We start from the raw sequence: 144,179 nt of genomic DNA on the forward strand, positions 1-144,179 counted from the left end.
TTGTTTGTCTTCTATATTATAGTTTTGCCTTGTCATTATAACTTTGAATACATCCATTTATTTATTTTCAAATTTCTGTGATCACGAGATTTCACACTGCATGCATTAAGAATGAATTTGTAAAAACATCTGAAATTAAAATTACAAAATCCCAATAAATTATATTGAGGAACATTTCTGTTATATATCTATTGTATATATATTTATCTATTGTGTGCATTGTAAGCATTTAAACAGCCAGCATTGAGATAAGAAATTTCTACTAATTTTTTTTCTAGAGTAGATAAGATACTATCTGGTAGGTGAGGTAGTGGGATATATGCCTTTAATCCCACCTACTCAGGAGGCTGAGGCAGGAGGATCTAAAGTTCAAAACCAACCTAGGCAACTTAGTGAGACCCTATCACAAAAACAAACAAACAAACAAAAACAATTGGCTGTTAGGTTTTATGGAATATTTGATCAATGGCATGAACTCTCAGATCAACATTTGAAAAATGCATGACATTAAATTTATAATAGACATTGGTATATGTAGGTTAGGATTCATGGGTAGCATCCTAAGGAAGGTATTTCTGCTTGTTGTTAAAAAAAAACCTCATCTTTTCCTTTCTAGGTCACAACTGGATTTTCTACTTTTGCATACAGAATACTTTTTTGTGTTAGAATTAGACTTATTTATGTGGTTTCACATGGTTCATTCCTTTATATCTGCAAAGTGTTTTGTTTTTCTGTGAGATGTATTATTTTGAAGTTTGGGTTCAGAAACATAGAGGAAAGAAATATTATACCATAGAGGGATACAAGACTGAAACAAACACACAAACAGAAAGCTAAAAGTGGAAAGAAAAAAGATCCCAAAAAGATTGTGTTATAATCAAGCATGTACACTCGGGTGTGCTTGGAAGGAGTTTGCATTTTCTATACACACAAAAAATTCAGTTAATTAAATAGAATTTTCTTCATTAAAATGACAGATTATTTTTATTCCAGAAATTCCTCTAAATTACCTTATACTAAGTAATTTCTCAGTAAGTATTTGCATAGATCATAGATCTTAAAGTTTTGTATATGACCACATTATTAACAATGATTTAAGGCAACTTATTATTTTATGGATAATCAAATTGGGTTATAATGGGTGAAAATATTTGCTGATTATATCAATGTTTCTCACCAGATATTCAAGTATACATCAACAAGCCACCCTATGTTATGAAAAATGAGTAAAAATAATCCCCCATATATATGTGATGTGGTGTGTGTGTGTGTGTGTGTGTGTGTGTGTGTGTGTGTATACCTACATATTTATATTAGGGATGGAACTCAGGGGAAATTTACCACAGAGCAATGTCCCCAGTCATTTTATCTTAATTTTGAGACAGAATCTCCCTAAATTGCTGTGGCCTGTGGATCTCTCCAAATTGCTGAGGCTGGCCTGAAACTTGAGATCCTCCTGCTTCAGTTTTCTGAGTCGCTGGAATTATAGGCATGTGCTACCATGCCTAGCTAAAATGATATTTTAAAAGAAGAAAAAGCATTTATTTGTGTTCATGTTTCTTCAGAGTATAACTTTTTAAAGATAAGGGCAGCAAATTCAGTGAATTGTCTTTTTAATGATGGTATTATGATGGTAACACTATTGCAAATGGATGATTAATCTTTCAGTCTTATATGGAAATTTATTTATTTATTTATTTATTTATTTTTTAAAAATTTAATATTTATTTTTTAGTTTTCGGCGGACGCAACATCTTTGTTTGTATGTGGTGCTGAGGATCGAACCCAGGCCACACGCATGCCAGGCGAGCGCCCTATCGCTTGAGCCACATCCCCAGCCCGGAAATTTAATACCATACTACATATCTATAGATTGAAGAAGAAATTCTACTGATTATAACTAATTGCCTTGTTTACTCAATGTTTTAACTTCAAAAATTGTCTTTTTCTTTCAAGTTTCTTCTAGGCATGTTATAGAATTAATCAGTTCCAAAAGAAAAATTCAACCCACTGAATGAAATTTACTAAAATAAAACAGATGAATGATATTAATTTCCATAAGAAAACAGAGATGATTGAAATATTAAGCATAGTGAACTTAAGGTTACAAATATTTAAAAGCAAAATCAGTTGTGCTCGACTATATTCAGAGGCTAAAAACAAACACAGATAAATCTGACTTTGTTGAGTTTCTATGGCCAACTTCCTACTTTTGGTTGATCCTGGGATTCTGATTCACTTTATTCTTCCTTTTCCTCAAGATAAATTTCAGTATTCTTTTCCTTTCTTCATCACCATCCCCCTTCCTGAGAAACAGGACCTTCTTCATCAGGAAGTATGTCTGTCCTCTTTATCATGTGATCAAATAAGTATTAGAGGGCTGATGATATACGCCATGTGATGGATCATACCATCTTCCTAATATCCAATAAGCTTATGCCTCAGGGAAAATTAAGAGATCATACTTTCCTGGGTTCTTTTTCCCTTCTTCTATCCAAGCTGACAGATTATGTCTTAAAAAATCTGGAGAGCTCTCTCTCTCTCTCTCTCTCTCCCCCCACTCTCTCTTTGAAAAAAAAAAAAAAAATCTGGAGAGGCATATTGGCTTTAGAGCAAAGGATGTTTTCCCCCTTGACATACTCTTCAAAAACTCTCAGTGGGTATTATATCCATAATGTGCAATAAATCATAATCCCTAAATCATAAAACAATATAATCCTTGGTTTAGGTAACAAATATGTAATTTTTAAAAAATTAAAAGAAATGCAATTGTTAGTAATTTAATGATCACCCATGTAAACATACCCAATCCAAGTTTGAGAAAATCTCTACTGTGTGTTCACCACCATTCAGTCCCTTTGCTTTATCCACACATGGAAAACCTTGTCCTTAATTTCATGTGACTCATTCCATTGCTTTTAAAAGTTATGTAGAAATTATGTATTTGTTAAGCAATGTTCTGTTTATTTAAGTACATGTTGAAACTTATAAAATTTACTCTAATTTATTTTGCAGTGAACAAATATATTTCGGCTTATCAAGTAACTCTAAAACTTGGCTTAAAACAGTCATCATCTTCTGATAACTGTGGGCCAACAATTAGAAAGCTCGTTTGGGAAGCCAGGCTATGTCTGTCATGAGCTTGTTGGATGTCATCTATCTATTGTGATCATTTGAAATCTCAACTGAGGCTGGAAGTTACATTTTCAATGTGGATTAGTCAGTCATGTGTTTGGTAAATGGGTGCTGGCAAATTCATTGCTCCCTCTCCAGGTTTCAAAATGGAGATATTTGAGTGTTCTTATACACATGATAGAGGATTTGTTCCTTAGCAAGGTACATAAAGATGAAAGAAAGCTAAAGTTGCAATCTCTTCAGTGTCTTAACCTTGAAAATTACATATGATCTCTTCAACCATAATCTATTCTGTTGGTTACATAGCTGACTATATTCAGTATTGAGGGACCACCAAAAGAGATGATGAAGATCCCATGACCATGTTAGAAACTGATCCTGCATATTTGCACTTGAGTAGCATTGACTTATTTTTTTGTTAACATTGTTGGTGTGGACAATATTGTACATATTTCCTTATATATGCATACAAGAATTTATATTGATTATTTACTTATGAATAAGGTGCTAGATCATGGAGTATGTAGCTATTTAACTTTGTAAGATCTTGCTTTTGTATTTTCAAAAATTCCCCAAATTCTATAGTGTATTGTTAGTCCGTATGTTCTACAATGCTTGGTGGCATCAGTCGTCTTTTTTCATAACAATCATATGTACATAAATGGTAACTCATGTGGCCTTCATCAGCATTTCTCTGACAACTAATGACTTAAAACAGCTCTTAAAAAGTTTTTAACTACATGCACTGACTTATTTTTAATCATTTAATGTCACTTGCCCATTTTTATTATATTTCGTGATTGATTTTATAGATAGGTTTAAAATATCTTTAATATTAGCCTATTGTCATTTCCACAGGTTTTATAATTTTGTCTCCTAGTTTTACTGTGTCTTTTCTGCCTTTAAGATGTATTAAATAACAGAAGTAAATACAATAATTCATAAGTTTCTGTGGTCACAGAACTCTGACTCAGAACAATGTACTGGTCTCCCAAGAATAAGTTCATTCCTATATTTATTGATATAATTTTGTGTTGTTCATGTACTCAGTGATATCCATCAAGATCATTTAGTGACAAGCATCCTCTTCGGGAAAAATCTTGTTTTAGAATCTAGATTCTGGTGTCACAGTTTCTAAATTTGAATTCAAAAATCCTGGAGGCCCTAATAGCCCAGATGATCTCTTATGATTTATAAAAATGTTTTAGCAATTTTTATTTTGAAATAACTTCAATCATTAGAAAAATTGTAAAATGAATACAAGAAACATATGTATGCCTTTGACTCAGATTCAATTAACATTTTGCCTCATTGAATTTATTTTCTTTTAAAAATACATGCACACTTACATACATACACATACACACTAACTTTTTTTCCTGAACCATTGAGGGTAAGTTGTAGACATCATGACCTCTAAATGTTTCAATGTATATTCTATGAACATGTACATGTATGTGTCTTATTTATTACACTGAAATTATTAAAATGATAATTAAGCATTCCAGAATATATAAGAAAATAATAAGTCAAAAAGAAACATATGAACAATCACTGGATCTTCAACTAAAGAAGGAATAATATTCCTATTAGTAATATTAAGGAAATGAATTTTATTATTCTTAAACTGTGATTAAATTTTTAAATTTTTGGTATTTGTCATTTAGAATCAAAACTCTTTTCCCACATGAACTGTGTGGAGAATACTGGCATGTTCTTTGTTTTCCAAGCATCTGTTTTTAAAACTAAATGTCATTAATATTATCAGTTCATAATATCTTTAATTATGACATTGTTATGTTATAAATTCTGAAATAACTTAAGTCATGTTCCTTATTTTACTGTTCCAATTCAAGTTTAGTGATGAAAGTTTTATTGTGATTCTATGCACTGTCTTAGGGAGAATTGATTCTAGATAAATTTCCACATTTGAAATATTACATCCTTCAGCATTTGCTGTATTTAAACACAGAAAAAAAGGTGATACAATCTGTACTTGGTTGCTGAGATTTACCTCATTTAAGACTCATAGTTCCCTCACGTACTTGATTCACACTGGACTATGCTTTGTCTGGCTCTCTCTGAAGCTATCAGATATCACATCTGGGTCCCAATGAGTGAAGTGAACATTGTACTTTAGTTTGCTATCTTTTCTCCAGGGTGCATGTCAAGTGATTGTTGTAAACTCTCCTGTGGTTAACATACTGACTACTCCACAATTATTTAATATAATTTTTAAAAGTAAACCAAAAACTATAAAGATAGGACTCTATCCATAACATTAGAAATCTGTGAAATAAGAATTCAGGATGGTGGAATACAATGGACATCATTATTCAATGTTCATGTATGAAGACACGAATTGGGTGTCAACATACTTTATATACAAACAGAAATAAAAAAAATTGTTCTGTATATGTATATGTATAAGTATATATGTATACTTATAAGTATATAAGTATATAAATTGTGCTGTACGTTATGTATAAGAATTATAATGCATTCTGCAGTCATTTTTTTTAAATCAATTTTAAAAATTTAGTGTTTACTTTGTTTTCATTCAGTTTCACCATCTATTAACTTCTATATGCTTCTATTTTTTCTACATTAATCTCATAAATTTGATAATGTCTATATTTTTCCCTGATGGATATATTTGGCTCTGGAAAACACATATGTAAAAATCACTTTCCCCTTTCTCTGTCCTTTCGGTCACATATATCTTTTCTATATATTGAAATTATATTTGATTCCATTTTCCTCAAAGTCACAATAAAGTCTATATCTGCTTATTCATGTTGTCCTGTTTTTGCATATATCACTTTTATTAATAATCAACAATTTTGTGACAAAATTTGTGAATATATGACAATCAATCCTCCTCCATTTTTTTGGAATGAATCTGACATAACTTTACTAGGTACATATATGAATACAACATATTGAATCTCACCATCTTGTACAACTGCAAGACTGGGATCCTAATTCCAAGTGTGTATAAATATTTTGAAAAGTATTCTATTGTCATACATAAGTAAAAAGTACAAATATAAATTTTATAAAAATGATTTATAATCATCTTCCCCTGAAATTTCAAATATAATTGAACCTAATTCACAAATTCTTCTCTATTTAACAAAAATATATGTATTCATGTTCCTAATCTGTACATTATTATATGGTTAAGTAGTTTGACAAAATTTTTGAATTGATTGTAACTTGTTCAATTACATTTTGACTGATTCATTATAAACAATATTGGCACAGCCAGAATGGTTTGTATACTCTCTCTCATGAGATATATTTTTCTCTTCTCCTACACAAACACGCATACACATACTCTTCTCTCTCTCTCTCTCTCTACTCCATATGGTCATACACAGCAGAGGAATGTTGGAAAATATTGCAAAAATGAATAATTTTGTGTAATAAATAGTAGGATACTTTTCCTACAAATAAAAATCCATGGATTCAGATGTCTCCATTTGTTTGACATTATTACTTATTACTGAGAAGAAGTTGACTTCCATAATGATTATTTTTCTGGACTCTGCAGTCTGTCTGTTTGCTCCTCAAAGTGTGATCTGAGAACAACTCAATCAAAATTTGCATTTTAACAATATCTCCTGGTGATTCTCATTCACTGTAATGTTCAAGAAGCAAGGGACTTTGCTAAAGTTGCAACAATCTAAAGCCTAACACCCTTTTATTTTTCATATTTGCTAGTGCATTTGTCTTTACACTTTAGTATGGTATAATTGTTTACATATCTGGATAGTTTTATTGTGAATATTATGTTTCTATTTATGTGGTGCTTGAATCAAAGTCACTACATGATAATTTTCTTAGACTGTCAGAATAAAACCTTGAACGGCCCTTAATATAACCAGTACCTACGTATAAGGTAATTAAATGAGTATTTAATAGGTAATCAGTTGATTAAAGAAATAATTAGGGAGCAAAACAGCAAGGATAATAAGAGATTAGGAAACCTTTTGAAAGGATAGTAATACCTGTTCTTGTTGGCTTAGATGCATGCCTTTGTGCTAATGAGGAACAGTGGTTCAATTAATGGCATTTCAATCTAGTGATTTTGTGAATGCTTTGAGCAATGTCATAGGCACAGTGACTCCAAACACATGGAGCTGATGGGTCCCTTTAATACAAGGGAAAGTAGTCATATATTATTCATTTAGATTCAGCTACCATTTTAAATAAAGTTTTACTCAAAGACCCCATGTGTCAATAAAATGTTACTGATTACATTTGGAAGAAGTCACCACACAGTATAATTGTGGGTCCTTAGCACCCTGGATTTACTATCCAAGAGATGCAGCCATGAACAATGCTGAACTATAAGTGAAGGAATTATGAACCAAGTTCTGAATGATAGTAGCTTATTATGGGATATATTATTCAAGATTTTCAGAGAAACACAAGCAATAGGAAATATATACACAGGAAGAGATTTATTTTAAGAAATTGAAGTAATCATGAAGGCTGGCAAGTACAAAATCTGTAGGGTGAGCTAGTAGTCTGGAAAAGCAGGCAAGAACCAATGTCACAGTTCAAGTCTAAAGGCAAAGTAGATGCAAAATTTCCTTTTGCCCTAGTGAATTCAGCCTTTTGTTCTATGCAGGCCCTCAACTAATTGAATGAGGCCCTTCTGTATTATGGAGAGAAATTAGCTTTACTCAAAGTCCACCACTTTAAATGTTAAATCTTTCCAAAGACTCTCTAAAAGAAACCTACAGAATAATGTTTGACTATAAACAACCAAGTAGACACATGCAATTAAGCATCACATGAGGTAGACATGAAGGTGTTATCCTTTGACAGGATTAGAGATGGCTTTGAGATACCTATGGTGTTTCAGTTCAGATTTTAATAATGAGAAAAGTTAGAAATTAAAAATGAGGCATTCTTTGTACTGTATTGAGAACTCTGACATACTTAATGAAAGTAGAGTCAGGGAAGTTTTGTGGAGTGGTAGATTGTGAGTTGATCAGAGCAGGAAGTTTATAAAGAAATGCACTAGATCATTTTCTAGGGACAACTTTTAAGCCTGACCATGAGGGTCTGGAAAAATCATGTTAAAGAGAATGTACTACTAGAGGCTCTGGAAAGAGTAGTAATCCTACTTGAGTTGCAGAACAATATTTCCATCTGTTTTATGAAGGACAGAGGTTGAAGCAGTTGAGAAAAGTGAGGACGACCAATGTGTTAAGGGGTAATGGAAAAAGCACAGATAAAACAAACCAAGGATTCCAACAGAAGCAATGGTGAGGGATTGGAAGAGGGCAAGGATATAGAGAGATAGTAACACAGAGTGCTAAACTTGAGGGGTATGGCCCCTGTATATCAGGATCCCATCTTCCTGATTGGAAATGAGAAGTGAGTTTTCAATCAGTTCTTCTTTTCAATTTGTGCAAACTGTGTATACATTAAAAATAAGCAAACAACTTCAAGTTCAAAACACTGTTTCAGTTTGTTGAGCCAGCTCTTCATGCTAACTTGTAAAATCTAATTGTTTCTGCAGACAATTATTCTTGGAAATTATTCTTATCTCTATAAACACGTAAATAGAGTATCATGACTCAGAAGAGCCAGGATATTTTAATTCTGGCTAAAATGAAGGAAGCAGCAATGTAAGAGAGTGATCTGTTGACTGTTTCAACTGATATTGTCAGTTATTAAAATTAATATTAAATTCTTCTTTTCTCCACATATAACCTCTTTTCTCACTTCCCTTCTTGCCTTGGTTCTAATTTTTAGAGAAATTAAGGTACTTGGGTTGTAGTGTTTTACTCCATCTTTGTGTAAGGGGCTCTACTGACCTGGCCTCATAAACAGCAGGTAAACTATGGCCAATAATGTACAGTTTCCTATATGCATATGCCTTTTCTTCCTTTGCTCAGAGGCTGAAAGAATACATTTTAGGATCACATTGGTCATACATCCATGTGTATATATACAGCAATCCTAATGTCATTTGTATTCTGCTGCCCTCCCTATCCCCCCTTCCCCTCCCCTCCCCTCCCATCACTATTCTCTATCCATTCTACTGTGACACTTATCTCTCTCTCTCTGTACACGTGGAAAAATGAGAATTCATACCCTACTTGAATCAAATGTATGATATGTCAAGATCAGTGTATTGTCTTGAGCAACTAATAAAAAAATATTCCTTTAAGAAAGAGCAGGAAAGTTTGGAGGCAGTAAGAAATAAAACTTCAGCCATCTAACAAGCTTTTCGTTTCTGGGAGGGAAAAAAAGGTGGAATACTTTAAAAAGAGGGTGTGTCATAAAGTATATCTGGATCTCCTTTAGCAATCAACTACTTGCTCTTGCCATTGGAAATTGTTTTGGGCAGTGAAAATGTACAGTTTCATGTTCTTTGTCCTAAAACCACTGTAAAGTTTCATAAAAAGAACCTCAGCTCCAAAATTACTAAGCAAATTTTTCAACCCTATCCCCTTCCATGTTTTACAATAAAAGTACTAAATTTAGGGGAAAAAAAGAATACATTTCAGTGTTGGCAAACACAGCAAGATTAGAAGTCATTTGGTTTTTATCACTGTGTCTCTTCTAAAAATTTTGTGTAACATTTGAAGTCATGGCCCTTCCTAAGGATGTACACTCTGTCCCCACAATGGAAGAAAGCAGCAACAAAAAGTTTGAAATGTCTCTCATATATGGCTTAGCGTTACCCATCTGGACGTCTAATGGCATCATTAATCTTGATATAACAACCAAGAACAGGAACAAAGGATTTTGTTGTTTTCTTTTGTATGTTTTGTTTACATGGCTGGGCGTAGAGCAAACATAAGTCAATAAATGAAAATGTGCAAGAACTTAGGGCCTAGAAGAATTTGGGGGTAATTCACAAGCCAGTCATGTTCTTTGAAATATTAGAAGTCATATCTTATTTCATTTTTATAAAAATGAATGAAAGCATTTATGCAAATATTTATGGTCCTAAAACTTATTGAGTAATGTGTACACTTTGTTATGTGGAATCAAACAGATGTAATATCTAAAATGCTAAAATATTTACCAAGTTTTAGCAATAATATATTGATTCAAGTTGAAATGCATTGATTCAAATTACATGTGAATTTTTCCAGGAAAGAAAAAACTTTTCACTGTGAATTATTCTAATGCAAATAATTCATCATTAATATGTTTGGCCAGGAACACTGAGTATTCCTTACTCCTAAATAATGACATATGTTTTTCTTCATTTTGTCTTTGAGAAAAGCAGAGAACATGTCAAATGCTTCCTAAATGTGATTACAAACATATTTAGATATCTTGGTGACTGAAATATTTAAACAATAATAATATTTGATGACTTTTATTTTATAATGCCTCATTTAAAATTTTTATACCAATAACAAGTCAGTTAGTGTTTTATCCTATTGAAAATTTAAAAATTAATGCAGGTATTGAAGTTGATTTACAGATTTGATGTAACGTGAGAAAATGAAAATTGACATGGTAATTCAAGAAAGACAAAACCAGTCATTTGCTTCATTTGTTTGGAAGTGCAGGTATTAGACATGTTTTCTGCCACATGGAGTTCAATTCACCCTATCAACAGGCCAGGCTTAATTTTCAAAATTTCTAACTAGGTGATATTAACCTAGAATTTAAAAGAAACATCTCAACCTCTCTCTCTCTCTCTCTCTCTCTCTCTCTCTCTCTCTCTGTGTGTGTGTGTGTGTGTGTGTGTGTCTGTGTGTGTCTGTGTTTGTAAATTGTACTGATAACTATCGTATTTCCATATTCCCATTTAGGATGTACTGCCGTTAATGTTTTTAATAGCATGTTTTAATCATAAAATTCTTACAGTTTCAACATAAAAATATTAGAAAATGCAGAAACTGAAGAAGAAAAGTAAAATCATTTTTAATTTCATGAAGGAACAACAATTATTCAAATTTACTACATTTTGGGGGGGGGGGTACAGGGGATTGAACTCAGGGTCACTCCACCACTGAGTCACATCCCCAGCCCTACTTTGTATTTTGTTTAGAGAAGGATCTCACTGAGTTGCTTAGCACCTTGCTTTTGCTGAGGCTGGCTTTGAATTCGCAATCCTCCTGCCTCAGCCTCCCAAGTCTCTGGAATCACAGGCATGTGCCGCCATGCCTAGACATATTTACTGCATTTTGATGCTTATGTATAAAATATAAACTTTATGGCTATGTATTTATAACTTTTCACTATCTTTTGGATTTTCCAAAGTATTATTTTTCCAGTCACTTGGATTTCGTTGTTTGGTCTGTTCTATGAATTTTTACACTTCCTAGATTCTGTCTTAAAGGGTTTCGATTTCTTTGTTATGTTTCTCACCCCAACATGATTATGGTCTCTTTGTATGTATGTGTCACACGTCATCAACATTTTGTGATTCCTATGGCAGTGTTATAAACAAAATAATAGGAACTGAGAATACATTCTATGGAAGGCACTATACCAGGCATCTCATAGACACTATCTCACTTGATTTTGATGATCGTCTTATAAATCAGGTACAACGTTTTACAGATGTTTTATAGATTAAAAAAACTAACAATAATGCCTATTTTGTAGAAAACTGAGCCCCCAAAAGCTCACATCTTGTTCAAGCTACATATAGATTAAGACCTGTTCTGACTGGCTCCAAAGGACATGCTCCTTTTCCATTTCCACCACAGGAGGTCCTTTAATGATTCCACTTACTGTAGAAGTAATTACTGTAGCAGTACAAAATCAAAAAGATGGCGCCCAGGCTGTCGTGCATATAAGCTCTACTGCATCTAAATAATTCACTATGTGGATAGGTTTGTGGAATATTCTGTGGTCATTTGCCTTCCTCCTCCTTCATTCAGCAGGTTATCTTCTTTGACTCCATCCTCCCCTTACCTCTCACTAGTCTCTAAGAAGAGGTAGTTACTATTATTTCATATCAGCTTCACCTGATGTAATGTAGACAACCCCTACCCTTTCCCTTTGCACTGACCTCTTCCCCACAGATACCTAGTTTTCCCCCTTCTGATGATCCTCCTATGATCTGTATTTGCCATCAGAAGAAAGTCCCAAATCCTCACACCATATCACATATTCCATGACCCAGAAGTACTTAATTTTCCGATTTGACTTTAACCTCCCCTTAGTACTCTGATTACTGGTTTTATCTGCAAAAAACAAGCTCTTGAGTCTACTTTTGTTTCTGAGAAAGCTGTTTCTCTTTCTGAAAACCTCATCTGTCAGTCTGGCAAATTCTATTTATTCTGCAAGGCTTCCTTCAATTATAAGCTTATTTATTTATTTTTTTAAATTCATTTTTGATGGCTTCCTTTGGTTCCCTGGGTTTATCAGGTATATGTTTGTTTCCTTCTGCCTTGAAGGTAGCACTTTTACAATTTATTAATACCATTAGTTTATGAGTCTCTCTCAGCCAAAGGACTATGGGAACTTTTGGTGGCAAATACCATGTCTTATTCTTGAATTAAACCGTATTTCTTAGCATAGACTATAGAAATAGTGAAAGTTTCATATATGAATAAATGCATAATGGCCATCTGTGCTAACCCATACAAATTGTTAGAGCATAAAACACCATCCATATATGAAAAAGAAACCTTGTAATATTTAAGTTTTATTATGGCGACTGCATAAGTTTATCTCTTCCCCCACCAAAAATATCCTGACATCTTGGGACAAATATTTGTATATCAGGCCTTTAGGCTAGAAAATAATTAAATTTAGAAAGCATTCATTCAACATAGAAATGTTTATGAGTATCAATTGTGCATTAGGTTCCATATTAGACAAATTAAAGTTAAAATTTTCTTAGTATATTTTTTAAATACTATAGAAAATTTACATCACTTGCCACCACCATTCTTAAGAGTTCATCAAATTTAGGTTAGCATGATTAAACTATCAAAAACAAATTTATTTGGTAATGCATACTTCAAAAAATTCTGTGATATGTGGGTTTTTATTGTCTTCATTTAAAAAAATTGAGACACAGCTCAATTATCTTTTTCAAAGATCATACATAGGAAGGACTGAATGGCAGTGATATATTTGGGGATGGATTAGTGTTTTATAAGGACAGAGCTATGAGGATTTGAATATAAGGAAACATATTTAAGAAACTGAATGAAGCAATTATGGAGGATGACAAGTCCAAACATCTGTATGTCAGAGGACTAGACTAAAATGCTCTTCTTTTAGGTCTGGTTCTTTTTTGGGGAAAACAAATGTTAACATTTCAAGTCTGAAAACAATCGGGGTGCAGAATTCCTTATTTTTGTTGTTATTCTATTTAAGACTTCATCTGATTTGGCAAGACCCACTCATATTATAGATAGTAATCTGCTTTTCCCAAAATGAATGTGGGAACTTGGCTCTGGAATCTACATTCTTGACCACTACATATTTTTAGTAGTTAATATTTTCAAGTGTTTAACAATTTGGAAGAAATCTCCTAAGTCTGAAGACAAGTACCATAATAGCATATTGTAAACAAACTACTGCAAAAAGAAAAGGATGTCTGACCATGGATCACAAAAAAAGAGAAATTTTTGAAAAACTATGATAACTGTGGGAAAGGAGTGAGCAACTTATGGCCCCTTTGGCCATATCCAACCTGCAAACTGTTCGTATACTGCCTGCTACTTAAGACTGGTTTTTTTTTTTTTTTCCTTACATTTTTGAATGATTGTTAGAAAAAGAATAGGGCATTTTTCAAAACATAAATTATGTTAAATTTAAATTTTAGCATTCAGAAATGAATTTTGATTGGAATATAGTCAACTGTCTTGGTTGTCTGTGGCTGCTTTTTATAATAGTAGGATTGAGTAATTATAGTAGTTGTACATCTTTTACTATCTCTCACTTCACAGAAATTTTCCTTTTACCTCTGGCCTAGAGAGTGTTCAACAAATGAACCTTGAAAGAAAGAGCAGGAATGAGTGCAAATCCATGAAAATATTCAAGGAGCATGGCATGCTTAGGAAACCATAAGTAATTTAATGTGGCCAAAGTACAAGTATACCTGTAAATAGGCCACTTAGTCATGTGTTGTAGAAGGAAATTTGTTGTTGCTTTTAATCAAAAAGTGATAGGAACTATGAATTTTAATGGATCAATCCTTCCTTTTGTGATTACTAAATAGGTAGATTTTATTCTCAAATGTAAAATCCATGCTGATTTTCTATTTTTTTAAATTTTTTCTTCTTTATCCTCTCATTTTTCTTCCTTATTCTCTCCTGTCATCTGGGCTTTTCACCATCATGCACACAGTTTTCCCCATGATGAATTGTTTATCTGAGATGCATTTTTCATATGAGAAGCCCCTTGTGAATTCCTTGATGAAATACATCATCATACAGAGGAATATTCATTATTATTCTCATTATTTTTTATTCACATCATTGTCATTATCAATACCATCATCATTTGTCTTTTTCCATCTGTGTTCTCCTTGCTCCCTAAAGATATTTTTGCCATGCTTCATTCTTTATTAGGAATTAATTTTATTAGATTTATTTTCATCATTTCTTTGCTGTCTTATTTCCACCTACCAGTTGACTGGTGTGTGTGTGTGTGTGTGTGTGTGTGTGTGTGTGTGTGAGAGAGAGAGAGAGAGAGAGAGAGAGAGAGAGGATGCAACCATATTTAAAATTTCACTCATGCTTAAAATTTTTTGCCTGAAAAATAATGATCAGAACTTAATATTCATCTTAATATCCATGCCAACTTAAGTTTCTGGATATTTATCTGATTTGTGAGGAATATTTTGGATTTGTCCTATCTTTTGTTGATTGCCTTCCTCCTCCTTCATTCAGCAGCTTATCTGAGGAACACTGTCAATGACTGATCTACTGGAACCATGAAAATTGTTCAATTGCAGAGACAGAGACATCTCATATGAGGGCTTTATAAATGTTCAGCACAGTCCCTTTCCTTCCTCCCTAAGTGTCTGTGACATTTTATTATATACATAGCGAATCCTGCTCACAAATCTTGAAATAAAGCAAAGTGTGTTCTGTGGGAAATGGAGACTTCTGGCAGTATGCTTTTGGACCTTAATGGGCAGGGCTGCCTTGGAAGAGAAACTACATAATCTTAACTAGCAGTTAGGATTACTATTATTGTTCAAATGTTTCCTCATTTAACATTTGATTATATAATCAATAGAAAATATAAATTTGGAAAAATACTTTGAATAGACATTTAAAATATTGTATTCTCATTTTATTTCTGTAGTGCTTAAGTCATTCCTTGGTGTGAAAGCAAGCCATGAAAACCAACAACTCTTTCAGTGCATGATGACTATAAGGCGCTGCCTGGAATCTTAATCGATACAAAAAAGTATTGCCCTTCATGAAGTCTCTAAATAAATTTTATTGAATAGTTCAAGCTTGAAGGGATGCAGCCTCTTTTTCATTCAATGTTTTCTTTTAAAGAACATTAGATTATATGTGAATGAGTTTTACAAAATCAGACATGTCAGAGAGATGTCTTGAATGGCTATAATGTAAAGTAGATCAAGTTAAAATTCATATAAATTCTCAGCCTATTCTTAGCATTCATTGGAATAAAATCTTACTCTCTGGAAACGTAGAATTGGGATTACACTATTTGGACTTTGATAATAATTATTATATTGTTCTCTTTCTTTCTTTTTTTTTTTTTTGTTTATTCATTCATTTGTGAAATAGCAACCAAGAGACTGTAGCACAAGGCAGTGTTCTAGTGGTGAGGAGGAATCTAAGTAAGAATGAGGCAGAATCTCTGCCCTGAAAGAGTCTTTTATCAACAGTGCCTTATATAGAATTTGAAAATATTATGAGAGTCCTTTGCGAGAGTGTCTCTCGGGCTGTTAACAAACCAAGTCTGGCCCCTAGCCTGTTTTAGAATCCAATTAAAATAAAGAGAAAAGTGGTGGTAAAGAAGGAAAGGAGTTTATTTTGATTTGGCTACACCAGGAAGACAGCTGGTCTAGAAAATTGTTTTTCCTAGTCTAAGGAGAGATTCAGGATTCTATAAGGGAAAGACAACAGTGGGAGGCCAAGGTATGCATATAGCAGTCTTTGTCAGGCTGAAGTCTGGTTGCACCTCTGGTCTCCTGGGGTCCTGCTGGGGTCTGCTGGTTTAAGGACTTAGGAGGTAGTTTCTGCATCCACCATGAGTTGATTCCCTTCCTCCCTCCCGAAGTGTTCTGTGACACTGGAAAGCAAAAATAACTTGAAAAGAGAGAACAGGTTAGAAGGATAAAACTGAGTCAGTCAGGACAATGCCTGAGTCCTCCTTTAAGACAATTTTAAAGTAGTCTCTGTTGCAGCAGTGTCTCAGCACCAGCCTGTGGTTATAAGGTATGCCAGGAAAGCTTGTTCATATCCTCTTTTCTCTCTGGTGACTGTGGAAGTTCCAGTTATGCGTAGGTTATATATTAAAAATCTGAATAACATGTCATCCAGAATAAGAAAAACAGTGTCCTCCTTTTTTTTTTCTGGAAAGCAGAGAGGCAGATTGTTGATTTTGTCTCATCTGACTGTACCTGAGCAGCTCACAATCTATATGTTTAGACACATTTCTCTGTCTTAAATAACGTAAGAAGAGAGAATTTTCCCCAAAATTCTAGAGTAAAATTGACTGTAAAATTGAGAAACTCTGATGTTTATTCTCTAGTGATTATGGCTTTCTGTTTTCTTGGGTCTGCTGGAACCACTTTCTAGATTGATGAACAATTGCCTTCATATTATTAAAAACATATATATCAATGACACACTTAGATTTCACACTGTGGGCTTCTTGACATTGCTGCAGGAAAATTCTGAGGCATTGGGGGGCGAAAGAGAGGGTCCAGCAAGGCCTTGGAGACCTAGGTTTTAAAACTGCAACACCACTTTGCCACATCCCATAATACTATCAGATAGAGCAAAGACTGCTTCAGCTTCAAGGTCAGGGAAAGTTTCGAAATATTGACAGGAGAATTTCAAAGTATTATGAAGGCACAGTAAGAAAAGTGTCTAAAAATAAAACAACTTGAATCTAATGTATGAAATATGATATGTCAAGAGCTTTGTGATGTTTTGAACAACCAATAAAAAATAAATAAATAAAAAGAAAGAAAGAAAGAAAAAAATAAAACAACAATGATAGAATTTAATATACTTGTGAACTTTTCTACTGTTAAGCATGGAAAAACTTCAAATTGATTATCTGGAAGAACTTACATTGTTTTCAAAGTTTATTTTTTATCTTTTGTGATTCTCTGTAAAACTTCCTTGGCTATTAAAACAATTTGAGCTTATTAAAAGTTCTGTTGTTAAAACCAGATAAATTATAATTAATTTCTTGATTAAACAAATACTTACTGGGTTTGTATAAGTCAGGAATTCTATTAGATGCTTCACGTTTTGAAGATAAATTTCAAATTTTATAAATTTAAGCTCATTGTTTAGAAAAAGAACAATAAGTTAAAAAAAAAATGTGTTCCTCTAAATTACAGTATATTTTCAGAATTATCTGCAGCCTTGTTAAACTATTCTACAAGTAGCCTTATAATAGTTATTTTTCCATATTTAATCGGATTCTTTAAAAATATGAGTATTGTGTGCAAGATTTGGTCAACAATTGATTAATATAATGATGATAATTGTAATGTACTTGCATATTCTCTCTTCCAAGATTAAATGCTTCATTTGAATGAGTGTGTGTATGTGTGTGGGGCGGGGAGAGGTGGGTGTGTGTGTGTATTTTGGTTTTACTGTTTTGCAGGCTAGGTCACAGATGGGATTTCAATTGTGTCTGAGCAAAGGTATTTGATAAATGATCTTCACATGGCTTTCTCCCCATCTTGCTATTTCTGTTAGCTTTTATCCTATCACAAAATGCACTTGTTTACTGAGGCTTTTGGATAATTGTACTTTTATGTTGCCTGCTTAATTGTTTTATGTGTACCTGGTATTTCATTGTTGCACACCTGTCTTCCCTGTAGGATATATGGGGTTATAATATATTCATGCTGTCTACTTATCTGCCTTTCCATTCTCTGAAATTCTCTGCCAGAAGACAGTGTGTACTTGTATGTGAATGGATAAAGGATAGAATTTATTTAGTTTCATAGCAATAGAATTAAATGATATTTCAGGCCTCTAGTTATGAGTCTGTCTAGGCCTCATCGCTTTAGCTTAGGAGAAAATAAAACGTTTTATATATTAATATTTTGCATTACTAAAGCCAATACTTTCCCAAATTTTCAAAATGTGATCAGTTTGATGAAAAATCTTATTCTACTTATTTTTAATTTTATATTTTCAAAAAGTTTTTAAATATATTCCAGACATTGCTAAAAATAAGGCTAGGATTTTTATTGCTCCATTGAGTACCTAGAGAGTATATAACTAAATCAATTCCAGGACTCAATCAATTTCATGCCATTGATATTCTTGATGAGTCCAAGCCATTTTTGTTGTAAAATATTACATATTTATGTATAGGTAATGATTTTATCATGTATAGATTCATGTTGGAGTCATTTGGGCCAGATTGTTGATGGTTTACACTTATTTTAGCATCCTATCAGGAAACATTACATTACTTTATTGTACTATTAAATTGTATGATCACTTAGCTGAATAGATTGACCATTAGATGTCTTTGTAACTTTCCTATGTTCAATATGAATACATGATTAGTGAAACTCCACATCAACCACAAAACTGGGATCCTAATTAGAGTAAGTTATAGTCTATGTGTGTATAACAAGTCAAAATATATTCTACTGTCATGTATATCTAAAAAGAACAAATAAAAAATATTCCAAGAAAAATAAGAAAGAAAGAAAGAAGTAATCTCTTGAGTAATATTGTGGATTCTGTACAGTCCTTTCTCCCATTAACTACTGGGGTCTTTTTCTTACTTAATTGGGAGTCTCCAATGAGCAATATTAATGCTGCTAGCCATATATATGGCATCTGACATATTTCTGTGAATAATTTTTTCCAAAGTCTCAAATTTAAGTGTGTATTTATGTCAGAGGCAGCTTTTAAACTGGTTCCTTTTTCCATTTTCATATATTCTCACTTGTCTTGAAGCATTTACTGGCTTTCTAATGAAACAAAACATCTTTCTTATACTTTCCCTGTCGGACCTGGAATCCACTATTTCCCCAAGGAAATATTAGAAACTAACATCCGAGCACTAGGTATGCTCATTTCTATTGGGGCATCAATTCTTTGAGGATTTTTTTCCTTCTATTTATTGGTGCATTATAATTAGACATAAAAGTTGGACTCACTGTTACATTTATAGGTGCACATTCCATAATTTGGTTGATTTCATTCTGCATTTTCTCCCTTTTCCCTTTCCTCCTCCTTCACCCATGATCCCTTTTCTCTAATATTCACCCTTCTATTTTCATGTGATTCATCTTTTGTATTTTATTTTTCTCTGATTTGCACATATGAGAGTAAACATTCAACACTTAACCTTTTAGGTTATTTCACTTAGCATGATTTCTAGTCCCACCCATTTACCAGCAAATGACACAATTTCATTTTTTTTAATGGCTGAATACAACTCTATTGTATTTATATACTACATTTTCTTTATTCTTTCATCTATTGGCGGGCACCTGGACTGGTTGCATAACTTGGCTATTGTTAATTGTGCCACTATAAACAGTTATATGGCTGAATCACTATAGTATGCTGATTTTAGGTACTTCTCCTAATAGTTTGATTATATTGTGATTCCATTCCTATACTTTTGAGGAAGCTCCATACTGATTTCCATGATGATTGTATTTATTTGCAGTCCCACACAAGGCATGAGTGTGCCTTTCTCCCCACATCCATACCAGCGTCTATTATATTTATATTCTTGATGCTTGTCATTCTAACCAAGGTGAGATAAAAATCTCAATGTTTTTATTTACATTCACCTGATAGCTAAGGATGTAGATCATTTTAATATATTTCTTGGTCATTTTGCATTTCTTCCTTTGAGAAATGTATATTTATTTCATTAGCCCAATTATTGATTGGGTTATTTGGTTTTGCTGTTAAGTTTTTAAATTCTTTATATATTCTGAATCTTAATTCTCTGTCAAAAGAATAGCTGGCAAAGATCTTCTTCCATTCTGAATTCTCTTTTTTCGTGCTCTTAATTTTTATCTATTGCAGTATAGAAGCTTTTAAATTTGATACCATCACGGTTATTGATTTTTGGTTTTATTTCTTGAGATTGAGAAAATGTATTAAGGAAGTTTATGCCTGTATGTTGGAGTATTGACCCTAAGTTTTCTTCTAGCAGTTATAAAGTCTGTGGTCTTATTCTTAGGTTGTTGATCCACTTTGACTTGACTTTTATGCAGGAAGTAGATAAGCATATAGTTTCATTCTTCTCTATATGAATAACCAGTTAATACAGCAGCATTTGTTTAAAAGCCTGTATTTTCTCCGATGTATATTTTCTGCACATTTGTCAAGTATCAGATGATGACTGTTTCTGTGTGGGTTTGTCTCTGAGACTTCTTATTCTCTTCCACTGATCTTCATGTCTAATTGTTTTTGTTTTTGTTTTTGATACCAGAAATTGAACCCAGGGATGCTTAACCACAAAGCCACATTCCCAGCTCTTTTTATTTTTTTATTTTGAAACAGAGTCTCACTAAGTTGCTCACTAAGAGCCTCCCTAAGATGCTGAGGCTGACTTCAAACCTGCACTTCTCTTACTTCAGCTACTGAGCTGCTGGAATTATAGGCATGCGCCACCACACCCAGCTTATTTAAATTCTTTAAGAATCTTCAATGGACAACACTAGGATAAGTATATTCTAAGGATAAAAGTAACTTGAAAGAATTCTTGAGCTTCACAGAAATGATTATTCATCCTGCCGAACACTGAAGTTCAAATCCAGCATCACAGACTTTTCCTCACCTTCATTGTCATACCGTACATTAATTGCTTTCTTTCACAATGAAACACCAACTTCCCAATTATCTGTTTACTCATGTATAATACACAAAATAGATTCAGTGTGAAAATTAGTTTCAGGAGCTATGTAGAACTAAGCATGCAGGGTATTCACAGGTAATTCTTACCTTTCGTCATTTAACACTTATTATGATGAAAGTACTGTGCTTTGCTGTATTTCCTTTCTGCCTACTCTGGGGTATTCCTCTGTCTCACCAATGTTTTCCTAATATATAATTGTGGATCAGATTCTAGCTTGGACTGGGAATATTCTTAGAGGAAACTGATTTAGTGATACTGGTTAAAGCATTGTGAGAAGAATTTTCAGGACTGTAGCCATAGGTAGGAGACCCAGGTATCTCAGAGATGTGAATGTGCATTTTAAAATTAAATGACCATTTCAAAAACCTATTTTCAAATATGTCCTCTATCGTGAGCTGAGTCATAATATTATTAGAATAGTTAATTTTGAGAAATAAAATCTGCAGAAATATAATTTTTCGTATATAATAGTTCAAAGCAGAGATATTGGTTTGTGACATTTTACCACACTGGCTCAAAACTCACTATTCTATGAATAAATATTCATAATGTGTCTCATGTCTGCTTGGTACTACTGCTTCTCATTCCGGAGCAGGATAGAGAGCAGCTTCTCTCATGAGACTTATGCTGTGCTAGTGGTTTATTCATAAACAAGAAATTGGCTGGGTTCAACTGATACTATTTAGACCTTTGGTGAGACTGGAAGTAGAGCTTGATATGCTGTGTAGTAATGACACTGACAGCAAATGACTCATCTAATTTCTAAAGAAGACTGTTTAAATTCTTTGCATGAACAAGGGAAAGTATTATTATTGAAAAACTCTAAATCTTTTTAGAATGCATTGATGAGCTCTGATGATACATCTTGTCACTGTATTCAAGTTATTATAAGTGTCTTACCAAGAATTGTGAAAAGCCTGATATTAATTTTTTTTGCATGCTCAAATAGCCTGCCACAAATTCATAAAGTTGTCAGATGACCAAGACTCCTGGATTGGAGGAAGCTTCTTTAATATACATGTACAACTGGAACTTTATATTCACATCTGTTCCTCATGTCCACCAAGCCCCTTGAAGGAGGTTAAGTACACTGTAGATTTGTGTCACATGTGAGGAACCCCAAGCTTAGGAAACATATTTTAAAGGGGACTTCAGCCTATGTTTTTTTTACAAGGAAATATTTTCTTTATTTACTAGACATTAAAATTTCTTGTCCTAAGGAGACACTATTTCTATCCCTCAAGGCTTTTTGTTGTATTATACAAACTTCTTGTATATATAATACACAATGATGGGTATAATTGTCTCTGTTCAAAAAGAGAAAGGTGGGAAATACATAGGAACTCATCTTCCAATATCCCCTCCTCTATGCTACACTTTTTAAAAATACACTGTCCCTAAAAAATGATTACTTAGAATATGTATCTCACAAATAATGGAGAATGACATACTTCCATCACACATATAATGGGGTTAGTCATAGTTTGTCCAATTTATAGTTGAGATTTATAGTGAGGTTCATGGAGACTTATTTATGATTTAGTCTCCAGTAGTTAATAAATTTAACTGCCAAAGTTATTTAATCTTATATATTTTTAATAATCCAAGGACTCAGTATTTAGAATGTATACATGCCTATGCAATCTGTTCTCTAAATAGAGCCTTTTCGTGCTGAAAACCAAGAGCTCTCAGGTCTCATGTCAGTGTGACATTCACATTTATTTGGCGTCCCTTCACACCATCAGCTTTCACCTGAGGAAAGCTTTCCATTACATAGATCAGTCTACTGAAAAATTTGTTGGCATGGGACTCTTATCACAGTTAGAGAAATTGGTGTAGTTTGGCTCTCCTCTGCAGCTGCAAAGGCAGACTCTTCCGAGTAACCACTGATGGGCCATTCTATTCCTTAGCCCTGTTAAATTGCACATGTGTCTAAATCAGCAATGTCGAAAATTCAGCACAAGACACTCTATGGATATATCAAAATATGACACAATAGTATCCAATAGGTGTTTGGGAGTGATTGTTTGATTTTTTATCAAAGTAAAGTTTGTTTTCTAAAGATTAGTAAACACATAAGTTGTTTAGTGAGTAGGCCAACATTTTTTTAAAAATATTGATAAATCATCTGGGAGCATTTTAACATAGTATTAATGATATCAAATATATGCTTTATATAAATTTATTATGTAAATTTAGGGTGAATTTTTGTGAAATTCTTAAGTCCTTTTTTCTAGCTGGCCAAAACTAATGCAATTATATAAGACCATGAAAGTACTGTGACAGAATAATTATCTTTAATCATACTAATTATATTAATGGATAAAAACAGATAATTAAGGCCTTACTGTGTAAAAATGATAGTTTTATATGAACGATTGAATATTATCTTGCATCTTATCTTCACTATCCCTTCACCTCTTCTGACCTTTATTTGACATCCAAACATTTGGAAAAAGCAAAAACAAAGCTTCTGAACCCACATTCTGTCAAATACACGTGAGTTTCTATCCTTTTTTCAATTAGTTGAGATTATCCACATTTTCTTATTTATCATATAAGAAAACAGGGCCTTCAGTAAAATTTGAATTTCAGATGAAAAATGAGTAAGTGCTTTAGTATACATAGTCCAAACATTATATCAGAAGTGATTCCTGTAAAGCAATGCATTCACTGTACTTACTATCAGTTAGTTGGAGTGTGATTTTAGAAGATAACTAACCAGTGTTCTACCATTATATCCACAGAATATAGGAAGAGTTTTAAGGCTTTTATTGAAAATTGAATTAGCCATAGAGGGAAAATTTTAATGTTCAACTTTAAACTGCAAAAAGAGGTTGCCTACTATATATTACAAAAGTTAAATGGGAGTTTCATGTCATTCTCTGGTTATAAAATATATGCATAAAACTTTCTGTTCAATGATATTTAAATTTCAATTTATTTATTATAAAGGACAACAAATAAATCTGAGGATATTTATTTTTTCCACATTCAATATTAAAAGGAGGGTGGACATTTTCATGATTTCAATGATTAACAACCATTTAAATTTCCACAAGTCTCCATGTAATGGCAGATCTTCTATCATATTATTAACTGACATTCATGAATTATTTATCAAACAGTATTATTTAATGAGTTCTTCCTTTATTTACTTAGTGGGTAAAAATACACTGGAATTAATTTGTTCTTTATTGTACTTTAGGTTTTGGGTAAAAGTGAAAAACAATAATAGGCAATATCATTATTTCTGTGCTGAAGAATCATTCATTTGCATAAAGGGTATGGAACCTTGAAACAAAACCCATGGAGTACTTGCTCAATTTGAGAGTTCTTGCACTTATCATGGAGAGAGAGAAGTTTAATTAGATACATTGTTTATTCAGGATATACTTAAGACTCTGTTGCTAACTTTTAAAACACCACTCAATAGCTAATAATTTTCTTAGAGGTTTATAATTCCAAGTTTTTGAATATAAAAATAAATTACCTCCAGGGCCCCATTTTAATAAGTCTGTGATCTATTGATCTTGGGATCTGTACCCTGTTGTGGACTTCCAACCTTCCCTCCTTTTAAAATAGCCTTGAAGTCACTGTGTGAAGGCGTCTTCTCAGATACTCATTGATGCGAGTTTAAATACTGCAATGTCCTTTATCAAGGAGAGCTGACACATTTCCAAAGCTGTCACAACTGGCTAATTCTGGTCCGATTCATAAGGGATTAATTGGCCATGGGTGCTTGTGAACTGAAATACAGTCATAGTGGCTGTAGATCTGTCACTTTGATACAGAAGGTAATCAAGTCCAGTAATAGATACTCCATGAATGTTAATAGCTTACCTAAGCAAGAAATCATTAGAGGCTGCTTACTGGGTGTCCGATGGAAGAGCAAAGTCTGGATTTTGGTTAAATACTTTTTGGTATTTTAGGGGATAAACTTTTCCAAATTGTACTAAAATATCAAGTATGTTGTGGTTCAGTTTTGTGACAAACTAGAAAGTAACACAAAGCTTAAGATGTTAAACTTGAGAGCATAAACTTAAGCTAAAAACTAAAAGTAAAATAGAATATTTTTCTAGTTCATTTTTACATTTTTTGGTAAAGGTTGAAACAATTTTTAAAAATGAAGAAAAGTGAACATTGACTCTTACTTGGTTTCTCTGTTAGGAAATCTTTCCAGAACATTTACTATTTATTTATGTATATTCACGTGTGTAAATAGGTTTATGGATTTTTATATAAATGGGATTTTAGTATGTTTTGGTGGTTTCTTGGTTGTCAATATGTATAAATATGTTGCATTCTATCTGATACATAATATTCTGTATATGGATGCATTGTAATTTATTTAAATATTATTTGAATTTTAATTATAAAAAGTTCCTAAGGAAAGGAAACAAATTAATTCATTTCAATGTTAGTCATTTTATTTTTTATTATTTTTTAATTGTTTTATATGTATACACGCACATATTAGTTATAGTTGGAGACAATACCTTTACTTTATTTATTCATTTTTATATGGTACTCAGGATTGAACCCAGTGCCTCACACATGCTAGGCAAGTGCTCTACTGATAGGTCACAACCCCAGCCCTATTTTTCATTTTTTATTTGTTCATTTTAGTTATACATAACAGTACAATATATTTTGACATATCATACATAAATGGAGTATAACTTCCCATTCTTGTGGTGGTACATGATATGGAGTTACAATGGTCACGGATTCATATATGAACATAGGAAAGTTATGTCCAATTCATTTTACTGTCTTTCCCATTCCCATCTCTCTTCCCTCTCCCACCCATTCCTCCCTGTCCAATTCAGTAAATCCTCCACTCCTTCCTCCTTTCTACTTATTGTGAGTCAGCATCCACACATCAGAGAGAACATTCAGCCTTTGGTTTTGGGGGACTGGCTTCTTTCACTTAGCATGATATTCTTCAGTTCCATCCATTTACCAGTAAATGCCGTAATTTCATTCTTCTTTATGTCTGAGTAATATTCTATTGGAAAGTGATTAGGATTAGATAAAGTCATTAGGGTGGACCCCTCATAATTGATTCTTAGTGATTTTATAAGAAAAGAATAAAGAGACTAGAAGATATATGTGTGTTCACTATCTCCCATCAGGCAATGCTCTCTACCACCTTGGGAGACTGTTAGCATGAAAGCCAACTCTGTTTGTAACCCCTCAACTTTGGATCTCCAGAATCTTGAGTCACAGTAAACTTCTTTTCATTAAAATGATTCCAGTCTATAGCATTGTGTTATATAGTCAACAGCAAATTGATGAATAAATATTTCTAACATGTAAGGCAGTAAGCTCATCATTGGGAAAATACCCTTAAGAAGAAAGTACACCATGAGATAAATACACATGTAGTGCATGAAGTGTTCAAAAGTTTAATACTCTAAGGCTGAGTAATACTACATTAATACTACATTGTGTATATACACCACATTTTCTTTTATCCATTTATCCGTTTAAGGACTCGGAGGTTGATTCCATTGTTTAGCTATTGTGAGTTGAACTGCTATAAACATTGATGTGGCTGTGTCACTGTAGTATGCTGATTTTAAGTCCTCTGGGTATATGCTGAGAAGTGGGATATCTGACTCAAATGGTGGTTCCACTCCAACTTTTCTGAGGAATTTCCATAATGGTTGCACCAATTTTCAGTCCCACCCACAAAATATAAGTGTGTCTTTTTCCCACATCCTTGCTAACATTTATTGTTACTTGTATTTTTGCTAATTACCATTATGACTGGAATGAGATGAAATCTCAGTGTACTATCTGTTGCTAAAGCTTTGAAGTTGTTTTTTTTGTTGTTGTTTGTTTTGTTTTTGTTTTTGAAACTGGGTCTCACTGAGTTGCTTAGCACCTCACTTCCACTGAGGCTGTTTTAAACTTGCAATCCTCCTGTCTCAGCCTCCAGAGCTGCTGGAATTTCAGGTGTGTGCCATGGTGCCTGGCTGCCTTTAAGTTTTAATATAGAATTTTGCACTTTGATTGGTGTCCCTGTTCTCTCAGCAATAATCAAATTTCTAATTAGACACCAGTTGGAATATTTGTCTGTGGCTGCTGTCCCTCACACTAATTGTCCTTTGCTAAGAAATTATTGGAGAAGTAGATGAAAAGATGAATTTATAAATTGCTCAGGAAAAAAGCTGACTTGACTAAAAGGGAATTTTGGCAATAGCAATGGAGTTGGGGAAAACCTGCAAACCTGCAGTCCAAGACAAAAAATTCTATAGAATAATCACCAGGGGTGTCCTCCTCATATGCCTCATTCTCAAAGACCTTGACATGTTATCTTACACTCAGGATTAGTAAACCAGATGAGTGGTAGGGTATATTTTGCTATAACTTATACATCAGAATATGTACACAGGGAGAGAAATAAACACCACAGTAGATTATCAGCTGTATAAGCAAAAACAAACAAAAAACAAAAACCAAAAACACAGCTACAACATATAAATATGTTAAAAAAAAATTAAAGCAACTGGAATAGGCATAATTATCTTCACACATATAGAAAGCATTTTTGTACATCTCTCCAAGAGTTGCTGGTAGGTTTAACATTAAATTATTGAATGCATCTAAAGTAATTAGTATAAGCATTTAAATCATGGTGACTTACTAAATTGTGTTGTCCCTCAGTTGATAAATCATAAAAATATGGGCATGTATTTACACAAAGCAAAAGTAAAGTCAAATGTGCAGTTACTTGTTAAGAATTGTAAGTTTCATAGACAAAACTATGCTTAGTTTTTGTTTCTGATTACCCCTTGAAGGACACTTCTTGTGTTAAGACTAGATAGTTTTAGTATGGAAATGAAGGAGCTCTTCCCTTTCTATGTTGTTTTTTCTCTGTAGTCTAAACAGGCAGGACTGACTGGTTATTTCTGCCTCCTTTTTCTGTAGTAGGCAATGATTGTTTGTTTTTTAAATAGTTTCTTTTGCAAGAGTCCAGGCACTGAGGTTCATATTCTCTGAACCCTCAAGTACAGGTTAAAGAAGAAAGTTTCCATCAATACTCCTATTTCAGAAAGCCAAGTAGCGAAAGTAGTGGCCCATCAAGACAGTGGCATGTGACTAGAAAAGAGCAGTTGTTGAAAAGACAGATGGTGTAATGGATGAGATGGTAAGGTTAATACAGCAAGAGAGAAAGACAAAGACATGGTTGAAACGTGTGGATGTTTCTAGGAGTAATTCCAACATCTAAAAAATAAAAAAAGACTAATTTTACAGTTTTACAAAGTTATAATAGCACTATTTGTTCTTCAATTTTGGAGTAGCATAACTGTCATTGTGTGTGTATGTGTGTGTCTGTGTGTGTGTGTGTGAGATATATATAGTTGTTGTTGTTTGTTTGTTTTGTTTTTTTGTTTTGGTGCTGAAGAATAAACCCAGGGCCACTTTACTACTGAGCTACATCCTTAGTTCTTTTTTATTTTTAGACAAGGTCTTCCTAAGTTGTCCAGGCTAATCTTGAACTTGCAATCCTCCTGCCCCATACTCTCGAGTAACTGAAATTACAGGCATGTGCCATGCCACCCATTTCAATGGTGACACACTTTATTGCTAAACTTTTATAATTTGTGAGATTTCACAAAATAGTGTTAACATCAGGACAATCTCAGATATATTTACCAATAATTCAACCAAGTGAATAAATTATATATTTCCTCGTTTGAATTAATAGGTTTGTTATTTTTATTACAGAAATATTTCTTCCCATCAGTTTTTGTAAATCACCCAAGATATGCTCTGAAAAAAAAAATGAATTACACATATACCCTTTACTTGCTTGTGCTTGTTTTCTAGTGTAAGAGATAGAAATGCAAATACATAATGACACAGCTGGAGACATATTACCTATCACAATGGAGGCACAGGCAGAGTGTTTTGGGAAGAGGAAGGAAGAAGCAATCATGGAGGGCTTCTAAAATTGGTTCCTCCAGCTGAAAATATTCTAATCAAGTCCTTGATACCCATCACTATTGAATCCAACCTGAATGTCTCTACAGTATTGCTGGCTTCTACTGTTCAGATAATGACTGAGATCTGACCATGAGAAACTCTCCTGAATGTCTAGCCCATGTTAATATTTAACTCTTAGAAAACATCTTAGAATGTATGTGATAATTTCCTTTGAACTACACACTTTTGTATTTATCTTGAGTCTGGTCTTAATGCATTAAAATGGTGTTATCCTGAATTTGTTCCAAATATATTTTCCATTTCCTTGTTTTTCTGTTATCTTTGTCCTATATATTGCCGAGGGCATGTTTTACATGAAAGTCTGTAGAGAACACAGGCTGCATCTGCAATTTTATTTGTAAAACATTCATCACAGTTATGAGCAGTCAAGGGACTCAGCACAGCCTTTGTTGGAGGGGACATTTACCAGTGGAGATGGTGGGTCAGATACGGAAGTTTACATGAATCTCGTTGTACACCACCATGTCTCTTTTATATATTGTCCAGTTGCTCCTATCACTTACTCATGAGTAAAGGCTTATCAAGGACTGTTATTCAGAGAAATCGAGGGCTTAAAGTTGTTGCTAAGAGCTTATTAAAGAAAACTGTCACAGGCAATTATAAAATAATGTTTCTTTGTACTTCTTGCTCACAAGGAGACAAGTGAGTCGTCCCCAGAGTTTTATGAAAAGAGCATCTGACACTTAAAAAAGCCAATTAGTAAAGCTACTTAATTGTTCATTTGGATTTATGTCCCTCTAAGTCAGTTCATTTGGTAATGTTTTCAATAACAACAAATAGAAAGTGCAGTTTAATGTGAAGATCAATATTTAGTGGAGATCAACAAAACATAGTAAACAAACTGCTGGGTTTTTAAAATCTGCTCAAACAAGAATTTTAATTCTATTATACTGAATTCAACCAAAGAAAGACTTTTACAAAAGAAATGGTCAACCGTTAATACAAGCCAGACAAGGTCTTTAAAAATATAAGAAATATACATATTCCTAAATGTTTTTCAAATAAGCAAAATGAATAAGGCATTGAAACATTAAAATTTGTCTCAACATACAACATATGACTGAAGATTATAAATAAAAATTTCTTGAATGCTTCCATTGTTTATTCTGTGATTATAGAACTGTAATACAGAAACTATTGCTTACCAATTTCTCCTACAACTATTTATTGGACACCTATAAGTTGCCAGACTTGACTCTAGTTCCTGGAGTAAATTTGTAAATGAAACAAATTTACATGAAACTTAACTTTAATGAGTGGAGAAAGAGAGGTGCATAGATAAGGAGCAATAATTATCAATATCCTTTTGCATGTACATGCGTGGGAGTGCGCATACATACACACACATACACACACACACACACATATGACATTTGATAAATGCGATTATTGACTAGCATTGGAAACTCTGAGTTGAAAATAACAAGAAATCTACCTAAAATCATTTAAATAATTCATGAAGCTGAGAAGTCCAGAGGTGGGTTATTTTGGAGTTTTGTTATTGTTACTCAAGATGCTCTTTCTAATGCTAAATAGTTCTCTCATTTTTTTTGTTTTGCCCTACTTGTTTGATTTTTTTTTCTTCCCTTTTCTGTCAATAGTTCCTGTAAGGTTTAAAGGGCTTGGCCCACCTGAGAATCCGTCTTTTGAGCAACCCATCCGTGGAATGCTGTCTGGCAGGCAGACCTTCCTAAACTGACAACTGCTATAAGATGGAAAGAGTATGAAGGAAACTGAGGGAGAACTAATTGCCACTGCACTGTCCACCTCTGTAAGGGCAAATGAGAACATTCTAGATCTGAACATATATAATGTGTAAATGTGATGTGGGATGTTTATGCCTATGAGTTACAATCTGAATCTTGGCCTTTATTATGATATTATTACCACTATGTTCTGTATCTGTCAAATAGATGGCATCATGTTTTGAAGGGAGGGTAAATAAGACATCACATAAGAAAAATACCCCAATAAGTGGACCTGACATTTTTTTTTTTTTTTGTAATGAATCCTACTATTAATTCCATATAGGAAGTTCCTGACTTCATATTTTCTTCCGGAAAATATATATTATTTTCTAATTCATCAAATCACCTCAAGAAAAAATGTCTCTTCTTATGACCAATTTGTTCAAACTTCATGCTCCTCATTTAAAACAATATATAAAAAGATAAGAATAATAAATTCAAAACATATTTCCCTAAAGGTAAGCTCACACCAAAGAAGTGTACTATAAAATGCATGTTTTTCTTACTTTTACCTCCAATTTAAAAAGATTTGTACATTTGATAACAGCAGACTTCATATTTAGTACAGAAATGTAATTTTAATTTAGTTCATAATGATGCTTCGGTAGAAATGCCTGTTATTAACCATGTCAGCTTGATTGCTTTCTGACTAGAGTATTCAATTAGACATAATCTGTTCTATTCATACAAAGGAAAGTGAAACAGAAAAGAATTCAGTTACTGAATCTGAACTTGAATAGGCACTTACAGTAACATGCATTTTATAAAACTTTTTTGCAGGTATGGAAGTGATTTTTCAATAATGTAGCCAACTTGATTAAAGGTGTGTGCATGGATATATCATCTTCCACAGTGCTTTAAATATTCTACTTTATATCTGATGAGCTTTTATTCATGTGGCATTATTCCAAAACTAAACCGCATGTTCGCTTTCATGTTTAATGTGTCTATTTACTTATTTAATTATTTTTATGGTACTAGGGATTAAACTCAGGGTTGCTTTGCCACTGAGCTACATCCTCCACTTTCCCCACCTACACACCATTTTTTTTCTTCTTCTGATTTATTTATTTATTTATTTATTGGTACCAGGGATTGAACCCAAGGGTGCTTAACCACTGAGCCACATCCACAGCCCTTATTATTTTTTCTTTTGAGACAGGGTCTCAGTAAATTGGTAGGGCCTCACTAAATTGCTGAGGTGGTTTCTGAACTTTCAATCTTCTTGTCTTAGCCTCCCAAGTTGCTGAGATTACAAGAGTATACCCCTTCCCAATACCTCCCACCAACACACACAGCTTTTTAAAATTTTATTTGAAACAGAATCTTGCTAAATCCTTCAGGCTGTCCTTGAACTTCTGAGCCTCCTAATTTAGGTTACCCAGTCCCCAGGAATGCAGGGATGCACCACCACACAAGTCTCATATTTAATATATTTCAAAAACTTATAGCAAAACTAAGATTCCTGAAAGCCTCATGCTTAGAAGTATTCTCCTCTGGTAAGAAAATTAATGTCTGAGATCTTCCATGGTAATAAAGGGAGAAAGAGCTCTATTTAATTACTTTAAAAGCTCTTAAATTTCTTGCCTATCAAGGCAGAAATGGTAGGAGAGTTTCCCTTTGTTCTTTCTGGCAAAGTAAAATTTATTCAGACTCCCTACCAGTAAAAATTCTCAACAATGTTTTCTTGTAATTCTCTCTCCATTAAAACAAATATTACTGTGGTTTTTAATACACAAAAACTTTTGGATGACATCACGATATTTTTAAATTTTTATTTTTCACTTAGGTCTAGAAGCAGCATTGCCTAGATCCTGAGTCTCCAGACAAGAAAGATGAAAGCAGTTGTTTTGCCTTATCTTGTGTGGATCTATTGGTTTCTTTCCTCTGATGTGAAACACTCTTCTTTTACCTTAATTCACAAGATATTCTGAATATCAGTTGACTTAAGAGACTTAGGTTAGTTAGTAAGTTCAACTATGGAGAGTAAAAATTAGCAATGCCCCTGCTTCATATGCTATTTCTACTAATTTTTTTTTAATTTCCTTTCTAATAGTCTGTTCAAATGGAACTTTCATAATATCATTTATTATGTTTAAATTTTTTGATTGTATTGATTTAACATTGTAATGTCTATCTTTAAATTTTTATACACAGTGTGGTTTTTTTTTTTTCAGTTTTCCATTTGGGGCTTAAATAGTTATTTATGTTGAGGCTTGTTTTCTTTTGAAACATTTGCATTAAATTAATTTTTAACTAATACATAAAAACTGTACAAAGTAATGGGGAACCTATGATGTTTTGGTACGTGTATAAGTGGTATGATGCTTAAATAAGTATAAACATCTACTTAAATATGTATCATGGCTTTAAGGGAAAAACATTTAAAATCCTTTCTTCTGGGTTTTTGAAATGTACAGTACGTCATTGTCACCTATGGTCACCCTGCTGTTCAGCAGCACCTCAGGATGTCTTTCTGCTATAACAGAGTACCCATTTCTTCTTTTCCCCTCTTCATAATCTCCCCAGCCTCTGAGAACCACTGTTTAACTCTTCTGTGTTCAAACTTCAACAATACAAACATGTTTTAGTTAATATTTGAAATTTATTTTTTTCTTCTGATGGAGCAGGACACCAAATTTGGGCAAACAAAATGAAATATCTTAGATTTTTTACTATAAATACTGACTCTAATTTTAAAATAATACTGTGTGTGTGTGTGTGTGTGTGTGTGTGCGCGTGCATGTGCGTGTGCATGTGTGTGTGTGTGTTTACTGTGGTAACAATTCTACCAAGCACAGGCAAATAAATTAATCCAGTAAATTGTGTGAATCTGAACAATACTTTTGAAGTTTATCTCTCAATTGGGCACAACCATCAGCAAAATCTACAAATATTTGGTACTGTAGTAACACAAAACTAAATTTTAAATGAAATATTTCTACCATTGATAGTCAATGCTGATCAAAACCCTTAGTTTATTACATTGCATGATGAGATTTGAAACAACACACACACACACACACACACATATCCCTTTCACCCCCCCTCACATACATATATCAGTACAACACACATTCTAGAACCTGTGATTGTGTGTGGGAGTATTTTCATTGCAATTTACAAAGCAATTTTTCTTGCTGTTTAACAATATGGTAGAAATTACAATGGCAGAAATAGCATTATACTGCTATGGGGTATTTTTAAAAAGATAACATCTTAGTAAAATGTTTCTTTGATGAAACATTCTGTTCTCATTGAGAGCAAGATTACAGTGATGAAAGTATAAGAACAGTGAAAGATATTTATCATGTTGAACATTCACTGCCAGGGAAATTAGAATTGTGGCCATTCTAAACGGAAACAGCATGGGTCATGTGGATTTGTGCATCACAGTCAACTGAATCACATGATAATACATCAGGCTAGCTTTACTCTGTTAATTTTGTAATTATATATATAATCTATGGTAGAGATTTATTGGCAAATTAAATATAATTTAATATTATGAATACAAGATTAATTTATTTAATGAGCTAAATTGCTAGAATTTATCAGGTGGAAATTGGATATAAATAAATCAAAATAGTTAATTATTGTGTGTAAAAGCCTGCTAATTTTTTTCATATATATGGATAGAAACATATGTATGAGTATAAATATATGTATGTATATTAATGTATTTTATGGAATGCATGAAAATTGTGTAACCTGCCCTAGGCTGTATTATATCACTTGTCAATATAGAAAATAACACTATCTACCCTCAGATGCTCCTGTGAGGATTGCATAAAATATAACACATCAGATGGTAGCACAATAGCAGGCATGCAATAATTACTCAATAAATAGCACATATTATAATGAATGTTTTTATTACTACATAATAGTTATATGTGATATCAGGTTTCATTTTTATACACTTCATCTTTCCCTCCCTTCCTCCCTCCCACTATTTCATCTTTTCTACTCTGCTGGTCTTCCATTTATTTGTTGCTTTTTTAATAGGTGCTTTATAGATATATACAATCTATGGCATATTCATATATGCACATAGCATTATTTGGTCAGTTTCATTTTGCATTTACATACATTTCACCTCATTCCCCAACTCCTTCTCTATATATTCCTTCTATTCTACTGTTCTCCCTTCTATTTTTCAAGGAATACACCAAACTTTTTTTTTCTCTCATTTTGCTCAAGCTTCCACATATGAGAGAAAACATATGATCCTTGAATCTTGATTCTGGCTTATTTAATTTAATATAATGTTCATTTCTATCCATAGAGCAGCAAATGTCATATTTTCATTCTTCTTTATGGCTGAGTAGAATTCCATTGTGTATATTTACTACCGTTTTAAACCATTCATCAGTTGAAGGATACCTGCTCTGGTTCCATAATTTGGCTATTGTGAATTGAGCTGCTATAAACACTAATAAGTCTGTGTCACTATACTATGCCGATTTTGGTTCTTTTGGATAAATACCAAGGACTCGGGTAGCTGCATCATATATGGTGGTTCCATTCCTAGTTTTTCAAGAAATCTCTGTGCTGCTTTCCAAAATGATAATACTATATTAATTTGCAATTCCACAACAATGTTTGAGTGTGCCTTTCCCCCACATCTTCACCAACATTTATTATTATTTGTATTCTTGATGATTGCCATTATAACTGGAGTGATTTAAAATTGAAGAGTGTTTTTGGTTTGCTTTTCCCAGATTGTGGAGGATATTGAACATTTCTCATATATTTGTGGGCCATTTGGATTTTTTTCCTTCTTTCTTTCTTTCTTCTTTTTTTGAGAAATATTTGTTTAGTTCTTTTTCATTATTATTATTTTTTATTTGTTGGTTTTAAATATGCATTTCAGAAGAGTGTATTTTAACATATTATAGCTACATGGAGTGCAACCCATTACAATTTTGATCCCATTCTTTTGGTTGAACATGGCATGAAATTACACTGGTCATGTATTCATATATGAGCATAGGAAAGCTATGTCTGCTTCTTTCTACTGTCTTTCCCATCCCAATCTCCTCTCCTTTACTTCATTCCTTTTTGTCTAATCCAATAAACTTCTATGCTCCTCTTCCTTATCCTACCTTGTTGTGAGTTAGCATCCACATATCAGAGAGGACATTCAACCTTTGGTTTTGGGGGTCTGACTAATTTCACTTAGCATGATATTCTCCAATTCCATCCATTTACTGACCAATGCCATAACTGTATTCTTCTTTATAGCTAAGTAATATTCCATTGTGTGTGTGTGTGTGTGTGTGTGTGTGTGTGTGTGTGTATATATATATATATATATATATATATATATATATATATCTCATTTTCTATTTTCTTTATCCATTCATCTTTTGAAGAGCAGTTAGTTGTTGTTTCAACAGCTTGGCTATTGTGAATTGAGCTGCATTGATGTGGCTGTGTCACTCTAGTATGTTGATTTTAAGTCCTTTGGGGATAAGCCCAGGAGTGGAATGACTGGGTCAAAAGGTCGTTCCATGCCAAGTTTTCTAAGAAAAACCCATGCTACTTTCCAGAGTGGTTGCACCAATATGCAGTCCTATCAGCAATGTAAGAATGAACTTTTCCCCCACATCCTCACCAACATTTATTGTTACTTGTATTCCCAATAACTGCTATTTTAACTGGACTGAGATGGAATCTCAGTGTAGTTTTAATTCGCAGTTCTCTCATTGCTAGAGCAGTTGAACATATTTTCATATATTTTTTGACCATTTGTGTTTCTTCTATTCTATTCTTTTACCCATTCATTGATTGGTATATTTTTGAAATTCGTGTTCAGATTTTTGAGTTCTTTATATATTACGGATATTAATTCTTATTGAAGAAGTAGCTGTAAAAGATTTTCTCCCATTCTGTAGGCCCTCTCTTCACACTTTATTATTTCTTTTGCTCTATAGATGCTTTTTCATTTGCTACTGTCCCACTCAGTGCGTCTTGGTTGTATTTCTTGAGCTTTAGGTGTCTTGTTAAGGAACTCAGTGCCTGTGCTGATATGTTGGAGTGCTGATGCTCTTATTTCCTCTAGCAGTTGTAAGATTTCTGGTCTAATTCCTGGGTCTCTTATTCACTTTGATTTGACTTTCATGCAGGGTGAGGGATAGAGGTCTAGTTTCATTCCTCTACACATGGATCTAGAGCTTTCCAAACAGCATTTGTTAAAAAAGACCATCTTTCCTCCAATATATGTTTTTGGAACTTTTGTTAACTATCAGATGGCTGTAACTGTGTGGGTTGGTCTCTGTGCCTTCTATGCTATTCATTGGTCTTCACTTCTGTTTTTAATGCCAGAACCATCTTGTTTTTTACTGGAGTTAAATGTGCACCACTTATAAAGTTCTCCCCTTAATCTTGTTCACATTTCTCAACCATAGAAAAATAATTACAGTAATTTCTTGCTCCTTTTTATATATTTCTAAATATTTTTATGTCTATTGTATATTTCCAGATACAGAAACACGCATCAATATTCTAATACATGTATGAGGCTATATTGAAAAAGTTAAGATGTGTTTTCCTGAGAGAATCTTTTTGGTATCATAGTGAATAACCCTGGGAAATATATGGGCTAAAATACTTACTCTGACATCCAAATCTCTTTGGTCCAACTTCTACCTAAAGGGTAGAAGTCAGGATAAAGCCCCTTGTCTGTTAATCCATGCCACCATATTGCTTTACTGAGCAGAGAATATTAAGATTGCATTATATATCAGTGACAATTATGGGTGGAGATCCCATTAAAATCTAGCTTGGAATTCCACTTTTGACTCTTCTGATATAAATTCAAATTCCTTAACTATAAAATGAAGATAATTGACACTATCTCAAAAAGTTGTTGTGGGCACTAAATGAAATGACATACGTAAAAAATCCAGGATGATGGTATATTAAAGGAACTTAATATGTATGAATCAGTGATATGAGTATGGGCATATAAACAGTACTCGAAAAATTATATAATTTTTACATGCCATGTACTGTTTGTAGTCTAATTTACAGGACATGTATGTCATTGATTGTCATCTTTCAAATATTATTATAATATTTAAATATTTTTAAAAGTGCCATGGAAGGCTGGGGAAATAGGTCAGAGGTTGAGCACTTGCCTAGCATTTGTGAGGACTGGGTTTAATTCAGTAATACAAAAAAAAGGGAAAAAGAGAAGCCATGTTTGTTCTCTCCTTATCATATATAGCATTGAAAAGGATTCAGCTTTGAAATCTTTTAAGTGAGAAAAGTTACAACAAATTATATTAATTTAGAAATACTTCAAATTTGGATTTTTTGTTAGGTACAAAAAACTGTATATTCAAAAATAGTAAGGATATGTATAGGGATATGAGTTTATTTTTCAGAATTCTGTGCATGTGTTTGCTTTGTTTCTCTCTGGACATTGGCTTTGTCACCTGTTTTGTTGCAGGCTGCTATAGCAGAAAATTTGGCCAAGGTTACCATAGGCCCAAGTGTAAATATTGACATTTTTTACCACTATACTGAGGCTGGCTGGATGTGCTTTGTGTTCCCAAATTTAGATATCCCAGGGACAGTGGGCAGAGATTCACCACCAGACTAAGCTACTTTGGCTATGGTCAGATGCATATGCTCCTGATAATGTAGCATAGTGACCATGTGGGTGGGAGGAAATAGTTCTCAGATGCAATATCTGCAGCTGGAGAGAAAATACTTAAACTACAAAAAAAGAAGCATAAAACATGGTCTCACCCTTATTGAAACGGCATTCATGAAAGACACATATCAAAAGTAAAGAATACGGGCATCAGTCAAATGCAGTATATAATTTGTTTCCAGGAAAATTGTTTTGCCCCATTGAGACTTAGCCATATTAGCTATGAGTTCCTCAAATATTTGAACTTATTCCATGAAGATTTCCGTAATCAAATTCCAGGTCAACATTGAAATCAATAAGTCGAATGCCCAATTGAAATATATTTATTTTGAGGAAATTATGTCTGGATATATCTATCTCCAGATTCAAAAAATCCTCAGCCTTAAAAAGTGGTTTGTTTTGATACACATAAAAATGTGCTATATACCATTTTAAGTTTAAGTTTTTACGTGTAGAACCTTTACTCAGGGGTCATCGAACAATCGTAATGACTTTTGTCATAATTAAGACTACATGTGTTTGACACATTTAACTTCATTCCCTTACACTAAATGGAACGCCTGTTCTTTATGCTGTGTTTCTGTGTCTCCTATTCTCATTTGTCCTATTTACATGTACATGTAAAGGAAATGGATGAGATACAGGAAAGGAAAGAGTAAATGAGAATCTGCATATGATTATTGATTTTGTTTTAATTTACAATGTGAGTAATAAACTACTTCAGTTTACTTATTTATTACTATATGCAAAACTATATTTGTCTATAATCATTGGTGAAACTTATGCAGCTATTTCTGATTGTATTCATATCGTGAATGTTAGGCATGATTAAAAGACATTTAAAGAAAAAGTGAGAAATCTACTTAAACAATGTGGTACTTAAAAAAAAATGTATAAAATTTGTAGAAACAAACCAGAAAAGAAAGTCAAAGATATCTGCTTAAAATATTACTGAAATTGAATTTCCATAATTTTAATGGCTCATTATGTTTAATCTCTATTATGATGGTGATATTTTGGAATTTGTTGCTATGTAAATTTCTTTAAAAAAAATATTTTTAGTTGTAGCCAGGTTAGACGGTGCATTCGTGTAATTCAAGCGGCTTGGGAGGCTGAGGCAGGAGGATTGTGAGTTTAAAGCCAGCCTCAGCAAAAAGCAAGGTACTAGGCAATTCAGTGCGACCTTGTATCTAAATAAAACAAAAAACAGGGCTAGGGATGTGGCTCAGGGATACTTGACCATACCTGGTACCACACCAAAAAAATATTTTTAGGTGTAAATGGACACGATACCTTTAATTAATTAATTAATTAATTATTATTTTTTAATGTGAGCTGAGGATTGAATCCAGTGCCTCACTCATCCTAGGGAAGTGCTCTACACTGAGCCACAACCCTCACCCACTATGAATATATTTTTTAAAAGTTAATTGTGGAAAATTTTAACAAATACATTCAGACACAATTCCTAAACGTTTAATAATATTTTGTTGTATAATTCCTTCTATTATTTATCAGAAAATAAGACAGGAATAGCTAATACTTGGCTTATCTGGGAATTATGATTAGAGGAAATATTTGAAACTGATGAAAAGGTTTTAGCTAAAATCTTTTTTAAAAATCTGGTATTCCCTGAAAATTTTCTGAATATTTGTAAAGTTAACAGTTATTATATAAAAATAAGACACTAAATTTTGCCCTTGGTTTTACCAATGTCCAGGAAAACTGCAGTGGGAACAAATTATTTATCTTCTTCCTATTTCCTCCTCTGGTTATATTTTCATTTCATTCAAAGACTATTCTTTATTTCTTGTATACATTTTTGCTTAAGTCACCCAAAGGAAAAGATTTTGATTCTATAACATCTTTTTGGAATCTGTATGAGTCTCCTGGCCAGAGACTCAATATCTACTCTACAGATTAAACATCCAAAAAGATTTGAATCAACTCGCTGAGTCATGAGCAATGACCACCATCTTGGATTTGCATCTTGGATCTATCTCAGTGTGTGGGTTAGAATAGGGATAGCTGGCTATATGTGTGTTTCCTGATTCAATCAACACACACACACACACACACACACACACACACACACAGAGTATATAAATCAAAGTGAAATGATGTTGCACAGAGAAAGAGAAATAGGAACAGTACAACGACTAGGGCAACAGTGAAACTGAATCTTATGCTCACGGCAAAATAGAAGAAGAGTGTTTAAAACTGCTGATGAAGTTATTCATTTATTAAATATAGAGCCTAAGTATCCAGCAATACAACTTGTTATAAAAGTAGTAAAGGTCACAATGGTGACAAAGAAAAACGCTGCTTTCAAAGAGATTTCAGTTTCATGGAATGACAGATATAAATACAATTTCTTTAGAGTGTGATAATAGTAATAATAAAAGAAGAGCCAAGCCGGACATGGTGGTGCGCTCCTGTAATCCCAGCAATTTGGGAGAATGAAGAAGGGGGGTTGTAAGTTCAAGGGCTACCTGAACATCTTAGTCAAATTCTGTCTCAAAAAAAAAAAATAATTAAAAGCACTGGGGATGTGGCTTGGTTCTAGATTGCCCCTGAGTTCAATCCCCAGTACATCTTGCACCCCCTGCCACACACAAAATGCCAATTTTAAAAGAGAAGATGGTTGGCTCCAAAGAGGACTTTCCCATTGCCTCTTTTCACTCTGTTGTGCTGGTACCTAATATGCCAGTACAAAATTGGCATAGTAAATGAAGAACCAGTGATTTAAAAGTATTTCTTTAGCAATAATGTTTCCCTGAACACTTTTTTACCAGAGAAGGGATGTCAGATTCTCTTTATTCAGTCATTCTTCAAGCATAGCTATTAGACTTTACTTGAATTAATAGCTCCAAATCAAAGTCATTGTCTTGATCCAATAGACACAATAGATTGTACTTACCTACAGTTCTAGCATTCTTCTCATTTTCTCTACACAGTAGGTCTGGCACAGATTGCTTATTTTCTTTTTCAGTAAATCTGGATACTGCTACAGAAACAGAGTTGGAGTGAGATTCACAGTACTTTTTGGTATGGATGAATCCTCCTGTGTCACAGCCAACATGGGAGACCATATCCTGCTAAGAGATGTTATCCAGGTTTGGGCAAACAGCCTCAGGAGAAGAGCTCTGGAATACATTGGTATCTATAGACCTATTGGCCCAAAGAGGCAGACCAGCTATACTCCTTAGAGTAATACAGTCACATTTGGCATTTTCAACACAAAGAAGTACAGAAAAGGCTTTGTAGTGCACAGAGCTCTGCAAGCTGACTCTGTCGGAGAGCAATGCTGCTGTTTCTTTATCTGTGTTCCTTTCCATTTTCTTATTCTCCCTATGGTAGTTTTGAGAATTATTTTTTGAATTTTCTTTTTGAGGAGCCTAAAAAGGGATGAAACCCTTGCCAATATATAAGCCTGTGGCTATTCAACAGCCTGTGACTGTGGACTCAGCCTCTTCTCCAGGCATTAGAAAACTGTAGGAGAGAATTCATGAGGCAAAATTTGCTGGAGGAAAGATTATGAAACAACATGCAAAGGAAAGCTGTCCTTCCTGATCCCCAATACAGAACACATGGAGAATTCTCTGTTGGATTTAATCCGGCACTGAATTTCCTCATGTAATTACTTTCTATTGTCATAGTTCTCATTTTTTAAATCAGGTCAAGATAACTTTAATTTTTAATTCCTTAAGTCCTTCTCAAGGATTCTTGTTTTTTAGTGTTTGTTTGTTTGTTTTTTCAAAAAGGAAAAAGAATATGACTGTCTCAAGGTATGGATGAGAAAGCTTAGTGGGTATTGGGAAACAGCAGGGTAGAATGAGGCTGGTCTTCCTTTTCCCAGGAAATGTTTTTAATTTTATTACATCAGACCATACAAATGCCATACCACTCTAGATTCCAAAGTGAGCTTGTGTGTTTCACTTTTCCTTATGCAGTAGTTCCCCAGCCCCACTTATTCGCAATTTCATGACCCATGTTTTCAGTTACCCAAGGATGACTGTGGTTTGTAAATACTGAATGATAAGTTATAGAAATAGAGAATTTGTACATTTGAAATTGCATTTTTTTTTTCTGGGTAGGCTATATCATGCTTAACTCTTACATTACCTTAGTCTGTACCACAAAGTTTGTGAATCATCCCTTTGCCCAGTGTTTCATGATGAATACACTACCTGTCCATTAGTCACTTACAGCAGTTATATGCTGTAATTAAAATTATGTGAGAGGGAGTTTAAAAAGTGATCTCATGGAAGCACAAAGGAGACCAGTAAAGAGAGAAAGGGGATAGGGAGGAAGGGAAGGAAGGGGGCCAGTGCTGGGAAATGAAATTAACCAGAGTATGTTAAGATCATATATGAATGTATCACAACAAATTCCACTGTTAGGTATTATCATAATGTAACAATTCTAAAAAGTTGTGTGAATGTGGTCTTTCCTCAAAATAGCTTCTTGCACTTTGCTTATGATATGAAATGATACAATGCCACTATGAAGAGCTGAAGTGAGGTTGAATGACCTAGGCATTGTGCCACAGTCAGGCTAGTATGTAAGGGTCAATTAAACACAAGCACTGGGATAGCATCACCATCCATCTGATAACCAGAACATCCTCTAAGTGACTAATGCTTAATTTATACATTATGCTCTATCATAGCTATAATATGTATAGGAGTCAGTACAATCTATGGTTTCAGGCATGTACTAGGGGTCTTGGGACCTACTCCCCAAAGATAAGAGTGGACTACTATACTCTACAATTAACTTCACAAAATAAAAGAGAAAAAACTTGCTACATATTATCAAGTCATCAATAAAGAAAATGAACCTGGTGTGTTTTACATTTTTTGTATGTGTGGACACAATATATGAAATATTATTTCATAAGGATTTATAATTTAAATGTGTTCAAAAAATGAACTTACGAAATATTAGGGAGTATGAATATTTGTCATTGAGCTTTGAAATAGCAGTATCTTTCATGTTAACTTTATAAAGTAATGGTAAATTATATTTAATGGGAAGATCCCAGGAGATAACATTTGATATTTCCGTAAAATAATAATTCTAAAGAGCATATAAAAGTTTTGGGTTTTCATGACAACTAACATATTAGTAATCACTGTTCTTTTCAGAAAAAAAAATGATGATAAAGTTAAGAACATGAACATACCACAAAATACCAAGAAAATCCACAGAGACTTTATGGTATTTAATTTAAGTACATAAGAGAAATCCTGGTCAGCAGATTAGCGAACAAATGCAATCTTCGTGGCACAAGCATTCTAGAAAATGCAGATTATAAGTAGATATCGTGGCTTTATGTCACTGATTCTTGGAAGATAACCTTCAAATGTCTTGTTAATAAGCAAACTCAGACAGAAACAGCCTTTTGCAAAGGTAAAGAATAAATATATATTTAAGTTACATCATTTTGGTAACTAAAATATAAATGTTTTCTCACTTTCATTCTTATCTTTCTAAACTAAAGATAATGGCTTAACAGTGCTTTCCATTCTCAGGAGTAATTGTGTTCATGCACATCTTCATCTCATTTAGGTATACTTGAAATTCATGGGCTATAATCTTTGTTAAGGATAAATCTAAGTATCTCGGGTGTGTATGCATAAATACAATACGTAAAATATTGTTAAAATGGAGATTGAAGTACATTGAATAGATAATTCATCTTACCTGTCCTTTATTTCCTACATTCTCTACACTGAAAACAAACAGACTTGACTTTTCCAGATTGTCCTTGTTATTTAAATACCTGAAATAAGTGCTTAAATTTTTCTCTTTATCCACTGCAAAAAACAACGGTCATAATTAGATTGTCACTGTTGAATTTTAAGGTTGGTAATTTTGCGAAACTGCTGTCAGTTTCTGCACTTGTGTCCATGTGAGCCTGTGTGTATGTACTTATGTATTTTAATTCAAGGGATTTATTGTAACTGTTCACCTGCATTGTCATTGTTTAACTATCTACACAAATGGATCATCAAGACAACTGCAGATGGATTATTTGAATTGCATGTTTGTATGGTTAGTGTGGTGTATAAAGTTTAGGCCCATCTTTCTTCTCTAGAACATATGAATATTTATAGAGTTAAATCTAGTCTTTTCTCTAACTATAGTACTTGAGTTATCATTTTGATATCATTGCAATCAGAGATCAATATATAGTTTTACTTTATGAATTTTGTATATGTTGCTAAGCAGATGGGAATATTTAATTTAATTTTTAAACATCAAGTTCATATGGGAATTCAAAGAGCTTCAGAAATTTTTTTTTTTTAATTGAGTTGGTAAAGGAAAAGTTCATATTGATATTATTCTACTTCTAACATAATTTAATTAAACTTTACCAACAGAATTGAATCTTTATAATACTATGAATTTATTTAATGATTTACAGTGTTCTAAGACCACATTTAATTTTTCTTTCAGATATACTTTTGGAGAAGCAATTTAGGAAAATATCTATATTTGTATCTTTGCACAAATGGTGCTAACATGGTTTATTGCCAACCAATTCTAGCAATATTATAAAAAGCATGTATTTAAGTTAATATAATTTGCTAGTTTATATTTAGCAGTTCTGTGAAATAACAGCATGTTAATGATTTTATTATGAATGTGTAGAGTTATTACCATAAACTTTGTATTGTGAAAAGCTCATATGGAAAAAAAATAATTCTTATCCATTATAAAATATAAAAATTTTAAAGTACATTTATTTTGAAGAGAGAGAATAGAATAAAACAATATATTTAAGCATTTTTAAATGCTTCTCTTGTTAAAGCAAATGTTCACATTGTCACTTTATTTCTTATTAAGGGTCTGAAAGATGTACTTAATTTAGGTAAATGTCGGTTATGTTAACAATGGTACTTTCTCAAGATATACTGTGATTCAAAGGAAGGATAGGACACAAATAAGGATGTTCTAGTTTATCTCTGAAGAACAAGGAAACAATTATTAACCAGTTCTGCTTAATTGTTATATTCATAATCTTTAGACATATATATACTGGGTTTTAATTCATTTAGCTTGTTACTATAATTAAGTGAGGAAACATTTGTTCCCTTTTCTCTGCATAAAATCAGATATTTTAAATCTGAATTCTTAAGTATATAATTAAAGATGTCAATTTTATTGGAGATTTTGCTGATATATGATGTAAGTGGTAGTATTAATAGCTTTCATGTTTTATACTTAGTTATCCATATTATCTGAAGATGATGATATGGATCTTCTGAATGCACCATGCATTCAGAACTTAAATGGATTTGTGACTTAGCCCATACTCTTATATTTGCCTGTTGTTTGCAAAGATGAATTTTTAACACTTTCTTTTGAGAAAAACCTCAGATCAGTTCAGAGTGAAGTAGGACAAAATACTCCAATGAAATACACAATTTTATTCTCCCATGTGACCCAAAGTACAGTGTAAGCGCTCCAGCAATCCCAGAACGACTGAGAAAGCACAGAGTTGACTAATATTAACTGTGTGGCGCCTCGGGAACCCGAGTTATGCCTATGTCAGCTCTTAATTAGTGCAGCTCCACACTGAGAAGGAGATTTAAAAACAATGGGACATCATTAGTGGACATTCACAGTACAATATTTTGCCAACTTACCAAATGTCTGTTTATGAGTCATCCACAGGGTCCCACTTAAAAAGAAAGCAATTTCTTAGCTCCTTTGGTAGTCTGTGAACTCAAAACTTTGGGCACAGGGATGAGGTTATAAAAGGAAGGGAAGGAAAAGACACACACCTACTTATTGATGGATCTGTGACTGTTGGTAAGCCTGACACGGCCTAGTGCACACAGTCAATATCAAGTCACTTGAGGATCCTTTCCTGGAGTTAGCAATTTGAAGAATTCCAACTTTCTTGGTTTAGAGGTAAGCACTTTAATATACCAAATTATTGATTTTGAAGAATCTTAGATCTTTTCCTGGAGATGGTTTAAAGTTATTACTTGAGAATCACAGATGAGAAGGCTGAAAGTGATCCCTCTGGAAGTTGTGCAATGTCTGATAACTGCAATCATACCCTTGTAGTGATATGCTCTTCAATTTTTTTAACTGCCAAATTTAACCTACTAAAAAATAATGAAGAAAGTGTTTGCTTTGCAATGGACCCATAGATGCTTATAACAGGAACTAGGGAGACCTTTTGCTTTTGCAGATGCTGCTTATTGTATGTGGACCAAGGATGCCTCTCCTGGTTAGTGGGTGGTGCAGGAATGTTATGCTATAGTAATATTGAGTGTGAAAATGTAGTAGCATAACAATATAATCCCCTCGTGACCTGCTATGGAAAGTATGCCCTGTAGAATACACACAGAATTCACATGCCAGTGTGTCCTTCCACTATCCTTTCTGCTGTGACTCTTAGTAAGGACATTGATTGTAAATAACATGATCACTATCTTCCTGAAGGATTTTATTCTCATTATGTGCATGACTGCACAGAATTGAAACACCTTTGTAAAAGGAAAACTAATGTAAGAAAAAGGAACATTTATATTAACATTAAATAATACTGATCAGATCTAGAGAGCAAATATTTTTAATTAGAATTCTGTGGTGTATATTATGCAGCTGTTGGATAATTTTTGAGTTCACTAAAAAATAGAACAGAAGAATGTAACCTCAATTCTCTGAAATGGCAATCTGGATAATTAATAATAAAATCTGTTAGAGTCTGTGTGCATGTGATCTAATGGTGCTTTAGAATTATAAAAATGTGTAAATAACCGACCCCAATTTTATTTCTCTATGTAGGCAGACACTGAATATGAATGAGTATAATTAATAATTTAATAAATCATTGCACAGTATTCTAGAAATTACTTGTTTTATGTGTACATTTTGTTTATCCCACTAAACTTCCTCTTTTTGAAGATGTTATATTTAGACTTAACGTTAGATATGAGCTGAACTCTTATCATAATGGCTCTTAAATCTTGTCATTATTGCTTTTAAATCCTATTTCTAAATAGATTTAGAATTTAGAGCCTCTTTATTTCCCTAAAGAAAACACACACACACACACACACACACACACAAACAAACAAACAAACAAAAAACCTCAGTAGTTAACAACACAGCTATTGAAGATTTTTCAGGGAAACAGATAAAGTCTATATTCCACAGCTAACAAATTAAAAAATTCTCATGATACGTGAGTATTCTTCCAGGTCCTTTGTCAACCATTTAGCCATCAAGGTTTCTGGTGTAGTTGTTATTATTTACATTGCTATGTTCTTCCTCCCAGAGGGATCCTCCCTGATGGGGACCTTCTCCACATTAGGCAGAACAATGAAATCTGTCCCAGCTTGAAACCCAATCTTCACTGTTATTTTCAGAATCAATAGTACCTTCAAGGCACAGGTTCTGAGCTAGGAGGGCCATCCTCTTTAGAAAGCAATTAGCACACAACTTTTGTCACCACTGAATGTCCTTGAGATGCCTTTAGCTCTCTCCACTTCAGCTTTCCACTAGGAGTGTCTCCGTGAATAAAGTGTCCTCAGTCTATTGAACGCACGTGGGCTTTACAGTCTTATAGGGTCTTTGTTAACCATCAGAGATGTCAGAGGAAAACTAAGGAGTAGTGAATATGAGCAGAAAGGGCAGAGAAAAAAATTATAAATTATGTACATTGTAACTAATGGGCATTGATTGAGAAAAGGGCTACTATTTAATTGATCTAAATTTCACTGGAGAAGAAAAAGAAACAAAATATTAGATGCAACTGAATAGCTGATATTGTACTTTAAATTTATTTGATAATAAATGGGATGAGAAAGAATCTTTGCGAATAGTTTAGATGATATACTGTAGGATAAAATGGAGACCATGAAAAAAACTTGCAAAAAGGAAAATATTGAAGTTATGTAAGAGGGGGAAATTGTAGCACAAAGTAAAATCTTGTTAGTAAGGTCAAATGCTTTCTTTTTGAAGAGAGATGCTAACAGATAATGACAAAAATACACAGAGGTTTTGAGGATGCAAACTAGGGATACTGAGGAAACTTTCATAGAATCAATTTCACTAAGAGAATGACACAATTTCAACATCACTATTGTATGTTTGATAATAGTATGAAAATTAGAGCAATAATTCCTGAATTTATATTTCTTTATGTACTAGTTATGTGCTAATAACTTGGGGTAGTTAACTATTCTTTTGTTCAATATTCTCATCTAAAAATATATTATAGAAATAGTAATTGACAGGTTAGTTTTAAGATCCAATTAAATCATACATATATACATATACATATACATGTAAGTGATTCAGAGTATAATATAATTTGAACTGAATTGCACTCCCCGCAAATTCATATATTGATATCCTAACCTACAGTATCTTTTAGTATCTGATGGTGTTTAGAAGTAGGGTCTTTAATTCATCACTAGAATGGGCCCTAATTCAACATGTCTGATGTTTTTATAAGAAAAGGAAATTTGGACACAGACAAATCCAGAAAAAAGACCATGTGGATACATAAGTGTAGCAGCTAATGAGAATAGCCTCCAAGTTATCAGCACTAACCCTGCCAACACATTGATCTTGGGCTTCCAGCCTCCGGAATTGTGAGGAATGTTCCACTGATGTATATACCAGCCACTCTGTGGTATTTTTATGGTAGCCCTAGAAAACTAATACAGCACCTGAATAAGTAAGCATAAATGGCTCTCAGCTTTTGGTGAGGACTGACTATACTCAGGAAAACTGGATTCTAAGGAACAATGGACAATGGACAATGTAACCCAACTTCTATCAAAAAAAGGTTACAATACCTTGCTAAAATATAGTCTATAGTTCTGATATTCTGGTTTTGTTAGAACTTCTAAGAATAATTTTCTACAAATTAACATGACTCTATTGAAGGACAGTATGAGATTTTGAGAAACCTTCAACCATTGAAGAAAAATGGCATTCATTCCTTGGCTTTGAATCTGATAGCCAGTTTGTTTTGGAATGTTTTGAGACAAATTTCTTTGTTTAATTTATTGAAGAAGAATACAACTAAGGATTTAAAAAATTGTCTTAGTTATTATGATGATCCAATTATACCATCTTGGTTCTGACATTTGTGACACTATGAATACAGGAAAAATGCATATTTTATTTGAACATCTACAGGAAAATGACACATATTTTTATGTTTCTGGAAAGAGGTGTATCCAAGCAGTAAATGAAGACATGTAATATTTGCCAAGGGCACCTGCTTTAGTTTATGATCTGGGGATACTAGATGAGGTCTTAATGCAGAGTAGAAGTCACATGGTTAGATAGGATTTTCTCCATTTCCCGGCCTATTTTAGTCTGCTTAACTGTATGCACCCACCAGATACACAAAATATACAAAGCACTTTCACATATGCCTTGGTGACTTTGCTCATATGATCACTTGATCTGGAATGACTTTACTCATTTTTTAAAATCCACTCTGGATAAACTTCTACACAAATGTATGCTCACCAATACTTCAGGACTTTCTGCACAAACCTTTTCATCCTTTGTGTTTCCGTGACATGGTATATTAATAGATTCATGCTAATACTAGTAAATAATTCAGAAAAATTCTTCATGATCTAGTTTTTCCAGCATTGTGCTGGGCATTAGGTTTATTTCTAAGAAAGCATCAAAATAATGCTTGATATTCATGTCTACTTTCATCTTGTTGCAGAAATTTTTTTATCCCTGCCCTCAGTCTTTATATATCCTATGCATCTTGTTTATTTGGATGGACTGTTTGTTTATTTTGTACATGTGAAGCTTTGACTGGCCAAATATTTGACCAACCAGTCACTCCATCCCATACCAAGTTGAATAAGAGAAAAATAGCATTACCAATATATTAGCTAATTGTTTAACTTTCAGATAATTTTAAAAGTTTGGTACATATTTGAGTAAAACTACGCATTACCATGAATGGAATATTAGGCTGATTTTATTATGAAGTGCTGTATATTTCAGAAAAGTTTATGCTTTGCGGGAAAGATGCTTGGAGTGGATGCTGATGTACACAACACATTTGAATTGTCTCTTTATTCCGCATATCAATATAAATGGAAGTGATACTCTTCCTTGAGTATTCCTTCAAGATTCTGTACCATACACGAGGCATTAAAATGTGTTGGGTAAATATTTATGCAATGTGGTGACAATGCTATGCTTCTTGAATTCTAACTGCTTGAATGTTCAAAAAGTTACATCTTGGCATGAAAGTTTCAGGGAAATGCATGCATTAGTCCTTTTACATTTCTTTTATACCTTTAAATGTAACCAGCTTTACATTTAGAGTTTCAAATACTCTGATTTCTGGTTGCTGGGGTTTCTCCCCATTTGCTTTTTAATTTGCTTTTTAAAGGTCTAGTCTATCTTATTTTGCAGTTACCTTGTCTTCTGTTCTTATCATTTTCTGCTTTAACTCATAGGAATGTAATCTTGATAACACAATGTAACCTTGCCATACCCTTTTTGGCTGGCTACCACAATCACTGTGCATTTCACATTTGGTGTTTTATTCTATAAATTTATGTCAGGGCCCTGAAACAGTCTCCTCTGACTTCTTGATCTGTAACAGCTTCCATGATTGCTGCTTCTGTTATTATGTCAAAGCCTTTTCAAGGTACATAAATGCTACACACAATGGTTTAGAAAACTAGTTCAGCTTCCCCATTAACTGATTTATGGACTGAAGATAGCAGAGGATAAAACATCTTTTCAATGTGGGTTTATTCTTTGCTTTGATCCACTATCCAGACAAATGTCTAGTCAAAGAAGGAGAAAAATAAGAAATTCATGGGTATATGATTAACAAACGTGCTCCCAAAGCCTTGAAATTACTTTTAATTCATTCTATTTTATAGAAAGCTTTTACAACTGAGTTAAAATTAACCCTGAGGTCTGCAGCTTCATAGGGAAATATTAGAAAGGTACAATTATTATTTAAATTCTCTCATTTTTTCCCTCATGTTAGCATATCTGCATTTATATAGATGCATTTAAAATATTTTTGTAAACAGGTTGTAATTACAAGTGAAGCAATCAATATTGCCTATTTTAAGATGCAAAACATCCCCAAACAAGAAAAGATTTTATAGAAAATATTCCAGCAAGATAATTGTTCATTAAAATTTAATATTAGCATATCATTTTCTTTATATTAAAGGTGTCTGAAATTTGTTTTAATCAGTTGTGATAAGACATGCAGACACTGAAATAATTGTCATGAAGGAATGAATCATGCTCACAGATTCATAGCAACAGCAATCACAGCCTGCCACTCAGTGCTGCTAGAGGAAGTGCCAGGGTAGGCCAGGTGGTAGAGAGATTGAGGGAGAGTTGATGGGAGAGCCTTTATTGTGGTTTGCACTGGCAGAAATAGGAGAGGCAAGGTAATTGGGCTAAGCAGGTTTAGGAATGGGTAATTTGAATAATTTTGGTAGACTCTGGACTGGAGAACTTTTTCTTAGTTGTATGGTCCTGGGAAGATTATGGCAGGTAGATTGTGGCTCAAAGTGTGAGAGCCCTAGGAAAGCTGAATAAAAGAGGCTATTGAAAGTATAGGCTCTGCATGGATTGTGTTACTATCTCTAGAAATTGGACAATATTGAGAAGGACAGACAGTTCCTCCAGGGCTTGCACAGCCCCTGTTGTTGAGCAATCATAAACAGGTGATTAATACTTTTTTTGATTGGCAAACCCATGTATGATCAAAGCAAATCTTATCTATAGATAATATTTTCTAAAGTTCAGCATACAGGATCCAAGACATTGTAGCTAGACCATTGATTATACTGCCAGTATGAAAGATAAAATGATACTTACTTTCTTATTTTTAAACTATACATTTTTAAAAGACAATTACACTTTAGATTGAGTGGTAATTTATAAAGAACTTTTACACAAAGCGTTTTGAGAAACATGGTCAGAGAGGTTAAGTAAACTGCCAGAACAGCCTATCAATAAGTTGCGATAAAAGCTAAGTTTTCTACTTTTAGAAGTAGAAAGTGTCTCCATGCTTTGCTGCCTACACCTGTAATGCAGTGCCTAGGGCTTATATTCAAGTTTTTGACAGCTACAAGTGTACCTGGGTTTTACCAGCTTCTTGATCATGCAAAAGGCTTAGAAAAGTCAAGCATATTTTTAAATATTTCCTCCCCACCACTCTTACCTTTTCCAGTCAGGATCAGTCATTTACTTTGATTTGTTTATTTTTTTCTTAGCCATTCCACTGAAAAAAAGAATGAATGGGACTAATGATGTAGGAGTAGCTGTGAGTCTGAGAACAGGGAGTCTGTGCTGAAATCTTTGGTAAGGCTGAGAGCTGTGGACAAGGATGGTCTGTTAGCCTTTTGTTGCTGGGACCAAAATACCTGACAAGAACAACTTAGAGGAGGTGATATTTATTTTGGCTCATGGTTTCAGAGGATTCGATCCATGATTGACTGGCTCCAAGGAAGAAGGGCGTGGCATAGGAAGGCTGCTCAGCTCATGGCAGCAGGAAAACAGAGACAGAGAGAGGAAGGAGCCAAGAAGATAAGCCTTCCAGGGAAGTCCTCCATTGACCGACTTCATCCAACTGGTCTTACCTCCCAGTTGTCCCGGCTAGCTAGTCCATGAGGTGAATTAACCACTGGTGAGGTCAAAGTGCTCACGATCTAACCATAAATGTTCCACCACTGAGCCTTATTCCATGGGGGTCCATGCTTTCAAAAAGTAGACTTTCATGAGACATTCCCAGATCCAAACTATAACAGATGGTCACTAAAGCTGTGAGAACTGGGTTTTAGGGAAGGCTGGAGCAATTCAGAAACAACGTATATTCTGATCTTCTTTAAATAACTCGAGTATACAGTGGTTCTCCCAACATCAGGCTGATATCAGAACCAATGTTACTTCTGAAGAAAGGTTCCATAGGTTCTACCTGAGTTACAGTTATGCCTGAGATCCATTTTAATTTTTGTTTCCTAAGCATTTAGTCCACATTAGTGTCATATTTCATATTAAATGATATCAAAAATAGAATAGTCCTAAGTTTGGATATGAGAGATATGTGGTTACTAACATGATAGCAAGTCAGAGATCTGTTAGATTAATTGAGGAGAATGATACAGGAAACTATTGGTGAAAGTGTACATTGTAGAAAAAAAATGATATTCACATTGATGAAATATTTTAGACCAATGAATGATATTACAGATTTAGTAAGAAGTTAAATTTAATAACAGATGGACCCAGAAGTAAAAAAAATGGAAATATGTAATCTTTATAAAATATATCATCTGTACACCAAATTAGAATTGCTGAGAATAGAAGTAATTATTCCAACAGAGAACAGAGAAGAACATGTGGTGTGTTGGTTAGGTTTTCATTTCTGTGGCCAAAATACCTGACGAAAACAACTTCAGAGGAAGAAAAGTTTATTTTGGCTCATGGTTTCAGAGGCTCAGTCTACCGCACAATATGAGGCAGAACATCATGGTGAAAAGGCATCATAGAGGAGAATTTCTGTCTGTGATTGACCAGAATGCAGAGAGAGAGGGGGGAAGGGGGTAGGGGCCACAGGGAAGATGAATTCTTCCAGGGCACAGACGCAGTGACATACCTCCTCCAGCCATGCCCCATCTGCCTACAGTTAGCATACAGTCAATCATTCAAACTAGGATGGACTGATTATGTTTCAGATCTCATAATCTAATCTTTGAACCTATAAATATCCCTGCATTAACACAAGAGCTTTTGGGGAACACTTCATATTCAAATGGTAAAAAAATAAATTGTGAAATTGAATGTCTACAAGTGTTGAGTTAAATAGGAACAACATATTTACCCCCTTGTTTATTGGGAAATATAATTTTTATTGTTTTTAACATATTTGAGATCAATTCAAATAATATTTGTTGACCTTGTTTTTCAAGATATCTACAGCCCTATGTAATGTAGATGCCATGGTGGCCACACATTTTGGTGCTTGAATAATAAACTGAATTTAATTAACCGGGCTTAATGTTATTTCCTACTTTCTGTCATTCATGTTCTCTTTCCCTTAAGAAGAAGGAGGCTCAGTTAATAAAATATTTCAGATTGCTTCAGGGTTGTATGTTGTTCTTAATTTACTTACTCTGAGTTCCCAGTCAGGTGTTGCAAATAAACTGGCTTAGATTTGGAGTGTTTTCAAAACATAAATTTCAGTATGGGAAAAGAAATAAATTAGTCAAAACATTTAAAGACAAATTATGTTTTATTACTATAAGTAATTTTATTTCATTAAGTTTTGCTTATTCTTATCACTAATCTTGTTCCTCACTTCATGCCAGATTACACACAAACATATATATGCCATATTATCTAGAAGAACTTTGTTTCTGATATTTGGAAATAAATTTTCTAAAAAGTCTTTCTTATCTGTTTGTTTTTTAAATTTTTTATGTCTATGTCTTTATTTTTTCTCAAATGAGAATAAGAATAATGAACATAACATGGTAAACAAATATTAGAATATTCCAGTTGATGTATAAAGCTTCTTATATTATTTTAATAGATAAAAACCATCTAATATCAAGTAAGACTCTTCCCGTGATGATGATCAAGGATTTAAACATCTGAACAGACAAAGTGGCACTATATTTCAACCAAAATGAGGGTTTTGTAGCACTATTTTCCCTATAAATCTCTATTAGTTTGCTAGGGCTGCCAAAGAAAATAATGTAGATTGGGTGGCTTAAATTGTACAAATGTATTCCATCACGGTTCTGCAGGTTAGAAATCCAAGTTCAAAGAGTCAGCGTGGTGTGTTCCTGATGAGGCATCTCTCCTTGATTACTTTCTGTGGCCTCATTCCTGATGTCTCTTTCTTTTCTTACAAAGACATCAGGCATATTGGACCCTACCTTTATATTTCATTTAATCTCAATTGCCTCCTTAAGTGACCATTCTCCAAATATAGTCACACTGAGTGTTGAATGTTAGGGATTTAACATGTAAATTTTGAGGATACACAGATCAATTCAAAATATCGTTATACAAAATAGAGAATAAATACTGAAATGTTCATTCATGTAATCCCTGTGTGGTAGGCAGGTACTATGGGCAGGTCCTGAGGCTGTGGTGGGCAGTAGCTGGACATTGTTGTGACTTTATATGGCTACTTTGTGCATTAGAAAAATTGGATTTGAGATTAAAAATTGGAAGAATCGTTCTGATTTGCTGGTGTTGGTGTTCAAACAATTCGGTATCTCATATATTACAGATTTGGTGGAATGGATTTCTTACGGGAGAGTAATGAGTCAGATAATAACGTAAATTTTAAATATAGAGTTTCTTCCCTGAAGCTTTGATTTCTCCAGTGACCAAATCACATGTGTAATTTTAAAATTCAGTCACAAATTAGCTTGCTTAGGGGAATTGACTACATGGAATATACATATCAAACAGACTTACCTGATAGTGTTTATCAGTCAAACACTTTCGTGAAAATTGAATCAGATTTCACAAGTTTGTTGCATGCTCTGTTTCTTCAGAATTGAGTATATATTTGCAGCCTACTACAATAATTCAACTTTTATCTGTCTGTTGTATGCTCAGTGAGAAATTAATTTCTTAGGATTTTTTTTCTCCTTTGAAAAATCCTTTCAGATAGTTCATGGAACTGTTGCTGAATCTTACCTAATAATATTTTATTCAGATTTAATCAATTATATGTTTTTACATCCTTTTGGCCAATTTTTATTATACATATGTCTAAAATTTATTTTTCTGAGTTTTTAAACTTATAGGCTTTCAATTGTTTATTTTATTTTTTCATATATCAATTGTCTACTGAATGGTCCTTTAACTTACTACTAATACACAGTTCTCCATGGCTTTTTTCTAGTTGTTATCAAAATCATTTATTTTTTTGGTGATTTTTTAATGAAATTTTTTATTTTTTTAAATTTATTACGTTAGGCTCTTGGTTTTTCTTATGTCCTTTATATTAGCTTAGTTCTATTCTCTTGTTATTTTTTTCTTCATTTTTGAAATGAATACGTAACTTTTCATTTTTTTGTTTGAATAAATGTGTTGAGGTTACAAATTTTCTGTTTTTATACTAGATAAATCCCATTTATTTTTTCGGAAAACATTTACATAAAATGTGCTGAGTTCACATGCTTATTTCAATAAGTTTTGACAATTGTATGTATGTACCTGCATATACAAGGTATAGAACATATTTATCATCCCAAAAATTTCCATCATGCTTTATTTCCAGACATCCACACTCTCTGCACAAGTAACAACATTCTGATTTTTATCACAATAGATTAACATTTCCTCTTCTCAGATTGTATATAAATGGACTCACCAAGTAAGTAATTTTTGTGTCTGGCTTCTCTTGTTGAACATATTCATCCACATTGTTGCGTGTATCTGGAGACTAATCATTCTGAATTCTGAATATTATTTTTTCTCTAGATAAGCCACAAATTACTCCCCTGTTAATAAAACTATGAATTATTTCCAGTCGTGAACTCTTACGAATAAAGCTAAAATGAACATTCTTGATTATACCTCTTTTGTGAATATATCTGTTCATCTATCTTAGGAAATAACTTGGAGTGAAATAGCTGGGTCATAAGTTATATTTAAGTTTCATTCTATAAGACACTGCCAAACGGTTTTCCAAAGTACTTGTGCTATTTAACTTCTAAGTAGCAAAAGTTTCACTTTTTATACATTTTCTCTGACATTTGCTCTTGTGAAGCTTTCTTTGTTTCAGTTATTCTAGTGACCATTGAAATGTAATCTAATTGAGACTGGAATTGAAATCTAATATTCAGGTGTGAGAGTATATATTTCATTTTTTAACCATTTCTTATTAGTTTGGTGTAATACATATTAAAATCATATTTATGATGGTTTGCATATTTTAGTATTTGCTAATTGTAATATTTTAAATCTTCTATACACTTCTAAATCTTTTATATATTTAACTTCCTGATTTCTGATAGATATGTATTAAAAGCTGTCTTGATTTTCCAAGTTTAATGGTCTGGGTTTGAGGGAAAGTTGAAGCAAGCACATAATTGCTGTGTTTCTCAGCTAAATGAACCCTGTGTCTCTTTTCATTGTAATAGCAGCTTCATTTTGAAATTTGTTTTATGTAGGTAGGTTAAACCTTTTTAAGTAAATTGTACAAGATACATTTTTATGCTCATTTATTATCAATATTCTTGTGTAACACTTAAAAATTTCTCTGTTTCATATCTGGAATTTTAAAATTTTATCTGATCACTTTTTACTAATGAATGAAAATAAGAGTATATTTCTATATTTTGGCTAGTTTTGAAGCAATATATAACCCTCATAATTTTTCAACAATTGCTTTATATCTGAAACTGTTGATTATTCTAATAAAATCTAAGTTTTTTGAGTATCTCAATTTTTAGACAGTGGTAAGTATGTGGTGTGTGTGTGTGTGTGTGTGTGTGTGTATACACACACATATACAAGTTTATATATATATATATATACATATATGTGTATATATGTATATATATATATATATATATATATATTAATATTAGGGAGGTACTGGAAATTGAACTCAGAGGTACTGGGTCACTGAGCCACATTCCCAGCCATATTTTGTATTTTATTTAGAGACAGGGTCTCACTTAATTGTTTAACACCTCACTTTTGCTGAGGCTGGCTTTGAACACACAATCCTACTGTCTCAGACTCCAGAGCTTCTGGGATTACAGGCAAGCACCACTGTGGCCCACTCAGTACTGGGTGTATATATTATACTCATTAATTGTCCATAGAAATGTCCTCTGTTTTTGTGAGATCACTGTAGAAAATTTTAACTTCTTTTCAAAGAAAAAGACATTACTAATAAAATTTTAAAATGTACTCTAAGTTTTCCTTCACATTTTCACCAATTTGTATGCCCTAGCAGGCTTTTTGCTGTTCTGTATTTTCCTTGAATTAACTTTACTTTCTTGTTAAGTAAAATGATTCAGTTTTATCTCTTTTATTTATCTACCATAGGTAGAAAATAAATCTTAGTCTTTGTTTCATCCTCATGCTGTATTTACTTTTGATATATAAATATTGAATTAAAAGATAAAAGTTAATTTTCAAATAGCAGTTACTTCTCAGACATAAGAAAGCAGATGGACTTTTTTTTACACAATAACTTTATTTTATTTATTTATATTTATGTGGTTCTGAGGATCGAACTCAGTGCCTCACATGCCAGACAAGTGCATTACCACTGAGTCACAAACCCAGTCCCAGCAGGAGCAAAAAATAAGGATTTCAGCTCTATTTTGTACTTCATTTCATTACAAATATTTAATGTATGTATGATGCATTTTATTGAGACTTTGTGGCATACAGTATCAGACTACAACATCCAAATTTTTATATTTGAATGAGTTCATAATAGGAAAGGAAAAAAATAATTATAGCATATATATTTGTAAGTATAAATACATTTCCAGTTGCCTTCCCTTTAGTATTGTTTCAAAACCCTATCTCTAAGCAATAGAGCAGGACAAAATGTTCGGGGTCAAACTCTGAAAAGCCTTTGTCCTCCACATATTTAGCCTCAGAATGAATACTAGATAAGATGCATTTTTCTCAATTTCCCATTTTATATCATAATTTAGTTGATATATTGTTCTTTTGAGATTTCATTGACTTTAAGCAATTGTTCTTTAACACCAAGAGCGTGAATAAAATATCCATCGCAGTAGGCCATTCATTTTTTTAAAAGCATTAGTCCATTAATATAGTCAGAACTCATTCCTATCACATTATGCTTCAATGACCTATGGGTTGCTATAAAGGCAATTAAATTAAAAATGTTAGAGGAAGGAACCACTGCAATTCTCTATTTAATAGAATATTTTGAAGAACTCTTTTCCTGAGTAATTTTTTCTGTTAGAAAATAATACATTATATATGTGTGTGTGTGTGTGTGTGTGTATACACACACATGTGCATATATTATGTAAATATGTACAGATAATACACATATGATTCATGCACACAGACATGCAATACACAAACAAACATAATTATATGTAATATACATATGTAATATACATATATGTATATGCATAAATACACTACATGTGAATGTATATTTAGACACATATATAGACATATATAAATAAAACTTCATATCTTCTAAATTTTTCCATCCTAAATCATTTTACATATTTGAATTAAATGAATTCATGGGTTTACATTTATAATCTTATGACTTGTTTTAATAGGATTAAGAAAGCCTCTTGTTGATGTAGAATATTAATAGTTTTAGTTATGTGATTTCATTAATTGGAGTCAAAAGTTTTAAAACACTCAGTTAAAAGTAGGGATTCTATAGTTTTCTTCAACCTATATCAGTGATTCATGTGATGTCATTACAGGCCACAGTGACCCCCTCCTCACCACCTCCATGCCACCAGCCATTTATTGCCCACAGTGGCATCAGTAACTTTGCCCTCATACAGTTGGCAGTTGAGAGTGGGATTCACTGTTGTGCAGGGACAGTTTTAGAATGGAGAGGGAGAGAAAATGAGAAACTCTACCTCATTGTTTCATTTTTCTTCCAATATTCTAACTTTTCTATATGCTTTGCATTTAAGATAAACAAATAACTACAAAATCTCAATAATGATTCTTTATTATATTATCTTGGAATTTACTGATTTACACAAAATCATAACATGAGGATAAAGTGGCAGGAAAAAACTTTGTCTCATTCTTGTAATTAAATTTTATTTTTAAATTAACATATATGTCTTCTGAATTCCATAGGCAAAATATAAATCAAGACAAGAAAACATTAAGGACATGGAAATTTAGAGTGTGAGTGAGTACAGATTGAATTACCTGCTCTCTATTGAAGACATTTCAATTATTCAGAAATTAAGTTGTAATTGATCCTGTGTTTAGTATTATATGTGTATGATAAATTTTACCACCTGCATTATACATATAAATACATGTGTGCATAACCATAAATATACATAAAAACACAAATGGATACACACATACATTATATCCTCCTATTTCAGTGATATAAATGATAAAATACACATATACACATATATACACCTATATTGTATGCACAAACACACATATAAAAGAATTTCAGCATATTTAGTAAAATACCGCTAGGTTGAAATACCTAAACATCAATTTATTATTATTATGAAATATTCTTAATGTTTTAAATTCCACATATATTTTTATTCCATCTTCTAGAGAAGATGAAGATATATCAATTGTTATTAGTGAAATGCATGTATTTGAAAATTAGTTCTTTATTTTCCTAATGAAGATAATACTTTTATTCTTGCAAGAAGTATTTATTATGTTAATTCAATATAGTAAATTATATTTTGGGTGCTGGATTTAAGGTAGCTAACCAAATAAACAGAAATATTCACTCTGATACCATTTAATTTTACTGGTAGAGAAAGGTAATAAAATAGAGTAGGAAGATAGCTATCCAATGCCAAGAGGTAGGAGAAACAGGAGAGGTTCAAAAAATGCAAAATTTCTGTTATATTGGAGAAATAATGTTTTGAGATCTGTTTCACAACATGGTGATTATAGACAGCAATATTGAGTTTCATATATCACAGTAGCTAAGATACTAAATTTCTAATGTTCTTTCCATGAAAGAGGGTCAGTTATTGAAATGATGGATGTGTTAATTATCTTGACTTAATCATCCCACAGCATATGCATACATCAAAACTTCACTTTGTAACCTCAAATTATATACAATTATAATATTTCAATTTACAAAAGAAGTTTAAAAGGTAGGAAATGAGGGGGAAAGCATGTAGACGTTTGGTAGAGAACATTCTGTGCAGAGAAACTAGTTGGTACAATGTTCCTGAGATGTCCTCATGTATGAATATTCCAAGGAATAGGGACTGAAGAGCAGTGTGGTCACAGCTTGTTGAGCCCAGGAAGACTGGAATATATAATAAATATTCATTAACTGGCCAGTTTGACAGAGGGTTTGTCTATTTTCAGTGCAGTAAGAGCTGTAGCTTTTTAGTAAAATGGGGATTTATCAATTGAAGATTAACAGTATCTGATATTAGTTTGAACAACATTATTACACCTGCCCTGTTGAAAACTAACTGAAGTAGGATAAGGACACAAATAGAGAAAGAGGTTAGGAAACCATCACCACAATCCAGTTGAGAAATGGAAGTGACATAAACTAGGCTACCAGAGGCAGATGGTGACAAGTAGACAGATTATGTGTATCCAGCAGAGGCCCATGGGCTTCACTGATAGACCAGATGTGAGAGATGAGGAATACCATCAGGGCTGATGCTATGAATACTGGTGTCGCGTCAGAAAGAAATTAAGTTGTTTGTTTTTACTGAGCTGTTAAAAGGATGTGGAAAGTGCAAGTTTTCAAATAAAGGCAGGAATCAATAATTTTTCTTTTGAACATGTAAAATTTGAGGTGTTTACTCAAAATTCAAGTGAAGGTATCCACTAGGCAATTAAATAATAGAATCTGGAGTTCTGCCACAAATTCTGAGATAGAGAAAATTTGTGAGTCTTCAGATTAGAGGTGATAATTGAAATCATGTAAATACTTGAGATTACCAAAGGAATAAATTTTAGTAACAAAGAAGACTAGGTCAGTGGACTAAAATTTGAGGTAATCAAAATTTGTGAGATTAAGGAAATAGAAGCAAGCAGAAAATGCCAACTGAAACAGTCAGAGGTTGCATAATTATAAACCATATCTGATGTCTTATAAACCAAGTGAGAAATTATTTAAAGGAAACATGTTCGGTTGTGTTAAATGCTGCTAATATAGGTTAGTAAGTATTTAACTCTTTAAGACTTATTGACTGCCCACCATGGGCTTTGGGTGGATATGCATTTGTGGATAAGATCAAACATGCTGGAAAAAACAGTAAGGCAGAGGGGAAAAAGTCTATATTTCAATATAATATTGAAAAGTAATTTCTAAATTTGTGATATTTGTCATCCAGACAGGGGTTTCAATAATAAAATCTCATAACATCCTGGATCAGAGTGGCTTGAAGATCTTCAACACTTTTATTTGAGTCCAACTTTTGTTGAAGAACTTTTCATTATAGAAAATTTGTCTAAACATACTTGATTTCCTCATACAATTTTAATCATTGTTGAATGGTTTGGCTGTGTGTTATAGCTGATTCAATTTTTTCTGGACTTTTGTCTCCAGCAATGAATCTGGGTTTGGAGTAATTAATTTTATGTTTTGTTCTTTGTAATTTTCTTGGTTCATTTTCTGCTTCTATAATGGAACATCTGAGATGGGGTAATTTATAAAGAAAAGAGATGGATTTGGCTCACTGTCTGGAGACAGGGATGTTCAAGAACAAGGTGCTACATCTGGCAAAGATCTTCATGCTGATTCATGCCATGATGGAAGGCAGAAAATCAAGTAAGCATGTGACACCCAAAGAGGAAAAAGGAGCTCAAAGAAATTGGCTTTATAAAAAGTTTTAACAGCACTCACCGTAAACACACAGTTAATGCCCACATTCTACTCCTCTTGTCCTCCAAGTGCCCATAGCATTACCATGGTGATGGCATCAATCAGTTCATGAGGGAATGCTCATGACCTAGTCTGCTTTCAAAGGTCCCACCTCTTAATGTTGCCACAATGGTAATTCTACTTCAACATGGGTTTGAGTAGGGATGTTCAAACCATAGGAGCAATTATCAAAGACTTAGAATATTTATCTAGTTTATATTCCTTTTTTTCCCTTGGGCTAATTTTAAAAGGACATTATATGATTAGTCAAAACTAGCTAGTGCATGTTAGTTACTCTTGTTTCTAGTGATTTCTGGTTATCTGTCTTATTCTCAACAGCAGTAATCCCTGGATAATTTTGTTTCATCCTCTAACTTGGTTCCTAAGAAGTCCTAATAAGTAGTTGTCACCTGAATGCAGTAAAAAATCCTTAAAAAAGATAGAAATGTCACTGTCAAATAAAACAAACATATTTTAAAGGCATCATAGTTTAGTGTGTATATTTACATGTGTATTTTGATACCTTTTGTATAAAGGTATATGATGATATGAGAAACTCATTTCCTTTTTTCACAGAGTTGTAGAAGAATTTGTTTGAAATTCAAGAGTACCCAAGACAGGCTACATTATTTTATTTTCAGATGTACCATATTTATTTGGATAGTTCTCTCCTGATACCCACATGCTTTTTAAAAAATTCTAATTTGTTATACATGATGGCAGAATGCATTATAGTTCATATTACACATATAGAGCCCAATTTTTCATATCTCTGGTTGTATACAAAGTATATTCACACCATTCGTGTCTTTATACATGTACTTAGGGTAATTATGTCCATCTCATTCCACCATCTTTCCTACCCCAAGCCAGCTCCGACCCCTCGCCCCCTTTGCCCTATCTATAGAGTTCATCTATTTCTCCCATGCTCCCACTCCAAAACCCACTTTGGCTCCTTATATCAGAGAAAACATAAATAATTTGTGGACCTTAGGGCAGAATGAAATTATGACTCCTTTTTCAAAAATTAAGGATTTGGGTTCTAGAGGTCTAATTCAGCGCTATAGCAGTGGCCCTGGTGTCCAGTAGTCATGAGACCCAGGGTTTGATGTGCCACAATTAAAAAAAAAAAAAAAAAAAAAAAAAGCACGACTAATAATAAAACAGCAAATGAAATGCAGAGAACTTCAAAGGAATTACACTGTCATTATCTAAAAATGTAGTTTTTCAGTGGCTTTTAATATATGTCATTTGCTCCTTTTTGTCCTTTGTCAGCAATTTATTGAGTTAATCATCTCTGAACTACTCACAAGATAAAATATAACTGCACTTAAATAAGATGGATATTTAGAAACTAGTATACCAGTAAAGAAATTAGACTTTATAAAAAGTTTAAATAGCAATAACTATAAATACAGAAGGAGTACATAAAAACTACTACTCTTGTTATCTAAATGGCAGAAGGTATATGAAATTAAAAGTAAAATATCAGACATAATGCTATATTTTTCTCAATTATATAAAAACTTCTAATGCACTAGTAATACATTTTCTGAATATTTTGTTATGTACAATGAAATAGAAAATGTGTGTAGAAATATAAAGAGATTTTTTAAAATTTTTTCAATTATAAACAAAGAACATTTGAAATTTAGATTATTAAAAGTACTCAAGAGAAATTAATATTTTAGTTTGCTATGCCAAGTGTAAATTGTATGATTCTGTTAAATTATGATTCCAGGGTTTAGAATTACAAACTAAATTTAATTTAGCGATCCCCAAAATAACAATAAACAATTATAGAAGGTGCATGTCCTCATCAACATACTATGCAATATTACTTTGCTTTAAACTTATTTGAATTTTTTTTAAAAAATGTATACAAAAAAGTATGAGAAAAATATTTTGAAGTTGCTATTTTTTGCTTTTAGACTGCTCAAAAATAAATCCTAGGGCTGGGAGTGTAGCTCAGAGGTTATGTGCCTGCCTAGCATCCATGAGGACCTGAGTTTATCTCCAGCACTAAAAAAAAAAGAAAGAAAACCCTAGCATCTTATTTTTCTCTTTCTCATCTAACTTTGTTTTATATTCCATTAATTTCTGTACTTTACTGTTTCACTTTCCTATTAATATCTGCTCTCATTCTGTTGTATTTTTAGTAGGTTCTAAGTATGGTTACATGACTCAATTATTTCATTCTTCCTGCTTTTCTAACGTAAGAAGGTCATAAATTTCTTTGTATATACTACTTTATCAGCCTCACACAACTTTTGCTACGTGGCATTTTCCTTAGCATTTTTTTTTTTGGAAGTGAGAAATACATTTGAATTATTTTCTCTCTATTCTTATTTCCTGCTTTCTAATTTATATACAAAGAATGACTCCAAAAGAATGATTTTTTTGAGAAATTTTTTGAGACTTATTTTATTGCCCATTATTTTAATATTTAATGTATATAATGCAAGTGAATATACCTCCATTTATATACATACTCATCCCTTTTTAAAATATCTTATTCATTTGGCATATGTTTGTCCGTTGTTTTTTTTTTTGTGTTTTGTTTTTTTTTAATGTGTTTGGGGCATGAAGTTCTGAGGAAAATTGTTAAATCTACTGTTATAGTACTTTAGTAATTTTGTCCTATAATTTTATCGATTTGTATTTTAAAGATATTGTCAACATCAATTATAGAATTGCTACCCTTTCGAGTGACTTGAATATCTCACCAGCATCTACTGTCACTTTTATTTCTACCAAATTTTTGTGTTCATGCCAGCTGCGATTGAAAATGACTTCTTTCCTGATGGGTTTTGCAATTTTTAAGATTGTGATCTCCTTTGAATTGGAATTTTCCTGAGAGAGTTCTCTGAGGCCATTTACAAAGCATAAACTCATAGAATGGATTTATACTTGCTTCTGCCCAGTACCCAGAGGCGCTCCTTAAATAGGATGACATTAATCTAAATTTTCTGCTTAGGGCTTTTGTAAGTTACTGAGGTAGTAGGCTTATCCTTAGGAACTGTCAGGAGGGAGTTTGAAATTAGTTATACATGCCCACTATGGATAATACTCTCCTACAAAGTCCTGCTTCTTTGTTGTTCTGGAATATGTCTGTCTCCCTCCCCCTCCCCCCTGCTTGGCCTCTAGTTTTGTTTACACCATAGATGAATGGAAGCAGGTATTTTCATGAATTTACATATGGCAGTCCTTGCTTAAGAAAGCTCTTGTTCTTTCTGATCTCTCTGGCATACTCTTTCATCAACTGATCCATACATAAAAAGGAAGATTTAGTGCATTATATTTTGTTTGTTTTGTCTATTTGTATGGTTGTTTTTGTTTTTTTCCTAGCCAATTTTTTTTTTGGCATATGCTCCTGAGAGGAAATTTCTCTGAATATTCTGAGAGGAATCAAAACTTACAAAGATCTGATTTTTTCCCCTTATATATTCATCTTCAACTAAAAGCTCAAACTAATAATTTTATGAGAGTTCTTGAGCTCTTAAGCTGTTTACTTTCCAGATTTTCTTGAATATCCAACATTGAGAAGTGTTCTTTTCTTTTTAGAAATCTGCCTGAAGCATATGCATTTAAAAAGACAAATCTATGTTCTCGAATGTTATCCTTAGGCCAAACTAGACCATTAGGAGGTTATAAGCTGGGAGCACATTACAATAGTCCCTTGAAAAATAGCAGCCTCATTTATATTCTTGGCTTTGGAGTGGAAAGCTGCAAGGTCCAGGCACCCTTATCCATTGCTTTTATACAGTAACATCACTAAGGACATTCACCACTCTCAGTTCTCTAATATAGAACCTTCCATTGATTTCATATAAAAATTTAGCACCAAGAAAATCCCTGCATACCTTGTTGACTTTCCCAATTTCTGATAGTGAAGATTGTAAAATTCCACGGTTTTTTGCCTGCTAGGAAATTTAAGCCATTTGAAAATCAATTGTTCATAATGATATACGCCCTTATGATATACTTTCTTTGTAAACTTTACCCTAGGGTTTCTTTTTCTGGATTTATTTTCTTGATTCTATTCCTTTAATTATGAAAAGTCATTTTATTCTAGATATTTTGATTTTAAAAAAATTTTGCTTATCACCTGCAGATTGAGGCATGCCAAGAGCAAAACAAAAAATATACATCATGAGAAATTGACATTATTACTGTCCATGATAATAAATGAAATTGTTTAATTAAAAATGCTTTAGAAGAATTGCTTTCTAAATATACGGCATTTTGGAAAAAATATATTACTTATTTAGTTTTCATTTAGTTTACATTGTAGAAGAATGAAGAAAACCTATTGTTCAATCATTGGCCCAAAGCAATAAGCTTTGTTATTTTTACCTTAGCTTTTAATAACCTAAAAAAATTCTTTATTAAGCCTCAGAAAATGGTAAATAAAATTTTAGTTGTTTGACTAATATGTAGAAATAAACAATAAACTAGTTAAACCAATCAAAAGAGCTATTTTCCTCTGAAGATACTTCCCCCTGGTTAGTGATTAAGACAAATTAATATAAATAACATTGCTTATATTGAGTGGTTGGGCTGAATATTTCTGAATATGTTGCATCATTTTTCTGTCAGTTTTGCTTTCTTTTAGCATGGTGGGAAAGTATTACTGATTTCAAGTGTTGGATTTTTCTCTTCTTACTTTAATTCCTGGTCAGTTCTGTTCTCCAAATTTTGTCATTTAGCAGAAATGGTTATTCACAGGTCTTTGTCACTGTAAAATAGAAAGAAATTATCCTGGCAGATTAATTCTTGTTTGCACTTAGACATCACATGTACTTTTAGAGTGTGAGTAGTTTTTTAACTTTATCTTAGTACTTTGACTTCTCAAGTTTTCCTAACTTAGTAATTTATTCTCCTTCTCCTGGCTCCACACTTATTTCCCTCTACTTTTGTCTGTGACCTCTCCTCAAATAATTATAGTAATAATTATGTAACGCTGTAGCATTTTTGTCTTAAACAATGGATTCAAATATAGGGAACTCTAAGTCAAATTGCAATATTGAAGGTTTTAGAATTTTAATCTAAAATTTAGATATACTTGGACATTTATATAATTTCCTCCCGATTTCTTATACAAATTATTAAGCATCTTATCTGAATAACTTTTGCAATTAAACCTGGTACTATTAGAGATTTCATTAGTTCTAATCATAGCTAATTTATTTAAATTCCCAAGAAACTTTCCTAATAGACTTGGAACTATTATATTGTGCTTAGTTAATTACTTTTTAGTAAAAATGGGCAACGAGGGGCTCACATAGTGCTTTAGCAAATGAATACATTTTTCACCCAGATGTTCTAGTCATGAGGAGAACGTGTTTTGTGTCTTGGCCATGCTGGTCAATCTCCTAATTGGCTTTATTTTTAAAGAACCAGGTCACAATTTGGAACTGTCATTCTTATTAATGTTTTATTGGCCATACAACAGAGAACCCAATTACTTATTCACATTAAAAAGGCAAAAAAAAAAAAAAAAAAAAAAAAGGTCATGTTTAAATGTGGCTGCTGTTGTTTGCGAGAAGAGATGTCAAGTGTGGATTCAGTGTTGAAATAAATAAATGGATACATAAAGCTATTCTTGGGCTCTATCATCACTATACTTTCTGCAGCAGGCCTTAGGAGTGCTGCAAGCTACAAGTGGGTGAACCAAGGCTAGAATCCAGTGGATATTTTGCTTGTCAAGCCATGTGTTAAGGGATTGCTTCCATTCCAGAGATGCCATTTGTCTCCCCCTGAGGGGCATTTTCCCCAGCATTTTTGCCTAAATGAAGTCCTGTTCAATTCTGTACACCAGCTTCCAGACAGAGCATCAGTCTCAAGTAGCCTTCTGTGTTGTGGATTTGTACCTTCAGGGATAGTTTTAAAATGAACTAAATGGCTCTGGTTAAAAACAGTTGCTGTGAGATGTAAATGAATTCATATTAATGTTAAGAGGTAAACTTAGGTATATTAAACCTCTAAAGAGTTTGAACAGTGATTCACGAATCTGGTAGCAGCAGAAGATCAACAATTTAGGATACTACCAAAGGGGTGAGATGGGAAGACATTTATGTTTGCAGAAAATATATAATCAAAGTGGAACAACAGCCTTAAAATCCCTAGTGAGAGGTTGGCCGTAGTTTTCTGATCAGTTAAGCTTAAGTTTTGTTTTTCCTGGAATTTGACCATTTACAATGAGGTTGGTTCCATTACTTACACGGGGACCAAGGATGCTGCGGCTGCCTGAGCCTTGTGGGCTCTCAATTCATTTTTAAATTTTTAATTAACACATATTTATGACACACAAAGTACTGTTTCAATACATATATTCATTGTGTAATGATCAAATTAGGGTATTAGTGTATCTATCATTTCAAACATTTATCATTTCTTTGTAGTGAGAATTTTTAAAATCCTCTCTTCTATTTAAAATATACAATAAAGTTATACTAACTATAGTCCCCTTACTATGCAATAGAAGAACAGAATGTATTCTCCATGTAACTGTAACATTGTACCTATTGACCTGTCTCTCCTCATTCCTTTCTCCCTTTACAGGCAAGTCTCTGGTAACCACTGCTCTATTCTCTCCATCTGACATCAACTTTATTAGATTTTCTATAGAAGAGAGATCATGCAGTATTTATCATTCTGTGTCTAGTTTATTTTGTTTAACATAATGTCCTCCAGATTTATATTTGACCATAAATGAAAGGATAACATCTACGTTTTTTTAGAAGCTTAAAAATATTCTGTTGCATATAGGTAAGCTTTTCATTAGCTATGTATCCATTGATTATACAGAGCTTGATTCTTTTTCATGGCTATTACAAATAGTGCCTCAATAAACATGCACATACAGATATCTTTTTTTTGATTTGCTGATTTCATTTTCTTTCGATATATATATCCAGTGGTTTATATAGTAGTTTTATTTTTAATGTCTAAGGAAACCTCCACACTATTTTCCATAATAGTTGTACTAACTCACATTCCCACCAACAATGTGTGAAAATAGATTATTTAAATTTTGAAATATTTTAAATATATAATTTTTAATTAGAGTTTAACCTCTTTGATAGAAATGAGATGTGACTAAGATGTCTTATGTGAAATTTCTTATTTAAAACTTTTCTAAAAATAATACTGAGTAAAGAAGAGTCTACAATTAATATGCTAACAAAATGTTTTTATCATTCAACTCATTAAGTGGTGAAAATCTTTGTAAAGACTACAATTTTTAAATTCTTAATCATGAATTAAGATTGGTTACATGACAACCAAGTGAAAATTTTCTTATGATATTAGTTCTAAGTGTCCCACTAAATCTAAGGTTTATTCTAAAGATAGGGCTCATTCATTTTTCTATTGGTTGCTCAAAACATTACAATGATCTTGACGTCATTCATTTTTTTCTTAATACATTTTCCCAGGTTTGGGATTTACTGGTTTGTGACAAACGGGAGAACAGCATTCTGGAGTGAATCTGGAGCTTAGCACCTAGTTTGAATTCTGTTTCTCTGTTATTTTGTTCTACAAATTTCACCAATGAAGTAATAGAAACCATGTCACATATTCATTCATTTAATAGGACAACATATGTTTCAGAGAACAGAATGAATTACCTCAGATAAACACAGGAAAGTTCCACACACTTAGGTCATCATCAACAAATACTGGTGGCATTGAATATAGCCTAATGTACTGGTCTTCCAGTCCACTAGCATAGCTTATTCTGGTATTGCCTTCTTTACTCTATAAAGATTTGGTTACAAAGAGTTTGCCTTCTCTCTCTCTCTCTCTCTCTCTCTCTCTCTCTCTCTCTCTCTCTCTCAACTCTATCTCTCTCTTTCTCTCTCCCCCTCCCTCCCCCTCCTCATTTCTCTCTCTATCTCTCCAGCTCTCTGCAAATGTGGATCTAAATTAGTGAAATAGCTTTCTATATCATAGTGAATTTGATTTTTTAAATGACAGCAAAAGATTTAGCAGCAGTTTAACTTTGCATTCCTATTTATGCAGTGACACCATGAATTACTGAAATGGTTTATATAAGTCTACAATTGAAAAGGGTTACATTTCCTTAAAGTCCTAGGTTTAGTAAGTATGCCCTTTCACAACCTCTTCTTCCATTCCTGTCTTTAAGAAAAATTGAGTTTCAATAAATGTCTAAATTACATGAATACTTAGACACAATTCAGAAATAAGATGCATTACATTTATAATTAATTATTTAAGCCAAAGTAATGAGGTAGGGCACACAACTTTCAACTGACAGGAAGCAGCAGTTACACACTCATCAAAAAATTAAACATTTTATGCAGGTTTAATTTGTTAGCTGAAAGTTTTATAGAAGCTATATCTCTGCTGTTGATTGGAAAGATCTATGGGCTTTTGAACAAGATGCTTTAGATCATGATGAAATAATTCTATTTTATGGCTAAAACACAACATGGAGCGAAAAGAAAATCTAATATTTTATTCTTCTCTATAACTAACCACAATTTGGTTTAAAATATTTAGCATTTGAATTTATTGAATTAGAATATATAGCCATAATTGAGATTTATAATTTAGAGCCATACAATTCTGAAAAATGAATTTCTTTTCTTTGAAATCTAACAGATGAAAAAATATTCTAGATAGTTGAAAAAATATATATGCAATCTAAAAATTATGATAGACACAGTTAATTAAAATTTAATCTTTAAAATTAAATTTAATTCAAAATGATCATACAAAAATAATTTTAATTTTTATTATAATTTCAAATTATTACATGATAAACATTGTAAAATTTTGGATTTCTAGGTATTGATAATATAATAAAATATTGTTCCATTTTTTTCCAGTTATTTTTCTGACTTTTCTGCTGTCCTACATTGTTGGTATCTATATCAAATATATTTGTGTTGGTCAACTAGACACTCTGATGGATATCATAGTTTTCCATTTATATTTTCTATCTTAAATTAGAGTTAGGAAAACAATTTGAATCTAGTTAGAAGCAAGATGAATTATGATTGATTTTGCCTCAGATGAACTGTCAGTAAGAGAGTTTTGTATACATGTTTCTGGGTTCCAAAGCTGGTAGGAGAAATGGTTGCATCCATTCCTCAGCATCCATCCTCATGGTTGTTCATTTTAAATTGCTATGAAGCAAGTGGTGCTCTAATGATTAAAGTTTTAGAAATGTTACTATGATTTGAAATAAGAAAGTGGTAATAGATTAAGAAGCTATCTTTCTTTGTATTTACTCCTTGAATACAAAAATCATTTAAAAAAAAAGCCACTTGTGAATTAGCTTCCAATTCAGTCTTTAAAGGATTAGGCTTAAGGTTTTATTTTCTGTGATGCTAAGAGACTATTGAGCAGTAATTAGAACTGAAACTAGAAATTTGGAGATTGGAACTAGAAATTTGGAGACTGGAACTAGGAATTTGGAGACTGGAACTAGGAATTTAGAGACTGTTCTTTCACTTTATTCTAGGAAATGTTAATTTATTTACAGTTGCTATCACTACTTATAAAACATCTTTCATTATAAACCTTTTCCATCTGTTCTTTTAATTACTGAATACAAAATATTTATTTGTTTTATATTATAATTTATTTATTTATTGGTACTGGGGATTATGCTCAAGGTCTCATGCACATTGGGCAAGTGTTTCACCACTGAGCTACATACCCTACCCACACTGCCGTTTTTAAAACCAGAATAAGTATCAGAAGTCCATTGTTTTAGCTGGGCATGATGGCACATGCCTATAATGCCAGAGGTTTGGGAGGCTAAGGCAGGAGGATAGCTAGCACAAAGCCAGATTCAGCAACTTAATGAGGCCCTAAGCAACTTAGCAAGACCCTGTCTCAAAATAAAAAGTATACAGGGATATGGATGTGGTTCAGTGTTTGCATGCTCCTGGGTTCAATCCCCAGTATCAAAAAATAATTTTAAAAGTCCAATATTTTTTTTAAAAAATATGACTAAATGAAAAAATAAACTTATGTCATTAATTTTGAAATGTTTTCTAGATGATAGCTATTTTTGGCTATATTTTGCATTTATAAAATTATTTGTATTTAGTACTTGGAAGAGATTTGAATCAAAGTTAATAGCATAAGTACTTGCATGCTAAGTGCTAGGACAAGTATAAAACTGTTATAATAACACTGCTAACTTAAAACATTTAAAGTAATTTGACAGTTCTCAATACAGTAGCAATAATATTATATATATAAAACATTTAACTAATCAGTAGATTTTCTGTTACCACTGGTTGCTACAACATGGTTTATAACATAAAAGTCCTACAAGTTGACTCAGGCTGTCAACTATAAATAGTTAAAGAGTTACAGCTTTATTTTTTTAACTTAGAATTACTAGACTTGATAAACTCTAAGACCATATTTAACTCGGTTATTAAGAATAATGCTTGTGCAATTATTAGAATACTTGCTAAAGATTTATAGATAAGGCTAACAGTCATGGAGGCAAAGTAGTGTCTCCGAGGTTAATAATATTTTTAAGTGGAATTGAATATCACAGTTTTTGATAAAATGTTGACATGTATAAAGATACCAAAGGTTTAACATAAAATATATATGTCAAGAAAGAATCCCAAAGTGATATTTTTAGGTTTTCAATATTCTAAAAAGAATAAAGTAGATTTTATTATATTTTTTATTTATTTATTTTTTATGGTATTAGGGATTGAACACAAGGGCACTACACTGAACTCATTGACAACCCTATCCTCCCAATTTATACTTTTTTTTTTTTTTTTTTTGCTTTTTGCTTTTTACATTTTACTTTGAGACAGGGACTATTTTCCAGGCTGGTTTTGAACTCGTGATCTTCCTGCCTCAGCCTCCTGCATGGATGGGATTTACAGCCATCCACAATTGTGCCTGGCTTTATTATGGTTTGAAAATGACAATCTGAACTGGTGCCCCATAGGACTTGCTTAACGTGTAAGGAGTCCTGAGCTTTAATTCACATATGGTTAAATCATTAAGTAAATACATGAATAAAGTAAAACTAAATCACGAAAAAAGACAACCTGGCATGAATCCATAAATTTTTTTAATTCCCAAGACTCATTTAGAAAAGATGATGATAATTCTACTTTATAGGCAAGATTTCTATAAGATTTGAAAGACATTACTATGAACCAAACCTAGTTTCTAGAGGAGAGGCTTCTTAACAGGGAATTGGGATATCTATCAGGTTAAAGATCAATTAATTTCTCTCATTATATTATGATGCTAATCTTTCTCTTATGTCTCTACACTATTCATTCAACAAATAATTATGGGATACTAAGTGTTGTAAATGAAGACCTGTCCTCAAGATGTCACATTCTGATGGACAAGAGAGATTTACCTACTCTAACAGTAATTCAGTGTTCAGAAAGTCACGACAGAGCATAATTTGTTCAAAGTTCTGTGGACTAAGAAGAGGAAGTAAGATGTTGTCTTGAGTCCACATAAATCATTAGAAAAAAATTGCTTGACAAAGATTTTTTACCCTATTTTATGATAGAACCTCTGCTTTCCAGAACTCCAGATAATCGTGGCAGACATCAGTGACTTCTTCCTAAGAAACAAGGCTTTAAACCCCAGTGCTCATTTGGAAAACAAATAGATAACCACTCTTCAGGAAAAGAAAAGCATTTTTATCTATGAAACTAAAAGCACAGTGAAATTAAGAAAGCAATTTGAGACAATGTTTGGAAAAGAACACTCTGTTTTTTGAATCTATGACAGACATTTTTCTTTTTATCACTTTCTCACACGACATTTCATACAAGAGGACACTGGGGTTCAGAGAGCTTAATTTAGTGGTAGTCACATATAAAATCCATGTATTACAAACAGGATCAGAATTCATGACTGTCAAACTTCAAAGTGGATGTTCTTCATGATCCTATTAGCAAATGTACAAAAAAAGAATAAGAAAGCCAAACTCCTTATGCTTATAAAAATTAATCTTAAAACCAAGCATTCCTTACTTCTCACTAAAGTTACATATCAACTAGCAATAATATTCCATCTAATCATAGAATTTGCTTGTATTCATGTTAAGAGTAGCATGAAGCCTCGAAACTGTTCCTGAATTTTACCCTTTCAATGCTCAGTTAGTTATTGCTGATCTCCATTTGCACACTTTTAAACTTTAGAACTGGGAAAAAGATTAGTCTTTTAAATTACATACACAGAGGCTCCTCAACTTATGATGGGATTAGGTCCTCGAGAACCCATTTTAAGTTGAAAATACCAAATGTCAAAAATGCATCTAATACACTTAATCTACTAAACATCATAGCTTTGTCTATCTCAAATCAGAACAGTTGCATGAGTCTACAATTAGGTAAAATCATTTGACACAAAGTCTAGTTTATAATCAAGTGTTGAATATCTCATGTGACCACACAGGTAGGTATTTTATAGATACAATGAAAAAAAAAACCCAAAATGCTATATCCATACAAATTGACAAATTAGTATACTGTACAGTATTGGTTGTTTACCCTCATTGATCCCATGAATGACTGGGAACTGTGGCTCACTGCTTTGGCCCAGAATCATGAGAAAGAATAATATCACATATTGCTCATTTTGATCATGAGAAGATCAAAATTAAAAATCTGATGTGTGGTTCCACTGAATTTGTATCATTTTCACATGATTGCAAGTTGAAAACTCTTTTTTTGTGAAACCATCACAAGTCAGAGATTGTCTCTAACCAAAAAATTAGTGAGTTGCTGGTATTTAAAATATATTTTCTAGTAAATGTGAATTTTATATATATTAAGTGCTATCATTTGTATCTGAAAAGTACCCCAAAAAACCATGTGTTAAATGCTTGGTCTCCCTCAGTTAGGAGGTGGAAGAAATTTTAAGAGGTTCAGCCTACTGGGAGCTCTGTAGGTCAATGGCAGTGTGCTCTTATAGAAGATCTTGGGCCCCTATATCTTCCTCTCATTCACTTTCTGATCATGATGTGAACATTTTTCTGTCATGCACTCCTGATGTGCTACTTTGCAATGGGCCCATAGCATACAAACAAACTGATATGACTGGGACCTCTAAAACTGTGTACAAAATAACCCTTTTTTAAGCTGACAATCCTAGGTATTTGTTACAGTGACAGAAAGGTTACTAAAACATAAAAGAGATTTTTGGAAGATTCTTTGTTGTGTTTGTTTTTTCCAGTAATGATGAATAAATATTGATTGATATTTGCCTCAGTTCTTATAGGACATTTGAATTAAAGAAGTTGGGCTTGCTCATTCTAATTGTAAAATGGTATTACTTTATACCTGAGGGGGTAGAACAAATGGGTTATCATTTCAAGAAGGGTAGTGCTACAATAAAGAACACTCTATATAAATGTTTGCAGTTAAGCCATGTAGCAATTCTCTATAACAGATTTATCCTCATTTTACAGAAGAAATTGAGCCTTTTCCAGAGGTTAAGTTAACTGTTCAAGGTTACAGATCCAGAATGACTGATCTTGTGCTAAATTCTGTACTATCTGACCTCAAAGTACATGGTTTTGAGAATCTTTTTCAGCCATAATCATCCTCAGAGTGACTTCCTGACATGCCTTTAAAATTTGACCAGATGTGGACAAAAAGAAAAATTTTGCCTTGAAAAATCCTATCAATATTTAATTTAGGGTATAAATGTAGTATGGTTTTAAAAGAACCTTATTAAATGAATATACATATGTAAATTAGGCCTACTTTTGTAAAAAATGTTAAATGAACTTAGTCTTCCCCTTTAGATGATAATAAAAAACAAAGCCGTGTTAAAGAGAGTATTTAGAAATCTCCACAGAGGTTTGGGCAATGGTTACCACTATTATTTTTAGCCTGCTATCTTAGACAAACATATTATAAAAATCTGAATATGCATAACTGTATAACCATGAGCTAGTTACCACAGAGATAAAACCATGGTGTTAGAATATAAACTTGGTAACATTTTTAACAGTAAATTACAAGATTTCTGATTTCTCACACTGGTACAATGAATGCTAAATATGAGTTAGAGGATATGTGGACTAATTTCTTCTGAAGTAAAAAAGCAGAGAAAAAAATCATTATTATTAAAGCATCAATTCAATTCACTACCACCTCAGTGCTTCAGAAAAATTAGAAGGAAAATTTCTGCTCATTAAACTTCTGAGCCACCATAGCAAATTCTAATGAGTTGCTTATTAAATTAGCAATTTTCTATAACTGGTATGATTCATCAACTTCTCTTTCATTCTCAGTTTTCAGATTAATAACTAACAGCCCAAATTGCTTGACATGGCTCTTCAATCAAACTTAGTGTTATTAAGAGACCACAGCCACTAAAGCCATTTTATACAATCAAGTGAAGAGCAGTATTTCAGGAAACATTGTTTCTCAGTTGCTCTCCACAAAGCTTTCTGAAAGTATGAATTTAAAGCTACAAAGTAATACCATTTATTTCTTACTCAACATATATTGAGTATCTACTATACATCAGACTAGAAAATAATCCTGCCCTCATGAAAACTCCATGAAATATGTAGCATAATATTAGGTTTCATAAAGAAAACATGAAGCAATGATTGCGGATGGATAGTATTGAAGGTGCTTCTTTTGGATTGCATAGATAGAAGCCTCTCCTTTGGCATGTTACTTAAGCAGAGAACCTAATGAATGACTAAATCATGCAAATGGCTGTAGTAAGATCTCTTGGGCAAAGAGAGGAGTACATGCAGACGTTAAGATGATAATGTCCTTGGGGCTGGCCAGAAGCAATAGAAGGCCAGTATGGGCAGAGTGAAAAAAGTGGGGAAAGGTAATTAGGGATGAAGTAAAACAAGTAGCCACTCTGGCCTCATAGCTCAAAATAAGTATGTTGAGTTGAATTTGGATTGTGATGGGAAGGTCCATAGTGTTCTGATTAGAGTGGTTACATGATTTGATTTACCTTTAAAGGAATGTATTGTTCATAAAATGTATTATTGGAGACAAGTTATAAGGCTATTGCATCAGTCTAGGGGGAAAATGCTGAATGCTTGCTCTGGTATGGTTAATGATGGAGAATGTGAAAATAGTTCAGATTATGGTGATTTGTGTCCAACTTTGTGTCTATATCTATGTAACTATGTCCATATCTATATCTGTCTATTGTGAAGTCATACTGATCTACTGATCTACAAGGAGTGGCATTGGTGAGAAAGTTGACTGTGAATCCCTGGGGTTGGACTAGAGCAACTGGGTCAACAATGGTATTTTTGTATTTTTTTTTTTTAGTTCTTTGAACTTTTATTTTATTCATTTATTTATATGTGGTGCTGACAATCAAACCCAGTGTCTCACACATGTGTGGCAAGCACTCTACCACTGAGCCACAAGCCAAGCTCAGTGGTATTCTTTATTAAGATGTAGAACACTAAAAAGGTTTGGTTGCTGGGGGGTTGGATCAGTATTTTGAACAAGTTTGAATTACCTGTTAGTTATTAATGTGGAAATGTCAACTGGGATCTCTATATACTATTTTGAAGAGCAAGAGTGGTGTGGTGCTATGGCTGGAAGGAGGTGCTTCATAGTCAACAGTGTGTAGACACATTATACTATAGAGAATCCTTAGAAGGAATGGATTGGATCATCTAAGGGGGATATATACAGAGAAAGCAGAGCCTTTGAGCACTTTAACATTAAATGTGAGGAAGAGAAAAGAGATATCAGTAAACAAAAGAACCATGAAGAAGAATACACATGAAAAATAGCAGTAGAGGTTCTCTTAAAAAAAATACAAACACCATATGATCCAGAACCCCACTACTGGGTATATAGCCAAAGTAAATGAAGTCAGTATGTTGAAGAGACAGCTGCACTGCCATGTTTGTGCAGCAATGTTCACAATAGCCAAGACATAGAATCAACCTAATTGTCTATCAGTAGATACACAGATGAAGAAAATGTGGTATATAATCACAACAGAGTATTTTCAGCCATAAAAATAATGAAACACTGTATTTTTTGACATTATGGATAATACTAGAAAGTACTGGGTTAATTGAAAAAAAGCAAGGCACAGATAACAATTACTGCATTATCTCACTCATATGTAGATATCTCACTCATATAATTGATCTCTTAGAAGTAGGAAATAAGTTGGGTGTGGTGATGCACACCTGTAATCCCAGGGATTCAGGAGACTGAGGCAGGAGGATTTAGAGTTCAAAGCCAGCCTCAGCAACTTCACGAAGCACTTAGCAACTCAGTGAGACCCTGTCTCTAAAATAAAACCAAAAAGAAAGGGATGTGGGGATGTTGCTCAGTGGTTAAGGACTCCTAGGTTCAATCCCCAGTACCAAAAAAAAAAAAAAAAAAAAAGACGAAAAAGAATAAGGAGGAGGAGGAGGAGGAGGAAGAGGAGGAAGAGGGGGAGGGAATAATGTAGTTAATGTAGTGATTACTGGAGATTGGGGAAGAGAAAGGATTTTGACTATTCTCACCACAAAGAAAGATTAATATTTAAGGCGATGGATATGTCAGATACCTTGATTTGACAATTACACAATGTATAGTATTGAAATATCACACTCTTCCCTATTAATATGTGCATTTATTATGTGTCAATTAAAAACAAAATAAAAGAAGGACATAAACAGGATGTAGTTCAAGGCAAATGTGGATCAATAGAGGCTCATTTGTTTGTTTTAACAATTGAAGATATTTACACATATTTTGAGCTCAAAGGAGTGATCAAGTAAGGAGAGGGAAAAAAAAGCTGGTAACTAAAGAGAGGTAGGAGTTTATAAAGGAGCTAAGCGAATGAGGGGATCGAATGGGAGGGACCCAGAGCACCATCAAGGGACCTCATGTTTGGTAGGAATAACAGGTCCCCTGTGAATGGTAGGGAGGCACATTCTCCAACACAGAGGACAGTAAGTGATAGGTCTTATTCTGAGAGAAGTTCGCCATGATTGTTTGTTTCTCAGTGGATTAAGGAAGAAGATAATTAGCTAAATGAGAGAAAATCAGAGCAAGTGGGCAGAGCGAGGGATTTATGCATTGGTCCTCTCAGAAAGCAGGAGAGGGCTCTGACAAAGGCTATGTTTTAGGGTTACTGGGCAGTGCTGAGGGCTTGTGGAGTTTGTGGTACTGAATTTGAAGCAATGAAAGCATCTCACCGGATGTTCCCTGTCTCCACCTTCCTCTGCTAATGAGTTGCTGCTGAGGGGAGGAGGATGGATTGGAGCAAGACATACGTACATATGTGTTTTTTTATTCAAACAGTTGTTAAAGAAAGTGTGTTGATTTTAATGGTCATAATATTTCTAAAACTTAAGGGGGATAGAGAGGTATTTTGTCAATAAAAGTGTTGTTCAGTTTTACAATTTGGGGGTAATTACTTCCCGAATAGTTTACAGTGTTTGGAAAGAGAAATAAAAGCTTTCATTCCTAGAAAAGTCTCCATTTGAATGATTGCATGTTGCAATTACTTTTAGTAAAATATTGTTACAACATTTAATGCAGACTCAGTTTCTCAGTATCTTTATCCTTTTCTTTTGCAATAAGACCCATATATGTATTTTTTTCCATGATATTTCATGCCTTTGTTATGTCTTTTTACCATTTTCTGTCCCAATTTTTTGAAGCATTTATTTATATATATTTTAGTTTTAGGTGGACACAATAGCTCCATTTTATTTTTTATGTAGTGCCTCATACATGCTAGGCAAGCACACTACCCCTGAGCTACAACCCCAACCCCTGTTCCTACTGTTTTAATAAACATTTTAATACCCAATTAAATATTGGACTCATATAATTGATCTCTTCATGTTTGTGTGAGCCAGATAAGGCTCACTGTAAAGAAGCTCACACAAACATGAAGCTACTCATGATCAGCAGCTTCATATTTGTGTGAGCCTCTTTATATGATTTTTCTTTTACTTTCCTATTTCTTCTCCTTGATAATTATTTAATTTTTTCTATCGCCTTCTTATCACTTATTCCTTGATAAGCTATTTCTTTTACTAGAAGCATTTTGTGATAATAATTAGCCTTTTATTATACAGTTCAAGTTTTTAAAAATCAGTGTTTTTCACGTGTAATCCTATTTGCTAAAATGATAGCATTAGAATATTGCTATGTATTTCGCAGTTGCCTGAAGAAGAGATTACCTAAACATGTATCTTCCAAAACATAAACATCAAAAGTGAATTTCACTTATGGAATAATATTGTCAAATATAATATTTGTTTGTACTTATTACTTACTATGTATCAGGAGTTTATTGTGTACACAAATTTAACCCTCTCAATAATAACTTTTACATCTGTCATTACTCCTGTCTACAGATGAAGAAACTGAGGCTAATAGAAATCAAATTACAAGGTACAAGGTCATGGACAACCAGAGATTATATTGCAAGGCTTGTATTATATACTGTTAGTGCAGTTGTTTATACCACACTGGTTTGTGCCAATGTCCTGTGACAGATAATTATACAAAAATGTAAACATTACATTTGCAGTTAACATAAGAGAATATAAACTACAGAAGAAAAATATATAAATCATGTTTTCTGTTCTTTCCAGCAAAACAGTCAAATTATATACACATATATAAATATATAAAACTTATATATGCTACATTAATTATATGTATGTATTGAATTTATTTCATTGCTTATTCAAAAATCTTCAATACTCTTTTAGTGTCACTTAATTCAAAGGTGGGAAGGACCTTCTCACCTCTGTATTTGTACAAATTAAAGTTCAAAGGGGCGGAATTATTCTCTTAATATTGGATTATTTTTCCCTATTTAATTTTATAAATTTTGCCATATATTGTATTTTATTATCCTGTTTTATTTCATCTCTCATATACTTATAGCCCCAGCCTCTACATGGGTTAAGAATTCAGTCTTTAAGTTTTTCTGGATTACCCTGATATTTGATCTACCATGGTTTACTTTTCTACCCCCATAATGGATAAAGAGACATTTATTTATATTGATCTTTCTAGCCCCTTTTCTAGAAAAGTAACTCAACCTGTCCCTGATATGTCTTATTTTCTTCAAATAGAGGGTCAGCTGTGTGGGTGATTTGAGAGTCTCTACCTAGTCTTTGTGCAGAAAGTACACTGAGAACAGGGAGTTTCTGAAGCTATCCAGAGATTAAATAGAACATGTCATGTAGTAAGCAATCTATAAATATACATAAACAACTATATGTAGAATCGTGATTTTATGCACACATAAGTTGAATGAACAAAATATTCAATTTGTAAATAACACATTTACTCAGTAATTAGCAACTTTTCTGAAAAAAAAAACACAAACATTTCATCTAGTGCCAAATTTCTCAGATAATAAGATTTGCATTGAAATTAGAAATAATGTTTGTATATTTTACAGATTTAATGAAGTATCAATAAAATTTATGAATTCTATTTTTGATTACTCATCTAGTCTCTATATAATATTATCAGTAAAATCAAAAGTTTAACAAAAACTTAATCTATAGCAACTTTAGGACTAGAAATATCTGTTCAGAATCTGTAATAATATATAATTCAGTATAGTAAGACCAGTTAATGGGATCAGTATATTAAAAACTATGATGGACTTTTTGAAGGTCTTCAATAATAATTTCATAGAGAAGCAAATTTTGTTATGTTATTAGGTGCTAAATTTCAAGCAGTATCATACTGCCTTCTTGTAGGAAAAGGAGCACAACTATATTTTCTTTGACCTCTAGAAAGGCTATTATTTGAGTGTGAGTAGTAATTAAATAGGAAGGGATTCTTTTAGACCTCAGAGCTGTTTATTTTAAAAGGTTAAATGGTGAAATTTGAAATGTTGGCCTTTTAAAATGAAGATAATTCACAGAAGCTGACTTAACAAATACTGGAGTGGTTAGAAAATATGCTTGAAATTTCTTGCTGTGCAATTCTAATAAACAGATGCAAAGGGTTGACAACAGAAGAAGACAGGAAATTATTAAGGATTCCAAAGTAAATGATGAAAAATAACATAATTTGAGGAGTAAAGAAATAGAACGAATGGAGATAAGGTTGTTTTGAATATGAAATAAGATTTTGGAGTTGAACTAATGAAAGTAAAGTTCTGTAAAATATAGTAATATTAGAGTGTTGGATTTTTAGTTTATGTTTTATGGAAAGATGGAGATAATAGGTGATGATATGACAATGAAATCCTCAACCATGTTTTTGATATATTTATTTGTGTATTTATGGAATTTATTAAGTAGTGTACATAGAACAAGGTGACAAAAATATAAAAGCTAATGATTGGATTTACCAAAGAATCATCAGACCAAATTACACAGACTTCCTAAATACAAAGATTGCACCTGGTTTGTATATTAACACTTATCCTGGGGTTGATATTCCTGTGTTTTGTAAATGAAGGAATTAATATACTTTTAAGGTAAGTAATATATTAGAAGGTATTACCATATGCCAGAGACTGGGCTGATTGCTTTAATTGAATTGTCTCATTTAATTTCAGAAGACCTATAATGTAGATATGATTATTTTCACTTGTATGCCCACATGGAAACTGAGACACATTTGCCAAAGGTAGTTTTCAAGTGTAATAAAGTCAGAATTGAAATTCAGATGTTATGATTCCAGGCCCCTTCTCCTAACCAAACAGTGTCCTGCCCACACTAAAACTTCAGTGGGAAGAGTCCACAACTATCCATCCATCTTTAGTATGTAATGTTTTATTAACTGGAGAGTTGGGGGCAGTGCTTTTCTATATTTTAATCTGTGATACTGATTATGCAACATTGGGCATTTCTTCTGGATGGTGAGGCTCTTCATTTCTCCATATCTAATGAAAGACTATATCAAACTCATTCCCAGCAAATGTCTATTTTTTTTTTAAATGTTATCAACATTAAATTTCCAACTATTTCCTACTATCATGACTTAAGAAAACATTCCTTAATGTTTGTTCTTGCCTGCTGGACTTTAAAATTATATTCCAGGATATGTCCCCTTTTTGGCAAGCGTGCATCCATGATTTTTGCCATACTGTTGTGTTAAAAACAATATGTAATATGCAAGATAAAGTGGACAGGGACAAAAGGAAAACCCAAAGAATGAAAATTCTCCATGCAAAAGAGGAAAGGCAGAAGAGCAGAAGAGATTGAATAATGAGAAGGTTATAATGTGACTTTTGAAGATAAAAGGCCATCAAAAACAAATGGTTGGAAATGAATATTTTCAGAAATAATTTTGAACCCAATATAGGGTAACTTTTTTTCCTCTTATTACAATGCACAGCAGCCTTCATTTTGCTGTGTAATTATTTTTCTATGGATGTGTGAGGAGAAGAGGCTTTGACATTTCTTAAGCTCAAGGAGGCTAATGCTTTAATGAACAGCTTGTTATCAGCTGGCTTTTTCTCTGCCTTGCTTCCAATTCCCAGCCTCATTCAGTCAGGAGAGAATCTTTGCATTACATGTAAACATCTTTCATCCTGATAGGGCTTCAATTCCTTAGTCCCTAAAGTTCTCATATTTGGTATTTAATTATCTACTAATTAAATCACACAGTTTAGAGGGGTTTTAGATTAAAGGAATATTAAACGTCTGATTCACTTTTACAAATGTGATACAGTGTCAACTCATATACAATGAAAGCATTAAGCTTTTAGGAAAATGCAATTTTCTATAACCTGAAAAAAGCAACCAAACCAGAACTGTACAAATCAACTATTTCTATAAAGCCACTATTAGTGTCACATGAGCTCTCTGAAGAATAAAGGTGAAATGAATCTTATAAAATTATTCTAATGTGGTATTGTTGTAGGAGGAATATTGGAGGGTGTTAGTTTTCATTTTCATTTTTTTTTTTTTAATTCTGGTGTACTTATTTGAAGCACACATGCTTCTTAGAGCAATAAACATTCTCTTTATTGATTTGGCAATGGCTTTGTCTTGTTATAGTTTATTATTATTTTTAGATCACTTCCCATTTTCATCACCATTGTATGTAAATTTGCCAATTAATTTAATTTGTGCCCTTAGATTTGCTCACAGCAAATCTTTGAAAACCATATAGCTTTGGTCTGTGAATATTTATGTTTAATTTGGGTAAATAATATATTATGTAGATTTATACTGTTTCTTATTTTTTCTTTTATTTTTTTCTTTATTGTTGGTTGTTCAAAACATTACATAGTTCTTGATATATCATATTTTATTTACCCATGTTGTTATAAGTTAAGGTGATTAAATCTGATTTCTACATGGGATGTCACCCAATGATATGTAACATCCTATCTATTCAATTCTCTGATGATGACATTCTGCATCATCAGAGAATTCTACTTAAAGATGATTAATGTCATGGTAACGACATTCTACATCATGCTATCATAACAAATATTATGATCGGTACCATTTTACATGCTGCTTTTGGACACCTGAAATAGTCTTTGCAATCTTTCTACTGATACTTTTTTCATGTACACTAAATACATTTCTTCTACTATGTTACATAATTATGGCAAATATAATAAATGGTGTATCCCTTTAAAGCATTTATTTTTGATCCAGATTATCACTGTATAAAAAGCCTTCTTTGAAAAAGAACTATACATTTCCTTTGATGGCAAAACATCATTAATATAACCACAAAATATATCTCTGCTTATTTGCCTTCTCCTCACTTTAATGCTCAAATCAACCCAGACCAGTTTCCTTTCATGAAACCATCTGTGGACATCAATTTTCTGTGGACATTAACAATTTTATTTTTTCAGGCAAGGCAACTAATCTGTTTTCAAATTATTGTAAGTCTCTTCTCCTTTATCCTTTATCCTGGCTCATGCTGATATATATAATAAGGCTGTTATGGTTTAGATGTGAGGTATCCCCCAAAAGCTCACATATGAGGCAATCAATGCAAGAAGGTTCAGAGGAGAAATGATTGGGTTTTAAGAGTCTTAACCCAATCAGTGAATTAATCCCCTGATAGGGATTAATTGAGTGGTAATTGAAGTGGTAGGGTGTGGCTAAAGGAAGTGGGATTAGGGTGTGGTTTTGGCATAGATATTTGTACCTGGCAAGTGGAGTTTTGTTTCTCTGCCTTCTGCTCACCATGATGTGAGCTGCTTCCCTCTGCCACACTCTCCTACCATGATGTCCAGCCTCACCTTGAGCCCTGAGGAATGGAGCTGGACTTCTTTGGACTAAGCCCTCAAATAAACCTTTCCTCCTCTATAGTTGTTTTGATCAGGTCCTTTAGTCACAGCAACAAAATAGCTAACTAAAAAACAAAACAAAACACAACAAAAGCACTAAAACTAAAACAAATAAACAAAGGCATTCCTGAGTGGTAAACATTTTGAAATAAATTTTCATTTTCTTTCTATATTAATATTGCATTTTAATTGTATTTTTGAGATGATTTTTGAAAATGCAAATTAGTAAAAATTATTTTCTGTAAGGTACTGAGAAATATATTTCTAACCTAGTATGTTTCTTAAGTAAAGCTTTCAGAAATGCAATATATATATATACACATATATATATATATATATATATATATATATATATATATTTATATATATGTTGGCTGAATCGGTTGGAGATCTTTTATTTAAGTAAGCATGATTTTGTAGGAAATTTCACATCAAAGTGGCAATAAAATTTATTCAACTAAAATTTATTGAATGTGCCACTGTGCTTAATGCTGGGGTGTTTAGTGTATACAAGAAAAGCAGAGTCCTCTTCCCCATGGAAATTAGAACCTAAGAGGGCACACTGCAGTTAGGCGAATTTTCATCTACCATACTTTTACTGCATTCTAGAACCTGACACACATAGAAGTTCCATTCTGACAAGCCAAAGACCTGTACTTACTAGAACAAAAGGGTGATGAAACCCAGGGGAACTGATCACAATAACTATAATAGATATGGACCATAGCCAACTCTACTTGATTAATTTTTGTTAGAATTAATTGTAACAAGAATACAAGTATGCAACATATCCAAAATAGATTTTCTGCTTATATTAAAGGACAGAGAACATTTTTAAAATTCTAAAAACAAGAAAGAACAATTTATAATGTTTTACAATAAGGCCCCAGTTAAAACAGGTCTGTTAAGATGGTCTTGCCAGTGGGACCAGTGTAATTGACATTAGGAAGGTTTTCCTGTTGCCCTGACAATGCATAATATGCACTAAGGGAGATGTTTACCCTCTTTCTATTTTTCTACCTATCATATTAAATCAGTTTTAAGACACACTTTCCCATAATATTAATATCTGCAAATTTGTGCTGTGTTTTCTAATTAATGGCATTTGACATTTGCTCTTGGCCCAGTAACAAATACAATATAGCTGCCATTGCCTACAAATGTACAAATTTGATTATAACTATTTAATTGCATGATATGTACTGATGGAGCTATGTGACATAAAATTAATTACGGTTTAAATACATTCAAAATTACACAGTGATTTAACTTTAAAACGTAGAAAAATATTTTGTGTGAAGGCAAAGAAATAGAGCACAACGGTAAAATAAAAGTTTTCCTAAAGAGTTCTTTGAAGGAGTATAAAACAAAGATTCAAAGCTATAAGAAAGCACATGTCAGAGATTAAGTGGCTGCATTTTTCCTTTTAAGTAAATATAAAATAAGGTGTGTTGATATTCAAGGTGTCCAAAATCTGGATGATGTTTCTCACAGCTTACTCTGCTTTGCCTCAAGGAGGGGTTTAAACTAGGACTTTAGGGAAAGCCTTCTTGAATTCTCTGACAGTGGAAGTAAAGCTTTGATATATGTGCATACATATCATTTTATGAGGATGTGGATAGATCAGAGCTCTCATAAGATTCTCAAAGTTAAAAACTACTGACCTGAAGTTGTGCTCTGGCTACCACAGTGGACAATCTCCTTAAGCCTATTTATTGTTCAGGGGCTATGATTTAGGGTGATGCTTTTAAAACAACCTGCTGCTCACTTGGTAATCACCACAACTCTCCTTTCTCAAGGTAATGAAAAATCACCTTTGCTCCTGCCTGCTTCTAACACATTATCTCTACTTTCAAAGCAAATATGTAACCAATACCTCACTGGGTACACTTCTGTGCTGGCAATTAATTATTATTATTTTTTAAATAATGAAAGTGCAATTATTAAGGTATAGGATTTATTGTAGTTATTTTAACAGCTTGGAATATTCAATCAATGTATATCTAATGTTTGACTTGAGGTTAGAATATTTATTCACACATATTACATGGCGCTAATAATTACTCCATCAAGGTAAATCTTACTACAGTACCCGTGTCTACTAAATTGTTTATAAGACATTTCCCTTTGCCTGAAATGTATAAATAGAGAAGATAGTTACAGTCCAGGCCTGCCACTGGACTGGACTGCCTTCCTTCAATGTTTTACAGTTAGTTCTGGGCATGTTCTCAGTAATCCATGATCTTTCCGGGGGGAAAGCCAACCTCAGCAAATGTCTTTGGATCAAGGTTTAGGACCATTTTTTGTTTCTGCTTCTGAGTTATCACATCCAAGGAAATCAGACAATTGAAGTTCAATAGGCACATCCTCTTTTACAAGATTGCTATCTTTTGGGGATAAAAGATTTGTCATGATTTACAAATTGCATATTTCAAAAGTTAAGATTTATGTTTTTCCCCAAGACAAATATAAAATGACAACTTATTTAGACTACTTTTGTGTTCTTTTTTAAAACTTAAAGGTATTTTTATCTGATATGTAAAAATATAAAAATTATATGTATTAAGAAGGGTAGCATGAGATGTTTCAACACATGTATATATGTTGTAATGTTCAAATCACTTTATTTATTTATTTTTTTTAAAGAGAGAGAGAGAATTTTAATATTTATTTTTTAGTTCTCAGCAGACACAACATCTTTGTTTTTGTATGTGGTGCTGAGGATCGAACCCGGGCCGCACGCATGCCAGGCGAGCATGCTACCGCTTGAGCCACATCCCCAGCCCTCAAATCACTTTAAAATAGCTATCTTCAAGGCTGAAGCAGGAGGATCACAAGTTCAAAGCTAGCCTCAGCAACTTAGCAAGGCCTAAGCAACTCAGTGAGACCCTGTCTATGAATAAAATACAAAAAAAGGCCTGACATTGGAAAAGATAATGCTAAGTGAAATTAGCCAATCCCACAAAAACAAATGCTGAATGTTTTCTCTGATATAAGGAGGCTGACTCATAGTGGAGTAGGGAGGGGGAACATGGAAGGAATAGATGAGCTCTAGATAGGGCAGAGGGGTGGGAGGGGAAGGGATGGGGTAGGGGGTTAGCAAGGATGGTGGAATGTGATGGACATCATTATCCAAAGTACTTGTATGAAGATACAAATTGGTGTGAACACACTTTACATACAACCAGAGATATGAAAAATTGTGCTGTATATATGTAATAAGAATTGTAATGCGAAAAAAAAGGAGAAAGAAAGAAAGAAAGAAAGAAAGAAAGAAAGAAAGAAAGAAAGAAAGAAAGAAAGAAAGAAAGAAAGAAAACACAAGGCCTGAGTATGTGGATCAGTGGTTAAGTGCCCCTGGGTTTAATCATTGGTACCCCCCAAAAAATATCTACTCAAATTTGTATCATTTCCTTATGGTGAAAACATTCATAGTCCTTTCTTCTAGCTTTTTGAAGTGTACAGTGCATATGTGTTACTTGTAGTCACCCTACTATGCAATAGCACACCAGAACTTCTTACTCCTATGTAATGGTAACAGTGCCTATTCAGCAACCTTTCCGCATTCCTCGCACCACTCTCCCCAGCTCTGGTACTCACCATTCTACTCTTAACACCTAGTACGTTAATGTTTAGGTTGCACATAGGCTTGAGATTATGTGGTACTAGTCTTACACTATTATTTCACTTAACATGTTGACTTCCAGTTCCTTCCACGTTGTCAAAAATGACAAGATTTCATTCTTTGCATGACTGTATGGTGTCTCATCATGGATACTAGTACCACATTGTCTATCCATTCATCAGTTATTCAGGTACCATTCATCAGTTATTTCTTGGCTATTGTAAATAGTGCTGCAATGAACATGGGAGTGCAGATATCTCTTGCATGTATCAATTTCACGGTTCATTTTGTACTAACTGGCAATGTAAAAAGTTCAAATTCTCTGTATTGGATAGTATGTGTATTTCCCCCAAAGCAGTTACTTTTCCATGCTGTACAGACACTTAGTTAGGATCACAGAAAAATGTGCCTCAAAACTACACTAAATGTGAGTGACAAGAACATTTTTAATATTGAAAGGGCATAACTCAAAGTAATTTTTCTATACTTCTACTATTGGTGTATATGTATATATTTAATGGGACCATCTTCCATATATATTAATAGTGAATCAACTTTTTTACCACTGCTTCCTAAGCAATATCATTATACTTCTCTTTTGGCTCATTTGAACATTTCTCACTTATGGTTTTATTCTAAAATATATCATTAATTTGAATTTTTTAAGTTTCTAAAAGTCATAAAAGGTAGTAATTCTGATAGACATCAATTTAGCTATGCAATTTAGATATTAAAATATCAATGGTCGTATGCAGCAAGTATTTTATTTTTCTTAAAAAATTAAGAATAAGCTTTGTCAAAAGATATTCCTAAGTAAAAGTATTATAATTCATTCTTGGTATTCCTAAGAATATTAAAGTAAAATTTGAAATTCAGCTTTTAATACAGTGATGAATTTGCTTCAATAGAGTGATCAATAAAATATTTATTAATATTTTACATATCAACTATGGAAATTTGTTAAACAAAATACTGATATTTAAAATATAAAAACATAAATATATGTAGAAGCAAAATTTCTGGTTTATTGTCTCACAAAATAAACTATGAAAACTAATTAGGAAAGCATATGATAACATTTTTTGTTTAATTTTCTATTTTTAACTTGGACTTTTAATCTTGACTTCCTGTTGTATTACAATAAAATTATTTATAGAACATCTTGATTTTTTCACTATTGCTATTTTATTCTTTTGTATATTGACAATATGACTTTTAAGAATTGAATTTAAATCTGACCAACATAAAATATATGCTGATTTTTATTCCCTTTATTTTTGGAAGTGTTTCTTCTAGAGCAGTCGAATATTTCTTTTTTTAGGTGTCATTATTCATACCAGAAATATTTAGAATTAGTTCATCCTTACCAAGAGTGTATATGTTTATCAGTGCATAAATGATTTGGTCATGTTTGGAACTGCCCATCTTTTGCAATCATGTGAATTGAATTACTAAATGTCCAAGTTGAGTCTTCCTTTATGCTTCATTTTTCTTTTCTTTCACAGGACATTTGGTCATATATCGATCAACCTGTGTTTCATAGATTCTCAGTCTCCTAATTGTGTTTGTGAAGCTTTTAAGTATTTTATACAAAGATGAATACTCCAATATTCTTTTAAAAATTTAAATAATTTTATGAGCATTTGCTTCTTTGGAATCTTTCAACAGGTCAATTTATTCATTCAACAATCATTGAGTGCCTCATCCAAGTATTCTTTATCAATCCACATAGGGTTCAGCCATCATTGACTAGAAAGATATCTTGTCATGTAGGAGTATACATTTCAGTGGTGAGATAAAATAAGCATGAAAAATAAATTTATAATGTATTAAAAAGCGAGACATGTGATAATACTCATTAACTTCTTGATTTGTTTATATATTTCATAGAATGTAGGTTGAGTTTTTAGCTTATTGTTATAAACCTTCATAGGCTGAAATATTTTACAGTATTTAAATAAAGTGTATAATTTTATACTTTTATAAATATTTTATATTTTACAGTATTTAAATAAAGTGCAAAATTTTATACTTTCTATCATTAACACATATGTACTGAAGTAAAAATACATAAATCCAGATTCCATGAATGTAGTCACCCATTAAGATGACTTTTGTGGAACTATTCAAACAAGGAAGAGAAATTACTTTCATAAGATATATGAATAATTTTAGACCATTAATATACTGATTTCTCTGGAAGTACTTCCTGCTACATGTTATACACACAAGAAAGGTTCACAATGTTTTGTTGAAAAGCTCAGAGACTTTTTAGAAAAGTAGTGACAATCTTTTTAGAAATGTTTGTATGACTTTTGTCTCATTCTTTAAGTCCTTTTCTATTTTAAAGTCTTCCTGTAAAAATAAGAGGATTCACTATACTCTGATTCATTCATTTCTTTATCATCTTGTTCTTTATCAGTTTGTCAATGAATTTCCTAGGTATTTTTTTTTAATTTCCTGTGAAGGAAGTGACATTGTCTTAAACAACTGATCTCCATGGATAGTTCCCCTTGGTGTCCTCTGTGCCCACATTGCTCGCTCTTTGACAAAGCTAGTGTAATATAACAGCAGATGGGGATTCTCTTTAATTATGTTTCTGTTGTATTAATGGTTATCCTCCGCCTAGATCTGGAAGAACTGACAGTGATTATACAGTTACATGCTACAAATAAGAGCAGGTGCAGCTGTAAATAGTCCCTGATTAACAATTTCATTTAAATGTTATAACAGATTTCTGTAGGGCAAATTACTCCCACTGGTAAGGAGGTGTACTTTTGTATATAATATAATTCACTAAATCTAGAATTTAATTATGCTAGCAATAACAAAAGTCCTTAGTGTGCTAAAAAATTTCCAAATATATTGGCCTCTTCTATCACAATAACAACTGTAAAACAAATGAATTGTTATCAGAAAAGTTCCTTATGGAGCAAAAATGTAAATTATGTTTCACAAGATATCCTATCCTACTTCTGCAGGTCATGTGTATTGCTTAGTGTTAATTAATGAGAAATAAAAATAATTGTCGTAATCGTAGGATATAATTCATAATTTTGATAGTATCTAATTATTCATACTAAGGCTTCTATGCTAAGTAAAATATTAAAATATTTTGTAAAATTTTAAGTAAAAATATTGAATATTTTTGAGGAATGTCACATTTAATATTTTTGAATTATATAATAGTAGCAAAATATGATAAACTAAAAAAATCCTTGATTTATAATTTGTTTGTAGTTTCAAAATAAATTTTTTGCTAAGTAAAAATATTTTCATATCCCAAATTTTAAGGTGTGGTCATTAACTATGAAGATTCATTATTTCTCTTGAGAGCTGTAAAAAAATAGAAAATAAGGTTTAATTTAACTTTTCTCAAGTCTCTTATTTATATCTTATAACATCTGATGATTCTCATTATTTTTCAGACTTAAGAGATATTAAGATGGATTGAAGAATAATTCCTAGTAGGATCCATTTTCAATCAAATTCAAATGGCTTTATAAAAATAAAATTCAGTATCTCAATTTATTTTCCCAATAGTATATAGAAATTCATACCATGAAATTTACTTTCATCTGAAGTCCATGATTTGTCATTTACATTTTTTTCATTCATTTGCTAATTACTTAAAAATTATATTGGAATATCTAAAAATGTTTGTGAGTGCTTCATTCTTGAATTCACTTAATCTTCTTTGCAGTTTTTTTCTGAATTTTTGTGTTTCTGCTAATTAAAATTCTGATTATAAAGTCACTACCTGCTTATTTTGGTATATAATAAAAGTGACTATTACCTTAAATTCTTTGTTGTATTTGCAAACAGTTATATTTTATTCACATGCACAATTTTATAAAATTCAGATCATATTAAATTTACTTTTTTCTTACAATGTAATTTGAAGTCATGTTATTAATTAAAAGGTTTTAAGTATTTTCAAATGCTTATGGTTTATTTTACTACTGCATACTTAAGTTTTACAAAAATTTCAAGATTTTAGAATCATCAAAGTAGGTTTTTTTGATAAAGTGAAGTAGCAGCATTGGTAGATCAGAAACTGTAAGCCCTTCTCTTTTTTCAATATTCATTTCAAAATCGCACTTCAAAAAATGAGTATCAAATAATATTTTGAGTAGTCATTATTTTGTATATAAAATAAAATTATACTATTATTTTAAAAATGAAACAAGAAAATTAACTGTACTTGTCTTTTAGGAAATTAAATATTTAAAATAGATTTTATTTCAAATAAGAAAAAAGACTTAGAACATAATGTACACTATTTTAAGTACTAGTCTTCTAGTAAAGTTTTAATATTGTATTTATGCCATTTTAAATAAGGTAAAATACACAAATTGTTGAAACAGATCAATATTTTACCATGTAATATTTTTGCTTTGTTGTGTTTTTAGGCAGATAGCTTCAGTAATCTTGTACTAAAAATAAATACTGAAGATCTAGGGGGATGGGTTACAAAGTGTTGGCTACAGTTCATGAAATCTGGTAATGTATGTAATGGTTTGTAGTTGATCACTCCTGCTGCTGCGAAGCCACCTGGCAATTCTATATCATCTCACTGTTTAGCTAGCTCTTCTTCTGGGGCAATCAGAAGGTGTTCTCCTCTTGATACTCAATATGTGTATCTCATATTCAAACCCATGCATTAGAACAGAGGAAGCAATTCCAGTCTTCTTTCCTTATCTAGTCCAGAGGACTGTATGAACAACACAGACATTGCAACATGTCTAAACTTGAACTCTCCAGTGTCCCCTGCATCTGCTGCTTCTAGTAGGAGTCCCTGCTCCTACTTAATAGTCTAGGAGCTCCAAAACATGTAAATCTGGTGTTTTTCTATCTCTTTTCTCTGCATTTCTCCCATGATATGTTTAATAAATTATTTCTATGAGTGCAAGATGTATCAACTACACTTCAGTGATGCCTTTCCTGTCAGGTCTCTTCAGTCTAATCCTATTGCTTCTGATTTAGTCTGTTACCATTATCTGTCATTTGAATTCTTAGAATAACCTCCTAATTGTTCTCTCTTTTTAGTGTACCATAACTACTGTTTCTCCCTTGCGAAGATTCAGTTTTTCTTCTCCATCATCATGAATTTGGGGATATTTAAACTTAATGTACAGTTATTGTGGTTTGAATCATTTCTAGAATAGTCTCATGATACAATCAAGATGCTGAAGCCTTTTCTCACAGATTTCAAATTAATGGCTTTGAGCAATTATAAATCATAATTCATTATACATGCCAATACATAGAAAAAGTTTCGATGTACAATTAGAAATTTAATTACATTGGAAATGCCACTGCATATTTAAACAGATGACCAGGAATTATGGCCTGAGCAGATAATAGAACTATATCTTCCACACATGTCCCAGTGAAAGCTGTGCTGTCTATTGAAATGACAAGGACCAGATGCCAATGAAGTGTGAAGCATTGTACATTTCTTTTTCTTTTTAATGGGAATACTTCTTTGCATTAATGTCATATATGAGATAATTTCTGTTAAATTGTTTTCCAAAAAGGATGGGAAAATGTCCCAAAATATTTTAACCTGAGACCTGGATATTACTTACCTTAAATTTTAAAAATATTTTAACTTGTGTTTGAATGTTTTCTATATATTTTAAATCTGCTATATAAAGCCTATCTTCCAAATTAAAAAAAAAACATAATTCGGTAAGTCATCTCTTCAATAGTAATAATAAAAGATGAAAATAGATTTAAATAACTATAAATTATTTATTTAATAAGGAATTCACAAGTAAGACAATTGATGTGCTAAGAATAAAATGTTGATAATTTTTATTTTACTCATATGTATGTTTGAAAGCATTCAAAAACTTTCAAGTTACCACTGAAATTATATGAAAAAGGTCACATTTGAAATAAAAGTAATCATTTATTAAGTACATATTTATTCAGTGTCAGAACAAAATTTCATTAATTTTGAGAAAAATTCTGATGAATTATATTTTTCAAGAAAATAATGGATAAGCAATGTTTCCTACTATAGACAAAATGCTGCTTAGTTTCAAAACGTCTATCCATATTTTGAGATATTATTCAAACAAGGAAGCCATTCATACATCATTAAACTGTAGACAACACTGGGTCTGGTTACTGCAAGTTGCACAGACTCTACAGATAATGGCATAAGACTCTCTCAATCTTCTTTCCCCTCACTTCTGTTCCCATGCTTACTCAATAATACTTATTGAGCACCTTCCATGAATGGAAACCTATTCTGGGCATTGAGGACAGGGAAGAAGTGGTCTAAATCCCTGCTTTCATGGAGTAACATTCTACCAGGAAATATAAGCTATGAACACATTAAAAATATAAATATAATTAATGTTGAAAACTATGAAGAAAAGAAAATATAAGATAAGTAAAGAGAAAGATAGGGAAGATGCTATTTTAAATGGTGTTGGGAGAGAAAGCAGCACTGATGTAGGGGTATCTGGGAAGATTTCAGGATGAGAGAAGAGTTGATATGACAAAACCTTTCAGAAAAGTAACAACAAGGCTTTGCAGATATGTTCAAGAAGCAATAGGAACAGAATACTGAAGAAGAGAGAGAGGGAAACAATGAGAATGGAAGGAAAATAATGTGAAATGGTAACCAGGGATCAATCATGTAAAACCTCTATGACCATTTGTAAGGACCTCAGTTTTATTAATTTGTAATTCATTAAAATTAATTTATTTAGATATTTTAAAAGGAGAGACTGATATGATCATTCCTTTTAGCAATGACACTCCTGGATCAAGTGATTAAGACCAGAAAATCAATGCTTTACTTTTGATATCACAGGCATTTTTGTTGCTTGTTAAGTTTAGCTGTAAATCATGTTTACAATAATAAACACAGAGCTTCATTATGGCTTGAAATTAGATTTTTCAAAAGAGAAAATTTGGGAGATTGTGAATGACCTTCAAAACAGAAAGGATGAGAGGATCACACGGAGCCTTTGCAAATTGTCTTTTCCAAACAATTTTAAAAAACAGCAACAACAAATAGATCATCTTCTCATTTCTCTCCTGGAAGACTTTGTCCCGTGACAACAGAAATATCCCCATGTTCTCAGAGATACTTAGCAAAACCACAGCTACTCTGAGGGCACCAGCCAATCACCAAGAATTGATAATTTTTATTTTACTCATATGTAGGGTGTATGAAACCTGATATAACAAACCAAAATTAATCTGTACATAAGTTGCCCTGGATTTACAATATGAAACTGGTTCTATTTTTTTCTACAAAACTTATCTTTTTGGGTACTTTAAAAGCTATTGCTTTGAGAAAATCATTATAGTAAACTGGGCCAAAATATCATTTAGAAAACTTCCAATTTTAGAATAAAAATTATATTATGAAGGAAGTGAGTGCATTTACACTTTCATTTATTGAGAAGCCGACTATCATTTTTAAAAGCTTACGAAATATTTTAACAGATAGGCTCATCATCAGAAAAGCATCTAATTCAACCATTTAGAAATGGGCTTGTTGTATTTCATCATCTCTAAGACATGGCACTGTGTATGCATATATTACCAAAAAAGGAAAATCACAACTAATAAAACTATACCATACCATCAATTATGTGTTGAAAGATATTAAGATTTTAGAGATACTAAAATGTGAAGAAATATGCATCTTAGAATTAATGAAATTTTATTGTTGATGGCATGCTGAACTGTGTATCAGAGAACCTGAATTCCAGCTCCAAATCAGCTAATTAATCTTCAAATGAGAAAATCAATTTTTAATCTCTTAAGTTTTCATGGTTCTGTACCAAAATGATCATAATAACTTCTGTCCTATGTACCCCTCAACAGAAGAATAAAACATTTTTAAAATTAAATAGTTGTACTTTTGTTCTATATTATTTTGTTGATGTGAATATGTGTAATGTAGAAAAAAAAGTAGAAGAAAACAATGCTCCTTTTATCATTTGGAAATATAAAACTCTTGATCAGACATAATTTAAGCCCTTTGCTAATAGTTACTGAATGTGGGAAGGAGTCAATTATCTTTTCAAATTAATATTATAAAAGTCCATTATCTATTTATTCTATTTCCTAGAATAAATATTGGCCATTTTAGAAAAATTAATTTAATTTTTACTGATTTATTACAGTTGTCAAATTTCTTTCATATGTCTCTTCCCAAATATATTATTAAAAATTTTTTCCAAAACTCTTATACTTTTCTAAGTATTCCTTAAGTGGTTGGTGCCACTTGAACAATGTTGTCATGAGTCTCTTGATATTAAATCATGGTATAGGCTAGACATCTATTATTATTATGAATGAAGTTTTTGCCTGAAGATTTCTCTATGGTATTTAAGTATATTTTATACTCTAATGCCTTGACTCATTTAGTTTTCCAATTCTGTGACACCTTTGATCTGTTTTTATCACAATCCAAACTACATAGTCATTTCTCATTATGGGTTTGAACAATTTGCTTATTTTCTACCATGTAGAATTATTTACCACTTAAGTTTTACCATTATTTTACCATTATTTCCTACTGAATTAAATCGCATTATTTTCTCACCTTCTTCTTTTGTGCCACAAAAATTAGGAATTCCAAACAGAGATTCAGAGGTATTGACCTTCAGCATCTGCCAGCTAATGTCATTCATGCAGTTATGGATAAAATGTTAAGTAATCCTGAACCCTTGCCTATTTTATCTTGAATCAATCAATTAGGATTTAAACACTGAAATTCGAGTGGTTTATTTAAATTTTAAAACTGAGCATGGAAGATAAAGTATTAAGTGTGCTAAAAAAACATGTCTTTATCTTTTAAATGATATGTCATGAGGTGTTTTTTTTTCAATTTTGAATGGCAGAGCACATTGCCAAATATGTGTACATTTGTGTGCTTTTAATGAAATTCTGTATACAGTATATAATCTGTAAATAAAAATGTATTGTCTTTATCACTGCCTGGGAGAGGATGAGGGAGCTGCCTTTAGGGGCTCTCCATACTCAAGCAAATTATGTGTTATGCAATCTTACAATATAAAATGATAAGTTTCCCATAGTATATCCCTGTTATATTTTTTCTGAATTACCTGGTGGATTTTACAACATTTCTTCAGTCAAATAAATTGACTGACTCTTCCCTGTGCCTTTCTTGCCTTTTCCATCAACACTTGAAGCATTGGAACACATTGACTTATGCCCAGGCCATTAAATCAGACTGTCTGGTGATAAAGATTGGATTTCACACTATGCTACCTCTGGGCATATTTTCTCTGGGCCTCAGATTCTGTCTCCATTATTATAAATATTACATTTATTATTATGAATTTTCATTATTATGAATATTGAAATACCCAGGAAATTAATATTCTTAGCAAATATTAGCTATGAATATGCCCATTTGTCTCTCAAATTATTTCCTTCTTAAATGTCCATTGACATGCTTTGTGTTTATCAAAGACCATCTCTAATGAAACCTTGAACCCACTTCTTATAACATGGGCTAATTGGCTTTCTGTAATGCAAGAAGAGAAACCTCAGAAAACATTCAGGGCTCTATAAGTTCCTTTGTCACAAAGAAAAAGAGTCAATGAAATGACTGAAAAACTGTGGAATATATAATCAAAAATTAATATTTTAGATCTTAGTAAGATTTGATCATGTCCCATCTAATCTTACCTTACAGGAATGTGACTATATCTTCTATTACTTTCATAAATGAAGCATTTATCAGACACATGAAAATCTCAGGTTTACCTTGTATTTCCTTGTTTTGAGCACTTTTCTTTGGTATAGATAGATGATCGGATACATAGATAGATGTAATAATGTAGCTCTTAAGACAGCTTAACCCATGGGAAAACTAAGCTACAATTGAAAGAATGATGATATAGATTATATTTGAAAAGTCTTTAGTTTTTGTAAAATTGTTTTTAGTTGAAAATAGAAGTCTATGCTGATATCCTTCCCTATTCCGTTTATTAAATATGCTGCTCCATTGTCTTTTGACTTGTATTGTTTCAATTAGATGTCAACAGTGGTTCTTAATTTTGTTTCTCTGTTATATATATATATATATATATATATTATTTTTTTAATATATATTCCTTTCCTCAGGCTGATTTGAAGACTCTTAACACTGCTTTTCTGCAATTTTGTCTTATGTTTCTATGACTTAGAGTCCTTTGAATTTCTTGCTCTCTGGTATTGTTTTGTTTGCTTTACCTCCAAACATGCATTGTCATTGTGAGGCAGTTAAATTATTGTTATCAATTTGAGTCTTACTCTAAACTTTTTTGAGTATGCAAATTTAAGCTTCAGTCTAGGTGCAATTTTAACATAGGTTAAGAAATATTTATTCCATCTGGTGGGAACACAAACTATCCCTGATGGAGTCCTGCAGATTATTTTACCCACTTCTCTCTGAGTATTCTCAATCAGGATTCCTAACTCAGGAAGAATAATGGGCTCTGTTTGAGTCCCACTCTGGAAAGCAGTCCTGAAATTCCCTCCAGGCCCCAAGAGTTAGGGAACTCCTTATTTGTCTCCCTTATCTCAGCTATAATAGTTCTTTGTTGTCTTTTTTCTTCCAACAATGACATTTTATGTATTTTGTTGAGAATTCCAGTCTTTCAAGGCAACGTATCATATGTGACCTGTTTTTCCTTTTCCCTCTCTCTTTCTGACTCTGTATCTATCTCAGTCTGCCTTTGACTCTATTTCTGCCATTCTTTCTTTCCTGCCAATGTTCTTTTTTTTCTTTTCTTTCTTCTCCTGTATTTTCTCTTGCTTTTGCTTCTCTCCTCCCTCTGTTCTTCTTCCTCTTTCTCCTCTTACTTACTTCTTCTCCTCCTCCTTCCTTCTGCTCCTCCTCCTCCCTGTCCCCTTCTAACTGCACAACTACACTGGCAATATTTGTTTTTGCTTATTATATTCATGATATTGTAATCAATAAAATGTCATGATTTTAAAAAATAATTTATTAATATAAATTGAAGAAGATAGCTGCTCATTTATGCTTTATTCCAGGTGATACTTTAACTTCACATATATTATATATATAATACTTTTTTATTTCATATATATGTATATATGAAAATAACCATAAAATTCCTTCTACATATTACAGATCTGTATTTAGGCTAGTAAATCTCTTTAACACAACTAAAAGAACATGATTCATCTTCAAAAACAAAGATAGTTAATGTCATATCCTCATTTTTAACTTTTTCATATTAAAGTAACTAAAATAATAATAACTACATTTTAATATCATAGACCATATATTTTACGAACATTGTGTCTTTTTTCCTTTCTCTCTCTCTCTCTCTCTCTCTCTCTCTCTCTCTCTCATAAATTATAAACTCTAGCATATTCAGCAGTATCTACATTGGGCACCAGATTATCCTTAACTGCATTCTTTTGTCACTTTTAATTTGCTCACCTTTTACATTTTTATTTATTCATTTATTTGCAACATCTTAGGTCACTATATATACAGATCTTGACTTCTACTCACTTACAGTATGAAACAAGCAATGATTTAAAGTTTATATTACATTACGATGAATGATATACAGATAACAGGAGAGTCTAGACCAGATACTATAAAACTATGGCCTGTAGGCAAATACTGTTTTTATAAATTATGTTTGGTTGGAACACAGCCACATCCATTTCTTTCCCTTTGTCTGACTACTTTCTCTCTCCAACAATGGAATTGAATTGTGGCAGCACCATGTAGACCAGAAAGCCTAAAAGAATGATTATATAGTCCTTTACAAAAATTTTCTAAAAAATCATGTTCCCTGACATAGACCATCTATTTGTTCAATTTATCAATGAAAATAAAGAGTTCTTGGCAGTACTAGGAGAGATGGCAGCAGCAAGTATGGATAAATGTGAAAGGCATTTTGGAGGCTAAACCAGAAGGACAGGCCGGTCTGAAGTGACTGAAGAATGTGCACCTCTCTGTAATGGAGGATTGTCATAACCAATATTTTCACTTAAGGATTTTTTTTCTTTCCAAAAGCTTTCCTTGTACCTTCCCAGTCAAAGTTAATTACTTTCTGTTCCAATCTTTGCATTTATCTTTCTTCAAGCACCTACCACCGGTAAATCTGCATGGTATAAGAGCAAACACCATCTTTACTCATCTTTGAATCATTCTTCAATAGTATAAATAGTATTTCAATGATTGTTGAATACATACATGGATGAATAAAAAAGTAATTATAACCTTGATTTCTCTAACTTAAATATTATGTTAAGGTTTTTTTCATGCATGTTCTTAAAATAGTACAACTACCCAATCAGCAAAAGTTTATAACTGGTGTATTAATTATAGAGTTTAGACACAGGTCATTAGAAGGTTAGGCAATGCCACATTATTAGCATCCAGTAAAAAGTTTAAGAATTATATATTTTAAATAGCTAAGTAAAATAGCTTTCAAAATAGTGGTATAATTAATTGCCCTATAAATTGAGTAGTTAGTGCAATACCTATTCAAGAGATTTAAAGGATATACAGAACTTTTAGAACCTGTTTAAATCCCAATATTATCTAAACTCCCTGGTCTCCTCCCATTTCCCATTTCAAAAGAAAGGAGTCAGAATTTCTTCTGGGTTTCTTGGTAATATCTTTGATATTTATTCCCAAAGTGGAAAATATTATTTGTTTCAATGCAGCTCTGTGTTCAGGTTTTAGAAATACTATTTTGTGAGATTAAGGAGATAGACTGCAAATGATATTAGAATAATTAATAGTTCATTATATTAGTATATTTATATTGGGAAGACATATTCCATGAATAGGATACATGGTAGAGAAAACCCTTCAATGCATATATATAATTAATAGAGAATTAATGTATTTATTTGTGGCAGTATTTTTTCTATTGCCTATGATTTGTTTTTGGAATGAATCATATTATTATTCCTATTACATCCAAATATTTATCAGAACTAATATGGCTTCGAAGTGAAAATGCAGAGTTTAAGTATTAAGACTACAAATGACTCATGGTTAATTTATGGGTTTTATTTTATTTCTTACCTTCTTAATCATAGTGTTTCTAATCCTTGGCTTATCATTGTTGGGCACAAAGTGAAATTTGTAATAAAAATTTGTGAAATAGGTCCTTCTTGAGGAAATTTAATTGTGTTTGTACTACCCTCTAATTATTTCTTTCAATGAATTGCATGGTAGTTTGTTAAAATAGGCAGCATTGAATACATAATACCATTCAAACTAGGATTTTTTTTCTTTTCCAGATAACAGTTAACATCAAGTGATATCATGCAATTTATTAATAAAATAATTTTTACTTTCACATTTGATAAGAAACTCCTATAAAATAACTTAGGTTTCCAAAGTGAAAGCCCAATAATGAAATACCAAAGTAGAGAAAGGCAGAAGATTCCATCAAAGAAACCACCTTTATGTGGCACTGTTGTGAGTGCCATCAGACTCCCTCATGCAGAATTTTTTCAAGTGTTTTGAGAAGCCATACAAGAAATGAATTCTATAAATCTATGACTCAGTATTTCATGAAGAATAAATTATGGAAATCTAATATATAACAATGCAGCTTTAGTTAATAATACATTATTGTATACTTGAAATTTGCTCAATGAATAGATTTTATATATTTCCACTACACACACACACACACACACACACACACACACACATGGGAGGGGAGGGAAATGAGAACTGTATGAGGTGATGGATTTGTTAATTATCATGATTATGATTCATAATCATGAGGATATCAAATTACATACATTAAATATATGAAAACCTTAATTGTCAAATAGTGTTCAAAAATGACATAAGAAGGGAAGAATGCAATGTAAAGAGCCTAGGTGAAGCCTACATTTGCACTTAGGTCCCTCCTATAAATTTTTCTAATTCCTGTGATGGTATTGTGCCTTCACACTTCCTAACAACCTCAGCCTGGGGTCATATCAGAGCTTATTGCTTTTGAACACAGGCTATGTTTTTTATCAGACATATAGAGGAAAGAGTTGTTAAAACTTGTATTTTAAAATAAGTTGTGAATTTCAAAACAGAGCTCAGAGTGAATTCCTGATTATAAATCTTGATAGAATGTCAGGTTGTAACTTTCATTTAGAAAAGTTAATAGTCCAGATTATCATACCATGGTTTTCTTTTTCCTCTTTCTCTCTTCTTCTTCTTCTTCTTTTATTTTTAATCAAGTAAAGTAACAAGTAGAATGTAAAATCATTGGTGTGATTAGACAAAAAATAAGTTTATATACAGGATATGATTGTAACAAAGACTTCTGCCTATGAGCATGAATCAAACTTATTTGAGATAAGTCAAGCAAGGCTGCCTAGTAAAACACAGTTGAAATTCTCACTGAAATAAATGTAAATTATATTTTTAGGTATTTTTAAAAGAACTGAGTTCCTCCTATGTAGGAAAAATATTTATTTTAACAATTTTCTGCTAATTATTTACCATTATCCACTGACCTCTTTTATCATCCTGCCTCCATCACCAGCCCTTGGTTAGAGAAACCATGGTCTATTTATTCCAAAATGGCAACACAGTACTCAGAGCATAATGAAATTCAACAAATGATGCTATGTGTTATTAATGATGAAAACTCAAAATATTGTGATTTTATTATTCGGGAGTAAGTTTAGATTTTTATTTGTCTTTTTGAAGTACATAAATATGTAATATTCAATGCAGTATTGGAAAGGGAGTATTATAAATTTGTGCCATTGTTGGGTGCTTCAATAGTGGGAAAGTAATGTTTGTTAATATCTTTAAAAAAAAACAGTTGAAATATTCTTCTGAACATTTCTGGATATGGTGAAATGAACTCTCCTGACAACTTAAGACCAGGGACCTGCAGGGGACTGTGATCTCCCTCAGGGTTTATGCTTGATTCTTGACATGCCAAGTAATACATTTCTCTAAAAAGTGTGCTCTGGAAACACCTTTGTGTGTCCTATTTCCCCATCCACATCTCCAGTATCTGAGTGATTTTTCTAAGTTAGTGTAAAATGCTTTATCATGAATTAAACATGCTGGAAGAGTCACAGGAGCTTAGCTTAGGAATTAGTGCCCTCTTCAAACATTCTGCATTACTCTCCAGCTCTGCTTTCACTAACAAATATGTCTTTGAAATGTTTCTTGAAACTTTTACATTTCTATTTATATCACATCTGCTTCAGGAAATTTCAGTATTAGGAGATATATATATATATATATATATATATATATATATATATATATATATATATATATATATCAAAATGCACACCTTTCTAGAGTTTATTCTTATAGGTCACTTTAGTATTTACTTAGATGGGAATTAAGATAGCTTTATAAAAATTTAAGCTGAAGAGTTACTCCCTGATCCCCTAAACCTATAGATACCAACAGCAATGCCAGACGAGTTCTTGCAAGCAGGATACAGAAATGATTAAATGCCCAGATTTTGTTATCTTTTTTCTCAGAAACTTACACTTTAATTCAATTCTTTTTTTCTTCTTCTTTTGCAAATCTTAGAAGCAAAAGCTATGTCCTTGTCTATCAGGGTATGGAGAAAATAACTTGTACTCTCCTTCTCAATTCCAAATCCTGATAAATATGTTTGGGTTTATCTACCCCAAAAGCCAGGCAAAATACTTGTGCACTTATCTATGTGCTGATAAGATGTAATTGACATATTATTTCTGATTTGCTTTTGCAGCCTTCAACCTTCTGTTTGTTAAGCAGACAAAAGACTGTTAGGGTTGAAAGGACACAAATATTTTTTCTGATTCACTGCGGCTAGTCACCAATGACCATCATAAAATGAAAAATATTAATTCATTTACAAGACAGATTTTAAGAACCTTGCATGTGAGATTTGCCATCTCACCAGCCTCTGATTTTTAGTAAGTGATAGAAACAGCAATGTGGAAATTACCAACAGAGAAGGCGTTTATTACTTCCTACATTGCCAGCATTCCTTTTATGCCCTACAAACATTTCAGTAATGGGATGCTTCCTGGGATTTGGATGCAACCAAAGTATTTGTTAGGACATTTGAAAAGCAGGTGGATATTTGGCAGAAACATCAGAAGCTGGGTGGTCATTATAGACACACAGAGATAATACTTAAAAACTGAGAGGAACAAATGTTTGCTCCATTGCCAGAATCAGTTTCTTAACCATGTGATGTCCCAGGGCTTAATGCTGACAATCTCACAAGCTGCCCAGAAGGTGGGACCACTGTCCATTTCTCCCTTCAAGCCCTTTCATTAGGATAAAATTCCATTTGTGAAACTTCAATTTATTGAAAGTGAATGTGGAAAACACAGATTTTTTTTTTCAATTAGAGAAATCTCTGCATAATACATTGAATTCCTTTTATTTCATTTCCATAGGAATTTTATCATCATTAAGTTATGGCTAGACAAGATGTCTACACAGATGTAAGAAGAGTAGCATAAGAAATACACAGGCGCCTTCTCTTCTTGGTCAGTTATATTTTATAAAGATGATGACTTTGATATGAAAAATAAATTCAAGTAAAAATGGTTTGAGCAAAGCCCCAAGGAAAACTTGCTTTATAAAATAGTATTTTGAGTAACTAGTGCTTATTGAACATTTATTGTATGAGAGCTATAGTGTTAAGAGCTTTCTATGACACTAACATTCCTCCTAAAAATGTAAATTCTATTTTACAGATAGCTTGACCAGAACCAACTGGTACTGAGTTGAGATCCAAAATGAAATGACCTGGTCCCAGAGCCAGATCTCCTAACCACAATCCACATGTCATAGAGCTTTGGACCAGCACTAGACATTTAGCAGCAGATGTCATTTCCTTTCCTTTGAGCATCTTTCTCAGAATATTATTTAATGCACTTGGCTTTATAGAATTCACATTATTAATGCAATCAGTATCAGTGCAGATATTATATTTTTAATATCAATTTTTAATGAGACTGATCATATACATAGACTAGCTGAAGATATGCAAGAATGGAACATTATGAAAAGAATCATTTAACAAATTTAGTACCCCTCATTGGTCACACCCTGGATTTAATGGTAAGTATCGCAGTTTATAATTTAAGATCTTGTCCTGCTAATAACATGACTGCTGTATTTCTTTTTCTGCTCAAATTCTGATCCCCTTTTTGAATTCCCCTATTTTTATTTCTACTTTGATATACTCTGCTAAACAGAGGTTAACTCCATGCAATTCAATTAAACAAGTATTAAAATTTCCTTCATTTTTGACACACTCTTCTAAGCACAGGATGAATAAAATATGACCCCTACCTAACTTCCAGCAATCTAACATAATTATAGTTAGAAATTCCCATTTTACTTGCATCAGCGAGCTGTGCATATGACTGACCCCATGAAGCAGGCTTGCCTGTCATCCTATCTCCAGTTTTCTACTCAGTTGAAAATGCTTCATTCTAAGTTTGAATGATTGTTTTATACTGTAAAATAAAACTGTAGATTTGCATAATTTGAGAAAATGATTAGTCTTCACTCCTTTTGTATATTTAAGTATGAAAACAAGTTTTTTTTAGTTGTTTGGATAACTTTCACATAGCATTAGGGGACTTTGTTTATGAAGACTCCCCTGCATTGACAGAAGAGGAAACTGTTTTGCAATTCAGTGTATGTGCAGCTGGTTTTCTGAAGGTATTCCCTACTTCACTCTTCTCACTTAAAATTTCTTTTTTATGCATGGTTTGGGGGCAGAAATAGAAAGGGTCCAGGTGCTAAAGATAAGGCAAGATTCAAGGAGAAAATAAAAATGAGTTAACAAATATTTGTTGTCTACCTTCATCAAGGAACTTTTGCTGGTTTTAAGTGATGTAAGACCTGCTACCTGATCATATTAGGACATTTAGGAATGCATTATTTAGTCAGTTAAATGGAATATAAGCCTATGAAATAAGAAAAATACTCATTTTAATGAGCATGTACAATATGCCCTGTGCTTTTCTAAATGCTTTGTAGGCACCATTCAACTGAATCATTACCACACTAGATAAAGAGTAATTATTCTCATCAATAGTTAGGATCCATGCATAAAGAGGTTGAGCACCTTACTCAATGATGACAGCCAGTAAATTGTGGAGCACAACTATAATACAAATTTATACTGGAAGAGAGGTCACCTGTACCTAATTAGTTACATATAGTTAGAGACAATTCACTCCAATACACAATTTATTATCATTTATCATCTATAGATATAATGTATATTTATAGGAATGCAAATAGAAAGAAAAATAAGAAAATATAAAAAGAAGAAGAAAAGGATTCATTATGGAGATGCTAACATGTATCAGTTTTTTTTTTCCTGAAACTAATTCAATTTTCAAAATGAGAACATAAAGTTGATTATTATATTTGGACCCTACTTAAGAATCCTTAAAAGGGAGACTATCTTAGTTTTCTATTGCTGTGCAAAAATTTATCCCAAATTTAGTAGCTTCAAACAACTTTAATCTGTATACAGTGCTACTTTGTTGACAGTGCTACTTTCCTTTTGAGAAACATATTTTATATATAAACAGATATGAAAAATTGTGGTATATATTTGTAATAAGAATTGTAATTCAAAAAAACACAAGTACACGTATAAAGGCATGAACTGGTATGAAGATACTCTATATACAAAGATATGAAAAATTGTACTCTACATGTGTAATATGAATTGTAATGCATTCCATGTCATGTATTTAAAAAAATAAAATCAATAAAACTAAAAAAAAAATCAAACAAAAAAAAGAAAAGAAAAAGAAACCATATCTAGAGAAGGATATGTTTCTTTGCTCATTAGGGTAATTGGCGGGATTGTGTTCCATGAGATTATAGGACTGAGGTTCCAGTCTCCTTGCTGAGTGTCAGCTTAAAATCATTCCCTACTTCTAGGGGCCTCCATATCCCCCTTCCTCCATCTTCAAAGCCAGAAAAAGCAGGTCAAATCCTTATCATTTCATGTTTCTCAGACCCATCTTTGTGCCTCTTCTTCTACTTTTCAGGACCCTTGTGATTTCTTTGGGTCTATGAGGATAATTCCAGAAAATAGTGCCATCTCAAATTCAAATGCTTGACAAATTTAATTCCATCAGCAACCTTGATTTTCTTTTTTCATATAATATAGTGTTTCCAGTGACATCTTTGAAAGGACCATTATTGTGCCCAACATAGGTACTTAGTCAGGTTAAACAACCTACTTAATACAACACATCTAATGAGTGGTAATGCTCCATTTAAATTCTAATATGCTTCATTCCAGAGCCCATATTCTTTCCATTATGTTTCTGACTCAACAGGTAAGATTTCAGTGAGTAACAAAAGTGGCAAAGAAATTCACAGTAATTGGGTGTCTCACAGGTGCCAGGAATGGTTTGCCCAGTGCTTTATCTATCTCATTATTGATAATGTCTATATGGAGAAAACGTAAGGACCCATCTCCCACAATGACAGAAATTCAGGTAATTGTTGATATCATGCACATAAAGTGATGTACATGTGACTAATATCTATTTGAGTCCAAAAGTCTGTCAATCTCAGGACTATGCTTAGACTTGAAGAATAGGCAGGATTTAGATAAGCAAAGATCAGTGACAACATTGGAGACAAGAAATGCAAAAGTGGGAATGAAAGAGTAGTATTATAGTTCCTGTACTTCTGCATTTCTTGAATATAACCTTGAGTCTTCTTAACTTGATTACTATACTATATATGAAATATTTTTTCTTGTTTAATTAGTTTTTTTTTTTCTTGCAAAAGTTTGGTATAATGAAATAAGCTTAGTTCCTTCACTAACAAAATAAAGAAATAATGAACCAATCATTTGACAATGCTTATGAAGTTAAAATTCAAGATGTTTATCAATTATCACATTTCACAAGGTTAACAAATTTGTGAATTAAAAAAAATTAATTTTCTTCTTCCACCCATTGTTCATGTGTCTCTGGACTCTTCCCTCATGTTGGATCTATAGGATTAGGATAAACTCCAGGATGTGAAATGGCTTAATGATCATTTTCAGATTTCTGAATTCTAACATGTCCTGAGCCAGGCATCCCCAAAGGTAACTGATTTGTGCTGAATTATGTTTTATTAACACCTTTAAGGAGGCAAGGATAACTAATTATTGACTTGCCAACTTAAGAAACATTCATATTTAATGTTAGATCTCTGTGGGTATCAGCATTTGCAAAGGAGATTTCTAAATTGGTAGGTATTAAAAGCATTAATTCAATCTAAAAATGCATTTATCTTTAAGTACATTTTAAATCTAAGACCAAGACCAGGATAAAATATACATTTCTTTAGCAAATTTTTTCATATTTGATATGCCATTCAATATATGTCCATGGGAATTTATATTTTATAGTTGAAATCATGACATAGATGCAGGTATATGTTCATAACTTGAAAGTCTATTTTAAGATATTCTAGTTATATTAATATAGTAATTACAGATACCATGTCAATGACTACTTTAGAATCCATCAGTTGGCACTAGCTACCTAACGGGTAGAAAAATCATTCCATACTTTTGGGATATTTAGGATGTTTCCACAGGTGCATTTCTAGTGAAGAAAATTTTAGTCTCAAGTGCAGAAGTTCTAAATCATTTTGGCCACAGGGATTTTCAAAAATACCTTTGAAATGACCTGTTCAGATGTCTATTGTCATGGTGACATTTATTAATCCTCAGAAATTTCCTCCATGTCTTACAGGCTCTCTTGTTCTCATGAATAAATTCTTTATACTTGATCCTAACAAAGTTTTGAAACATAAATCAGATAATGCTTCTGTAAAAATTCAGTTTCTCTCTCCTTAGGAAACAAACAAACAAACTCAAAAAAGCAATTCTTGATTATCACCTTCTTGCTTTTACATCTTTGTTAGATGGCATCGCCCCCTTCTCCTTTTTCTTTGAGAATGACAACCTTATCTTCCCAATGATACCATTCTTCTTGTCTTCCCTCTGCCAGAAGGGCTATTCCATTGACATCTCCTATCTGAGAGGAGCACTTTAATAATGTTTCCCTCAGAGGGCTTCCCTAGAGCCTCAAATAATGAACTTATGGTGGGATTTTCTATTTCATTATCCCTGCCTTTTTTTCCTTCATACACTGTACAGTGTTTAAAATTACCTTTTAAAAATATTTTGGTTTGTCACTGGAAGCTAAGTACATGAATGGAGAAAGCATATATGTTAGCTTTGGGGGGGCTTCCATAAAGGGGTGCATCGGATTGAATGGCTTAAGTGACAAACTTATGGTTTCATAGCTTCCCTTCCCTTCATCCCCCTTTGTCTAATCCACTGAACTTCTATTATTCCCCTCCACTACTTCTTGTGTGTTACCATCCACATATCAGAGAGCACATTTGACCTTTGAGTTTGGAGGATTGGCTTATTTCACTTAGCATCTTAGCCTCCAGATCCTTCCTTTTAGCAGCAAATGTCATAGAGTCATTCTTGTTTATGGTTGATTAATATTCCATTATACATATATATAGTTTTCTTTATCATCTGTTGAAGGGTACCTAGGTTGGTTCCAGAGCTTAGCTACTGTGAATTGAGCTGCTAAAAATATTGATGTGGCTGCATCACTGTAATATGCTAATTGTAACTCCTTTGGATATATACCAAGGAGTGGGATAACTGGGTCAAATTGTGGTTCCTTTCTTAGTTTTCTGAGAAAACTCCATATTGCTTTCCAGAGTGGTTGCACCAATTTGTAGTTCCACCTGCAATGTATGACTGCACCCTTTTCCCCACATCCTCAACAATATTTTTTGTTACTTGTATTCTTGATAGTTGCCATTCTGAATGGAATGAGGCAAAATCTCAGTGTATTCTTAATTTGCATTTCTCAAATTGCTAGATATGTTGAACATACTTTCCTATATTTGTTGATCAATGGTATTTTTTATATTTCCCTTTTTTATAAAAGTATCAATCATACTGGATTCCTGCCATAACCGCCCTCCATATAAACTCACCCTAATGTCAACCGATATATATGTAATTATCCTATTTCTGAATACACATTGTGAGGTCCTGAGGGTCAAGAATTCAACATATGAATTTTGAGGAAACAAATCTATAACACCACATATATATTATAATGTGCTGTGAACACAAAACAATTGGTTGGTTTTATTAAAAGTTGTAAATGAAAGAAATTGTTCCAAGACCAACATTTTAACTATTGGTTTGCTATTTTAAAATGATAATACAATATTTTAGAATGGGATATCAAGTTTGGTTTTACATTATATCTAAGTAACTACCAAAATTACTTTGAATAATGCAAAAGACAATTACTGCAGTTCTCACTTCGTTATTCACAAATACTTTAGAGATCTTGATCTATCAGACTCTGTAAAACTAACAAAAGAATGGAATTATGCAAGAAGTTCACATTGATATTTACAGAAGCTTTAGAAAATAAATATAACTAAACTTTAAACTTGATTAAAATTCTACCAGACAAGCAATGCTCTGTGACTAATAAAATACTCCGTTTCATCTTATCAAATAAAATGAATATTGAGTACAGAAAAAAAATTTTCCAATCAGGGGATTTCTTTAGAGTAAGTAGTTTTCAAGCAGTATATGTCTTCTTTGACAACTCAAAGGAATTTAAAATACTTCCTCATCTCTCTTTCCTTCATTCCTGCCTTCCTTCTCTGTGTCATTTTTTCTTTATTTTTTTTCAATGAGTATTTATTAAACAGCTCTTTTCTGCTAGACATACTTCTGTGTACTGGGGACAGGAATTCGTACCCTTGTGGAAATTGTAATCTAGTGAGCTAGACAAGAACAAATGTACAAACAAGTAAAATAATGATTGTACTAGCTATAACTGCTGAGAAGAACAGAGCAAGAAGGGGTATGAGAAGTTGTAAGGCATAAGGTGTAAATGTTGAGTAGGGTGGGGCAGTGGAACTCAGAGACCCTTTAGACATTGAAGATGGAGGTTGCATAATGCTGTATGGCATCATTTATGTAGTTTCATTCTTTTCATTGCCAAATGTATTCTCAATGTTTTCAAATTTTTTACAAATTAGTTTATGAGTTCTTTAGGGACAGTAGGATTATATGGTTAAATATGTAATTAATTTTGGATTAGGTTCTCATTATTTTATTAATATGAAAAAACACGTAAAACAAACTATGGTCTAAATATTTGTTTTTATAAGATAAATTGATGGATTACAGTATTAATGAACTGAATTGTGTTGATAAAAAAAAATTCTCTCCCTTTCTGGCTCTCTTTCTGAGCTCTGATTAAAGAGTTAGAAGTAATGACAATATTGACAGCTGTTAAGAATTTATGTATAGAAAGTTCTAAGGAAAGAAAGTAATTTACATTTTCCTGAGCAAATTTGTATGATTATATATATGTATATAATCATTTATATATATATGGAGAGAGAGAGAGAAAGAGAGAGAGAGAGAGAGTTAGTTTTAAGGAAAAGAAATAAGTTCCATTTTCCCCAGCATATTTGAATGATTTTCTCTCTATATAAAATTATATATATACATATATATATACACAGACACACACACACAGATGTGTGTGTAAGTCAAAATATAGCCCCATTTTAAAGTTACCTCTCCATATATTTATTTATACATGCATAATTCACATTAAATTTTTAATATTTTGCATTTTCTAGTAACAATCTAATAGTATCTCCCCCTTTTCTCACTATCAATGCACGTGATTCAGGCCACCATCTTGCCTTCCCCTCCCATGGAGAAGGAGGATTTCTGGAGCTGTAGACAGGAACCCATGTCTCTCTTTTCAGTAAACTAAGAATATCCGACAGTGGAAACAAAGTAAAAAAAAAAAAAAAAAGTAAAAAAAATAAGAAAAGAAAAGAAAAGAAAAGCCCTCAAAATCCCACTAAGTTTAGAGCTATATAAACATCTATAAAGTTCATTGATTAAATGTTATTGGAAATAATTGAGTGATACACAATTGTTTTAAATAACAGTACACCTCAAATATTTTAAAGGTTTTAAATATTGGAAATAAAGTGTATATTTGAAGTTATGTGTGTTTTTTTCACTTATCTTCATTCTTTTTTGCATTATTTCTAGTATCTTAATTTAAAAATGTTTATATTGTGTCTAATACTTATTTCGAGGACTACTTCATCAATACTTACATCTGTCATATTTTTCTGCTGGTCTCTGGACTTATATAGTAAAATATTGAAAACAGTTTATTACTCAAAATTTAGTAAAGCTGACCATGGAAAACCTAACATGTTACTAGACACTGGCAAGAATATATTACAGCTCATATTCCATATAAATTATGTAATTTTCCTTCTGTAAAATTTATAGTATCTGTTCATTTGTTAAAAAAATAAGTTGAGAATTAGCTTCCATATTTTATAATACATGTTTTTGAAAGAACTCAAAATTGCTGGAGAAAACAGAGGTAAATTATATATAAAATTTTCTGAAATATAGATCTGGTGCTTACCATGATTGCAATAGTAGCAATGGCAGTGACAGTAGTAGTGGCATTAGTAGTAGTAATAGCTAATATCAATTGAGGACTTGCTACATGTGTAGTGGCATTTCTAGTTTAAGACATTTAAATATTTTAACATATTTCTCATAGCGACCCCTATAAATATGTTATTTATTTTATAGTTACTAATAACATCATTATTATATTTTCCACTTTATTGATAGGCACATAGAGTAGCCTGGATGAGGTTGCCCAAGGTGGTATCAAAAATAAGGGGTAGGCTGGCAATTCCTATCCTGATCACTTAGTTCCTGAGCACTCTATGTAGCAAACACCCATCTTTTACTTCTCTATATAATTCTTTGTAAGGTACCCATTAGGTACTATTTATTGAGCTATTTAGAGTTCATATTGTGGTTTATTTTTATTTTACCTTACTAGATTTTTATCCTACTATTCTATACATATGTAAATGTTATTATACATTAGCATAAATTACTGCATTGAAGAAATTCAGTTGAGAATAGAAATAGAAACTTATAGTCACTTGTACTTAAGGCAAAAAAAAAAAATGTCCTTGAGTGGAGGAAATATTTTCTCAGCTGTGACAGGTAAATGTTTTCAAAACAGCATTAAGAAACTATTCCATGCTTGAGTCTCTATCAATCTACCATTTTTCAGATAACTGAATTTTCTGAGATAAACTGAGGTTTTTCCTTTGGTTCACTTTGAATGGAGACTTTGCAAGCATTGCAAGTGGCATTGCATTTGCAAGTTTGAGCCTGTGGAGGTGGAGGAATATCACTCCAGGGAGAATAAGAAAAAGTAATGTTGTTCAGAGCCCAAATAGCATGTCTGCAAATGCACAAGGATTTCCTTAGAGTTTATATTGGATAATGGTGCCAGAAAGAGGAAATGCTGATTGGAATATTTGATACTCAGAGATTAAGAAATGATTTTTTATTCACTTGTTTTGTAAACAGTAGTAATAGTCATTGAATCATTTTGGGAAATTGTGTGCATCAATAAAGATAGACTATGTTTTCTTGCCATAACAGCAAAATCAAATATATAGACATCAGGACTAAAGATTTAATTTATATTCAAGTACAGTCTATGTGGTTTGAGTATTTCTCTCATTCATTTGGTATCTGTCCCATCTGGAACACATGGCCTCCATGTTTATCACTGGTGGGAAGACAGATTGGTGATTAAAAACATTGGCTCACAATTGCAAAAAAAAAGCAGAACACACACAAGTCCTTTCACATTTCTTTGGCCAGAACTAATCACATTCCCTCAAAGTGACTGCAAAGGAGGTCAAAAAAGTAAAAGAGCTCAAATACCAAGTAATTATTGCCTGTCTCTAACACATGCATTGAGAGAATGTTTTTAAACATTAATTTTGGATATAAGACATAGAATCTTTTATGCTAATTCTCTCTCTCTTTCTCTGCCAATAAACTACTGTTCTTTCATAACTTGAAGCACTAATTAGCAATTTATCATATTTGTAGTCACTTGAAAGTGTCTTCATGTGCACAATCCATATTCATACAATTTCTGTATGACAGATAATGAAAATATTTTATAATTGACAATATTGGTCATTAAGGCACAGTTTATTAAGGGATTGGTTATGCTACACGATGGCCACCCTAAGTTAATTTAGATTCATTAACTTCTATCCCAGACACTTTGCTGTATCTAAATGGGAAACTTCTGTCCATATAATCACTGTGAATTTGTTGATTTTTCTGAAGATAATCAATATGTCATGAATCTCAACAAATTGTTGGAACTTCCCCAATTAAAGTATAGTGTTAATAATTATTACAATTTAATTAATATATTACAAAGAAAAATGGTACAAAATATTGTTCTTTTAATAGATCAAAGGTATTTTCTCTTATATGGTAAGCAGATTTTCATGTAAACTGCAAATGTTTAGGTGGCTCAACTCTTCTCAGAATTCATTGAAGAAGTTGTGGTCTACATATGTATAATTTACTTGTTACTCTCACAACTCCAATTATTTCTCATATATATATATATGTGTGTGTGTGTGTGTGTGTGTGTGTGTGTGTGTGTGTATCACATATATGCATATAATACACAATATATATTTCATATATCTATAGAATAGAATATCCCTTATAGCTCATAAGAACATTATTGTTTTCACATACACTGTTTGCAAGTGTTATTATGATGAGTATATAAATTATTTCAGCATGTTCTACATTAACCCCTTCATTCCTCTGCCATATCTCATCAGATATAAACACACCTATCCATTTCATGTAAGACATCAGAAGAGCATCTGTTTTTACACTAGTCTCATTTTAGAGACACCAAAATTGAGTCACAGAGAATTTTAATGAATTCCACAAGGTCACGGATGACACAATTAGTAATGGGAAGAGCTGGTCTAAATTGACACTTTCCATGTTTTGGGGACCATAATTTTTTCCAGAAAAATATTCTTAAATTTTTGAAAATATATTTCAAATATATTGAAATATTTTATTCTAGAAATGTTTTAAGGAACAATAAGTGGCATCTATAACAAGGCAGGAAAAAGAGGCATCTATTATAGAATGGAAATACAATCTTTAAAGTTCTAGAGGAAGACTGGGCAGTATAGAAGGCTAAAACCATTTACTTAGTTGTTGAGTTCAAAAAGAGTAGAATAAAAAATTAATATAAAATCTGTATATAAAAATTGTTTAGGGTGGTGTATTAATTTCTTTACGATTAAGTAGGTCAAGGGTATGTGTAATTAAAAATAAGATTTAATAAAAAGAAAAGAGGGGTGTTCAACCAATCATTCAAGGCTAATAGGGCCTTACCATTTTACCACTCTCTGTTGTTTTGGTGTTTAGTCAGCTTTTTCTCCTATGAGACCAAAAGACCTGACCGGAGCAATTTTAGAGGAAGAAAAGTTATTTGGGACTCACAGTTTCAGAGGTCTCAGTTCATAGAAGGTCAACTCCATTGCTCTGTGCCTGGGATAAGGCAGAACATCATGGCAGATGGGTGTGGCAGAGGAAAACATCTCCTAATAGGGCTTATGAAGCAGAGAAAGACTAAGCTCATCTTATCAAGGACAAACATACATTCCAAGGGCATGGCCCCAATACCCACCCCCTCCAGCTATATCTACCTGCCCACAATTACACCCAGTTAATCCCTTTAAGGGGATTATCCACTGATTAGGTTAGGGGTCTCATAACCAAATTGTTTTACCTTGAAACTTTCTTGAATTCTTTGGTACATGAGCTTTTGGGGAACACCTAATATCTAAATCATAACAGGATAGTTTTGATCAAAAAATATTTTAAGAATAGAATAAGTTAAAATTTCCTTCTGTCTTCTATCATTTAAGTGTTTTTCATATTAAATTCCTTCTCCAGCAACAGTATAATAGATTTAAGATGCTTTTAAATAATAAGAAAATAGCATATTAATATATAGCCCCAAAATATCATCTTAATATTTTATAAATTCTGTTTGTTCTTAGATCAGGATAATTAAATTTTTAGCCTTAACCTAGTTTTTCATATTTGATTAATATTTTGTTCCCAAGGTATATAGTTATTCTTTAAATATAAACATTGGCAGGATGATATTAAGTATAATAATATTCTTAAACATGTGTATGATAACTATTGACTAAGAAGAACCAACAAATAACGGCAAATTAAGGAAATTGTGTAGGGGTTAAAGAATTAATAAACAGTAGGTAAGTCTGCGTTTATCAAATAAATTTGGTTTAATAATTTATATTTCAAGAAAAGATAAGCAACATTCTGCTTTAAGTCTTAGTTCTGTATTCTCTGCCTCATGTTTTTCATCTTAGGCATACCTAAAGAAAGTTTTTATCATTAACATTGATATAATATTACTCCCTTCTTTATATTTACAGCATAAAAATTTGCTGTAATGCTAATAGAACGTAATAATTAATGAGCCAGACTAGGCAGGGCACAAACTAGAAACAACTTTATTCTATTAGATTGCTTTTTTCCTTGTTAGAGAAATTTCTTTTAATGGAGCAATATTTCAGGCAGATCTCACAGTTTTATTCATCATTCTCTGGTAATTACCAAAGCTTTATTTTCAGGTTATAAAAACTCCTACATATTCTAATATTAAAGTCAACTTTGTCCAATTCAAAGCTACTTTCTAGTCCTAGTTCAAGCCTGGCTTAGTGCCTATTGCCTATAATTGGGAGCAAAGGGGAGGCCCGTGCTTTGTACTTTGTACTTTGTCATTCCACTTCCTGATCATTTGCTAGATGTCAAGTCTGTCATTCAGTGTCAAATCTGGTGGTTGTGAGGAATGGAAGAAAAAACAAAGAGAAGCCTGAGTTGTGTGTAGCTATGTAGTTCTAAACTACTCCCACATCTTGGGTGCCCAGTCAGACCATCTGTGAGACACCATTTGGGTTTCATGGAATAGTGTTCCCTCTTCCAGGAATTGTTGACTGTAGTCTCCTGGCAAGGATGCTATATGCTCTCTGATCTATTGGATTCAACTGGGTTGTTTCTCTTTTTTGAGGGAAACTCACAGTCCTCTAGTCTAGCTGCTTCTAGGTTGGGTCTTTTCCATGGGAAATACAAATCCACCCCACCCAGAACAAGGACCTGTGCCCAGTTTTGTATTTTCCGCCTTATGTTTTTCATCTCAGGCATAACTAAAGAAAGTTTTTATCATTCACATTGATATAATATTATTACCTTCTTTATATTTTACAGCATAAAAATTTTTTGTAATGCTAATAGAACTGTAATAATTAATGAGCCAGACTAGGCAGGGCACAAACTACTAACAACTTTATTCTATTAGATTGCAGTTGTTCCTAGATGGTCTTCTTTCCTTGCTCTGTCATGAGAACACCAATCAGTTCTGCGGGGGTTGTTTCAGGTGATTATCACATTTCCTGGCCTGTGTCATACTAGAGCCTAGAAATATAAAGAAGCTTGCTGGATACCTCCATTGAAGTGCTGATCCTTGCCTCTTGCCATCAAACACAGACAGATAAGGATGTACCCTTCCACCAAAATTTCAGTTCATCAGTTTTAAATCTTCCTCTTCTAGAGACCTATATACGTGTTAATGGACTAAGACAAGATGGGAATGTGTAGAATCCCCCATCAGCAAGCACAGTATTGCAATGCACCTAAGCACATCCTTTTAGAAAATGTGATGGTTGATTCCTTTTCTTTTTTCCTTCCTCCCTCCCCATCCCCCAATCTATGGGGCCTCAGATAAAGCTCAGACAATTTGAAAGTTCTTATTTTAATATCCTACTACACTAATATGATTGACCTCAAGGAAAATTATACTAATTATTTCTCTCGGTTTCCAAGATTAGCAAAAATGCATTCTGAAATCTAATTTACCCCACTGTGAGAAGAATCTAAATTAAATTAATCCATGTTTAAACCCCCTTTCTCTGTCTTGCTACTATTGCAATACAGAATTGTTCTGAAATCCCATTTATAATTATTGCACTCAATCTTGATCTCTCATGCAACTTTTACATGTCAATATTTTTATATTTAGCTTTTGAAAATCTACAGATGCAATATTTCTTACAGTTTTGGGGGGGTGGGTACCAACGATTGAACTCAGGGGCAATAGACCACTGAGCCACATTCATAGCCCCAATTTTGTATTTTTTTTTTTTTTTTTTTTGGAGACAGGGTCTCACTGAGTTGCTTAGTGCCTCACTTTGGCTAAGGCTGGCTTTGAACTCTTGATCCTCCTGCCTCAGCCTCCCCAGCCACTGGGATTACAGGCATGTGCTACCACACCAGCTATTTCTTATATTTTTAATGACATTTACACTGTTATTATTTGAAATGTGCCTTGGTCAAAGGAAGAAAGCTGTCTAGTCCATTTCTGACATTATTGTGGCCACTTTGCATTTTGAAGTTTAAGAATTTCACCCTCTTACAGGAGTAAAGTTCCTACAAACCTTATTACAGATACTTTAAAGATGGTAATTACATTCTCTTTCCCATTATGGAAAAATAAATTTTGTTTGTTCTCTAGATACAATGTCTATTTGAAGTAGAATTACTATTATGCTTGCTTTATTAGATATTTATTCTTCTATTCTATTTTCTTGCGCTTTTCCCAAGTCTTTTGTTTGAATGACTTCCTTAGCAATCTGCATTGCTATCAAAAAGTACATTTAACTTAAGTAGCTTTTACAAGGAGTTTTTCAGAATTATTCTAAAAAGAGTATGTGTTTCTACCAGAAGATAGTCATTCAAACAACACTTTAAAATGGTTTTTGAAAATAGTTTCATGTGCTATAACTCACTGGTATAAAGGAAAAATCATGTTTGAATTTTATTTTACAGTAGTCTACAATGAGTTAAAAAGAAATATTAACTTTGTTTTTCTATTTCTAGAAATTAAAATGATGACTATTCTCTCTTCAAGGAAAACTGCCTGTGCAATAATTATTTTATATATAATATTCTATTGAAGTTGATATAATGTTACTAATTATCATTGTAATTAAAATTAAAAGTTACATGTTTAATAATTAGATTTTTGTTCTTTTCCAGTAATATATAGCTTTAAAAACTGAGCTGTAAGAAGTTAGAAAGTTCATATTTCTTATACCCAGTATGTCTAGAGTTACAGTCCAGAATTTGATATTGTTTCCCAAGGATACTACCTCAGATACAGGCTCATTCTGTTTTCCTGTTCTTCCATCATTTCCAGGTACCTTTTGACCTCAGGATTACATGATGGCTGCTATATCTCAAGTGTTAAACCTGCATCCAAACAGGAAGAATTAGGGATCTAAAAATGAGAAGGGTTGGCCACTAATATCAGGAAAGCAAGGTTATCCTGAAAATCACCCAGCTTGTTTATCATTATGAAAACATGCATGGCATGGATACCCTGGAATGCAAAAAAACAAACAAACAAAAAAATCTACACACTTACGCATGTTTCTACCCAAATAAAATCTAGGCAGTATTAAAAGTTAAGAAGGTGTCATCAATATTTGATAAGTAAATAACACTGTTTGACATAACATCTCCTTTCCAAATCTTTGGAAAGGTGACATTTTCCAGCCTCCACTTTGTAAGCATTCATTGACTTTCCTTGAGACTTAGAAGTCTTGAAAAGATGTAGTCAGCTGATGAAAGGGTTTATACAACACAAGACTTTCAATGATGAAGCATCTGCTTTATTTTTATTTTAGAATTCAAATCACATTCTAAAGACTCATCCTACTCTGTGCATTGGTTCATAGATGCCATTGGATAGTTTATTTCAGTAAAAGTATTTTCATAATTTGCAGAGGATTATTTATGAATGGGTCTCATTTTCATTTTTGTTGTTACTGCTCTGTTGATTTATATCTCATGAACATAAAATTAAAACATGAGTGGATCATATAGCATTTAGTAAAGTACAGAATAAATGAAAAGAAATACCATAGAGAGATCAAAAAGCATTCAGTGAAATACAGAATAAATGGAAAACATAATAATATCATAGAGAGAAAAAAACTCGATGTGAATTTGGAAACCACACGTGAGCAGTGTTTCAGTAACATTTATAATAAATGGAGAAAGATGTGTGTGGTAGCTTTGCTACCATGGAATACAGAATTGTGAATAGAGACAATGTACAAAAGCACTGAATAGTGGATTTTATTAAATTGGTGATTTACTCATAGCTTATACCTCTAGAATAGAAAATTATACCAAGGAATGGCATAATCACACATGGCACTGTTATCTTTTAGGCAAAACAAACTTCTTTCTCTAAGATACTGTAGAAAATGATATTTTCTAATAAGAAAAGAAATGGATAACATGTGGCAAAAACCAAACACTAGCAAAAACAGATACTCATCAGACTGCTATGGGGAAGTGGGTAAGATAAGCCAAAATTGCTACCAGACAAATGTTGTGGTTGACAAGAAAACAGATGTATCCATTGATTCCATTTCAAATGCCATCAAGGCTGTCACATAATATTCATGACCTACAATATGCTGAAGTAATTACTGTTGTGTTTTCACGCGAGCTGATACTATCTTTACATTTGGACACAATTATTTATGTTCACACTATGAATTAGTAATTGGTATAGATGAAGTAGAAATGTAAGGGATAAATGATGGAAGAATGTTTGTTGTGTTGTGCCGTAGTCTGGCTGCAGCAAAATAACCGGGGTGTGACGAACAACTTGTGTACCTTGATACAGCAGGAGTAGGAGCCGTTTATTGTAGGACAGGAGTGGTATTTATACATTCCACACAGCTTATCTAATTAACATAAACTCGATACAGCAGTTAACCAATAAGGAATTTCCACACTTAATGACTTGCTGGCGTTACTTTACAAACCACTCCCTCTGGCATTTTGCCAGGCGCCATCTTGACTTGTTTACAGACTCTAACATTTCTCTGGCAAAATGCCAGGCGCCATCCTGACTTGTTTACAGACTCGAACAGTGTTGGTCACTGATAATCAGTCTTATGGGCGAAAAGTTTTATATTTCACTAATGCATACGTACTGATTGTTGAAAAAAAAAAATTACAGAAGGGACATGGCATGGTCACTGAGAGCACAAGAGATTTTTATAATACATAAAAGCATTGCTAATTCAATTAAGAAAGAAGTATCTTTCAGCTAATCATTGATTTATTCAGAGAACTATTGATAGTCCATAATATATTCTTATTGTGATAGTCAATAATATATTCTTATATTAATGTAGTACTGAATAAACTGTGACTACTGGAAGTATATTGAAATTAGCATCCTTGTGTGTTTATCTTGTCAGTATGTAAAGAAATGGTCAGCTGGTTGGTATTTACTACCATAGTGTTATGTCCATTGTCAATATGCCCATTAGTATGGACCATAAGATTTCAGATACTTGAGAGCAAAGGTGAATCACACCTTGAAATAAGGGAGGAGACAGAATATGATCTATGAGCTCTAAGGAATCCCAATTGAGGCATAATTTATTTTTTTTTCAAATGGCTTGTTATGGGAATTTATGTGAGCAATAACAACACAAATTTCTCTTCAATAAAATTGCTACTCTAAGGCAGAAATATCATCTTTAATATTGACTTTAAGACATTAATGGTTTTTTATGCAGTCTGAACTGTCATGTAAATAACCTGTTTTCCCAAGTAGAATTTCAGTACCTCATATTCCTTGATATTTCCTTAAACTTATAGGAAATGAAAAAGAATTGATATATTACTATAAAAAATTAAAAGCTATTAGAAAAAAATATAAATTTCTAACCAACTTTCCTTGGCCAAAGGAACCCAGTATTGATGAGTAATTTGTTTATTGCTTGTATATCTAAAGTTGGAACCTCTAATTTTATAGTTTTAAGTCTGTTTATAATCTTAGCATATTATAGTATATTAAATATACTGTTCAGTGAGAGAGACAATGCTACATGGCATTTGGCTCATTTCTCCAAAGAGAAAAACTCAGAGCTAACAAACACCTGTTGACACAGTCAAATTAGGTAAGAATTTTCCAAATTTTGAAGAAAGAGCACATTTCTTATAGATCACTACATGTTGACACATCTGAAGTAAAGCTGAAAATAACCCTCTCCTACCTAGACAGGTGTTTTATTCAGCTTTTTCACCGCTATGGCTAAAAGGATCAATCAGAACAACTGTAGAGGAGGAAAGGTTTATTTAGGGGCTCACAGTTTCAGGATAGGTCTCAATTCATAGACAGCTCCATTCCTTGGGCCTCCAGGTAAGGCAGGACATCATGGTAGAGTGTGGCAGAGAGAAGCAGGTCACAGGATGATCAGAAAGCAGAGAGAGACTCCACTCACTAGATACTAATATACACCCCAAAGGCACACCCCAATGCCCCCACTTCTCCAGCCATACCTTATGTGCCTTCAGTTACCACTCAGTTAATTCCACCAGGTAATTAATGCACTGATTGGTTTAAGGCTCTTGCAACCCAATCATTTCTTCTCTGAACCTTCTTGCATTGTCTCACACATGAGCTTTTGGAGGACACCTCACATCCAAACCACAACAACAAGGATACTGTGGTCATGTAGAGTCACTGCCCTATCATTGATAATAAATTATATTTAAATTTTTGTAACAGTAGGTTTTTATTATTACAATTTTTTAAAAATCTTACCTAAAAATTGTTGGCTCCAACATTCATCATATAAGCTTTAAGTTTTAAAGTAGTGAAGCTCTGTAGAGCTAGAGCAGTCACATTCTGGTTGGAACTCTAAGGCAGTGGCCTTCTTCTTCTGCTAAGATTGTCATGTTGGAATTCAGGGTACCTTGCACTGGCAAGTGAGTGGTTCTCGGATGAATCCCCTTCAGTTGCACTCCTGGTGTGTGGTGTTTTGTTAGATAGAACTACTTCATCAGATAAAGGAAGAACATCCAACACGATTTAAATGCTCCAACATTATCATAAACCTCACAACACTCTAAGGTTGCCAAAAACTTCATTTTAAAGATGAAGATACTGAAGAGCAAAACACTTCAGTGGCTTGTGAAGAATCTTCATGATGCCATTGCTCAGTCAGGAAGTATCCATGTTTCTTACCCCATCCCTAGCATAAGTATTTATATGTTTATATTTTATATGCCTACATCCATGTAAATATTTAATATCTCGATTAATTATATTTGAATAGCAAATTTAGAGTTTAATAAACAAAATTTATAGTTTTAGTATTGAACTTAATAATGAAAACATGTATACCTTTATTTTGCACAATAAATTCAACTTTTTTCTTTACATATCACTAAAGCAAAGCCATTATTCTCCATGGTTTTAAATTGTTGTGCATGACTTATAAGGGAAGGCACGTGCTGAAGAATAAGAGTCTATTCTTTCCTTAGTACAAAAAACTATATTGTTTAAGTCATATAATTTGTAAAAGTATTTACTCTTAAAAAACAGCTTCAATATATTGACCCAAGGGATATGTTGGAAGAGAGTGGAGTATGCAGGGATAGAATAAGGCCATGACAATACATGGCTTATCCCTTATTTCTGTCTCCTATTTCCCTATGCCACACACTTAAAGTAGAATGTCTTGAGGAAGCTCTGTGATACCAATGTCCCAGGCTTAGTGTCTGAAATGTGAGCTTGGGGATAACTAGAACTGAGACATAAAGAGGTATAAATATTCTATCAATCCATCAAATATTATCCTCTTTACCAATGAAAAATTATTTGGAGGAGGATCCATATCTTCCCTAAATTTCTTGGTACATAGTTCATGCCCAAAGTAGGTGTTTTAAATGGATAGGTGGATTAAAGTAAAGAATAATTCAATAAATACACAAATAAAACAATATTTTAATATTAGAAAACTTATAATAGCCTTCCAAAAGCAAATTTGGAAAGATATTTGTATTATGTATCATTAGAAAGTTCTATACATGCCATTTTATTTTAATTTGTTCAGGATGTTCAGATTCTAAATTTCTAGTTTTACTTAGTTTTATGGAATAAAATTATACATAGTAGAAAAGCATACCAATTGGAAGATAGCAATTTAATTAAAATATCACAAAATGCTTTATGGAACATCTCAATTTAATTGATTAAGACAATGTGTTCTAACACATGAAATTTGTTCTGAATGTATTAGTTCCATTTTTAATCAATATGTTGGTCAATCAACAGATGTTATTCGGAGAACTACTGTATAGTCATTTACAAGATGAAAATTAAGTGTGTTTAGGAAAGGGGGAAGGAGAGGGGGAAAGAGATAGCAAGAGAGAGAAGGTATCTGTAGGCTGGCAAGACTGGAATCTGTTGAGACAGACTGGCAGGCTGGCAATTCTGGAAAGAGTTGATGTTGCCATCTCTGGTCTGAATTCTTCAGGGTAGCAGGCTGGGAATGCAGACAAAGTTTCTGTGTTAGAGACCTGAGGCAATATTTTTTCTTTCTTGGGTAACCTCCATTTTCACTCTGAGCTGATTAGCCAAGACCCACTCATGCTGTGGGACTAATCTTCTTTCCTTAAAGTCTACTGATGTGAATACTACTCTTTCCAAAAATATATATTCATAGTGGCATAGGCTGATATTTGACTAAACAATTGGGCATGAGAGACTGGTTAAGTTTAGATATAACATTATCTATCACAATAAACAGAATATTGATAGGTAATAACTCTTAAAAGAATTATGTTTGGGCTGGGGTTGTGGCTCAGTGGCATCAAACCCATGTGAGGCACTGGGTTTGATCCTCAGCATCACATAAAAATAAATAAACAAAATAAAGATATTGTGTCCATGTTTAACTAAAAAATAGTATAAAAAGGAATTATGTTTATTATTTGTGCTGGCAGTAGTGGGATCCAGGGCCTCTTCCATGCTAGGCAAATATTCCACTTCAGAACTATATCATCAGTTCTAAAATTGATTCATTTAAGTTATCTTTGCTATAAATTATGTGTAAGAATACCACAGGATATCAAATACATATTTAAGGACTATGAAAGTATTGGTCTTTCTTTATTCATACTAGTATCTATTTTGTTTAAAAGAATATGAGCTAAGTTTTCATTTCTTTGCTGCCTTTATTACTCATAACTTTAACTTAATATATTCATCATATTTTTCTATGAACAGCAGGTTTCTGTGACTCATGACAGAGGCAACTGTCAATTTAGGATATGACTTGTTTGAAGGAGAAGCAAATGAAAGCATACGATATTATTCGAGACAGGCTTGGTTTGTCCTTCTGTTATTTCTAAGCTTTGATTTTTCAGGGCCTTGGAATGATTCTGTCATCAACACTTATTAGTGAGGTTCCCATTAAATATAATTTATCTATCAGTGTTCTTTATAAGGAAAGAAGCTGGAGACACAGTCATTATCATGCAATTCTTATCTTACAATGGCTTAAGCTTCTCTCTCTCTCTCTCACTGTTTCCATCTAGCTCCCTGTGCTTGCTTTCTATCTGTTCATTTTATACAACTTATGTTTTATAGAACTCTCCCCCTTCTAAATGTTTCAGTCACTAAATCTGTTTTATTCAATCTTAAATTCGAATATATTTACTGTACTTTCATTTCGTGAGGCATGCTCTACATATTTGAATTGCAAAACAATTGTAAAACTTTATAGTATAGCACATTTCTCTGCTCTTTCAATACAGAGGTCTGCCATATTAAATATTGATATTCTTGTAAATCACTGCAGAACTCAATGCATTTTCCTATCAAAATAATGGGAACCATAGAGTATTATGGAAACTTATGCTGGAATGAAAATTAGATCGAGAAAAAAATTACATTTTCACTTTTTAGCAATGCAACTTAGGAAGTCACTTACCTCTCTCCTCTGTGATCCTCTATGGTTTTCTTTGTGCATGGGTGTGAATGATTAAGCATACATCTATTTGCAAAGGGTCCTTTCAAGGCATATGTTCGTTGTCAAATTGTGATAAATTTAAATCCAGTACCTGCTAAAATCATGCACATCTGATATGTCCATTCTGAGCAGACTAGGATCTTTGATCTTTCTGAAACCAAAAAGCTAGTTGTGTTCCAGAAACACACACACACACACACACACACACACACACACACATACACAAAGAAAAGATCCCTTCCAGAAAATAACATTAAAAAATACAGGCAAAAAGAGGTTGCTATGATTGGAATTTGTAGCTCATATTTCATTTTGCAAATTGAATTCTTAAATTTGTAGATCAGAGGTATTTGGAGGTGGTATGCTTGGGAAGTAATTGGCTTGTGAGAGAGTTCTTCATAGAGAATGGATGAATGGATTATCAAGGGAGTGACTTTGTTATAAAAATCAGCACTCTCTAGCATGTTTGGTCTATCTCACCACGTGATGCACTCTCAATTACTCACTCTCAGGTATTTTTTTTATAGCAACAGAAAAAACAATTAAGACAGGAATACAATGTCAGTTATAGAAACGTTTGAAGTGAAATGCTTACCATTTCTCTTTCCCTTTGCACCTCTTTTTTGTTTGTTTGTTTTTTAATTTCTTAGAGCATTTTCTACAGTGTTAAGATCCAACTTTTTACCAGATTGCCTTGTGTTTTCCTGACTGGCTTCCTAAGGAGACCCTCCTGAAATCACTCATATTTCTCTTGGAAGAATGCCTTTTATTTACTCAATTTAAATGTTTGGAAAATAAATGTTAAAAACTAAGTAATCTAATTAAATAAATTTGTTAGTTATTTCCTAACCCCCATAGCCACTTGCATTTAAAACCATGATATTCATGAACTCCAATAGATATCTAATAGATAACATTTCATACAGATTTTAAAAACCAACATATATCTATCTATCTATCTATATATATATATATATATATATATATATATATATACACACACACACACACACACACACACACACACACACATTAAATTTGTGCAAGAATTCCCATCACTGAATTTGAATGACCCAAAAGTGAATTTGATTTCCTTACATTAAGTCCTGTTAAATTTATTGTTTTCCATTGTTTTTCCTCTTATTTCATTTTCCACCCGTTTTCTTTTTAAACCAATTTTTCTAAGAGGAAAGTGATGAAAAGATCACATTGAATACAATAGGAAAGCACTTTACAGAAAAAAATGAAGCCAAAATATAGTCATTTAGCAAATATTGATCACCTCTTTGCATAGCTCCTTTTTCCAGAAGTTTGGAAAATATTAGTGAATGTAGCAGAAATATCTAAACTTGTTAGGACTGCATTCTAGTGTATACTAAATAACATAAAGCCTAAGCAACATACTGCTTCTTGCTCTCCAAGGCAATTCAAATCCTCCTTTGTTTCATTGGGAAATCGTGCTGTGATATTTGCAGCAGTATCATACAGTATGTTTTGTATTACTTTTGTAGTTATTCTAAGTTATTTAGTTTCTTCTGATAAATCTTTCATGTAACAAAAAATTAATTATCCATATTAAAAACAGAACATTTTCTGATGTCTACATTAATTTTTAAATGGCAGCAACCTTGAAAATAAAGGAGGCTATTTATGAAAATTAGCATAATATTTGAAAATATATTTGTAATGTAGATATGAATAGATATAGTATTTTCATTTTAGTTGGAAGAGTCAAATTTCTAGAAGAAGTGTGATCATAATATCACTAGTAACTTCTTTTTAAAGAGTTTTTTCCTTTTTTTACAACACCTTGAACCTAGGGCCTCACATGTGCTAGGCAAGCACAGTACCTCTGAGCTACTCCCTCAGCCCACCAGTCCAACATTTTATAACATTTGTTTTGAGAGAAAATCTTCATTGTCAATAAGGAAAGTGCTTTAGGTCTACAAATAATAGTAATGGGTATGAACTTTTTAGGTTTCACATCAGAGTGAATAGGTATGAGGCACTTATGAATTATTCTGACTTATCAAGGACTTGGTATGGTTTTCCATAATTTCATACTACTTATATAAATACAACAAATTAAGACAAAAGTAACATTGATGTGATTATTTGACCCACTTTTTAAATGGCTTTATTCATTTTTTTCCCCAAATCCTCTCCCATACTAAAAAAGTGCAAGGAAATATTCACATTTGAGTTTTCTCATTAGCCATGACTTAGATGTTTAACTGGCCTGTGTGACTATACTCTGAGAATTCAGATGCATTTCCATTCATAAGATATTCCCAAGCAAATTGTACAAAGTATGTGGGTTTTTCATTTCACAAGTATTAATGGGGCATGGATCAATAGATTTATTGTATATCAGTAAAACAGCAGTTTATGTAGGTCATTTTCCAAGGCTTTTCATGACGCTCAGGAAGCAGAGTGAGAAGTCTCTACTTTCCAGATACAAATATATACTCCAAAGCCATACTCCCAATTCCTACCTCCTCCAGCCACACTCTACCCCTACAGTTACCACTCGGTTAATCCCGATCAGGAGATTAATTCACTGATTGAATTAACACTCTCACAACCCAATGATTTCTTCTCTGAACCTTATGCATTGTCTCACATGTGAACTCTTGGGGGATACCTCACATCCAACCATAACACCCCACCACAATCGTGCGCACGTGCACGCATACACACACACACACACACACACACACACTTACTCACTCACTCACACACATCTAAAGCATGCAGGAGGCCTTGAAGGGTCTCTAGTAATCAGTAGAGATGAGATGTGCTTTGACTATCTCTGGACTGAGCAAGGGCAGCCCGAGGACTTCTCAGACTAGGAGAATCAGGATTCCTTTGAATTCCAAGGTATCCTCTAAGTAGAAGTTGAAATTCAAGTGTAGAGCAATTTTATAGGAATTGCCCCTTATCTGTAGTTTGGCTTTCTGCACTTTCAGTTATCTCTGGTCAACCATGGTCTAAAAATATTAAATGGAAGGTTCACAACTAAATAATCCATAAGTTTAAAATTGGATATCAGTCTGAGTGGGAAGATGAAATCTCTTACTGTCCTGCACCATCTTTCACAGAATGTGGATTATCCTTTTGTCCAGTATATCCAAACTGTACAAGGTATCAGCCATTTGTACTTAGTGGCCATCTTGGATATCAAATCACCTACAATGGTGTTACAGAGTTTGAGTTCAGGCAACCTTGATTTTACTTAATAATGGTCCCAAAGCACAAAAATAGTGATGCTGACAAAATGTGTATGCCAAGGAATAGCTTTAAATTGACTCCTTTTAATGAAGAGGTGAAAGTTCTTGACTTAATAAAGAGAGAAAAAGTGTTGCATGCTGAGATTGCTAAAATCTATGGGAAGAAGATCTATTGCTAAGATTTTTGAAGTTGCAAAGATTTTTAAAAAATTGTGCTAATTTTGCTATTGCACTGCAAAGAGCAAAAATTACAACCACAGTGTATGATAAGTGCTTAGTCAAGGTGGAAAAGGCATTGCGTTTTTGGCTTTGGTATTACTCAGTTTAGGACATCTTCTGGGAGTCTTAATCTGTATACCCTGTGATAAGGAAGGACTACTATAGTTGCTTTTATAATAATTCTGCCAGATTTTTTGTTTCTTCATATTTTGCTTTAAATCTAAACTTCCATTAAAGTATCACATACAGGCAGAAAATGCTTAAAAGTTGTATTACTATTTTCAGAGATGACTTCTATTTTAAAAATAAAGTTAATCCATGAGTATATATGGTTTATTCTCAGAGTGAGTAAAGGCTAAAGTTGACTCGGGCAATTATTTTTTCTACCGTAAATATCCACTGTTATCTTTTGACATTGTCTTAAATTTTAATACCAGATCTATGAGAATATTTGTGCCTACCTGGGCCCATTAGAATTACATGAACTCACTATGTCTTTGGAATTTCCTTCCATTAAAAAGGAAAGTAATTCTTTACATGAAGACCATTTTCTACCTCGGCTTCATATTAAGTTGTTATTGGTTTTATTTTGATAAAGTTATGGGCATTTATGTTTACCAAATAGTATTCAGTATCACTTTTGTACATTTGAATTAAATTTGGGGCAATGAATAATTTAAAACATGAATAAATTGTGCATAGATGGATATATTCACGATCATTAGGTCTTCCAAATTATCTGAGACTATACTAATATCATTGAGTCATTAGCTTTCTGCATTATATTTTGAAATCTGCTGATTTTCCTTAAAAATAAAACAAGCACTAAGAGTGATTTGATTTATTCCCTGGATAATTCCTAATATCTTTAAGAAGCAATCTATTCCTCTTGTTAAAGTATATTGTCCTTAAAAGCTTTTGCTCTTTGACTTTATGAGCTCATTACTAATGGAGGAAGCTCAAGAAAAAGTCATTCTTAATGGCAGTTCTCAGATGGCTCTTATAAGGAATATATTAGTGGTAAGCCATAACACAAGTGGATTGCTACCTCATGTAGAATTTCAACAGAATTTCTTCTGACTAGCTGTTTTCCAGGCTTTTATTAAAATTGATCCCACTTTTTTGGTGTCCCACTACTACAGATGCATTTTCTCCCATCCAAGTACAAACCAGTCCCAGCCCTTAGTTCGCCTTCAAGATCAGATGAGATCAGGCACTTTCAGGGTGGCATGGTTATAGACTTAAAGATACATTTTCTCTCTATTTGAATATCCTTGGCTTATTTTTCATACATTATGAGAATTTCATATCTAATGCATTGATTCTTTTTAATGAAACCAACATTTTTTTTTTTTTTTTTTTTTGTGGAGTACCTGACATGATATTGTGCATGTTCTGAATGTAGGAAATGGAAAAATAAAAGTTTCACAAAACCTTATCCTCATAAAATTTACAGCATACCTGAGGGAAAATGAGAGGTTAACTAACAAAATAAAATCTCTAGAAACACAAAAGAGGAAATGGTGGGTGGAAGGGCTGGGATGTTTCTTCTGGGAAATAACAACTGAGCTGAATCTTATGAGAGAGAGATATATATAGGAGTTTACTGGGTTGCACAAAAGAAATTTTCATTCTAGAAAGATATTGGAAGAATTTATTCAGGCAGCAGTTAACAAAGCTGCTAAAGTAGGTAAAGCTAAAAATATGCTAAGGAGTTTATAATTTGTCTTGCAGGAGGTAGAGAGATATTGATTAACTTAAGAAAATGATTGAGCCAATTAAATTTAAACTTTAAAAAATTACTCTGGTTTAAATTTAAAGGATGGATTGGAAGAAAATAAATGATTTATACTGGAAGACTTATTGAGAGTGGGTTCCAATGTGTAAGCAAAGAGTATTAAGGAATATCAACTCCAGTGGGGCAGAGGGAAAAATTCCTTCATTCATTTGAAAAGGATTTATGGAACCATCTTCCAGACCTACCTCTGTGATAATTAGTGAAAAGAACTTGACATTGAATTAACAAGACTTCCTGGAAGCATGGAGAAGAGAGAAGAGAGAAATTTATGAGTTGAGACTATGCCTCAGCCTCTGATCTGATTATCGTGACTAGGTAATTCCAGATTATAATAATGGAAACACTGAATTAAAGAGATGAGGATTGGAAGGCATGATGAAATGAGTGCTGCTCTCTAGGTGAGAGTTGGGTAAGCTTAGACTGAACAGACCTAATTCAATAGACAAATGTACAAGTGATATGGAATTGGGATTCTCCACATATAGAGGTAGGTAAAGTCAGAAGCAGAAGAAATTCTCCAAGGAAAGGAACAGGGAATGATAAGCAGAGAGGCTCAAAGACAAACCCTGGAAGATTTGTGGACAGGGAAATGGAAGTATACAATAAAACCCAAGAGTAGAGAAAACAAAAATAAGAACAGTGTTCTGGAAATTTAAAAAAAAAAAAAAATGGAACTACCTAAAATGTTAAATGGTGCCATTGTCAAGAAATAACTAAAAGTATCTGGTCAGTTAGGTAAATCATTTCCCCTTGTATTTTCTTCTCCTGGGTTTTCACATTATTAATTTTTACTTCTGTGTTAATAGTTTGTAAGTCCTTTGTCATTTTATGTGTGAAATTATTTAGACATCTCAGATGGCACTGTCCTTAGCATTTATAATTATCTTTTTAATTCAATTTTATTCATCTTCAGAATTTAAGGCACATTCCTTATACTAGTGATGCTTTACATGGGTTTTCTAGATTCCCCTTCCCTTCTGAACTTCTTACTTCAGCCAGCTATAAAGTACACTTTCCATCTGGGTGTCTCAAAATGGATTTTGGGAGCCAAAAAATGCCCCCAAATGAATGGGCTCTCCACACTCCTGGTCAAAGATATCCATTTGGGCAATAAATCTGGCAACAGGATAGATTCTTCTACCCCCTCTTCATTCATATCCAGTTCATAACACTATTTTAATTTATTCACTTCTTTCTAGTCCACTTTTATTCCTAGTGAGTTCATCAAATCTCTTCCCCTTAAATTCAATAAACCTCTAACTGATTCTCCTTTTTCATGTTTTGAATCTATAGGAACTCTTTTCTGTGTTGTAGTTATACTGATATATTTTAAGTGAAGATGGAATCATGTTACCTTCTTCTGTAAAATCTTTGAATGTCTCCTAATTTTCTTGTGAAATGATCCATTCTTGTTCAAATTCCTGCAAGTCTGTCTGTCATCAGATTCTGCATCATCTGTCAGCCGTTTCCATTCAACCACTGTGAACCTCCTTCAGATCCCCAGCCATTTCAAGCTTTTTTTCATCTCTGCATCTCCTCAGATTCCCTCTAAATTCCTCCTTTACTGGTTTAATACCTCCTCAATTTTTAGTCCCCTCTTTAGCCATTTTAACTTCTGCAAGCCTAGCTGAAACCTTCCTTGGGCATAACTTACTTGTGCCAGTACCCATTATGTCAACTCTCAGCACAAAACCAGCATTACAGTTCTCTGCTTGTATATAGCCCCACATATAATGTTAATTCCATAAGGCAGGATATTTATCTGTTTTTCCGATATTTGATCCATAGCATCTATTACAGTATGTGGCACATAATGTTTTCTCATATGTATATGCCTCAGTACACTATGGTTATGTTAAATAAATGAAATAAATGAAGGAGATTATTATAGAAGATGAAGGAAAATAAACAAGGTCTTGTGTAAAATAAAAGTGGCTTTGATTTTAAGTCTGGTTCGAGTATTTATCATGTTTGGAAAAGTGAACTTTTATATAAGCAAGAAGGAAAAAGCAAACAAATAAATGGAAGTTGGGATGTAATATTTAGTTTATGAAGTTGAAACAGAATGATTTGAGTTGGTTTATGACAAATACCTATTTTACTTCCTAAGAGGTCCTGACAGCTGTGATAGAATGACTTAAGTAAAAAGTCAGATGTGCAAATATATACAAAACTTGAGGCTTGAGCATAAGATGTCTACCTTAGTATTTCATATAATAATAATAATAATAATAATAATAATAATAATAATAATAATGTTTTAATACAAACCAATATAAACATTTAAATATAATAATACTAATAAGCACTAAGAAATAAAAATCCAGATATAAAAAATAATTTCCCACCAGTTGTTTAAATGTTATGATATTTTAAATTTGTAAACAATTTAATCAATATATTCTTATGTACTTTTTAAAATTAGAGGATTTTATGATACTCAGGTGATTTCTATTTATAACAGTCAAGCATATTGATGAGCATTTAATTTCTTTCTGAATTGTCTGGTAGGCAATTATAATTTGACTTATGTATAGATATTTATTATTTGTTCTCATTGAAGCCAGGAAAAATTGATGGGATTTTATTTTTGCCCCTGTGTCTGGGTCATTCATTCTTGTCAGTTTCATTTTAATACCCCTGGGGTATTCCAGTGAAATTGAAGACCCTGATGGTTTCACTCAATCAAGGCATCTTTCTTTTATAGTCTTTTCTCAGGTAAATTACCTGGTTCTGCTTGATATGAGTACCATAAATACATAGGATTATTTACTGTTGATTATATTAATCAGTGTGGATAAAAGACTAAGCAATGTGCCCATGGTGTCATGTGAACTATAAAACTTAGATAACTTAAGTTAGTGATGTAAGAGTCTACACCCCAGGTGTACAAACTAGTCCTCACTCAGTTATCAACTGCAAGCACAACCAAACTGGAGTTAAAAACCCAGACTTTTGGGGGCCAGTGGGACTATCAGGACCCGGACAGGGACTGAGACTTCCGTTGCTGTTGTCTCTTTTGCACCGGATTCCTCTGGCCCGCATCCAGTCCAAGCAACCTGGACTTCAGACGTGTCATAGGTGAGCTGCTGGGATCCTAGGGTGTAGACTCTGTCACTGACTTAGGATACATATTTGAAGTGTGATGAGCATTAATAAAATAGATTTGGTTGACTCTAACTGTGCCTCAGACTGAGCCTGTAGAAACCACTCTTGACAATGCTCAACTAGGTAAAGGTTCAATCTGATTTACTTAAAAGGTTTACACTAATATCATAAAAGAACTTTCAGCATTTTTCTGCAATAACTTGCTGAAAATGGCTTTAGGAAATATTTACACAATGACTTTAGGAAATATTGAATTTTAATTTATGGCATTGGGTCTTGGTGGTTTAAAAATGCAAAACTAAAAACAAATGAAAAGAGTATACCTTTAAAATTATTATGATTTCATAAACAAGAAGGAATGCTACCCCCTGCATTCTTCACTTAAATTGTATAAACACATATTCATTTCAACTCATAAGAATCTTTCTATGTCAACCTGGTAGCAACTGGAGGATAATAGAAATATACTCAAATCTTTCAAAAAGTTCTTGAAATGGAATATCTCAGTAGAATAGCTGTTTTGTTTATTGAAAAATACATAATATGTCAAATTATATATTACCTTGACTTATTTAAATTATGTCCTCTTTATTAAAATTTCAAGGAAATATATTTGAATTATTTATGCTGTCTTGGATCTCAAACAACAGCAAAAAAGCTTTTATTATTTCCTCTGGACTAGTGAAATTGACACAAAAAAAAATGACAACTTTTATTTTGTTTAATAGTCTATTCTGATAAACAACAACAACAACAATGTGTTTAACTGTGACAATAGGTGAATGCTTATAAAACTGGACTACCACATTCAGCTTTCATGCTTAACTCAGCATCAAAAAGTTTTTTGACACATTGAAGTGTATATTTGTTTTTAGTTATACTTTCCTCAAGTCTGAACTTGTTAAATCAAAAGATCTAAATAAAATAGTTAACCAACAGTTAGAATTATAAGAGTAAGTCCTAATATTTTTTATAGCTTCCTTAACTAGACAAACTAGCTGCATGTTATAGACAATATATTTTCTTTACACCCAGAAACATGTATAAGACATAGTGGTTCCTAGGATCACTTGCCAATTTATTTTCTAGACAAGAATACTAATGAATAATAATTTTTCTTAAGCATATATTTTTTCTGCCATAACTTTTATCTTACAATTTTATGTGCTAAGCAAAATTCCATTTAATCAAAACAATTTTTCTGGTTGTAATGTCTTTTAGATGAAAAAACACTAAATCTTAGAAGAGCAGTAATTGACTTGTCCAAAGTCACCAAGACAAAAAGTGTCCAAATTCAAACCTCAGTGTATATACTCCAGAAATGTATTTCTTATTCTAAAAACTATCCTCTTTATACATAGATTAAAAGGAGAGCAAGAGAAATAGATTGATGTCAGATAAATAGTGCCAATAAAATTAAAGGACATATTTGTCAATGAAATGTTAATACAATTTTATTCAACAAACTGGTGTTGCAAACTACAAACATAATTGTTATGACAATTATGTATAGATCCATGCTTTTGGGGGGAGGGGTGACAGGGGTGGGGCCAGGGGGACTTTACCACTGATCCACATCCCCAGCCCTGTTTTGTATTTTATTTAGAAAAAGGGTCTCACAGAGTTGCGTAGCATCTCGCCTTTGTTGAGGCTCCCTTTTAATGATCCTCCTGTCTTAGGCTCCTGAGCCACGATGGAAGTACACCACCACACCCAGCTAGATCCATGCTTTTGATTACTTTGCTGCCTTCTTGAGGACTATATTCTTATCTCATATTATTAAATTTGACATATTGTATCAAAAGCAAACCATGTTTAGAAAATAAGAAACACACTGAAAAACTTTAGTTTCAAACACAGCAAAGATGCTTTTTGAACTTGAAAATTGAACCAAAGGCAAATGTCTTCTGTGAAAAAAAAATGAGTTTCAGAACAGAGATTACTTTGGGGTTCTTAAGATGTTCTGTGTTTAGATTCTATAAATTATCATGTTATATTTTAAATATTGAAATGGTTAGTAAGAGATATATTGATTATTAAAAATTTTCTGTTCTATTGTGTATTGTGAAGAGAATATACTCGTTGATCCTAAATTGCCTTTAAGGATACAACAGTTGAATTTAGAAATGCTTCTACAGTATTTTTTTTTTCTTTTTTCATCTGAAGTATATTTTAAAACTGAGTCAATTAAAAAACAAGACCATGCCCTGCTGACCTAGTCTGTTTTGGGTTCATCTTGGCCTTACATTCCAAGTGAGTTTAAATGAATGGTCATTATGTAAATAGGCCTTGCTGAACAAAAGGCAGCTCTTTCCTGTATTAATCCAAAGTCAGGGATGCTTTCAGATGGGGCTGGAGACAATCCCAGACACCTGGCTTTTGAAAAGCCTCTAAGGGAATAAGTAAAAGGGGTCCTTAAAAGTATATTGAAATTAAATCTGAAATTTAAATACGATTTAGATTTGCTTTGCTCAGCGATTTTTAAAGTTTATTTTATTTATTTAATATAAAAATTGTCACCCTGAAGACACTGAATTGCTCTTGGGCCAGTGAATACTTCAAGAATCAGGATTGTGTAAAGGACTAGACTGAAAACAGCTGATTTCCCTTATTTCTCTAAAATTTACAACACATTTCCATTATTCCAATAATAACTTTTACTTGTAAGTATTTGGAATTGGAAATTTATAGGTGCATATATGTGGATGTTTAGAAATGCCTCACCAGTTGGAGTAGTTGATAGTCAGAAATTAACTAGAAAAAAAATTTAGAATGACTCCTTGGTCCCCAGATAAAATACATGGTCATAAAGGTATGGAAAAGGTGGATGTCTCAAAGACATAGAGGAAAGTGATTATGAAGTTTTTATTAATGTTTTTGAAGAAACAATTAGATAATGAGTTCAACTTAATAGTTTATCCAAACTATTTAACTAAAATATTCCATAGCTAACATTACTGTTATTAAATTTAATTGGGAAGCACATATTATGAGGAAATATAAGACCTAAAATAAAAACTTTATTGATTTATTTAATTTAACTGTATTCATTCATTTATTTCTATTTCTGGTATGTAGGGTTCTGTATAATTTTTTTTATCCAATAGAATGACCAATTTGCTTTATTTTATTAATGCCGAAATAGAATATAAGATTTTGAGATCAATTCAAGTTTTTACATAAACTGATTCCCTGATTTCAGCTGGATCAAATGTAAATTCATCAAAAAAAGTTAGTTTATATATATAAAAATCTAAATCATTGATATGTATATTATACATACACACACACACATATATATAGTGATTTAAGATTTAAATATATAGCTCTGTGTGTGTAGATACACACACATACATACATATATAAATATGTGTATAAAAATTTAGTGATTTAAGATTTAAATATATATCTCTGTGTGTGTAGATATATATATACATACACACAAACACACACACACATATATATATGCATGTATTTACTGGTGATTAAGATTTTAAGTATATTTTTTATTATACTGTATTATATAAATACTATAGAATTTAACAAATATTTATATTTTTATATAGTATTTTTGCTTAATATGAAGCTGAGGAATATTTTATTTCTGACCAAAATTTTCCAGTCTATTTCTTTTTAATACTATCTATCAATACAGAGACGCACACTTCGTAACTTCTTTATAATAAACAAATATCTCTTTAGCTGGTTTCTCTGACATTTTCTTATTCATTTCCAACTTTAAAAAATTGTATATAAAGAACTAAGTTGTAATCCGAGCACTAAGAAAAATATTAGGAACTGTAGTCTGACTGTTGTAATAATGTTAGCAATACATATTAAAGTTTTTTTCAAATGTTTAGTTGTTGGGACACACTTAGAATTCAGTCTTTATTTTCCATGCTATTGTCATACTGTTATGATTTGTATGAAATAATAATAGTAAACCTAAGGGTCAATGTCAATGCTATATTATTATCTTTGGGGTTTGCTGGGAAAGACTTATGTATATCAGAAATGTTCGTCTTCTTTCCTCAATCTGAGGCTTATATCCATTTAGACAGTTCAAATCTGTGCGTTTTCATAAATTTTTAAAAAAACAAATTTTCTGGTGGTGGAGAGAAGCCATGATTTGAAGATTCAAATGCTGTGGTTTAAATACTTTCAATGGTTTCAAGCCATCAACATGATGCCACTGGACATAGGATTAATAAGAAAATTGCACCATTAGCTCTTATGCGTAAGTAGGAGCCAGCAATAGCACACCAGTTATTATATTCATTTTAAAGAGAATGCCCTTGTTAAAGAATTACTATGCACTTTTTACTATTACTATTTAACATTAGCTGATCTTTTATTAAGCATGTTCTATCAGTTCAATTTGAGCCTTGAGGAGCATCACATCTCTACTATATGGGAGATTTGAGGGACACTATAAATAGCACTCATCAACATATTGGGATGGGAACCACTTATGAAGACAGAGAAGCAAGCAGATGGAGCAAGGAAATCAACAAAAAGTTAAAGGACATGGCTTATCCTGAGAGCCAAATGTTCTGTCATCTCTCTATTCCAAGTCTCAGCTCCTTGGATGATACAATCAGGAAATCATTTTTCAACAGAGCACACAAACTTACCCAGGTTTCTGATTCTCATTAGAGGAAGAAGGGGAAGGGGAGAATATTTATATGTATACACACACACACACACACACACACACACACACACACAAACACATCAAATCACATGTGATAAGTACCTTTGCTAGATTAGTTTACTCACTTGTGAACCATGATAGACCAGAGCTTCACAATCAAACAATTCTTTCCACTTCCATCAACCATGTTTATGGAAAAACCCATCCTCATAGAAATCATACACTGGGCAAAAGATTTTGCTCTCCAACATATTGGATCGAGTAATACTATCTATTAGATGATCAGCTGAAATTTACAAGATATATTGATAGCGTATTCACAGTTATATTACCCAACATAGAGATGTTATTTCAAGAGTGCAAGTAATCACAAGAGACTGAAAACATAATTTTTTAGATTTCTGCTTAAAGTGTGCTCTTTAACCCAGATTTAACATCCAGGAACACTAATTAACATGTTGCTCCATCTTCTTTATAAAAGGAACTTTTGTGTTCTGAAGCATCTCTATTTCACACATTGATAGTTACAATATTTTTCCAGGTAGTTATGCCATTAAATCCATAAAGTTCAGCTGTTTTTACCTTTAACAATCCTAAATGGATCAGCTGTATCTTTCTAAAAGCATTTCATAGTTAAAAAATATGAAAAATACATTGATGTGTTTGTCCTCATCAGAATGCTCACATAGAGATGCAATCCAGTTACTTTTCTTCTTTCTTTGTGAAGAGTATCCCTCTGGCAAAGAGAAGAATGGACTGGCAATTTTGCTGCTAAAAATTTTCTCTCTAGTATCTTATGCACATTTTATATTCCTCACTGAACCTTAACTATTGCTGTGTAAAGAAGCTTAGTGATTTAATTTTTGATGAGTTGATTTGCATGTGTTGCTTACATAGCCAATTGCAAACAAGTTCTGTGGGTTGAATGGGTAATATAAGTGCCTTTTAGATATTTTTCAGTGATTATATTAAGTAGACTTTATTTGTACATGAATCTTACCTAGTAAAGAGATTAAAACTAATTACTTCTAACTAGGTTTTGTAGGCATTGGGTCAAGTGATTTATTTACCAAGTAATTACAGTAACTAAACTATTTATATATCCATTTTATATTGAGAAAAATTGAGACACAGACAGGCTACATCATTTAGTATGTGCAGAATTGACTCTGACAACAGGAACTTAAATCATCTGCCAAAGAGAGAGAGAGAGAGAGAGAGAAAAAACAAATACACCATCTAAGAAACATTATGTAATTGTTGCAAATAATTCCACTGGTAGATTCAATTTTATCCCAAATTTGGCCAAGTTATTTTTCTTTAGTAGGACCTTAGCAGAAAACTAAATAGAGTTAGTTCTTTTGCAAACATTATGCACTGAAGTGTAAATAAATTTGAAATTGATTTTGATTCATGCATGAGGTGATCACAAGAGCAAAATGAAATGTTTTTATCAACCATTTCTACTTCCAAGTTAGTGAGGTCAAGGGTTCTGGGAATCATACCTAGAGGTCCAGTCTTTATAGCCAAGGGAAAACTCAGACACTCCTATTTCTCAAAATCAGTGTTTTAAAGGAAGAATAGATGGCCTCGCTGTAATGACAGATAATTCTATTTATTGGGTTGTAAGAAAGTAATCAAAATGGAAAACATTCTGATATTAGAGGAGAGAGGATTATTTAACACTGCTCTGTTTTGACCCTTCATTTTGCTAATAGCAATATTGCCTAGAGGACTGTTTGACATAAGTGTTTTTTTTCTTCCTGGTATTTGAAAACAATTATTCAATGTATGGAATTTACCTCTTCCTTAGTTTCATATCTGTGGACTGGAGACTAAACCATGATGTAGAAAGTTTGTCTTGGGATATTTACCTTTGTGAATTCATTGACCTGCTTTGGGATCTAAACTTCTATTTCTGAGAAAATTTCTGTATCCATGAGTTTGTTTTTTTTTTTCTCAGTTTTCTGACATTTGGGCAGAAAGGAGAACCTGCGTGATATATTATAGTGCTCTTATCTGATTGGAGAGGAATTATAAGTTCACTTTTTTTTCCTTACAATGAAATTGAAAAAACCAAAAGAAAACACTTGATGTATATATACTCTCCCAGCTTTTGTTTTTGATGCTTCTTCAAGATTGCATAATCAAGATTGACTCTTTTGAGGTGACTTGCTAGAATTTACAGCAAACTGCTTATTGCTTGGTTATTTTCCAAATATAAGTTAGTTAGCTTCTCTCTTCAAGATTGAAGAAGAGAGAAGCTAACTAACAGAATATGATCTGGAGAGGTTTAATTTTAAGTATTGTACCAAGCTATGTAAACATTATCTCATTTCTTCGTTATAAGATCCTGAAGTAGTAAGTCTCACTATCTTAACTTAGAAATCAAGAATATGAGTCAGTGTACTATTTTGCTACCATAACAAAGTACCACAAACTGAATGAATTAAACAACAGGAATTTATTGTCTCACAGCTCTGAAGACTATAAGAACAAAATCAAGGTATTAGCAGGGTTTGTTCCTAACTGTGGCCCTGTGGCCCTGAGGGACTCGCTCTTCCATGCCGTTCTCCCACAGGTTTGCCAGCAATTTGGATGTCCTCAAACTCCAGCCTTTAGCTAGCATTCTATCTGGGTCTGTACTTCCCTGTCTACATTTATCCCCCACTTTTTTTTTTTAAATAAGGACAACAGTCATATTAGATTAAGGGTCCACTGGACTCTAGTATGATCTCATCCTAACTCAATTAATCATATCTGCAATGAGTCAATCATCAAATAAGTTCACATTATGAAGCACTGAATAGTTAGGACTTCCTCACATCAGTTTTGGGGAACACAGGACAACTCATAGGAGCCAGGAATATATACTAAATCTAAATTCAGTGTTGTCTAAAACAAGAAGGAAAGATGAAGTGTAGCATAAGAGCCCTTGTAAGTTTCGAAGGATGTAGGGAAGAAAGAGAACAAGAAAGTTGTAATTCTGAGTTATGTGATCATTTGACATTTGGTAGACTCACATTTAGCATTTTAGAAGATAAACAACTATTCCTCAAAAGACTGCCAGAGCAATAGTATGTGAGTGCCCCTTTTTCTTAGTAAATGGACTTTGACTTTTGATGCTGCCTCAATTCATATATTATTAATTTATGTATTTCAATTC

The sequence above is a fragment of the Callospermophilus lateralis genome, chromosome 4 (assembly GCF_048772815.1).
Source record: "Callospermophilus lateralis isolate mCalLat2 chromosome 4, mCalLat2.hap1, whole genome shotgun sequence".
NCBI lineage: Eukaryota > Metazoa > Chordata > Mammalia > Rodentia > Sciuridae > Callospermophilus > Callospermophilus lateralis.